At 36.3% G+C, this 115,029-nt stretch overlaps 3 protein-coding genes and 1 long non-coding RNA gene across 5 annotated transcripts in view; 3 read left to right on the forward strand and 1 right to left on the reverse strand.

Annotated features, from left to right (window-relative positions):
* The first annotated feature begins 2,429 nt into the window (after nucleotides 1-2,429).
* On the forward strand, nucleotides 2,430-79,089 carry COL13A1 (collagen type XIII alpha 1 chain). Its single transcript, XM_053451269.1, has 36 exons — nucleotides 2,430-2,732; nucleotides 6,424-6,474; nucleotides 15,587-15,622; nucleotides 18,146-18,172; nucleotides 19,104-19,139; nucleotides 23,274-23,300; nucleotides 23,413-23,439; nucleotides 24,899-24,919; nucleotides 29,179-29,244; nucleotides 39,557-39,655; nucleotides 40,505-40,546; nucleotides 41,570-41,596; nucleotides 42,059-42,094; nucleotides 45,566-45,628; nucleotides 46,655-46,681; nucleotides 55,090-55,116; nucleotides 56,356-56,442; nucleotides 58,099-58,152; nucleotides 58,887-58,931; nucleotides 59,451-59,519; nucleotides 60,790-60,810; nucleotides 61,130-61,183; nucleotides 61,862-61,906; nucleotides 62,432-62,584; nucleotides 63,035-63,133; nucleotides 63,431-63,475; nucleotides 64,765-64,806; nucleotides 65,548-65,574; nucleotides 66,185-66,265; nucleotides 68,680-68,715; nucleotides 71,137-71,190; nucleotides 71,280-71,333; nucleotides 71,710-71,745; nucleotides 74,142-74,228; nucleotides 77,255-77,293; nucleotides 78,847-79,089. The coding sequence occupies exons 1-36, from the start codon at nucleotides 2,688-2,690 to the stop codon at nucleotides 78,847-78,849; spliced, it is 1,788 nt and encodes a 595-aa protein (XP_053307244.1). The 5' UTR covers nucleotides 2,430-2,687; the 3' UTR covers nucleotides 78,850-79,089.
* On the forward strand, nucleotides 26,574-27,612 carry LOC128469451 (uncharacterized). Its single transcript, XR_008345940.1, has 2 exons — nucleotides 26,574-26,899; nucleotides 27,048-27,612. It is a non-coding gene; the product is annotated as an uncharacterized LOC128469451 (long non-coding RNA).
* Nucleotides 79,090-90,797: 11,708 nt separating the features above from the next.
* LOC128469450 (core histone macro-H2A.2) lies at nucleotides 90,798-108,048 on the forward strand. 2 transcript variants are annotated; one of them, XM_053451272.1, is made up of 9 exons: nucleotides 90,798-91,077; nucleotides 99,030-99,268; nucleotides 100,628-100,734; nucleotides 102,409-102,609; nucleotides 103,551-103,658; nucleotides 104,339-104,438; nucleotides 105,104-105,193; nucleotides 105,663-105,837; nucleotides 107,436-108,048. In XM_053451272.1, the coding sequence occupies exons 2-9, from the start codon at nucleotides 99,097-99,099 to the stop codon at nucleotides 107,599-107,601; spliced, it is 1,119 nt and encodes a 372-aa protein (XP_053307247.1). In that variant the 5' UTR covers nucleotides 90,798-91,077; nucleotides 99,030-99,096; the 3' UTR covers nucleotides 107,602-108,048. The 2 variants fall into 2 exon arrangements, with proteins under 2 accessions (XP_053307247.1, XP_053307246.1); XM_053451271.1 differs by having other exon boundaries at nucleotides 99,053-99,268.
* AIFM2 (apoptosis inducing factor mitochondria associated 2) overlaps nucleotides 108,049-115,029 on the reverse strand; it is a 17,510-nt gene continuing 10,529 nt past the window's right edge. The window contains exons 5-9 of the mRNA XM_053451270.1: nucleotides 113,102-113,194; nucleotides 111,525-111,633; nucleotides 110,386-110,541; nucleotides 110,011-110,211; nucleotides 108,049-108,953 (exon numbers count right to left, since the gene is read on the reverse strand). Of these exons, the coding sequence (XP_053307245.1) occupies nucleotides 108,799-108,953; nucleotides 110,011-110,211; nucleotides 110,386-110,541; nucleotides 111,525-111,633; nucleotides 113,102-113,194 (714 nt within the window). The 3' untranslated portion in view covers nucleotides 108,049-108,798. The remainder of the gene's footprint in view (nucleotides 108,954-110,010; nucleotides 110,212-110,385; nucleotides 110,542-111,524; nucleotides 111,634-113,101; nucleotides 113,195-115,029) is intronic.

The raw sequence follows: 115,029 nt of genomic DNA on the forward strand, positions 1-115,029 counted from the left end.
CAACTAGGAAATTGAGACCCATGGCAAAAAAAAATTTCTCCCTTGGTAAAGAAGAAAAAAAACATGTTGACTTTACGTTAGTATTGATGTCATGACCTCACATGGAGTACAAGAGATAAAAAAATAAGGGTACATTTATTTCCCCAAGAACAAGCAAGTAAGGTAATGAATTGAGATTGTATTCTTTATCTCCCTTGTCTCCTATTTTATCTCTTTTTTCCTATTTCCTTTAGTTTTCTTCCAGCAGATGACTTGGTTGCATAATTTAAGTAAAAGTAATTCCTGTGCTTCCTATTTAAACCCTGTAATTTGAATTGTTTTGGTCCAAACTCCATTGCTGAATTAATCCCAGGATTTACTTTGCCATGCTGTTTAGTAATCCCATATTTTTAGAAGGTCAGGCTTCTAACACAACCATCAGGCATTTCCTTACCTACAAAAAGAAACAAGAGCGATATTGCCCTGTTTACGCATGGTGTTTTGTTTTTATGCTAGTGAAAATAGATTGTTTGCATTATGATGGGAAATAATGTCTTTTCATTACTAATGCACTCAAGACCTCCTTCAGTGATGATAAGAAATAGCAGACGGATATACAGTATTGTCATTTGTTACATGCAGATACTAACATCGTATTTTTTTGTTACGAGAGAACTGACTGAATTTTCTCCCGCCATTAATGCCTCTATGTCATACGTAGAAGAATAGCCTCGTCTGCCTTGTTTTATAATATTTATGTTTCCTAAAAGATATATATTTATATATGCTTAGTGTTAGAATATATACACACACTTGGTAATAGTCCTTTTAAATTCCTTAATATAAATTGGATACAAACTTAAATCTTAAACCCATATACCTCCATGTCATTTATGGTTTTGCATTTGTGCATGTCTTGCCTCACTGAAAAAAAACTGAAAAATGCTTGCTGAAAAATACATAAAAACATGAAATTTGATGTATATATATATATATATATATGTATATGTATATATATATATAGTCAGCCTATTTTTCCTAATGTAAAGGCCCACGCGTGTTTGCATTCCTTCGCTGTTTTTGCTCTATCACTTCTCCTGGGAGGCTGTTTTATTTGTGTACCACCTTCTCAGTAAAGTAAAACATCGTTTCATTACCTCTTACCCTCTACTTTTAACTCAGATTCCAATAGTTTGCAGATATAAAACCACATAAAGAACGTAATGGTGGAAAGCTTTTGTAATACACATCTTGAATTAAAAAAATAACTTTTTTTATTAAAAAAATGTGTTCTAGATGCATGTGCATGGGGTACTGCCTTGTGTGCTATATGTTGTAGAAACATGCATAAAGCTATCTGCAGCAAATGTTTGCATAAAGATGAATGGAACAGATGACTAGCTAAAGCTATACGTGACAGATGCATACTTAAAACTGTATGTGACAAATCATTGCCATGCTGCCAAAGTTTTCTGAGATTTTGAAAAACCATTGTTTTCACGTGTGAATGACCAAAGTGAAGATGTATTTCCCCAAAAAGTTGTGACATTATGTCATATCTCTCGGTGCCTTAAACGATATTCTAAATCTCCACAAGTTGATATATGTCCTAAACTGTGATGCACATTTGATAGTTACCCCTGATTGATGGTGAATGTTTATTATTACTAATGCCAAGGTATGATATATGTGGCATTAATTCCCCTTACATTAGTCTAATTAGCATAGTGGTAGCCTGCCAGCACCTCTTTGTCACCTCTGTAGTCCTTAAATCATCAATGAGTTTGATTATGATCACGGGGTCTGCAGATTAGCAAAATCTAGAAAACTACATACATGATAGCCCTGGGTGACAGCATTTCTGCATTGGCATGGGTGAGATTTGGATGAGAGGATCTAGGTGATAGCAAAGCCTCAGAGAAACCCACAGAAGAATGACATTTATTGCCCTAGCATAGCATCATATGTCTAGCCTGCCGTTGCGCAATCTATATCCCCATCAGTTTCTGTGTAGCAGGATGTGCTAATTTATCTGCCACATTTTATAAAATCACCCAACATTGCAAAACCTCCAATTCCTTAACATAATATATGTAATGATTAATATTTAATACCCCTGTGTTCGTACTTGCTTGGAGTGGAACATGTCATAAGAATTCAATACCGCTTTACAAGACCATTACAACCCCTTGTTCACTCTATCACACATATTCTGATATGTCTTAAATTTGGACCTGTTGAACGAGTTCACCATATTTCACAACCTTTATTTTTTGGCATTGCTTGTAGGCCCGTCCAGGCTTTTGTAATTTGTGTTAATTAAGTTTCTTAGCACAGCTATTCCCTTCACCTGCTTTAAATCAGTTTTAGTTGATAAACATTTACTTTTTTTTAGAAACAGACAAATGTGATTTGTTTGGATACTTGTGTAATGACAACTAGGAATATGTCACATAAAATGATGCCAATAACCTAGGTCACATCTGCAGGACACATTGGAACTATTAGAGTACTGCATCTCTTCTTGGGGAATAGACATTAAATGGTTTGACCCACACAATCTATTCTTCCTACAACATTTAAGGCAAACTTTTCACATACTTTTGTAGGATTAACACTTATACTTTGTCTGTTATTTTCTCTTTTTTCCTTTCGTTCCACTCTCTCGTTTCCTGATTATACCTTTGCCCCATTTCACGTGACTCCGGATGGTGAAAATGATCCAGGGAATGAAGGGTCACCCTGGAGAGAAGGTGAGTCAATGTCTCCTTTCCCCAGAAATGCCCTCTAACAACACACTTTGCCATCTGGAAACTGTTTACTTAAAGAAAAAAGAGCAAAATGACTCCTCTTTCATTCTAGCTTCCTCGCATTCATCCTCCTCTTTAATGATAGACTCCACTTTACTAAATCACTCCCATTTTAAAAGATAATTAAGAACATGGGAAATGTTTGGTGGCCAAAGTGCTACCAACCATTTTGGGTACTTGGTCCTGCTCATGTGTCTCTTTGTAACTCTTCATTGTTAACCACCCATAGAGTTGATGACATGTCATAATGAGTATTAATCATTTAAGACTCACAAGCCTCCACATGGACCTGCTGTGTGACTTCTGTTGTAAAACATTTTGTGGATCACAGACACCGTTAGAAACACACTATTAGGATGTACATGTCCCTGTAAACACAGCATGTGCCTATTTGTGTTACGCCAAGCCCAAAGGAATACAGTTATAAGAATGGAAAGCCTCTGCACACTTTTGTTATAAAATTGGAAAAAATAAACAAACCACAAAAGTTTGTTTCACGCAGTCTGCTTTTTAGTATATAAATCGTAGTGGCATGGATGATGAATGTGGGGCATGGTATTTATTATAATCATGAATGCCAGGAATTTTCCAAAAGGTTTGATCTTTTTGAGTATAGCTGGTTAGTTTGTATTCGTTTCCCCAAAGAGTTGCAAATGGAGGTTTGTTCATAAAATATTTTTATAAAAAAAAGGTAATTTAATGCCTATACTGAGTTTAATTATTATTTTCTTACAACAACTGTTTTTGATGTTCTAACACAGTCAATAGAGAATAGACATGTGGAAATGGAATGAAAAAAGATTTGGATGATTTTTTTCTTTTGCTTTTGGTTCATTAGTTCTCGAACAATGAATTTTGTTTCCTGCCCTTTAAGTTCAGATGAACTTTGGATGGGGTTTTCAATTCAGAAACGAAATTTGTTGTCACTCTTTCACACTCTCTCACACTCTCATTCACTCTCTCAATGTCTACGTACTTCCTCTGGTGACAGCTTCCATGTCCCCATCTCTTTTTTTCTTACAGCACCTCTTCTCTTACTTCTTCTTGTACGTCTATCTTCATCCGCTTTTCTGTGAACCATGCCTCCCAGCGCACTTCCACGTACTCCCAATAGGCCAAAATAACGCAGACGCATTTCCGGTTATAGAGAAGCATTTCTGCAACTCTCTGTCTCTGAGAATTGCGCCGGGAGACCTGGTTCACGGAGAAGCAAACTATCAAAGAAAACATGGGGAGAAGTGGACAAAGAAAGAAGACAGATGAACAAGAAGAGGCAAGAGAAGAAGCAGAGCTGCGGAAAAGGAGATGGCGATACAGAAGAGTTCGTCGGACAAGGCTTGAGAAAGAGAGTGGGAGAGTGTGAGGGACATTTTGGACATCTGTATGAATTCACAAAATTGGCAAATTTCATTAGAATTAATTTGTATGAATCCATATGCACAAGTCTAGTACAGCTGACAACAAACTTGACCAACAGACAGGTAGACAAATTCATCAGCAAATAAACTTACAAAGTCTATCTTGGCAGCATCTTTACATCGTTTTCATGTATAGATGCCTTGCTGCTGAGTTTTTTCTTGAGTGCTGTCAAGTGGTTTTCCTATGACTGGACAGGTGTTTGGTACCTTAGCGATAGACTTCTATATCTATCTTCTATGTTAGCAGTCTGGTTTTGTAACCTCAATGATACCTTGGCATTGAATTGACAAACATTCTCCTTTTACATCCCTCCAATGTATATTACCGTTTAGGGAATTTTGTATTCAAACATTGTAATTAATAGGCTATAGCCACAAAACCAGACATGTGTTGTTGCTTACACATAAATCAAAAGCAGTAACATTTTTCTTTGACAAAGAATATATGTAACCACATCCTGGTGGTGTCTTGCACATCTCCTTCTTTGGAATTCTTTTCTGGATACAGAGCTTGTTCTGTTTTGAGTTTAAGTAAATTGACAGAGTACAGATGACATATCTGTCACTGAGTGGGCATTACCTTCCACCCCCAGGTAATGGTTGTCTAACGTTCTGATTGAGATGTGTATGTATTGTTACCACGTTCACTCATAAGGCTATTGCAGTGTACAGTGTTGTCACCGTATCAGAGAGGAGTTAAACGATATGTTGGGATACAATTTCAGTGAAATCTCAGACTTTGAGGTACATATGCAGGGATTATATATATCAAATATCTGTCGTTAGGGTTCTCCACATACCAGGGATATAATGAACTGGCCCAGCAAGATATGTTTACTAAACTTGCATCAAGCTTCTTTTTTATTTACAAACCATACATTTGTCTTATGGCTCTTTGTGATTAATGGGATTATCCGATTTTAAAACTCATTCTTTAACATAATTAAGAGGACTTGGAATGCATCTGGTTTTCTTGTGATCAAGCATTAAGCAGTGAAGGCTAATTGACTCTATTGGCCAATTTAATCAGCCTTTAATCATCAAAACTTGAATAGTTTAAAAATCTCATGTATGTCATCCTTACTAGTGGTGACTGTAAGAAATGCTACATGGATGGATAATTAAAGATACAGTTTTGTGATCTCGTCAGTGTGTTGGCAAACTGTGTGTGATCATCATCATCAGAAATACTTGTATACTCATATTTGATGTATGTTATATGGCCTATATATTAGATGGAACCTGTTGCGTGGTATCTACCATATCCTGCAAATGTATTTTTCCTTTCTGTTTTGTAATGCTGTCAAACTGTGAAACATTATCAAATGATACAGAAAAAAACAATAATTCAGTCTGCATATTATATTATCAATATACATGTGCTCTTGCATTACAAATCCATCAATCTAACACTTCTGTAGCAGTGCAAACCTGATTTGTGTAGTCCTCAATTAACTGGCAAAAAGGAAAATGTTAGCCTAGGCTTCTTGTTAATGAGGGGGTTTGTTATGCGAGTGCTTACATTAGAAGAAAGCTGTATTAAAAGCAGCTGAACTTGTTGTCTTCTGTCTGTCTTCGACAGTGTGCTTTTATTTGTATTTAATCAGAAGATTTCTGAAATTAAATGGGTCCTAGCTTTTGAGTGGTGGTGCCAAGCTCAAAGTCTCAAGGGCCCACCAACACATTTGCATTTGATTAAACCACTAGTGTTCAAGCATGGATATAGTCAATGTTTGCCCTGTTTGTGGGTCTCAAAGCCTAGAATGTGACCTCTGTAATAGAACCAATGTTTTGGAGTAGACTGGTAACTTTGCTGCTTCTTAGCTTTTTGAGTATTTTGCATGTAGCATGTATTTTAAATTCTCTTAGCTCCATTCTTATTCTATCTTCTTCAGTTAACACTTAATTTCCTTGTTTGTCTGAATGTTTTACCTTTGGAAAGTGCTGTCAGGGACTTTTAGACTACCCTTCTAAACCAAAATAATGCTGCAAAGCGGAGTTATCATGGTTCTTGTGGGCCTTCTGTAAGTCAGAATTTGACTTTAGCTGGACAGCTCCGTGCCAGGGTTTTCTAACTTTTATATTAGTTGTCTTGAGCTCCCTGCACTAATTTTATAGGCTTTGTCATCACTAACCTTTTCAGGCCAAATGCCTTTTGCAGTTCTCAGTAGATTTATCATTCTCTTTCTTTCCTCTTATCCATCTTTTTTCTACAGGGAGCTCCAGGAGAACCTGGCATGTCTATTATAGGACCCCGTGGGCCTCCTGTAAGTCCTATTTGTTTTTTATAATCAATTCCTCACTTGAGGATTTGGACTGTGATACAGGATGTGCAAACACAAGCTGTTTGATAGATTCTAAGTTGTTTTACCATTGTATAAAAAGGATTATACAATTTGTTTTCAGATCACCTAAACACTACAGCTAAATTTAGACTTGGCTGATTCTGCCTTTACAAAAAACTGTGTATAGCAGTCCCTTAAGAGTCACTGGCTGTTTCTTAGTTAGTTATCCTCAGCTGTCATATTGTTCAGGATACTACTGATATAGAATTCAGGTTTAATAGTAGCATATATCATTATATTAATAATAATATTATTGTTTTTGTAAACCCAAAGTAATACATTTCCATAGTATCACAAGTTTCCACTTATAATTTAATTTGCACGCTACCCTCTCTATTAGAGACAATATCAAAGCAACAGACTTAAGCACATATTAGTCATACTATTACAAGATGCTATATAGGCACCTAATAACACTAAAGCAGAACCATGTGCTGCAGCTGGGTGCGGTCTGTGCTACAGATGAGATGAGCCAATCTCTAGCTGTCCAGACATACTTAAATGTCTGTTCCTGTACATGAGTACCGCTAGTCATCAAGTAAGCTGGGGTTCCATCTCATGACACTCAGTAACAGTCATTCTTCCCCAATCTGACTCAAATAATGTTGATGCCCCCATGCCCTAAAAATGCTAGATTTTCCATTAATGGGACATAGGTTGAAACTGGGCAAGAGCAAAGGTAGGTGGACAATGGACCAAAAAGAGAGTGGGTCAGTACCTTTTCTACATGTATCACCTAAAAAAAATTTGGTGCGCAATCCATCGCATAAGCTGTTGCATCCCCTGTACCTTACTTTCATCAGTAACCATCTAACAAATGTCAGGACTTGTTTTTGGAAGCCTAATATGCACAAGACAAGTTTTTTTTGTTCAACACATAGCCATATACATAAATGAGGGTTGTAAAGTAGAATGTTGCGTGTCAGCAATGGGAGACTTTAGTTGTGCCATAGCCTAATGCTCAGACACGTACTTCTTTGTGTATTTTTATATGCACACATGTTGCTTGGTGATGTTCGGTTAAGAATAACATAATTACAGTTTGTGAATCTGGATAGTAACTAGTTTATTTAAAATAGCAGGAATATTACTGTCTCTATTTTTAAAAGTTATTTTTTGCATTTTTGGGGTTTTCATGTCAGAAGCATGTCTAATAATAGTAAAACGAAATTATATGCAATTTAAAATAAAATAAATCCCAGAGGCATATGTGGAACCAAACTTAAAGTAGATCATTGAAACTCTCCTCGGCTTCAAGAGGAACATCTGTATGTTAATTCAAAAGATCTCCTGGTAATATACATTTTTTTTGTAGAAACGGACTAAAAATTAGAAGAGTTGCCTTAAACCAGCCTGTGTTGCCTGCTTGCTTCAAGCAGTAACTTTACTAAGGCTCTCTCTTACTTCCTCTTACATCTTTCATCTAAAACATGTAATACTTTTCATATGCCAGAAACATCTGTTATCGGTAAAAAGGAGGCTTAAATTGCAGACATAACTACATAATTTCACATGTATCATAAGCTAAACGCTCCTGAATGTGTATAATAAAAGGGGTCTCACCTAAAAGATCTAAATATGTCTTAAGGGATCATAATATGTATAGGAGGAAAGAAGATTTACATATTTAAAATAATCTAACAAAGCACTTAGAGTTTATATATATATATATATGTATCTCACGAAAGTGAGTACACCCCTCACATTTATACCTTTTCATGTGACAGCACAGAAGAAATAACACTCTGCTACAATGTGAAGTAGTGAGTGTACAGTCTGTATAACAGTGTAAATTTGCTGTCCCCTCAAAATAACTCAACACACAGCCATTAATACAAAAAACAAAAACTGTCTACGCTTCTCACCCTAATAAAGTTGGCAAAAAATATATAAACATAATATAAATGAATCAATAGGGTGAGAACCTACTCTCACCTCCTACATAGTGTGCCTTGAAGTGGCGGGTGAGCTTAATTATGCTTTGGCCAATTCATATAACCAAAACCTCTCATTTATATTATGTTTACATGTTTGTTGCCAACTTTATTAGGGTGAGAAGCACAGGCGTTTTTTTTTTTTTTTTTATTAGAGAAATATAAAATATACAGACAAAGAATTCATAATATACGGCTATTATAGAAGCATTCAGAGTCTAAAACATTAACATCGAACACAAAGACAGACGAAAATATAAATAATAAATATATTATTTCAACTAATCATTGGGGGCAGTTTTTGATTTTTGTATACATTGTACAGCCAATACACAGCTGTATTTGCAGCATGCTTACACCTGTTTGGTAGGCCTCCTATTATACATTTGTATTATTTGAGCCTGAGACTAGCTTAGCGCACCGACATTTTTTCTTTTCCCTGTTTACACAGCCATTAATGTCTAAACCTTGGCAACAAAAGTGAGTACACCCCTAATTGGAAATGTCTGAATTGGGCTCTATTAGCCATTTCCCCTCCCCGGTGTCATGTGACTCGTTAGTGTTACAAGGTCTCAGGTGTGAATGGGGAGCAGGTGTGTTAAATTTGGTGTTATCGCTCTCACACTCTCTCATACTGGTCACTGGAAGTTCAACATGGCACCTCATGGCAAAGAACTCTCTGAGGATCTGAAAAAAAGAATTGTTGCTCTACATAAAGATGGCCTAGGCTATAAGAAGATTGCCAAGACCCTGAAACTGAGCTGCAGCACGGTGGGCAAGACCATACAGCGGTTTCACAGGACAGGCCTCTCTATGGTCGACCAAAGAAGTTGAGTGCACGTGCTCAGCGTCATATCCAGAGGTTGTCTTTGGGAAATAGATGTATGAGTGCTGCCAGCATTGCTGCAGAGGTTGAAGAAGTGGGGGGTCAGCCTGTCAGTGCTCAGACCATACGCCGCACACTGCATTAAATTGGTCTGCATGGCTGTCGTCCCAGAAGGAAGCCTCTTCTAAAGATGATGCACAAGAGAGCCTGCAAACAGTTTTATGAAGACAAGCAGACTAAGGACATGGATTACTGGAACCCTGGTCTGATGAGACCAAGATAAACTTATTTGGTTCAGATGGTGTCAAGCGTGTGTGGCGGCAACCAGTACAAAGACAAGTGTGTCTTGCCTACAGTCAAGCATGGTGGTGGGAGTGTCATGGTTTGGGCCTGCATCACATGAAAAGATATAATCAAATATTTACAAAAATGTTAGGGGTGTACTCACTTTTGTGAGATACTGTATATATATCTATCCTTAATCTATGAAGAGACCAAGGACTAATTAACATCTGAGTCTTTACTTCAGGGAAAGAAGGGCAGACTACATGGGTCAAGTGTTTTTTATCTGCTGTCAAATTCTGTGTTTCTGTGAATCATTTTTATAGGTGGTTCTGACTGTGTTGGTTCAATGTACCATACCTCAGCATTTCACATTGCTAAATATGTTCTTTTGATTGAAGGAATGTTATGGGACATAGCTTTACCAAGAGTTTTTATGCCTATTCTTAAAAGGGAAATAGATATATAGTAGCTTTATTGGTCCAAGAGAAGGGAGGGTCTTTTATTATAGGTAATAGCATTTACAGGGCATGCATAGGAAAAGCTGTAGTCACATAAGCTTCTGGGACCTCCACAATCTCTTCTCCAGATGTGTCTATCTGATGAAGAGACATATGAGGTCACAAAAGCTTGTGTGACTCTACATAATTTCTATGCTGGCCCACTAAAAGTATCACATATGGCTAAAGACACCACACCACACTCTCTTGATAGCTATGTATGTGCTTGATTATGGGATGTACAAAAAAATTAATATCCTGGTTTTAGACAATTTCCTTTTGAAAGACATTTCCTCTTCTTTATGTACACTCTGCACCATCAAACATTACAAGCTTCTAAAAAAGAGGGACAAAGAGATTATGGAACATATACACCATTACCTGCATGGCAATATAATACAGAGTTTGCATGGAATTGTAAGCATGTGAGACAATTAAGCATTGTCAGGATTTAACACATGCTTATGCACATGGGTACATTGCTTTGTGTTGGAAGAGCTATCCAAGGCTACTTTGGTAAAAAGTCAAGATTGTCCTACAGTACATGAGGCAGGTAACCATAACTGCTTTCTCTTTCATTCCACCAAAGAAGAAGTATTTATGTTTTAAAAGAAAGTTGTGAAATAAAATAATAATTAACTTTAGGAAATGTACTGGCTTGTTTCATCCATCAACCTGCATTGTTTTCTTTTGGAAGCAAGCTTTTTAGTAGTGCAATTTGGCTACATTTCCTCTGTCTTGGATTCTATACAGTAACACAGTGATTGTTACTTAGATGATTTTAGATTTTAGCATATATATATATATATACGACCTTTTCAACCTAGAATAGATCTAGAGCCACAATAGTATTGTGTTATTGCCTAGCGAATTCTTGGAGCTAAGCAGCATATGATCTAAGTGTGTTGGAAATCAACTTTTTACCTTCTGGTACGAAGATCACACACTGTTTTTATTAAAGGCCAAAGCATTTGAAAATCCTTATACTGCATATTAACTTAATGATAAAGCATTTGCTGTTTATTTTCGTCTTCCCATACTAATGAACGAATAAAGGACCGTATCACAAGGGCTTCACAGGTAGTACTCCGAGGTCAAGTGGAAGCCAAGCAGCAGGAGTGGATAGAACATCTGGTTTTCCAGTTGAGTGTCATATGTACAGTAATAGGCCATGCTAATAAGAAACAGCTTAGCCTCTTTAAAAACCCACCTGTCTTTCCACTCAAATGTCGGATACATTATGAAAATGCACATAAAAACGAGTATTATTTTAAGTTTAAAAAAATACACACTTTCCTGTTATATCCATGGTGCATGTAGAGTATACTGGATGTCAAGTTATAGGCACATACCTACATTATAGAAAGCTAAACCTATTTAACATCACCTGCTTAGCCTAGCATGTTTACACTTGAACAGCTTCTTTCTTAAATTTTAAATTTAAACAGAATTAAAATGTTGCATTGATTCTCGACACATTTTTTTAATAACATGAGCATTTGACATGCCATTCTCCTTGTAAAGTTTTCCACTAATGTTTTCCCGCATACGATAATCATTACTAACACAAGCAACACCTTTGTTCATGTGCTGCAGATGATTTTTCCATACAAGTTAACAGATCTTCAATCTAACAAAAGAAATATATATATTAACTTTCTCCCCCCAAATATTTTGGAATTCGCACTCTTCCATATGCCTGTAGATTGAAACTAAATATTTGCCCCTGTGTTAGGACAGGGAAATTATAGTACCTGGGAACGAGGTGGCAGAAAGAGGGCATGACGGCAGGGTTAACCACACATATAGGTGCTTACAATAGGGAATTTTAGAGCAGGAGATTCTGAAATTGAGCCAGTAAGAACCTACCATCTAGCAAGACCCCCCAAAGAACCAAATCCTGCTGACTTTTTTAAATCAAAGGGACAGTTTACTGTCCCTGACCCCCTCAATGAAGAGTAAAGCATATAAAAGTACTTTAATATGCAGTCCACAATAACGAAAAAGAAATAAAAAGAGTTTTTACCTGAAGAAGCCAATCACTGGCAGGAAATCAATGAGAGCACTTGCCATCTATCATGTATTCATCTGTAATGCAAATACCATTATTTATTGCTCTGCTGTTTCACGTTGGAGATTGAGCTAATAAAGGAACTTTATTCATTTTGTTTAAGTGATACTGAAAAACACAGGAACTTGACTTAAATTGATTTTGCACAGCATGCACTCCATAATAAAAAGGTTTAATAAAAAACAAAAAATTAGTAAGTAACAGAAATGTAAAAACGCCTCTAGGCCAAGGCAAAGATCAGCGAGATACAATTTTGCTAGTTATTGTGAATAATGCTTGCATTGTGAGTAGAAGCACTTTATCTTGCATGTATGTCCCAAAGGAGGTTGTGCATACGTTCAGGTCTGTTAGTTAAGCTTCCATGTAGATAGACGGGGAAAACTTTTGGTCTCATATGTAAGTCCAGACAGACAGTAAAAAATAAAAATACATTTTATACATGCACCTGAGGACAGCTTATTTATGATCTTTCCACAAACACTGTCATCTACCGATGATCTGGAGAGAACTAAAACAGGAATTGCAAGTGAAAACAGTTTGCCTCTTGTAACAGAAAACCTACAGTATTTTTATTTTACACACTAAGATGGAACGTTGTGAAGACATTTTTTTTAAAACTACAGTTGTTCTCATTATTGAGGCTGAGGACCACTAAGGGTCTTCCCTGTGGGACCTGAGCTGAATCAATGTAGACACAAGAGTAAGGATGTACTTGTCACAGAAGAAAGTGCAAAACATATAGAATGGGCTTATTTCCTTATTATTTTATTATTTGTGGAAGGTTGTAAGAATTTAGTAGGCGATGGTCCTCATAAGGCCACTAATTACCATGACTATGACTTATTAGTCATTTGCATTATTATGCATTATTAGGGTAAGTATGCATCACTCATACAGGGCATATTGATTCCGCAATTGACCTTAACACATGCAAAATACTTACTTACTGGTTTGTTGATGCATTATATCCAATTTTTCAGATTTACAAAAAAAAGTTTGCTTTTTGGCTGGAGGCATGGCTAGGGGGCAGAGCTTTTCCAAAACTTTTTATGTGACATTTTCACTTGCTGATAGTTATCTATTTGAGGGGTAAAGCATTTTGAAGAAAAACAAGTCATGTATTTAATTTAAGATTTACATTATAAACTGAGTTTACTCCTTTTATACACATTATTGGGCTGTTGGGACTTAGGATATACCTATTCCCACCAAACATTCTGAGCTTCTAGAGAAGAGGCAAATAAGGAACAGGGCCAAGAGTGAAGCTTGAGGGGTATGTCAATGATCATGTGTGTGTGTATATATATATATATATATATAACATAGTACAACACTTTTATTGCACACAAACTGTTTATCTGACATTAAGATTTGCATTTTTGTATCCTTTCAGCCAGCCTCCACCTCATTAAAATACTTTACCTTATGAAATCAAGATAAAAATTCAAAGTACATTACACTTAAGAAAAAAAAACTGGAGTTGAAGATATTTAGTAGAAAATCCAGTTTGTCTAGCATACGGGATTAGCAGATATCAGAATTATATAGCTGCAGAGATTTTAGCTTTTCAGCCCTAATTAAATTACAAACGGGAACATTTTATCAGAATAAACAGATCATGTACTCTGAATTAAAAAGGAAAAGAAAGAAATACTAGGACTAACATTTTGTATTAATATAGCTAAATTGTGTCCAGATTTAATTTTTCTTTATCTACAGTCATTATCAGTCCAGTTTTTAATCCTTCTTCATGTCGCAGGGCTGAAAAAGCGGGTAATAACAAATGCTTCATTGGCAGCCCCTGAGACTCAGCAAATTATTTCAATCATGTAGTACACAAAGGTCAAAGAGACTTTTTTTTTATGCGTCTTGTCTTAGCGCATGTGTATGATTCAGGGAAATGAAGGAAATTGGAAAAATTATGTTTCTTCTTTTGATTAAAAGGTGTAGTTTGATGTATGTATCGTCTAATTTTCCACGTTAATTGCTGAAAACAACGTTTTCCCATGTTGATGTTCAGATTGCTGTGTGCTTCTTGTATACAAATAATTTTGCTTCTAATTGATTTCTCTAAATAAAAAGGGACATACTCTGATTTTGCACTCCATGCTTGATTCTATAAAGATAGCAGTCACATAATTAAGTTGCGTGGCTTTGTGTCTTAAATCCTTGCTTACTTCCAATTGTTGAATTTATATCCCTACTGGTCTAGCTTAGAAATTAAGGAAGCAAACAGATCTGATCCCTATACATATGTCAAAACCTGGTATTAATTTGTACTTGTATGGACCACCAAGGGAATGGAAGATAAACCTGCGTTGCTGAAGCCAACTTTAGACCTGTTACCTGCTATGGTGATAAGACCAATTTTCAAGCATGGCACCAGAATCAACTTATTATATATAACATCTTTTGTGTTTTTAATGCCTTGAACAGGTTGTAGTTAAGAGACCCAGGCAGGATTTCCTTCAATGTACCTGCCAACCATCCCGGCTTTCGGGAACTGTCCTGCTGCCCCAAGTGGCTGCCACTCAGTCCTGCTGCCACTCTGTCCTATTGCCCCAAGTAGCTGCCACTCTGCCCTGCTTCTGTAGACAACAGATGAGTACAGTGAGGTGGATCTTCATGTAAGGTGGGGAGATGGCCACAGTTGGACCCTGCCTACTTCAGAATTCTAGAACTGAAACTATTGACTGTAAAGGATTTTCAAAGGGCTGAAGCATAGTTCTCAACGCAATTCTCCATAATGAATTTAAATGTTTACCATGGAGTGAACACCTGAATTAAGCAGGGTTTGAAGTAATATGACTTGACAGGAACAGTTAAACAATTGCATTTTTAGTGGGATGATAAAAAGCACTCACTTGGTAGGCAATGAGTTAATGTATGACAAATAGATCTAATGAGGTTTCCTTTGGCTTCTAACCAGAAGCTATGTAAACAATGTGTTTCCAGATTGTGGTGACTGTGTAACTGGATAATTATTCCCAGTTCCAGAATGCTCATCACAGTTAATACGTTTTTTTTTTGTTTATAATAAACTGTTTACAATACAATGTTTACACTCCGCATGTTAACTTTGGCTAATACAGTAACTAAACTAAATAGTGAATCATGTTAACCGTATGACTTGCTTTTTCTTAATAATGGCATACACAAATGTTTTTTTATTATTATTTTTATTTTTTCTAAATAACTGTTATATTTATTAAAATATTGCTATATTAAATATGAGTTTAGTTTGTAAATCATTTTGAAATCATCACAATTACTAAATATATGCAACATCATCATGTTTTATTAGAATTGTATTTCTTCTTGAGTATCATATTTTTTTTTTCCTTTTGAGAAATCAGAGAAACCTAAAAAAAGTCAAAACCTTTTTAAGACCTAATATTTTCTATCTCACATCTTATTTTAGGGACAGCCTGGAACAAGAGGTTTTCCTGGATTTCCTGTGAGTACAATAATGTAGGATGTACCAGGGCAGACTTAATCTTTTACCCAAAGGCAGTAATTAACCAACTCTTATTATATGGGTGACCATAGTGATAACCTTTCCACCATAGTGACTTGCTTATTTGAATGCTTGTGAACGCTCAGGGGCATCAAGGGGCATAGGAGACTTGAATTGGAAGAGCTAAATGGGGGTGAATTATACTTTAAAAGTCTCTGGAGCTGCCGACCTTTTCCTCCTTCAGTGAAGATTTGCTTTCCAGGAAAAGGATAGCAGAGGAAGCATCACGGTTACCACGCTGTTATCATGCAGGCATGCTATAAAGTATTCATGTATAAAGTACACATCACATTAAGGTTTTTGCTGTGATCCTATAAAGGAATCACCTTCAGCTTTAATGTATCATTATGTAGCACAACCACACATGCATTTAAGGAATGTTTATCTTCAGGGACAGATTCTACTACTACTTAGATATTAAACAGTTTGAAAGGGGATATCATTCTGAGAATAATTCATTTCAAATATATACATTAGCCCTCTGTTGCAGTGTCACACAGGGTAGTGAAACTCTCAGCATGTTATCTGTTGATAAGTTACTACACAGATGTATTTACCCTAACAAAGCCAGACTGGGGATCACTATTTGTCACACTCACACTCGTACTTATATGCATCTGGAAGATCTGGAGCAGCAGTATCTGTGAGTATATGTCCCAGCCGCTCGCTGGCCCACCTGGCATATGCCCAGTGTACGAGATGGCCAGTCCCGGCCAGTTCCCCAAGTGAGGCGCTGGTGGGTTTTACAGGGTTCTGAAGCTCTTGAAAGTCTATGTCGAAGTTGCTACAAGCTCTACCCCTCAGTGGTATATTACTAGAAAGTGTCATTCACATTCCTGTAGCTAAGAGGAGCCAACCCAAAGTTTAAGAAAAGTTAGTTCCAGTATTAAGACAACTCCTCTAATAATACATGTGTCAATAGTGAACAATTTGTTCAAAAGAGAAGTAACTTTTAAAGGTTAATAGTCTTTCCATTTATGTGACATAACGTTGCCTTTAATATTAGTTTAATTTCCCTGCACCCCATACTATGCAAAGTTTTTGTTTTTTTATTCTGCAGAGGATATTACAGATTATGATTTTGTATGTGTTCATCTAAATCGCGCTACTTCTGCTTACTTAAGTAAGCAAGGGCTGGGATGCCATGGATGCACAGCAAAATCAAAAATAATCACGCACCCCATAGTCTTATGCAGTATAAGGTTCTCTCATGCCTTCTTAAGAGGGAACGCCTAGATAACTACATCATATTCTTAATACAAGTATTGACCAGAAATATATGTTTCAACAGCTTTATGGAGTCTTCAGTAGAAGACTATTTAATTGTGCCAATTTAGAAAGGAATATAGGTTTCAGAACCTCAGAGGTCTCTTATTTAGGTGGAAGAAGAGACAGACTGAAAAAAGAACTGTGAGATCCGAAACTTTATGGAAATGTTTAACTTTTTCTATGCTGGCCCAATAAAAGATTACATTTCTCTTGGGCTAATATGGCAACATCCATTTTTTCTTATCAAGAAGAACATTTAATTCAAACTAAAATCAGTTGGTAGTATTGGGTAATTTCTATTTATTGACATAGTGAAATAGTGACTTTCTTTGTTTCCTAGTTTTATATAAATCTGGAGTTACATTTTTTATAAAATCAAAATTTAAATTTGTCAGGAAAAAAGTATCACAGATGTTTGGCTTATGTACTGTAGACCCCTTGTGGTCAACAGAGCCAATTACAGAGGCACTTGAATTAAATGCCAATAAAAGGGTATGTAAAGTGTTTGAAACAAGCAGTTGTTCTATTAGATGCAAGTAAGCAATATGAGGGACTAGGGTGAAGTTGGCACTGGGTCTTAATATTGCTGGCGGGGCCTTGTGACCAGAACCAGTGACTGTTCTGTGACACCAGGCATGTTTTTAATGCAGAACAATGTGCATGGGCAGTGTATGGAAGCAGAATTTGCTCTGCTAATGACGTTTAATGAAACATTATATGGAAAATACTTTGCATGTTTGTGCATAAGCAAAGATTGTCTACTAGAATGCGAATTAATATTGATTAATATGGCACGGTAGATCTTTTTAGAAAACTGAGTAATTGTCACATACAAATGTGTTGACTGCCATGTCCTTTGTGCTTTAATTTATGAATTGTGTGTTTATTGATGGGGTTGTGCATTTTATCCCATAAAACTGTAGGAACTGATCTATGGGCCTTCGGTGCCTTCAGTATATATCAAGGTTTGGATAATGATTAACCCTTAGCACTCAGATAAAAAGAGATTAATAATTTTCCATATGCCTTTTAGCAGAATAACACTGTGTTATTGCATGTTGTTCCACAAAAGAAGTCAATGTTGCATTAATTATGAATTCTGTGACATCTTCTGGCTACCTGCCACATCCCCACATATACAGTTCACCAAAAGTGCAACAAATCACCATTCATGTTTTTTCATTTGTGTTCCAGGGACCAATAGGATTAGACGGCAAGCCAGTAAGTGTCTTATCGCTTAGCTAGTCCTAAAGTCCATAGATTGTAATGGATGCTCCAGACAATATGTGATGGAATCGTCTCTTTCCTTGGGAAATATTTTTTCTTACATTTCTGTGCTATTTTTATCAATGAAATTTAGGCTTTCAAGGTTAACGCTGCTCACGCCGAGTATCCAAAAAATGTCACTTAGCGCTTGCGGTCAGTTAGATTATGAAATTCCTCTCCAGAAATAACACTGTGACAGTGGCATCTTGTGTTTTTAGTTCTGCCGTTAAAAGAATTCTAACCATGTACGTAAACATTGCATGATCTGTAAACCAGCCTGTTTTAAAGTGATAGCGGGACATACTGCCTTTCCAGTATGGACGGCTTCAGCTAATCCTTGAAGCAGCAATCTTAACCATGTATTCTGTGCATGAGCACCTCTGTAGGTCGTATGGCATGCCATTTGCTAATACTAAACAGATGTCTGTTTCTGTTGTTTTTCACAGTTTATACCCTGTCAGTAAACCTGCTTTTTCTGATATTCCCAAACTCTTATTAGCTTTCAACAGTTATCCACAATAATTTGTCACCCCATAAAGTAGCAATATATCTCAAGTTTATTATTCAAGTGACAAGGTCAGGAGGAGTTTCACAGGCCACCAAGGGTACTTCTCTAAATTGAGCAGGTCTAAAGTTAACAAACAGTCTGATGAGAGAGGTGCCACAAGATGACCTTGAGGTCTCCAGAACTCAATTCTCCCACCCTTAGTAGAAGACCATTAAGCATCCACTAACTGGATTGACTAGAGTTGAATTTCAGAGCTCTGCTCTAGTAAAAGGTGCCGACCATTGACACCGCAGACGGGAGTCGTTTTCTATTACAGAAAATGAATCCAGTAGCTTTTAAAATTCCACTTGACATCATTTTCTTTTTTTATTATTATAGGGCCACCCTGGTCAGAAAGGAGAAAAGGGAGAGATGGTGAGTATATATATTCACTGTGAAATTAAACCTTGGTTGACCCAAAAGTCATACATCTTGTAGCTATTTAATGTAACACCACATCGTGTATGTTTTATATGTCACATGTATAAATGTTGAGCCATTTGTGTTCATGTGTTTTTTAAGTAAAACAATCCATTATTAAACAAAACTGTATAGTAAAGAGGTAAAACATACACAAAATCTTCATTTTGAAGGTTCAGGACTGCCATGACCTCTGACACAATTGAAAGTAATATTTTTTTTTTCCCTTCAATTATTACTACTTTACTTTTTAATTAATGAAATTGTTTCAAAAATATGCAAACCATAATTCCTATTTAGGAATTTGATTAAAAACCTACTTTATTTTTATAGCAATCTTTCTGTTGATTCGTTGGTTACTTTGCAACCAAAGTTCGTTTAGAAATATGGTTAGGTACAATAGAGCATTATCAAGACAGTATATATTTTGTAGTTAGTTCACATTATAATACAATATAACAAAACAGCTGACATGATTTGAACTACTTTCACAGGATAAAGCCTTTATGTAAAGATCACATACTGAAATGTAAATTGACCTCATATTAATGAAAAGCCTTACTGAAGTAGCATATCCCTCTTTAAAATCAACTACTACATTAGGGATCAGTAAGTAGTGCAGAAAGCACCCCGCTTCTTGCCTGAACTCAGTATGCCGTTTAATAAATGTGTACTGATTTATGATTTGCCTAATAATTTATGTTTTATTTAGGTTGTCCATACCACATAAAATCCCCATTATAAGTACAAATTGTGATGCTGTGTGCTTTTTACAACACAATTTACAGTCTCACATCAGCAAATCACATGTTTTAGGTTTACTTGTGTGGAAGATATCTGCATACTCTCTGTACAAGTTCAGATCTTTGCAGTCTATGTACTAAACTCAACATCGTTTTGGTTTGATAATTACTGGAAAAAATGTTGACAACATTCTGCTAATTGTTTCACAAACATAAAATAGTCCGTACTGCCTTGAACACAGCAGTTGATTCCTTGCCACTTGATCACAGAAGTTAAGTTTATGGAAAACACAACCAAGTACATGCCAAATAATCAAAGTGAATATCACAGTGTTGTTGATTTCTGATAAATGTAACCTTTTTTTAAAAATTTTTTTAAAGCAGGCATTATTTGTATAAGCAAGTCCAATTGTGATATTTTGAGAGATGTGTAATGTTCCAGGTTATTATTACACGTGTGTTCTTTTCTTGGACTCAGAAATAACACAGTAACACCTACTAGTATTGACTATTCACCGAGTGTCGGAATTGTCCAAAGCAGCTGGTGTGTTGGTGGTTAACAGTCGTTTGGTCAGAGAATCCCAGCCTGTATACCTGTTCGGTGGAACAGCACACATACTTGCCGCATCTTGAGCTATTGTTTTGCCAATAACAGCTGTGATACTAGTGCAGTTTCCCTACTGTGTAAATTGTGTATTCAGATGTAAGACTGAAAAGGAAACAACTATTTTGGGAGATAAACCTCACCCGTGTGAATGGCCAAACAAAGTAGTGTGTTTGAATTTTTCACTTCCTATATTCTACCAATATGCCAGCTGGTAGATTTATCGTGCTCTTGTGGGTCTAGTCCTATTGTTTCCAAAATGTAAGTTTACAAAATTGTTACAATCACTGTCATGTACTTTTGTTTATTGGATTGTAAGACGGTTACATCTGCTGGTCCAACAGTGACATGAGTTCACCCCTTTGAGTTATTCTCAGTCCCATTGGTAATGAGCGATATGTTTTTATAGGTGCTGTTCTACACAGTATGCAGAATATTACACTTTTAAAACTAAATTTGGCAACACAAAAATCTACTGCTATTGAATGTCAATACTATGTCCAGATACTATTCTTTGTTTTTTTTTTGGGGGGGGGTTGTATTTTTATTCCAGTTTCTGGCTGTTAAAAAATGTTTTCCCCTTGGGTCATAAAACACAATACTGTTTACAGTAATGTAGCTAAGCATTAGAAACTCATAGACCCCCTTTTTCTGCAGACCCGGTGGCTGCCATTGTTGTCAGTTGTGATATTTTAGGTGACTTTATGCAGCTGCCAGATAACATTATATTATGCAAAAATGTGAACACGTTTGAAAGGAAGATGATACAAAAATGTATTTTTAATGTTACTAGTAAAATAATAATTTGGTGGGAATTCCCCTTTAACTTCATAACACAAAAAAAATGAATTAATAGGTTGTTCCCATAGCAACAGGAAAAAAGTTTCTTTAACGTTTCTGTCCTGTTTTTATGTAGGCAAACCTTTACAAACTAAATTGTAAAATGACAGACCTGCTTACATTTCTACAATACTCAGCTAATGATTTGTCCATGTGGAGCAGAACTTTTAAGGATTTAACTTTTTGAGAAGCGTACGGCTATGAAGCCAGTGAGGAGCTTCTTGTGGTTTGGTATTCCTTGGCTTGTTAAATTCTTACAAAGACAGACTACTTTGAGTTCACCATAGACCGAGTATCTTACTTGAGGCAATTTACTACTTTTTTTTCCTTAAAGATTTTTAGTAGAAACAGGCTAATTAATAACACCTCAGCTTCCTACACATTTCATGCATGAAGTAAAAAAAACTTCTGGTGAGATTCCATAGATGATATTAGCAAATGCATAGCATTGGTACATCTTTTAAAACATGCGCTGTTTTATTATAATTATTATATAGTATAGAAGTACGGTATAAAATTGAAATGCTCGACTTTAACCAAATACTAATTAAAAAGTGTGGTTTCCTTTCTGTAAATACTGTATATTGTTCTTTGGTCTCCGTTGAAAAAAATGTTCTGTAAGTCAAAATGTTATGTTAAATACTACTTGCTATGTCCTGTTTACCCATTGTACAGCGCTGCGGAATATAATGGCGCTATATAAAACAATAAACAATAAATAATAATAATAGTAGTAGGCAAAACCAAATAGAGATGAGAAGATCAAAGCCTCCAGGAGCCTTCAGTGCGAATATGTGTTTGTGCTTAAAGGGGATGTCCACTAACTTTTTATTACTAGTACCAGAGTAAAATGTTTTTAAAAAATATTGTGCTGTTCTCATTAAAAAAACATGCTATTTTTGTGTAATATAATGTTTTCAGGCAGGTGCATATTAGCCATTTGTATACGTTCTGATTTTAGACCAATGTAGCAGGGCAACATCCTGGTTGCTTATTATATACGGCCTCTGGTAAACAATAAAATGGCTCATTATTAATCACCCAGCCGGACATCCTGACTACTAAAAATCTATAGAGGAACAGACTTCATTAGCATTGCCATGAATAATCAGCTTAGTGTGGTGTTTAAACTAGGAAAATCACCCAAAATCATATGACTGACAACAAAGGCAGCCTCCAGGTCTGCAGATAAAGAATGTTTATTGGAACAAAATGAGATAAAACCTGGTTTATGTCAATGCTGTATGCAGCACTCAAAATATTTGTTTCCATAGGGAAAAATGTGTTGTATTGCAAAATACTAATAATTACCAATTTTTTCTACATTCGATTGTATGCATTAGTAGGTAATAGATAATTAACACTTGTCAGCAGTTGAGAAGTATGGTAGCAATAATTTGCATCTAACACATGTCCCTCATCGAAATCTGCTCTAGAGTTTGAGTATAGATATTTTAATTTTGTTCCAGTAACTAAAAGTGGGATATGGAATTCAGAAGCTCCATTACTGATCAGGTCCAGACCAGTTGAGTGACCTCCATAAGCCCATGAAACATAATTACTTGTCAAAATACAATGGCTTGAAGTTTTAAATTAATGACCGTTATTGCACTCTTCCTGTGCTCCCATTTAATTATGATTGATTTACGTGAAAAGGTAAATATTTTCAATACCGTTGAGTTGAAACCTTTGACAGGACATTGCTTGATTACTTAGACACCAATTAGGCAATTTTCTTCTTTATATCTGGAACAAATGTGAAATTAAAATCATGTTACATTATTTATTTGATTTCCATTCTTTTTTGGGAGTAGACTTTTTAAGATATCAGAGAAAGGTGCACACTCCTTAGTTTTGATCATTACAATTGGTTTGATATGTGCTCTGTCTTTTCTTTTGAAGGGCCCACCTGGTCCCAAAGGACAGCCAGTAAGTGTATTTTTCTATAGCTCTCTGAATTAAGGATTTTAGTAAATGGCTATATTTTAAATTCAAATAAAAATGTAACTCATTCTAATAAAATGTATTTTGTTTGTGACAGGGGACTGCAGGCCTTAAAGGAGAAAAGGTAAGAACTGTCAAAAAAAAGTTAATTTAAAAGTTTAAATACTTCGTTTATCAGATTGGTCAGTGAAATGTGGGTTGAGCGTTAGCGCTATTCACGCTATTATTAATACATGATCTAAAATCACATCTAATTTAAACATAATACAACAAATAAGCAGCTCTTCGGAAAACGACTGGTGGTAATAACATCCCTTATTTGGTCATTTTTTGTAAAACTTAAAGCAAATTAATTAAGCAGGTAATTAATGGATAAAGCTCTTCATGTTTAGAACAATACAATATAATAATATCTCAGAAATAGAAATATGACCCGGTCAATCTAGCTGCAGTGTCTAACAATTAATCTGCAATGGAATGCAATTATTTTACTTGGGAAGGGAGTGACTTTTTGTAATTCCTATTTGTTCTCTTGACCTATTTGTATATTTAGTATATAATATTATTTCAAATTTCCAATCCTGTTTTGTACAAAAATAAAATCGTTAGGACTGCTATTTGGCAAGTAAAGCTAGCACCAAATCATTATTTTCATAAAAAGGAAAAATGTATTCTTTCGTTCATAAACAATACACCCATCCCAGCATCCTTCCTGTCTCAAGAGCAGACGTACCATGTCTCTATTTAACGGCACAGAAATGTGAAAATAAATAGAAAAATTATTTCATTTTTGTCTGACCTCTGATTGCCTTCTCCTTAAAAGTTGTGGTTTCATATTATTTTGTGCCACCTTTTAGTTGGACCCCACCTTACAGTACTTCCAAATAAAGTTCATGCACTTCTACACAAATATAGTTTTAGATCTGTCATCCCAAATGAAAAGCACTAATGACAATTTTGGGCAATGTATCTAATTAAATGTTTTTGAAATGCCGACAATAATAAATTTTTACAGAGAATGGCCTATAAACCATTATTTTATACAGCATTATATTGTGAATACACATATGTACCAGCCCAGCATGAGAATACATCAGAACTTTGTCCCTTCAGAAATGTATTTTTATGCTAAAATGTTAAGGAAGACCTTCAGTAGAAGATATTCATCATACCATGCTCTATAAGATAATGGTGTGCTGGACTTTCTTCTATATATTTGATAACAATTATGTGTTGAGGGCAGCCTTGCTATAGTCTAGGCACCTGTCTTATTTTTATTGTAGCTATTCCTCTAATTTCTGCCATTGTGTGTCCTTATTTACTTATATTGTGACAATAATATATTAGAAATAATTTATATTTAGAGTTTTGCGGAAAGTTTCAAAGTTGTCTTATGGTCATAAACCAATGGAATGGTCCGGCCTGCAGGGACATTCAAATGACTGCTTCGGTGATAAGAGCACTTATCAAACTTTACACCAGACATGCTTTTAGTACACATCCCCTAATTTTGTAATTTGTAATGTTTATATAGTTTGTGCAATTAACTGGCTTGGTGTCTTTTCTCCCCTTCTTTATTACAGGGCCAGTGCGGAGATTACAGGGTAAACATTCTTTAACACTCTAAGCTATTGTATGCCGGCATTAATATTGCTATATGCCTGAATAAAATATACCTATTATGTTTATTGTAGTGAAAAACACATCCAACATGACTAAAATACCGTATTTCCTCGATTATAAGACAAGGGTTTTTTTTAGAGCAAATGCCTCTCGTCTTTTTCGAGGTTGTCTTAAAATCAAACCTCAAATAGATGTCTGACCACTAGACTAAGATCCAGATCCCCTGCAGCGCCTCTCTGGCAGATGGTGGACGTCCGCACGATGCGCACAGACAACCTCCGCTGCTGCCGGCACTTCTGCCGGGGCTTCTATAATGGTGCACTGGCGTCACATGACCTTCCGGTGCTCCACCATAGAAGCCCCAGCGGAAGTACCGGCAGAAGTGGCAAACGTCTGCACAATGTGTGCAGACAACCTCCACTGCTACCCGGCACTTCACCGGGGCTTCTATGACAGAGCACCGGTGTGACGTGACCTTCCGGTGATCAGCCATAGAATTTACTAGGAAGCTCCACCAGATGATACTTGATTTCCAGCGGAAGTACCGGCAGAAGTGGCAAACGTCTGCACAATGTGTGCAGACAACCTCCACTGCTACCCGGCACTTCACCGGGGCTTCTATGACAGAGCACCAGTGTGACGTGACCTTCCGGTGATCAGCCATAGAATTTACTAGGAAGCTCCACCAGATGATACTTGATTTGAATGAAAACACATGTAGAATCTACAGATGTAGCATATTTTATTTTAGAGAATCTCAATTAGAAATAGCATGCCAATACTGTACTTTATGTCTACAAAAGATGTATAGCATATGGTTCTGAAGTTTATTTTTCTAAGTTTGGCTTTTTTCTTTTGAAAACACTTGATTCAATAGTCTGGATCTTGTTATACTTAGCAGATGATTCAAATTTGGGAGTGAGTAATACAAATAATGTGTTAATATCCATCCCATTAAACACAAGTTGTGCCCTGTTTGTTATTTTCTAGCCTGTTGTGATTTTCCACAGGGTCACGAGAGATTGACTACCTAGGGTTTTAGGTACCATCTGTCAATGGATGCAGTTGGAGGAATATATTCTTAGAGAAAAATTATAAGGAAGACACCCTCATCAACATAAAAAATGAAACCCACCCAATGTCATTTTCAAAAAAGGCCTCTAATCTTTAAAGCCATATTGCTCCAAGTTTACCTATCCCCATTACAGATAACCATACCACCTGTTTGGGCCCCAGATCGAAGGGATGTTATCGATGTGCTAATTGTAAAGCCTGTAAAAATCTACCTAGTAACCAAAAGAACTTTATGTCACACATTACTGGTGAAAATTACCCTGTCAAAAGTTTTATTAACTGCAACACTACCCATGTGGTCTACCTCATATACTGTGAATGTGGTGTCCAGTATGCAGGTGAGACCACCAGACCTCTCAATGTGAGGATTCTGGAACATACGGGCCTGGTTCTATCAGAAAAACGGCCACCAGGTCCCTTACCATTTTAATACTTGTCCTAAGGGTGGTTTGCCCCATTTTAAATTGATAGGGTACAAATGAGCATCAAAGTATTTCAATCTGACCTTACCGATGTGACCTCTCAGTTTGGGTTCCACTGCTCTCTGTAGAAAGTAAAAATGTAGAAATGTATTTGAATGCTTTTTCATTGTCCAGATATCATCAATTACCACCACTAAAATGTTAACATACTGAATTAGATAGCAGGATGAAACAGAACAATATATCATAAGAACAGTCAGATAGACCAATAATTCATCTCAGGGGCACGTTTGGCTCTAGTTGACGGGATATGATGTCATAGCTGCATGTCCCATAAGTCATTACAATGTAATCAAGCTAGCGATATCATTTCTGTGAAATATCTACTGAACTTGACAACTTAATCAAAATTTGTAGCTATTTTGTTAAGCTATGTCTAGGTCTAATGGAATGGCCCGAATGGTTGTTATCTGCTGTCAAATCCTATGTTTCATATTCTATATCTATTACTTTTAAAGCACTGTATGTATTTTCTAGGAGAGAGTTAATTATTTCACACGTTTTCTATGAGACCTTTATAGTGTTATCCACTGCCCCATGTGTTAGAATAGAGGGTACAGGATGAACAAGCACGTTGTGTGACATGTAGGCAATAGCTAGGATGTACTTAAAAATGGTTATGTTGCAAGCCCAATACAATAATAGCAGGGTCAGCTGTGTTTATTTTGCAAAACAGCCTCACTGGATAGTTATGTTGAGAAAGAAAGACTAAAGAAATCCATGCTTAAGCAGTGTACTGGATTTTATTACAGATCTGAGCTGCTGCCTACAGCTGAGCTCCTAAAGGTGAAAAAGAGAGATAAACATAAAATAGGATTAGTATGAGTGAGCAGATCTGTGCAGACTCACAATGTATATGGGGGACATTGATCCAAAACAGAAATAAGAGCGTTGGCTATATAAAGAAAAAAGGTGCCTGTTCGTAAATGCCTTGAAAGCATCGAAAGAGCCAACTTCTGGATCATTACTTGTAAAACAGAAATCCCACTGACTGCTAAGTAGTATCATATCCTTTTCTGATCATTACATTACATTTATTTATAACGGGTGACAGCAGATTCCTTAGTGCTGTTACAATAAGGGAATGTGAGCATATGTACAAAGACAACTTAAAATAACTCTAAACCGTATTAAGACATCATGGAACAGAAGGAGAAGAGGGCCATGGTCAGGCAAGTTCACAGTCCTAACTTACAAAAATAGTGTGTACCAATTCAACAAAAAGAAAGCTGTCGGGATCTAATGTTATTCATTAGTATAGTGTATTAAAGAGAACTAGGCATTAATGCATCATGGGAATTGTTGTCCATAGCAGCACCACCAGGGGATATTGGTAGAGAAATTAATTTAGCATCCTATTTTGATTTGCAAAAACATTTGGAAGCGGATAGGGAAGTGTGTATATTTGTATAAGAAAAGGTGAAAAGACAAATGGAATTTTTTGGAACTTTATTCTATGGCGCTTTATATAAAACAAACATATTTAGCTTCAAAGCATATTTTCTACTGAGGGCCTCATTGCTTTATCAACACACCATACATTGAAAGCATTCTGGTAATGCGGCTTGGCGTGTTCATATAACACTCCCCCGATGTTTGCATAACCTCCTTGTATTGACAGCCACAGGTGTTCCCATAGTTATATCGCAGAAGACTAATACAGAAAGAGTTTAGGGTGTATTAGTAAGGAGTGTCCTAGAATGCATGCAGTGTTCAGATATTAAATATCCATGCTGTGTCTGTGTCATTGTCCAATAGGAATACTTAAGTACTACATATGTGGCACTGCGCTCCAATCAGATTCTTATTCTGAAGGTTTGTGGGTAACCGTTACTAACTTAAAGTCTGCAATGGAAGTCGGGCCTTAGTATTGCCTTTCACAATTAAACTGTGGAACTGTAATGGTGGTAGGCAGCTTTTTGGAACGTTAGGTGTTGGGTTCTGATTTATTGCCTACTTATTTAGTGATATCGGATAGATATCATGCCTACGCCCTCTAATTACAGTAAACAGGATGCAGCCAAAAAAGCAACATGTAGTTTGGCACGAGCTGTATACGCGATACGTAAATACACAAAAGAAACGCAATATAAGACAGTCAGACTTTGTATTGCAGACGTTTATATAAATATATATCTTTGAGAGTAACATAAGGTACATCTCTTAAACTCGATGGCTTACATTGTCTGTTTGTAATTTGCCATATCCATACATCACACATTTCTAAGGACCAGTGGGGACACTTTTATTCCAGGGTATAATAAAAAGTCGTTATTGTTTAACCTACTAATTTCTATTCCTGTAATAACGGAAGGTATTTAGAAGCAGAAGACTGTACACATTTACACATTTTAATTCTCCTGTTTACGTATACTGTAGAACACTCATTCAACAAACATTCTAAAATAAGAGGGAGAAGGTGGATAGAGAGGGACAGAGGGATTGGGACCCCAAATCAATGTAGTGTTTCATGTTGGTGGTGAGCTGTACCTGGATGTTCTCTTAAGAAGCAGCACTCACTCACTTCAGATTTCTCTGCTCTATTTCACAATTAAACTTTGTGTTATCCTCTCTTTGTTCTTTCTTTTCTGGCCTTTCGCTCTTCTGACTTGTCACACTTTGCTGGCCTACTTTGCACTGTATCCTTCCACTCTTGCACTGTGAATTTCTGGGGTCCCCTTCAGCTGTTGCCTCTTCTAAATGCAGTTCGAGTGGCTCAGCCATCGGTCATAAAAAGACGCATCTATCAGGTACACTCCTTTCTTATTTGCTCTGCACTGGCTCTTTCGCTTATACACTTCCCATTGGGTTACCTATTGACTGTGGCAAAATGTTTTTGTTTGGTTTTATACCTCCATTTCTGTTTCACCTAATCAAATTACACATGGTACATTAATTATATGCGTGATATTAAACTGAAAATATTAAGTCATAAGAATTTTAACTTTACAAATATAATGTGAGATTGACATAGTTTGATAGTTTTCAAAAATAAATAAATAAATAAAAAAAACTCTATAACAAGGGTGTCAGACTCTGGTCTCCAAGGACTATAGACACACTAGGATAATGTTCTGCATATTTCTCAGTTTAATTATATGTTTTGATTACTTATTTTTGGAATCGTGTCCGAATTAGGGCCTTTTCTAGGGTTACCACCGTTTTTAGAAACGAATAGGGTACGTTCTATAGCTGGTATAAAGTTGCACACTGTTGTGTTGTGCACCTGTGTGTCTCTTTAGCAGATGTGTATGGTTCATATCCACTTACGGTTCTGGGAATTGTATGGGTTTAGAGCATTCTACATGCTTGCGCATAGCTGAAATTCATTTAAATGGAGTGCTACTTTACTTAATCATTACCTTTTTTTTGCACCTGGGCAAAATAACAGCAACAGTTTCAATTCAGCCTTCTCATATGCAGCACAAAACAACATTAATGTAATGGACAGGCCAAATTAGAAGAGTTTTTTTGTAGCCTCTGTTAGTCCAAAAATCCAAAAAGTTCAAAATGGGAAAAATCTGAACAAGGTGAAACGCACCATAGTTAATTTGAACTAATAGGTTGTTTTAAATATAATGAAGTATTTAAAAAAAGCCCTGAAGGAATTGAGACACTGCGTTATTTATACAGTTAAACACCACTATCATTTTAATGCATCCCCTCGGTTAACTTCAGGATGTTACAGAGTGATGTCATGAAATGGTTGACAATCACATGGGATTAGAACAGTCACGAGTTCATACATAGCTGATTTATTGTGGATCAAATAGTGTGTTAGATTAAGGAGGCCGGTAATCAGGCCGCTGCCTAGATTAGCTTGTTGCCTGGGAAATATATTGGTGAAACACAAGTCTGGCCTACAGTCTGCTGTGTTATATGTGAGCAAACGATTTCTAAAAATATAAGGGGAATTTTAACTATTCTGTTAGGTATCCAAACAACATGTTTCCTAGACAGCTATTGGAATTAGTTATGTCATTTTGGTTGATTGTCTGTTAATTTGGCCTTTACAGATGAACTGGAGCTCATACTTTTTGGGATGCTATTCACACATAACACACAGTGTTAAAAATTTGCCAATTGTGATAATGTGATTTAACATAAGTTTGTGTTAATTCACTAAACTAATTTATTTTTCATGAAAGTGTAAAATGTATTTTTATATCTGTGGACAACCAGAGATACAGATGTAGGCATATTAATGATATGTATCATAAGACACCTTCATCAGCCAAGTTAGCAGATGACCTCTGCATATTTTCCAGATTTTCAATATAATTAATTACAGTATAAATACACTGATCAGCCATAGCATTATGACAGCTGACAGGTGAAGTGAATAACACCGATAATCTTGTTTTCATTGCACCTGTCAGTGGGTGGGATATGTTAGGCAGCAAGTGAACATTTTGTCCTCAAAGTTGATGTGTTAGAAGCAGCAAAAAAGGTCAAGCATAAGGATCTAAGTGACTTTGACAAGGGCCAAATTGTGATGGCGAGATAACTGGGTAAGAGCATCTCCAAAACTGCAGCTCTTGTGGGGTGTTCCCAGTCTGCTGTAGTCAGTACCAAAAGTGGTCCAAGGCAGGAAAAGCGGTGACAGGGTCATGGGCGGCCAAGGCTTATTAATGCACATGGGGGCAAAGGCGGGCCTGTGTGGTCAAATCCAACAGATGAGCTACTGTAGCTCAAATTGCACAAAAAGTTGGCATTGCATGGCATTGGTCCGGGGGAGGATGACGTGATATGCACGGCTCCGCCCTGGGTACGTGAAAGGGAGGGGGGAGTGTGGGCGAATTGACTGCAACTGACGACAACCGAGGCCGGGACCTACCTCCCGAGTTGGCGCGTGGGCTGCGGCTGCTATTGTGGTGCCGCTGCGCATTAAGTGGCGGCCTCGTAGTCATTGGCGGCTGGCACCTTCGTTTGTGCTGCCGCCGACGTCCCAATCGCCGCCGGAGCTGGTATAGCCCTCGGGGTCTGCGTTGCTGCCGAGGCTTGAGCTGTTGCCGGGGTCCCAGCCGATGTCGGTATAGACGCTCTGCCGTGGCTGAAGCTGCGACGACGCTGTCGACATACCCGTGACTGCGGGTGTTGCCGGCGTTTGGTCGTGCCCTCTCGGGCCCTTTTTTGGACCGGAGACTTCATTGTTGCGGCGAGACATCGGAGGAGTGGATCCGGACGACTGCTGACCTCGGACAAAGATCCGAGAGAAAACAAGTGGACCTGGTTGGACCCGGCTGGAGAAAACCGCTGATCGCCCACGTGGCAAATAAGATTTCAAGGCCGATTAAAGTTGTAAAACGACGTCTGGAGCTGCAAGGATTATCTCTATACAATAATATGGTTTACAAGAAAGATCTGGAAGAACAAGAAATGGTGAGAACTTAAAACGGCTTACTTTATTTCTCTTTGTTTATAAAGAAAAGGAAAAAGAAAAAAAAAGAAATTATATATATATATATATATCTCACTTTGTACAACCATTATTACATAACATTCGGACTAATGACTTTTGTATATATAAGACATTGAATTAGAACAAAATCCCTGAAGAAGACAGGAGAAAAGGAAAACAATAGAAGAAAATTATAAAAAAAAAAAATAAACAAATAAATACTGTTGATCTACGCCTTCGTGGAGGCCTGAAGGCTTTCCTATCTGATATAACTTAACAGCACAATTGAAATATTGGAAGAATACTTTGAAAGACCCTAGGGTCTTGGCTATCTTGAAAAGGTTAATCCTATCTACCATCTTAAATAGCCTGCAAGAAATTTTGATATTAGAGTCATAATGCCTCCAAAAAAGGATAAGGAAAAGGAAAAGGATAAAAATAAATCAATAAGTATTTTTTCCTCTCCCAAGTTGGCGACACCCCAGACGGATCTAAATAAACCACATCAGAGTATTTTCAGAGATTTAACGCCGACCAGAAGTTTTGAAGCAATACAGACGGACTCCTCTACTCGTCCTGTACTTACATCACAGCAAGATATTACATAGGAGTTTATAAAAGAAGTTATGGAACAATACTATAATAAAATTAAAAATGATCTAGAAGCTAACATGATACAGATAAAGTCAGAAATTCACCATATATCAGAAATAACTGCTAAGCATGAGTCTATTATTACTGATCTCCAGGAAGAGAACAAGAGTCTACAATCCGTAAATAGCATACTAGAGAACAAAGTTAAAGATCTGGAACTGAATATCACAAATCTACAAGATCGCTCCCGCAGAAAGAATCTCAGGCTGAGGGGTATACCAGAGAACATACAAAACCAGTCTTTGGATCAATTTGTGAAAGAGTTTTTTTCGTCTATCATTTCATCCCAGGACTTAGGTCCACATCCTTTTGAACGCATTTATAGACTAAGGAAATCTTTGAATACTATATATCCATCTGATGTCATAGTCCGTTTTTCTTTATACTACACCAAAAACGTAATAATGCAGGAACTGAAAAAATCCAAGATACAATTGGATCAGTATAAGAACATACAAGTTTTTCCAGATCTCTCTCAGTCAACGAGAACAGCAAGGAGATCCTTTCAAGAACTTACTCAAATTTTAAGGTCCAAAAACGTGAACTATAGATGGGGATTTCCTACTGCACTCATTGTATCATATAGAGATAATATATACCAGTTTAAAGATAAGGCCTCAGCTAGAGATAAAATGATCTTTTGGGGAATGATACAAGACGGCTCATGATGGGAAAATCTTGAAATTTTTTTTTTTTTTTTTTTTTTTTTTCTAACGATAATAAGGATGCTACAATGGACAATTATGCCCATATAGTACAGCACAAGACATACTTGCACTTCTAATATCTCCAACTGAATTAATAAGTCACTTTAGACACTTTGTTATCTTATATATTAATTACACATATATATCTATAATGGACAATTAGGTCCATATAGAACACGAGACACACACATAGCACTAGATAATATTCTTATCTGTAACTTTTTTTTTTTTTTTTTTTTTCTCTCTCACTAATGATAATAAGGATGCTTACAAGGGACAATTATGTCCATGCAAAACATGAGACACACATATAACACAAGACACTATCTTTACTCTTAACACTTCTAATTGTATTTATAATTTAGCATGTAGTTACCTTATATATTAATTACACATATTTCACTTTTTATTTATTTAATTTGTTTTTTTTTTTTTTTTTTTTTTTTTTTTTTCTCTTCACGTTTTGCACTAATAACAGACACTAGCACTATTTACGCACATTTATTACACTTCATTTATATATATATAATTCTATATTATTATTATTATTATTTTATTTTTTTTTTTATTTTTTTTTTTTTTGCTTTATTAACGGTTACTTAATTAACTCCCTCCGACCTATTTCACTGATTCCTGTGGTGGCTACAGGAATATTAGGGTTAGCGTTATCAGTTAATATGCTGGGGGCAACCCTGATGGATTGTATGAATGATTCTGAATGGATGGTGAATATGAATGATGACTACGGGGGAGACGATTTAGACAGGGCTTCTTTTCTTCTCTTGTTTAATGAATATGTCCCTTAAGCTCCTTTCATTGAACGTACAGGGTTTGAATTCTCCTCAGAAAAGAGGGCACCTATATAAAATGTTACAAGATAATAGAATAGATATTGCCTTTATACAGGAAACGCACTGGATTGAGAAACAAAAACTTTTGTGGAAATTTAATAAATACCCACATATATACTTTGCCAATTTGTTGGGTTGCAAAAAAAAAAGAGGGGTAGCGATAATTTTTTCAGATAAACTGAAACTTGAACCAATCTATGAGGAAGCAGACAACAATGGGCGTTATATTATTGTAATTGTGAAAATTAATGACGTATTATATACTTTGGTTAATGTTTACGCTCCCAATAGGGTATCATTACGTTTCTTTGAATTTCTAATTACTAAAATAGATTTACTTCAGACAGGTTATCTGCTTATGGGTGGCGATTTTAATGTAGTTCAGAACCCTAGGGTGGATCGCAGTCATGGTATGATCAATAGGAAAGGCACCTTAAGGCACTTCCAGGGGTTTCAAGATTTCTTATTAAAAAACTCACTTTATGATTGTTGGAGAGTATTCCATCCACTAGAGAGAGATTACACTTTTTATTCTAATGTCCATCAATCGTACTCTCGCATAGATTACTTCTTAACTAAAGGAAACACCTTAAATATAGTGAGAAACTCTAGCATAGGAAATATTACATGGTCTGACCATGCCCCCCAATTTCTGGAAATCTCTAATAATTTAGAATATAAAATTAGAAATAAATGGAGACTAAATGAACTATTATTGTCAAACCCCAAAAATGTACAGGAGGTAATAGCAGAGGCTAAGGAATTTCTGCAGAAAAATGATAATGGAGAGATCTCGGATATTACTTTATGGAATACACTCAAAGCTTATATGAGAGGAGTCCTTATAAGGATAGGTGTTAGAGAAAAGAAACAAAAGGGCTGCTCCCTGAGTGAATTACACATAAAATTAGCAAAATTAGAGAAAATTAATAGCACTAGACCAGACACAATTAATTTACTAGAGATTAAAAAAATCAGGAAAGAAATAGTTGATAAAGAACTAGATATCATTAACTGGAAAATCTTGCAGCTAAAACAAAGTTGGTATGGCTCTTGTAATAAAATTGGGAAAATGATGACTAACAAGATAAAATCGAAATGTAAATCAGAAACCATCAAAAAGATTATAGTTGGAGATGAACAATATCTCTCCCCTAAAGAAATCTCAAATGCTTTTGCTAATTACTATAAATCTCTTTATAATATCACTGAGGCTTCCAGCTCTTCGGAGAAGACACCTCAATTTTTACAAAAATTAAATCTCCCAAAGATTTCTGAGTCTCAAGCGGAAATTTTAAACCACCCTATTAATATTCTGGAAGTTAAGAAAGCTATTGAAGACCTAAAACCTGGTAAGGCTCCCGGCCCGGACGGGTTTTCATCTCTTTTTTTTACCTCCCTTAAAGACATTCTAGCCCCAATAATGCTTAGACTGTATATTTCAATCCCTTTAGTGGAAAGATTACCGGTGGAAACACTGCAGGCAACCATAATACCAATTCTGAAAGAAGGAAAGGACCCGAGTTCAACCTTAAATTACAGGCCTATTTCTCTAATAAACCTAGATACTAAATTATACTCTAATATTCTAGCACAAAGATTGAAAAAGGTTATTCCTTCCATTGTTCACAGAGATCAAACAGGGTTTGTGGTAGGAAGGAGCGCAGCAGATAATTCCCGTAAAATTCTAAATATTGTCCATAAAATTAATAATGAAAAAATAAAATCTGTAATACTATCCCTCGATGCTGAAAAAGCATTTGACCGGGTCAAATGGTCATACTTAGAAGAGGTTTTATTAAATTTTGGAATTAACGGTTTATTTAAAGACTATGTTATGGCATTATACTCTAATCCAACAGCTAAGGTAATTGGTCGCCTGTTAGATTCTGATTGGTTCTCTATTAAAAACGGAACACGTCAAGGATGCCCATTGGCTCCATTACTATACGTGCTTAGCATTGAACCACTAGCAGAAGCAATTAGACAGTCCTTAGAAGTTGGGGGCATAGAGATAGCCTCTAAATCGTATAAAGTCTCTCTTTATGCTGACGACGTTCTCCTCTCGCTATCGAACCCTTCGGCCTCTATTCCACCTCTACTTAGGCTGATAGAACAATATAGTGTAATATCAAACTATAAAATCAACCTAGGGAAAACACAAGTAATCACAATGTTTTTGAGTAAAAATGAAAGGGATGATCTTCTGTCCTATTATAACTTCGATTTAAAATTACAAACTATAGATTACTTAGGAATTAAGATTAAGGGAGATTTGGGCTCTGTAGTAGATTGTAATTATAAGAACCTATTAATCAAAATTAAAGCTTTGATGTTTGGTTGGAGAAATATAGAGATGTCTTGGCTGGGTCGTATAAACCTCATTAATGGATATTTACTTCCAAAAATTTTATATTATTTCCGTATGATTCCTATGAGGATACACCAACAAGTTATAAAGAAATTCCAATCGCTTATAGATCTGTTTATATGGGTTAGAGGTAAACCCAGGATAGCTCGAAATATATTATTTAAAAAAATTAACAGAGGAGGATTATCTTACCCATGTATTAACAACCTGTATGAAGCAACAATGTTGTCACACTTTGTTGCTTGGGACAAGAGTTCAAATAATTATCCATTATGGATGCAAATCGAGGAGTCCTACGGAGATAATATTGATTTATACTCCCTGTTTTGGGTTGATTCCTTTCGAATAAAAGACTTACATAAAAGGAATCCTATTATACGCGATACAATTAAATCGACCGATAGGTTTAAACGTAAAGCTAAACTAATGAACTCACTAATGATATCAACCCCGATTGATTTGATAAGATACTATATAAGAGACATAGATCTAAGAAAATGGAGAAGTGCCGGAATAACCTGTCTGGAAAATATTGTGATCCAGAATGAGTTAATACCCTTTCCTGAAATCGTAGAACAGTTTTCACTCCCGTTATCGGAGTTATACACATATTTAAGAGTTAAAAATTTTGTTAAACAAACGAGAATTGTAAAATATCCTGCTATTGATAAATGGTTATCTTCACATAAAAGTCAGAAGCAAATAGCGAGTATAAACAATTTAATACAGACAATGAACATGGATAAAAAAGATCCTCCGATTGAGCGTTGGGAACGAGATTTAAACAAAGAATTTGAGGTAGAGCAATGGCGTCAACCATTACAAATAATAAAAAAAACTGTCCATTCAACCAATTTAATGGAGACATACATTAAAATCCTCTATAGGTGGTATTTAGTTCCAGAAAGATTAAAGAAAATTAATCATGTAAACTCAGACAGATGCTGGCGATGTCTTATATCTCAGGGGACTTTTGTACATATGTGGTGGGAATGCTCCTTGCTTTATAATTTTAAGGAAAATACTGAGACATTGTTAAATACATTGTTCCATTTCCAGAGGACATTGGATCCCTGGATGTTCCTTTTTCATTTAGATTTACAAGAACTACAAATCTCTAAGAGATATCTAGCTACCCACGTTTTATTAGCTGTAAAAATATGCCTAGCTAGAGATTGGAAAAAGCAAGGACTAAGTAATTGGAAGAATGTGATTAATCAAGTACAATTCCAATATAGAATGGAAAAAGGTTACTATCATAAACAAAAGAACCTTAGTAAGTTTCTTGAAATATGGGAGCCATGGCGACTATATCTAAGAGGGAACCCGGGGATAGTGGAAGATTAATATATATTTTTCTTTTTTTTTTTTTTTTTTTTTTTTTTTTTTTTTTTTTTCTTGTGTCTTATTTGGTATAGCTTGTGAAACCCCTGTACGTTATATCAGCATTGCTTTGTAAGAACCTAATTAGGGATATTTATACCCTGTGAAATGGAATCTCCCGGAATAAGTCATATGAATGAATGAAGGATGAATGATGAATGATTTTTATAAGATTGCAGCAGCTAGGCGACCCTGGCTACTGATATATCTGTTATATACAAAGGTATCTTTGACTTTTCAATTTATGCACCTACTAATTTATCTATGCATTTATAGGTATATATATGTTTGATCAAATCTATTGAAATTATATAAATACAGATAATGTATAACTTGTGACATGTCTAAAATCTGAATTATGAATAATGTATGAATTGAGAATTTTTATGTTTGATAATTTGATAATAAAAGAACTATAAATAAAAAAAAATAAAAAAAAAAAAAAAAAAAAAAATTGCACAAAAAGTTAATGCTGGTTGTGATAGAAAGGTGTTAGAACCCACAATGCATCTCAGTTTGTTGACCCCTGTCCACTGCCAAAAGCACCTACAATGGGCATGTGAGCATAAGAACTGGACCACGGAGCAATGGAAGAAGGTGGCCTGGTCTGATGAATCACAATTTCTTTTACATCACATGGATGGCTGGGTGCGTGCGTCGCTAACCTGGAGAACACATGGCACCAGGATACATCCATGGAGACCCCACCTCGCAACTTACAGGGCTTAAGGGATTTGCTGCTAACATCTTGGTGCCAAATACCACAGCACACCTTCAGAGGTCTAGTGGAGTCCATGCCTTGATGGGTTAGGGCTGTTCTGGGGGCAAAAGGGGGGCCAACACAATATTAGGCAGGTGGTCATAATGTTATGGCTGATCGGTGTATATTACTTTTATAAACTAAGTAAAACAAGGCCTCTACTTCAGCTAAATCCTTGCTTTGACATTCCTTTGCGAGTTGAACTTAAAGTATACTCACAATCCAAAGCGGCACATTCAGTAGAAGTGGACAAGAATATTTTTGGAAAGAATTTAGTTAATGTAAGAGAAAAAAATATTTATCAACATTAGTTATACAGGGTTCACAAGTAATGAAAAAGTGTATCTGTTTTAAACAATTTACACAATGACAAGTAAGAAACTAGGCCTTACCCAATTATGCTTGGCTTAAATGACACCTGGTACACATCTTTGCCTTTTTTATTGACTTTTCAATTCAAGCTGAATTTGCTTTTTTGTTTTAATGATTTTTTTTAAATGTTTTAATAAAATATACGAAATCTGAGACTAAAATAAAAAGTAATTACTATGCAACATGCAGTTAACTAGGTAACTGACATTTTTGGTTTTAAGTAACTGATGTCTACAAACATATTAAAGCACATACGTACCAAGTTATTTGTTAATTTTTTCTATCTTTTATTTATTAATATTATTCAGTATTAATATATGGGAAAGTAAATTTAATAATTATTAGGGAAATCGCTTACAAGTTCATAATATAGGAAACCCTTTATGGCTGATGCATACTAACTACCTAGAAAGCTTTGCTGGTCTTGTTGCATTGATGTATGTATGTGTCTGACCTCTTTTTAAGAGGTCCACTGTGCTGCTCTGTAGGTCTAGTTAAAGTCTACATTATCATATACCAGTTGTTTATTTTCATTTTGTCATTTCTTATTTCTTAAAAACTAGGGCGAGCAGGGACAGACTGGAGCCCAAGGTCCACCGGGTCTGCCTGGCCCACCAGGGCCAGCAGGAGAACCTGGAATGCCGGGGGTTGCAGGACCACCTGTAAGTTAATGCAGTGATCCTTTTCCTTTGCAAAGCATTTTCTACACAGGGGCAAAAGATAGAAAAATATAATTAAATATTTTCTTTCTGAGCGTGAAATCAGATTAAAACACCATGCTCATAATCTGATTGTATATGGTAGACAATGCCACTCTTTATGTTCTATATAGCTTTAAAATATCCCAGAAAGATATATGTACATATCAGTAATCTGTTGTGAGTCATATCAGTTTCAGTTAGACTGCAAGTCTTGAGACATTTCGGAAACTGGATGGGATTCCATGCAATCTTATCACAGGATTCACCATAAGGTGGATAACAAGGAAAGAGAGGTGCATTGTGAGTGTTAATCTTGTACATGAGGCTGTCCCCAGTCCCTGTCTGCAGTAGGAACTGTGCGATTATCCTATCAGGCAGTAGGAGACTTGACCCAGACATATGACTGTACTCATAAGTGAATTTATCATTACTGTTTCCCTTTAATGATTAAATCCACTCTTTATTACAACTTCAAGAAGGTAAACTAAAGTGGCTGAATGCTTCTTCTTTAGTGTTTTCCTTGCCCCTTCTTTATCAAGGCTATCACTATCCAAACACATGTGTCAGAGGCTGACACCAATGTTATTTCCTCCACTCCAGACTGCTGCTAAATACCAGTGAGAGGAAGTAACACTCTCAGGGTAATCCTGGTCTCAGCAGAAAACCAGACTAAAAAAAGACTCCTGGGAGTCTTTGATGTCCCGACCTGTGTTCTATTACAGGGTTGATGAGGAGACGTCAGGCTACATTACAAATAATATGGGGACCGTCTTTAAAATCTGTTTTTTATAAATTGTTCTTTTTCTGCAGGGAAAAGCAGGTGAACCAGGTAAACCTGGTAAAGATGGAAAAGTAAGTACACAATCATGCCATATGTAAAAAAAAAAACATGCCCCATTTAATTCATTTTACCGATGCAGCCAGACAATGCCCATCGTGGAAAATGCCGGCTGATTTGGGCATTCTGTTGGTTGCTAACAAGAACACGTTTAAGACTTTCGATCAGAATAGTTCTTAAAAAATAACCCCAACATGTCAATAATGAGAAAAACAGCTCTCCATTACTTGGTAGATTCCTTAGTTTTTCTTAACGTTCAACCTCCTGTATTTTGGTCGAACTGCACAGGCAGGATGCATCCAATCCATGACCCTCCTCTTTGTCACATAGTAAATATAATAAACCTCATGTTGTATGGTTTTGATGCTTTACAGTTTTACTGATTTAGATATAGCAGAACTATACACTCTGATTTATAACCCAGAGAACACAATACCTAGCTTGTTTTTCACATCTTTCTCTTTGTATCCAAATATTTTACGGTCACAAATTCCTTTCAAGCATTTCCCTGTATGCTGAATCATACTTTATGTAGGCTAACAAGCATTGACATTTTTATTTGCTGGAAATATTTAATCAGAATATATTTAATTCAGTCTGATGTTTTGATTCATGAGATTGTAGTCTTTATTTCTGATACAGTTACATTAATGTAGTAAATGGCATCAACTCCGGAAACTGGGTATATAAGCCACAAGTGCATTGCTTGTTAATTAATGCTGATACAACACAATGATGATGAGCACCGAGGGCTCTATTTGTACATTATGTCCACTAAGAGACCTCATTAACCTATTTAAATGACTCGTTGTCTTTGTTCATTGCAATCCAGCAGTTTATCTTTTTTGTTAATCAGTGTGGTCATTGCGTCATTGTTGTTGTCTAGTGAACTCTGACTTATTAAAACTTTGTGGAAACTATAAATTTAAGCAGTGGCCAATTTCTGTTGTTTTTATGGTTATCTCTATAATATTCTGGTCACTGGTGTAAAAATATGAATATTATAAATACTTATATTTCTGTTTTCTTTTTACTAGGGTTTGCCTGGACCTCCAGGGCCAAAGGTGAGATCATTTTATTGCTGTATTTCACTTTTCATCTACGGACACATTGTTTGAGCTGTTGATATCATTTATTAAAAAATAAATCTTGGGTCATAGTTAGCCTTTGTGTCTATTTGTTGTCACTTCCTTCAGAAAGTACAAATCCAGGGACAACTTTAAAACCAAATGTAGCCTTTAGTAGCCAAACTCAAGCACAAATGTGGCTTGGCTTCAACCAACGTTCTGCTCATATTCAGGCTTGTTCTTACCTTCAACTAAGGGTCTTCCATAACGTTCTCTTCTTTCTTATTGGATGTTTTTCTTCTTTGCTTGCTACTGGTCTACTTTTCCACAGACCAATTTCCTTCTCTAATTCCCTGTGTAATTTCTACTCCATATAATCTAAAATAATGTAGAATATTGATTGTAATCTCTCTACACTTCTCCATGAATAAATTAAATTTTCATGCTTTTGTTTTTCAGGGAGAACCAGGAGCTTCTGGAATTCCGGGAAGAAAGGTAAAGAAAATACTGGAAGTTTGAACTATGACACAATATTGATGCCCAGATTTGTACCACATTATGAAGAAGGACTGTTGTAGAATTTCATTGGTCCATATTATTTTGTAATCTAAAATGCATGGGATATAAATAATGCTGTGGTCACACTAAAGTATGTCCCTCCTTATGGTTCATAGGGAACTAAGTTGTTTCACGGGTAAGCAAACACTTACACAAAAAATAAATTCTTATGGAAAGTGAGACATGTTTTATTCCCTAAAGTATATTTGCGTGAGAGTTGTGGTTTCAAATCACCAGCTTCAAGGAGCAGTGTGTCTTCACTATAAGGGTTGAGGCTTAGATGCTGTCATCTAACACAGTTTGAGGTCTAGTTTGAGACTCCTCTTCCGATCCCTACTGACCAGGAGGATCTGTACGGTGGCAGAACTAGTAGCAGAGTCAAAGGGGTCAGTAATCCAATATGAGGTGCCAAAGGGCAAGAAAGAAGAATGGTCAGATGGATCAAAGGTTAGGGCAGGTACTAAGAATCGTAGTCCAGGGGGAGTCCAAAGGTCAAAACCAGGGGCTAGCTTTAATAAGGCAAAGGGAAAAGGGCGAGAGCATGCATACACATCACGCATCTACACTTAATGGAGGCAAAGCCTCACAATGCAGTACAGCAGGCAGACCACGGGACCGCTGTCAGGAGCCAGGTAAGATGCGATGAGGACCAACAATAAATGATTATGGGCCAATGGCATCCTTATTCCAACTGTACCCTTCTGTGGCTGATCCTACAGCTGGTACCTATTGGAATTAGGCTATTATAAGAACGTTCGGAATTTGTATATTAATACACATGTTTACATTTATAATGATTACAATCAATTACCTTTCATACCCTCCAAAGATTGCAGAACTATTATTGACAAAGATAAAATAATGAAACAAATATGTTAAGTGCACTGATTGCCAGAGGGTAGTAGAAAATCAATTGTGGCGTATTTGGTTTTATCCTGGAAATGATTTCCTAATCCAAAGATATAAATGTAAGAATATCCACAAAACACAGGGGAAGTTAAATAAAAGGTACATTTAAAATGTAATTTTTAAAAGCTATCTATAAACCATGTTCCCAACATATAACTAAAGTATATGTGCATCATAAAATGTAGGAATTCCTCCATATCTTTCTTTAAAAACCGTTGGTTTGCTAAACATTGTTCAGCTGCCGTTGGAAGATTCATACATGCATTACATACTCTTGTTATGGAAAGATTACCAGGCACTTGTATCATGACCTCAAGCCATAGAATGCCCACTTCTATTTGTAACATTTCGTTCTTGGAAGGGATAGAAGCTGGAGAGCAGGGCAACTATTATTATTTTTCCAGTTAATCTAACAATATATACCAGACTGTCAAATTGGATTGATGAAGCTATGCTCATGAGCTTGCATATGACTTCTGGATTTACTCACTGCATTGAAAAAATATGTACAATCTTTTTTTACATCCCTCAGATGCTATCAGTAACGTGGTAGTAACAAGCAATTGTGTTATGCACAAAAAAAAAGTTAACATGTTCAAGACTTAGGAGTTAGAGTCAGATGTGCATCTTCAAAGAGCCATTATAGTTAAAAAGTACATTTTGGCCGCCTTTGAAGAACTCAGTTATTGTTACAATACCCTCACCTCCCAGATTTTGGGAACACAGCTTGTAATGTATAACTTGCTAGCTGCTTTCTAAGGGCAGCCATCAATCTGGTTGCAGACGCAATGAATGACTCACAGCTTCAACTGTAGCGATGAGAAAAACATCCTCTGACTCTCAGCTAATTGGCAGAGCACTTGGACAACTACAGACAATAAGCTGTATCTTGATGGACATTGATTGCTTTTTTGAACAGGAAATGAAAGATAATATTAGCCTTAATGTATTTTCAGAGTTAAGTCTCAGTAAGCTGGCAACATCTAAAAATCTAAAAAAAACAAACTAAAAAAAACAACTTTATAGTAAGGAAAAGGAAAAAGAGCATGTAGTTTTGAAGATTGCTGTATGCTAATTGTTTTAAGCAGAAGGTATTATAGCACACACATATATGTAGATACTCTTGGGGGTTTTGCTTGATACCACACCACGGAATGGCATGGTCACTGAGTGACACATATGTTTTCGAGCAGTGGCTGAGTAGCGAGTGGGCAGCACTTTCCTTTTTAAGTGAATTCATAACCTAGTTATACCTATTACATAACTGCAGTTGGCTGCCATTCCTTCTGTTAATGCATAGAGTTAAACCAGTGTTATTGATTTGAAGTGTTGTGAAATCATTGTGAGTACTGGGCAGCCTAAACTCATGAGAGTCAGTGGGACTTAGGAAAGTAGCTGTTACCCCTCAGACACCACCACCCCTAGCACACTTTTGCAAAGGGACACTCCAGTACCCCACGTTTGGGCAAATATATCTCCTGGATAACAAATAGCTGGACAGGGAGGCAAATGCATATGGGGGGATTCTGCAGATGTGATGTCGAAAATGTTTTAATAACATGTAACTGATTGGCAGTGTTATGGATTTTGAGTTGGATCCTCTACAAGAACCATTCACAAACCTATCAATTTCGCTCTATGGAGTACTTATTTGTACTAAAAGTACATACAGGGTTCATGGGAAAGAACACACAGTAACGCTCGTTGGACTCAGTAATTATCTGTCTACTTTGTTTTATAGCCTTATGTGTTTGTACAATGGGAAGACCCATGGTCCTTTTAATTAGTTCTGGTTAAGATGTGAGTTTTTTGTAGTGTCAAAAAAATAAATGAGGGCCTCCTTGGACCTCATCTAATGGACATGTAGCATTCACCCCACTCCGCCTACACTCTTGTACTTGTAAAGAAACAAATAGACTAATGGTTGTATTGCATGTGGAGTGAAACTATACTGTAATGGAATTAAGGTGCTTGTGTTTAATGGCATACCTTGTGGGATGGAACTCACCCAGGACCATCTCAAACAAGATGTAGGTATTAATTGTAATGTAAATCGTTTCATATTGATTTTCTGTTGTGTTTTTAGTATGATGATTTCTAGAAACGTGTATTATAAATGTATTTAAATTATCCTGAACTGGTTTCGGGCCAACATTTCTCACTGTGTTTCAGGATTTCATTTCATTGCCGTTTGATATTCTTAGTTATTTCTTATTGTGATAGAAATATGGGGTATGGGGATCAGGAGCCTTCATGTATACCTTCCAGATATCCCTCTTTAGGAGGAACCCAAATCCCTCTTTCCTTCTTCCTTCCCTCTGATGTCACTAATTTAAGGATTGCAGAATGTTTGGCTGGTATCACAATGTTGTGCAAGCAGAAAAGTCACTACAAATTGTACAGAACTTTTTGGTTCCTCTTTTTATACAATTTGTTTCAATTCTGCATTTCTCTGTGCTATTCTAAATACTATCCCATTTTTTCCTTTCTCCATGCCAGGGGGATGTAGGAGAAACAGGGTTACCAGGGGCATCTGGGCTTCCAGGACCTGCAGGGGCAAAGGTACCCATTGAAATGGTTTATGTGTGCACCAATGTGTGTATCCGTGCACCGACTTGTGTATAAAAAGAATGCTGCACGATCTTAACATTTGTAATATAAGTACGCTAATATATATGTATTGATTTAGACAAAATGTACTTATATTGTCTTACCCAAAGAAATGCTCCTGATTTGCTTAGTCTGCCCCCTTTACATTGGAATAGCTCTTGGGAGGCACATATCTAAAATATCATGAATGGCAGGAAATAACCTATTGATAGGAAAAAAAGGTTAATTAACTGAGCCTGTGCATATGTTGTTCCGGCAACTAAAGATTACTTGTAAAAACTACAAAATGTGTCAACACATATATTTTTCTTACTGCTACAAAGACAGTAATGTTTATTAAACCTCATCACACAAGCACTTTACTGGTGAATACAGTCTTTCTAGGTGTAAAGCATTAATCACAAGAGACTTGCCCAGACTGGATATCTTATTTCCATGTAACAATAAAGAAAGGACAAAAAATCTATTTTTACAAAAGCTGCTCACATTCCAAAAGAAAACACTGCCTGGGCATATTCAGAAATGCCAATCCCTCTTAAAATTAACAATGATATTCACTAAGTTTAATATTAACAAAACAGAGATTCACAGATTCAGATGTCACATTGGTACTAGTTTTAATTTAAAGTCCTAAATGCTTACATTGATATTTTCTGGAACGTTGAAAATCTGTGTTCTCCTGAATGTAGTTCCCAAATTACACATATTTTGGAAGAAAAGGGGGTATTACTGACCTAAGTATTAAAAAGTATACGCAATAAGTGAATAATAAGTACACTGGAATTTAAGAGACTTATACTGGTGATCTGTTTTCCAGATCTTTATTCCAAGCTTTAGTTTTCCATGGATGATATAAAGGATACACCTAGTATACTTAACACTGGTAGTTTGTAGACTTTTTATTCTGTTTAAGTGCACAGTTTTCTTAGCTCTTCTTTTTTCATTCTGCTGCTTTTTCTATCCTTTGGCATTGAACAGGGGGAGCATGGAGAAGCAGGAACTAAGGTAGGCAACATATTAAGATATTTTTATTGTATTGTGTTCACTACATGTCCTTGTATAAGGTCATAATAATAAGTGGTGCTTTTTTGTAGGCCCTGCTGAATGTAAGGGATGTTTGAGAAGGGAGTCAGGGAGGGAAACACAAGTGCCTTTTGGTCTATCCTGGTTAATAATGTGAATTGAAAAAAAAAAGTGTTAAAGAGTGATTCCGGGTTGTATGAAAATATCCAATGTGGATCTGGAAAAAGTAGCAGTGGTTCAAAACTATTCAAAACAATTGACCATCAAGCCAAACGTCCTGTTGTTGGTTGACCCTACAGTTTCTATGCAATCTGTGTCTCTGCTGCCCCTTTGTACGTGAATTTGGTCACCTATAAGGTAAAACGGGCCCTGCTTTAGCAGATAGCAAATAAGAAAAATATTAAGCCAATTGTCAAACTCAAACACCTGTATGACTTGCCAGTAAATAAGCGTGTCTAAATTTTTTAAAGAAGGAAAACAAAAGGCATGAAATATTTCATCAGTTTAACACATAAAGCAATAAGTTCCTGATCCGCACACAAGTCATAAGTCTTGACATCTGATGGCAGTTTTTCTCTGTGTACAGACGCTACTCAAACCCTCTGTAAACCAAACATCACTAGAAAATGACAAGTTAATATATTTTATCTTATAATACTGGAACACAGACTCCTCAAGTGTCCAAAGTATAACCCAGGTAATTGAGAGGAAAATACCAAGGTAAGCTGTTGTGAGATTCCACATGGATTTGAACAGGATCTTTTATTAAGATTTTATGAAGACGTTAGGCAGGAGTTACTGTAGTAGGTCACTAAGATAAATCCAGCCAAAAAAGTCTTGAGACCATCACGCTTAGTTTTATAGCCGACTTCCTGGAACTTTGTACATTTTGTTTTCATTCTGTGGACTTCATAAATCACAGTAAAGAGGAAAAGTGGTTTTAAAGACGTGGACATTTTTTTCCACTGGCCTGATGGCACCATTCATCAAACCTGCCACCAACACTGATGCGGCTTTAAGAAATTCTGTCAAAAAACAGGATGGTTGTTTAAATGACCCCATATTCAATATGTTACTGGCTTTATATGAGGAGCAAATACAGCCAGGCTTATTAATGGCCTTCAGTATATATTTGTATAAGTTTATATATTAAATAAGTCATTTCTGAATTTAAGAAGTTATAATTAAGGTTTAAGTCTTAACATCAGGAAAAACCGGTAGACTTAGTGGACCGAATTATCTGCTGTTAAATTGTATGTTTCTATAAGTTAAGCACAATATTTTTGGCTTTGGCTTATTATTTATTATGTCATAGAGCGCCATCATATTTCATAGCACTGTACAAAGGGTAGACAGGACATAACAAGTAGTATATAACATAACAATTTGACTTACATAAACAACAGATGAGGAGTGCTGTGCTTGTAATCTAGTTTTCTTGACTAGGTTAGTTAGTCATTTATTTGCCATTCATCATTAAAGCTTTATAGTTTTGGTCATCATATACAGTATTATAGTCTAATGCATACAATAGAGGGAATTTTAAGTATACTTGGATCCTACTTTGGTTCAACTAATCAATGTAATATTCATAGAGCAGAGAATTGCTCAGAGCTGATCCCTTCTTGACCTTAATTGAGACTTATGGCAGTGGCTAAATCCAAGAGGAAACCTTTGTATATAGGGTTACTCAGGCCCAAGGGGATTCTTCACTTATATACTATATACTAGATAATAAACACCCGTGGAAGGGATGATAATTCTAACATATTAAAAATCTCTTTATAAACATTTGTTGTAAATTGTTTTATTTGAGTGTAGGAAGAATTTTCATCTTCGCTGCCTTTTCAGCTCTAGCTGTAAGAAAACTGACATACAATTGCCCTGGACTAAATATATGCCAACCTTACTTAAAGTTTGACCCTAACTTTTGTTTATGCTCATTGCAAAACTTAAACGTACTGGAAATTTACTTTGTTTCAAAATGAAAGGAAAATCACTATATGAGGGGCCAAATTGGCCACAGGTTCTGTGTCATTTAGATTACCTGACATTTGCAATAATGCACGGTATGTACCTAAAGGGCTAATCGCGGTATAATGCCAGTAAAATTGGCTCAAGGACACAAAGGCAAAATGCCAGTAAAATTACCTCTAGCCATTGAAGCCGTTACTGAGCTCTTCCATTTGAAAACAATACTTGGATAGCAACAAAGGAGGAGAAGCTATATTTTGCCTATTTTATTCTGTTTTAGGTGTGTTTTTTTGTGCACCTGTCCCCTTCTTAGTGTGCTGAGATTTTTCAGTGACAAACATAATCATTCTTCAGTGATAAAACACAGTGTTTGTAAACCCTGCTGGGTTTCTTGGAGTACAAAGCTGTGCTTGATCTTGAAAAATGCTTACATTGATCCACTCAGGGCTGCGTTTATCATGTGGCAAGCAGTGAAGGTTAGAAACCTATCTGAGGAGTGCTTGGGAAGGCATCGAGTACTGACAGAGCTATGATACACTTCCAATGCTGCTGGGAGGTTAATAAAAGTACTAGGTTTAGCACAATACAAACAGCACAATAGAACAATGAATACTTACGATATGCACAAGTTCACAACAAGCCAAAGAACATCATGCACAAAGCTCCCATCATGCAAAGAGACAATATGGGTAGCCCCCATATTGTGCTTTTAGGCTTTAAACTCATGAAGGTTAATTAACTACCCTCCAAACTACTTTCCTGCACACAATTAATGTCTACTATTATTTCTTGAATATTATTTCTTGAATACTGCTTGAGAGGAAAAAGAGTGCATTGTTTTTGTTGTTGTTTTTTTTAATTGTGGTTTGGGCTTTGAGATGTTTTTCTTATATTTCATTGAGTGGAGTATTGTTTATTATTAATGGGACACTCCAGTCATCATATGCATTTTAATGCATATGTATTTTCTGTGCAGGAGATATGTTTGCAACAAACACATCTCTTGGCATGTGATATATTATGTGATATATTACCCCTAGTCAGCTACAGAGCTAGCCTGGCAGTTCTCACAGGGGGGAAATCTAACAAGACCCCCTGTGGGCATGTGTGATTTCAAAGAATGTCCATCAGTAGCAAGAACGGTAGGACCATGGAGGGGGCAGGTTGTCAGGGACAATAAACTGTCTGCTTGTTACAGATAACTTACAGAGGGATACTTTTATTTGAAGGGGCATGGTGAGAGGTGTGGCTAGGGCTCAGGTTTTTGACAATTATTTTTTGTGTGGCTTAGTCACTTATTAATAGCTATTTATGTACCATATTGTCCCGATTATAGACCATACCCTTATAGCTTGGTGGAATTTAAAAAAAATACACATTAGTAGAATGCTGAACAGTATTTTCGCACTCACTCTTACCTACACTCTCTCATACTTTCTCTGTGTCTTCCTACTTTCTCTGCTGATTGCTTCCGTGCCCCAGTCTTTTTTTCCTGCTTCTTCGCTTGCCTCTTTTTGGTCTTCTTTCTTCTTCCGTTCCCTGGTATCAGCTCTGTTGACCAACCCCCCTATAGCGCTTCCTATAGGGAGCCTCCATGCACAATGGAGCCTCCATGCACAATGTCTCCCCCAATCGGAGGAAATTGTGCTAGCCATGGCTCTGCACTTTTGCCGAAGTACTCCAGGAAGCCAGAATGGGGCAGAGGGTGAGTGCGGAGGTTTTTCCCTTTTCGAGGAGCGCTCTGGGAGGCCTGGTCAACGGAGCTGATAACTGGGAAAAACGGATGAAGAAGGAAGACAAAAGAGGCAATAGTAGTAGCAGAGCTACAGAAAAGAATGGGAGGACACGAAAACAGTCAGTGGAGATGGTAGGAAGACATTGAGAGAGAGCATTAGAGTGCATGAGAGAGAGGGTATGGAAGACAGTAAGTAAGAGTGAGAAAGCGTGAGCGAGTGTGACATTAATGTGAATATCCTGAATATCTAAACCCCAATTAAAAGCTGCACCCCTAATGTTAAGATTTAAATTAGGGGGGAAAAGTACAGACAATATGGTAATCGAGAAAAATATTCAGACCAAGAATAAATAATGGACTCATACCCAGCAAACATTCTATACTCCTAAAACAGAGAGAGAACCAGGGATGTTTCAACTAGTTTTTTATGTTCCTACTATAGTTTCAAGATTCCTGTAATTTATCATATTATGTATCACATAATGCGGTTAATATTATAATAAGTGTTATGCATCTCGCCCTTGAAAACATTTTTTTAAACACAGTCCATCAGTCAAGCAAAACCTGTAAGATTGCTGAACCAATGCTAATAAAAAGTAGATGTTCATTTTAGCTATAAAAAGTAAAGCTCCTACAATCTTTTTCCTCTGCGGTGAGCAGTGCAGCTTATAAAGGAGACTCCTTGTGAAATTTACAGCATATCAGTGAGCACTGAGAATGTTTCGCTTAATTGTGTGATTTTATATACTTCTTTCATTTTGGTACTGGCTCGTTCACCTTCGACGGAACACTGCATAGGAATCCGCTGATTGCTACGTCAATCCAAGAGATACAAAAGTCCTTTGTTGATTATGATACATTTCAGTTATGATCGTTATGCTTCATTCGTATGTAAATAATTATTGCAGGAGCTCTCAATGTCTCACACATTTCTATCAAATGTAGAACGTTTGTACAGTTTGTACGTTATGATTTTTAGTTTTCATTCACCTGTTAAGAAAGATATGTAAATGGGAGGTAACTGGTTCCTATTAGACACGTGATCTTTAATTAAATAATCATTGTCAAAACATTCTGGCTTTGTTTTGCCTTGATCAATATTGAAAGCCCTTGACCTTTAAAATTACACAGTTTGATCTAAGAGGTAAAAGTATACTCTGGGGCCAGCCACTGTTGTGTACGGAATGCCAGATGCTGTCTAGAGGAGGTCAAACAAAGGCCTTTTTTTTCTTGTAATATTACCAATAAATCGTGCCTGTCCACTCCAAGCTTGATTAAACGCAGATTTCACTTTTCAAGTCTTGAGGCATTATACAGCCAAAATACAATAAGTTGCAGGCCTCTGCTGGCACATTTATTTAGTTAACAGGTGCAAGACATGTAGAATATAATACATAATGTGTTACTGCCTCCTTGTGGAAGCATCTTGTACTACACATGCTTTTGTGCTTTATGATTTTTTAATGTCCTCAATATAGGTGATCTTCAGGGGATCCTCCAGTTTTGAACATTTTTATATTGTACAGTTTACAAAATAATGATTGTTTAGATGACAATGTCCCCTTAAATTTGCAAACCCATCATTACCCGTGGGATAATTTGCAGATGTTCTTAATTTAGAATAGAATTCTACGCTGTTGAAAAGCCGTATTGCTTTACCTGCAGGATGTGTCAGTCACTACCTCTGTGGAACCTTGAAAGATGCCAAGGCTAACCGATCCGACCTTATTTATCCTCTAACTTTTTCTTGTCTTAGGCTACAAATTTCAATATATCACAGGATCACTTACACATTATTAATCCGCCCATATCTTTTTAGACTTATTCTACTCTTCTTTTTTCTGTCTTACTTGCAACACCAGGGAGAACGGGGCATGCCTGGGATGCCAGGGAAACATGGAGCTAAGGTATCTTTTCCTGTAACAGAGTATAGTTAATGCTAGGGCCTACTAATATTTATATTTGTCTCCCTTGCAACATGTTCTTTTTATTGTTGCTGTGCTTGTTTTTTTGTCACCTTTCATGCTTCAGTACCCCCTTATACTCATTTCTATGATTTACACCATCCATTCTATGTATAGTCCCCTGGCATCATCACCAGTAACTAAAGAGTACTGACGCCTCTTTAACGAGCACATTGATTTTCATCTTGTGTCCTTTTCTCCTTTAGCTTTACCCATGAGTTCTGTTTCTGAAAGTTGAGAGGTATGACCCTACCCTTCCTTTAACAACTACAATCCTTCATATTTTCCTTCAGCCTCATGTTTCATAACGGCCAGGGTTTACGACCTCTGCTACCCATATACACCAGTCATTGCCGCCGTCACATCCCCACTAACTGCCCAAGATCATATCGCCTTCAAAATATATCTGCCCTATCAGAACAGCATGTGTCCTGCACGTACCCAATTAAGGAACTTTATCTGCTTCACCTTATTCATTTTCGCTGCTTAGTAACTTTTTAACTAGAAAATTCTTATGTTGTTTGTTGAGTAACCTTGTAAAATATGAATAATGAAGAATGCGAAGTGTGTTTAAAAAAAAAAAAATCGAATCACCTTATTTGTAAAACGGCATTTTTAATTTCACTGTAGAACTTTGTGTTGTGTTTCCTGCATTGTTGTACCTAAAAAAAATAAAAAAATGCTCTTATCACACCTCTGGATCACAAATCATTAATAGGGTAATTCATCTAACAAAATAAAAAGTAGTAAGTCTCTGCAATATAGAGTTATTGTTTTACACTAGTATTGCTTTTATCAAGTCTGTCAGGTAAAATTGGTTGTGCTTGTGCTGAAGCTTTCGGCAAACTGGCTGAACTCCCTCTTAGCTTTACCACATTAATGTGATCAAGGAGTTATCTGCCGCTCACAACCAAATAAAGACCTTGAAGGGCCCTAGACAGGGTAGCCTGCTGATCCCCGGTCCCCATTTGGCTTTATTAAAAAAAAATGCTTGCATTTCATGGCACAGAAGCTTCTCACCTCTATCTTGACAGCTATATGTCGCCAGAGGAAGCAGATCGTCTGGATATGACATCATAATCCAAATTTGTCCTGGGGCATAAAGAACTGACATTCAAAATAGAGATCTTCCTTTGGTCTGGGTACTTAAAATCACTCAAAATGATTGCATGCTTATACACCATATACATAGCAATTTAACACTAAAATCGCCTCTAGGATCCTTCACTGTATTGTACATACAGCATATCTACTTCTAAATTAAGCAAAAGCATGTACTCCTTCAATCAACAGCATGTAATAAAGTGCAACTGAGTTCCCACAGCCAAACCAAAGAAATAGGCTATGTATGAGCCACTCACTCATAAAGCTAATGGTAACGGGCAACATCGTATACGGGTGACCGTGCTACTTTATGTGAACTCCCTGAAGCTGTTTGCAAATGTAGTTAAAGGGATGAAAATGTTGCTTTGTTCCTGAATATATTATTTAAAGCTGGAGGTCTTCCAACAGAAAAACAAATATTGAGAAGGACCATACATATGCTGATAGACCACTCTATGGTTCTTTTTTTTAGGGGGGGGCATTAGGACAAGCAAGACCCCCAATGTATCTGCATGACACAGGAAGTAGAAATATACTAATAACCTATAGCAACAAAAACTTGCAGGAAAAACACATAAAACATGTCCATTTCATTGTAAACGTTTCTTTTATATTATTGTCTGAATACATTATTGTTTCTCATAATAAAAATATATTTTATTAAACACAGTTCCACCACGCATCATGCTATATACAAGTATCCTGTATTAAATCAGAGGTTGTGCACACAACGGAATTTTATTAGATGAGCTCTTGGTGGTCTTTTGGTCTGCACAAATGCTTTACAAAGTTCCAGGACAGTTGCAAATTCAGTCTGATATATATCAAAATAATGTAGAACCTGCTATTAGGGTTCTGATTATGAAGAGTGCAAGCACATTGCTGTACATGAGAAAATACAAAGCATTGTTTGCATTGATGTTCAAATTGATGGGGTTTGCAGTACCTGGTAACATAAACATTTTCACACTGCTCCAATACAGGCTTAAACTGCTCCAGTCTAAAGTGTAAATGTGTTCTCCCTAATAATATACAGTATTTGTAACAGACATCAGAACTGTTTGTGATTCAGATCATTTTAATTTATTTTCATGGAGTAATCTCAGTGATACCTAACATCTATATTGTTCAAAGCATTGTACTCTATGCAGGCGTGGAAGAGCAGTATATATTTCTTATATATTTCAGTAAGCATGTGTTTCTTATGGGCATCCTTAATGTCTTATGGCAAAGATTCTTCTCTTTCTCTACACTTGCATTACTTATGTGTAATGGCAGATTCTATACAGTTTACAGACAGTTTAGTCTTGTATTCAAAAAGTAGAAGTTACAACACTTGTGATATCAATACTTTATTTCATTTGCCTTTGTGTTTGAATGATCTGAATATCCTGTACGGTTTTGGTTTCTAGCGAATGAATTACCTGCAATGTAATTATATTTATCTGTGATTGATTGTTAAAAGCTAGTGTGTGCAATCCTTCCTATCATGTAGTAACGCAACCGTGATCATGAAAGATTTATTGAAGTATCTGAATATGCAAAAAAAAATCTCATAGACTTCCATGAAAATCAGTGTGTGATAATTCACCTTTACCTTTTCTTTTATCTAGGGCGAGCCAGGAATTCCAGGATTCAAGGTATGTTTTATACACTGATATCCTATTGAATGCTGCATGCTGTAGGAAAGCAATATGCACACTTGCATCCTCATAAGGAAAATATATGTATATGTATATATATAGAGAGAGAGAGAGAGAGAGTATAATGGAAGGCACATAGAGCAAGTTTAACCATCATCTCTTCGGCTATTGATGAGCTTGCAGTTAGACAAAGACTGGCTAAGGATCATCGAAGTTGTGATACAGAAATAAGGCTACCTCTTGGTAGGGTCGCATGTCCTAATGTGAACAACATATTTATTGAACGGACACAGGAGATGTGCCCAATGTTTCATATTTCATTATTTCACTTCATTCTTTCTCTAACATATAATATGGGTTGATACATGAAAGGTAGGTTAGATAAAGTGTAAACTTAATGTAATCTATGGAGCCATTTTCTCATCACTGCAAACTTCTCTGACCTTGTGATAAACCAATTTGTTCGTAATTTCAAGCTTAACTTTTGATGATTAAAACAAACAGAAAGACTTGGATTAGTGTATTTTTTGTTTACTTAAAATCGCAATGTTTCTTGTTAAATATTAATTTCATACCCAGAATAAATATAGAGACATCAGGATGTCATTACTTCCTACTGAGCTATGTAACAATATGATTACAGTGTTAACTTACTTATTTAAATAATGCAAACCAATATCTAATGCTTCCTATGGCAAAATATATAGGGTTTTATTTACTAAACGTAAAACTTCAGGGGGTTTCATCTCACCAACTGAACCATGCATAATGAATGACCAGCCCCAACAACATTTCCCTGGGGTAGAATGGCCCTGCATAATGCTTAGTTAAATCTATTAAATGAAATGGTTGATCTTGTGTCCATTCACGTATAAGTCATATATTTGAATATACTCCCGAGACTAACATTTTTATTAGTCATGTATAGGTTAGTATTTTAGCATCAATTTCTCCCTCCGAAAAAGTTACCCGCTGGCAACTATTTTGTGCCCGCGTTAAAATAATATCCCATGGCTCAAATGGACAAGAAAAAGAGAAGCGGGCACACTACCCTTTACTTATAGCGCTGTATATGTATTTGAATTTAATGTATATAATTTGAATGGACCTGTTTCCTTTATCATGGCCTATCATAACAGACAGCACTGTACAAATTAAAAAATGTTTTTTTTCTCTGTGATAGGGTGACTAAAACTGTTTTATTTTTATATTTATCATGTTTTTTTTTTCATGTAGGGTGAAAAAGGAGATATTGGTAATGCAGTTGGTGGAGAAAAAGGTGAACCAGGAATTCCAGGATTTCCGGGAGCTCCAGGACCAAAGGTTTGTATGGTCTTTGCGGAGATCACCAGGTTGGCCCTGTATAACCCAGCACACAGCTGTACAACTTGTACACAGAAAATAATATCATGGAGGGTTTCTAAATGATTTTCTGCTGAACCCCCATGCATTTGCAAAAGGTACCTCATAAAGGGATCTTTCTGCTGTAATATACATTAAAGTGCATATTATGGCTGGAGTGTCCCTTTAACTTTTGTATGTACAGGTTCCCACTAACGGTTGCCGATCTTTATAGAACGGATGGAGTGTGATTTGGGTAGAGTAAAAAAGAGATCCAGGACACTTCCTGCTCAATTCTTTTCATTCAATACTTAAAATTGATCAACCAAAAAAGCAACATTTTCCCCTTAAGGACAATGGGCGGTCACTAAACCCGTTGAAAACAATGCATTTTGAGCCTGTACATGTACAGGCTTTGTCATTAAGGGGTTAAATAAGTAAGCTTCATGCCATCCCTTACGGAAAAATTACCGCAGTTTTTCTGAAGTAATACTGCAGTTTTTTGGACATGAAAAAAACTGCAATACTGCATTTTTACTGCAGTATTACTGCACATTTACTGCACTTTTTTTATATATATATATTGCAAACCTACAGTTGTACTTCAATGTACCGCAGGTTTATTGCATTTGTACTTCCGTACAAAAATAACTGCAGTAAAACTGCAATACAGTGAAGTACAAATGCAGTAAAACTGCAGTAAATGTGCAGTAATACTGCAGTAAATGTGCAGTATTGCAGTTTTTTCATGTCCAAAAAACTGCAGTATTACTTCAGAAAAACTGCAGTAATTTTTTCGTAAGGGATGTTTTGCACTAGTTTTTACTTTATGGAGTTCGTTCATAGATATCCAATTATATAACTCTCTGCAGAAATTCTGGTGTGTATTATTGTATCAATGGTATTTAATAACTGACTTACTGAATCCTGGAGCCCTAGCAATGATGCTGTCCAGATTACATTTGAGGAATGGGTCTATTTGTTATATTATTGAATTCCTCTGATTTGTAATCCACCTTCTAATTTTATTTCCCAGACAAGAAGTTTTGCGCATACGGTTAAAATTAAGTTCATCTATTTATAGCCTGAACCACGTTTCATCTGTTAAAGACTGTGATCTCGGATTTGGAGAATCTTGTTAGAAACCAAATACAAAGAAACTGAAATTATAAGAGACCTTTTATTAAAAAAAAAAAAGTTACTTTTTCTTTCAAACCAGGAATTTAACAAACTAGGGTATTGTAAAAATCAAACAAAACGTATATTCTCCTGTTTCATTATTTCTATCACACTGCAAAAGGTGGGAATAGGTCAGGGAACAAAGAACAGCTAACTTTACTCTATGAACCTTTTCAACTTGCTTAAGTTAGATTAAAGTGTAACATGTTCTAGAAAAGGCCATGCGTACAAAGCTTAGGAAGCCATTGAATGTTTTATCTTTGTTGTGTCTAAAGCAGTGGTGTAATGGTTAGTATTGCTAGGAAACACACTGAGCTACAGATATTCCCTATTTTCTAAATTGGAAACATCTCCTAAAAATGGAAACATTTTTAGGGATTTTTAATTATTTGACACAAAGAATTATTTAATACAAAGAATGATACAATGTTTGACTTTGATTTAATCTTATTTGTACAGGGAGAAGCTGGGGTTATGGGCCTTCCTGGCGTTCCAGGGCAACAGGGCGAAAAGGTAAGCCTGTCTATTGACATTATTGTGTTATGTTCAAATGCCTTTTTAAGGCCAATGTCACCTCTTCTATCAAAGCAACCATACCAGGGAACTTTTGGGCAGTAGAGAACGGTGGGCGGTCCCGTGGACACACTCCCACTTAAGGGGGGAAATGGGTGGGAGTGGGGCGACCCAGAGAATTCGGGTATTGACCCAGAGAACTGGAGAAGCAGCGCAAAAAGGAAAAAAATTGCAAAATTCTAAATTAGATTAAAATGGATTTTTGATGAATTTAGCACATTTCACGTTCACGTGCGCATGTGCTGCTATGGAGGAGCCTCCACTGGTTTTTATGAGGTCTCTGTTTGAACGTCTCCTATTTATCAAAGAAACATTTAATTATTATGAATGCTCTTTAGGTGGTTTTTGAACTCACAGTGATTGACAATGGTGATGGCATTTAGCCGTACAGCTCTATGTAATGAAAATGAACAGTAGTGAGTGAATGCTTTATGGTGTATAATACATAAGTCACAACCAACTCTGCTTTAAGAAAGTAGTTCATCACATAAAAATGTAGACTTTTCAGGAAAAAAAAAGTGAGCTGGGCTCTGCTTAAATGAATGTTTTGCATTGAGCAGCACTCAGTGGTCCCAGAGAAGAAGTATTTATATTTAATTAATCATCATAACAACCATGAAATGTAAAACCCTTCAGGTGATATGACATCTCCCTTTATGCTTTTATCTTTGCAGGGCAATACAGGAGCAAAGGGAGACCAAGGAACCCCAGGACCACGGGTAAGTATTGCTGCATTGAAAAGGGTGTATTTATTTGAATCAAATATTTTAGAGCATTTTCACAAGACATATTGTAACTGAATAGCTATAATTGCAGTAGAGATTATTAGATTTAAAAAATGTGATGCATGTTATCTCGGTAGGCATAGATCTCTTATGCTTATTGTGTAGACCTCTGTACCATCCCTGCCAGGTACCAGACTGACCTGTAAACATTGAGGGCATTTTCTATAGTTACTGCTGGCACCATGATGGTCTTGACTTTTCAGACACTATGACCAGCCCTGCTTTTTGCTCCCTGTACAGTTTAAAGGGATGAGTTCAGGAAATGTGAATTTTATATATAGTGATGACTAAAGTGCAGTCAGGGCATCTGTACCATACATATTACTGTGCCAATTTTGTACAGTGTCTCTGTACATCTTTTCCTTTACATTTTGACACGATTGGCACTTTGGTTGCAATTGCATTGTTCCAACATTTTCAAATAGAATGATAGTAATAGAGGTTTTGTCACAGGGTCTTAAGGGGGAACCAGGAAAGTCTGAAATGGTGGAATATAATGGCAACCTCAATGAAGCATTACAGGTGAGATGTCTACATGGTGCTTGTGTTCAGACATACACTTCTTGTAACGTTATATGCACATTCTGGAAATGTTAACCATAATTATCATAACAAATCTCCACTGAATCAAGAAACAAACAGAATATTGCTGTTTATTTACTGAGCAAAAGTTAAAGGTACACCCCAGCCATTGTACACAGTTTATATAATACCCGAGTGTCACCTTATACAGAAAGACCCGGACTTATGTTAATGCATCGTTCCGCAACTCAATGCATACGTTGAGTTTTACATTTTATATACTGTAACTTATGTTACCAGTTGGTTCTTTAAATACCTAAATTGTTTGCACACGTCAGACATGAGTCCGGATCTACGTATGTAGCCGCTACGTACATTTCTATATACATTTAGTCTTATTCCCCACCTTCCGCTCCTTGCTTTGGAGGAGATGAGACCCCCAACGACATTTGGTGCACGCATTGTTTTCAGTGAGATCACTTTCCTGACAGTGATTGGCTGCTCAAAGCAGTCAAATCTAGTTGGAATCACACAAAATTGATGAGATTTGCGTCGTTTTAAAAATAGATTTAAAATAGGTAACGAGTTGTTAACACTCCAGATATCATATGCACTGTAATGTCTAAGTGTCACCTTTTTTTACATGCAAATTTCGTCGTAATCCCTTCTATACTCTCTTTTCTGCCCCCATTTATTTGCAGATGATACATTTGCCCAAATGCACTGCAGTGCATCTTATGGCAGTGAATTAGTTAAAAATAAGCTTAAAATTCTGCATCACTAATCGGTCAGAACATCCTCAGAAATGTCTGATTGTTTGAAATGCAATTAAAAAGAGGCTTTTTTTTAACTTTTTCCACAAGAGACCAATACTATGCACAAGATGCTTCCTTTACTTTAATATCTTACTGCTTTTCACTCTTCAAGAGGGAGGAAAATCACATTTCTTTCTCATGTGCCTTCCGAACGGATCCACATACAGACACCAAATGCAGTGCAATCTAATTTAGCAGATATTGATCAGCTGACTTCTCAGAAAGCAGAGAAATGTAGGGGGTGACGGCAGGGTTTCGCCCATTTGCTGCCTGATAATAATGTAAATCCTCATCATGTAGGGGAGTGTGTTTCAAAAAACATTCAATATTTATGTAAAGTAGTTGACATTAATAAAAGTGTGTAGTTTTTATGTGGAACAGACACATATATTTAAAGTTTGTTAGAATTTTTCCAATTTCAAATTTAGTAAAATCTGCTTTCATTATTTTTGCAGGAAATACGAACTCTAGCATTGGTAAGAACCAATTTTAAGGTACTTATTTTTAAGAGGCATAATATAACTTTAAACTTGTGTGAATATGGACATGAAGATGTGTAGGTAAATATTTGGTCATATAAGCCCCAGTGAGCAGAGCCCACCAGCTCTGATGTCTCTGTTTAACAAAATATATAGAGAGATTGTGAAAGATTAAATGAAGCCATTTAAAATGACTTCTGAATTACCACAGTTTGCCTTCATTTAAATAAATATATATTTTATTGACTTCAATATGCAGAAACCATTTTGCTGATTTTATGATATAACAATTATTATAATCTTTCTGGTCCCTTAGGGTCCTCCTGGGCTTCCTGGGCCACCAGGGTCACCTGGGCTACCAGGGCAAAAGGTAAGATATTGTTGCGGCTCTGGTTATATATGTGTATAGTTTGGACTGGACAGATGTATAGCAAGAAAGGCTTATTTTCTATCTTTTCTGTTTTAATATTTACTTCTCCATGGCATATTAAATAAACTGTATGCAGTGTGCTTAGACTAAAACCTCTAAATCAGATTAAATATGGACCTCCAGCTGGTATTGAACTAGACCTGCCAATATCCTATTATAGTTCACTAAATGGACTGTAGATGGTACTAAATAAGTGCTTCTTTTAATCTAGTTAAGGTTGGGTGAATTTGGACTCTCTCCATCTTGGGTTGGAGCATTTGGAGAGATCACATTTTTCAGAGCAGATCCAGGATCTATGAGTTGTTTAGAGATGAATCTCCAATGACTTTAATTGAGGATTTGCTCGTGGATTCAATGCAAGTAAAACTCAACACAACAAAGCTAATAGCAAGTTCCCCTAAACTCAGGGACAGAATCCCAAGAAGTTGTTTTCTTAAGATCTATCACATATTAACATATTCACTGGACGCAACCAGGGGTTAAGTGAATGGACTTGATTTCGTTTTGGAGGGGTGATGTTTTATGCATCAGCAGCTTACGTATTAAACACACAGTATGCTATAGGTACCCTGCTCAGTGTACATTTAACTACATACTGAACAAAATATTGTTTTTTAGGGTGAAATTGGATTACCAGGTCCTCCTGGGCATGATGGGGATAAAGTAAGTTTTACATAAAACCTGCTATAAATGACAAGGTAGTAACAGAGAATTTGTTGAACCATAGACTTTTCAGTAGGTTGTCTCTTGTACAAGCTATCATTATAAAGAATAAACATGCTTGTGTATAGCTGCAATGCAGAGAATATAAGAGGCCAATTCTACATTAAAATTCATGAGCAATTTCTTTGAGTGGTGCTTACCTTTCAAACAGTACTTACAATGAGAGAGAGAGAGAGAGAGAGAGAGAGAGAGAGAGAGAGAAAGAGAGATCAACCACCATATAAGCTACATGGCAGTTATGTTTGGGTTGCTTTTCTCAGTTTATTGGAGAGATTTTACATGGATACCTTTGGAATATTGTTGTTGTGGTCATGAGTTAAGATATAAATTATGTTCTTTTGATAGAGGACACTTAGTATAATGACTAATTCGTCATGAAATGAAAATGCTCACGCTTGAGTGTTCAGTTATAGAACATTATGTATTAGGAATGTAACGAAAATAAATCATTTTGTACATTTGTAGGGACCTCGGGGAAAACCTGGGGAGCCTGGACCTGCAGGCCCATCAGGACCTTCTGGACAAGATGGACTTCCAGGACCAAAGGGAGATGTTGGCCCCAGGGGGATCCAAGGGCCAAAGGGAGATAAAGGGGAAGCAGGACAAGCAGGTTCTCCTGTAAGTATAGTAAACACCTTTTACAGAATAATAGGTAGGGCCATTTGGTCTTACAAGGCACAGTAAAAGTTGCATCCAGATCACACAAAATACTAGGATATAACAGCACAACATGCCAGGAATTGAACAATACATCTTGACGATTATGATGTGTAACTGAATAACATTGAAAACTGTGTGACAGCTGAAGGACACTACTGTCTTCCCATGAACACCACACTACCTCATTATCTGAGGAATTTAAGTGACGCAACTGTTGTAAGATGCACTGCATATTGAGCACACCTGTGCTCCTTCCGCATTTATCAATCCCCAGGATCCCCTATAATCCATTCCAAACACACTGTACACATCTAGATGCTGAAGATATCTTGCATAACAAACATAAACAATGCATGTTGTGTTATGCTGTAAACTTCCAATCACAGAAGAATGCCTTTTCTCTTATAGGGTCTTGATGGCCCCACTGGGGAGAAAGGCAATCAGGGTGACCAAGGTATACCAGGACCCCCAGGGCTGCCTGGCCCAATTGGACTTCCAGGGCTCACTGTAAGAATATAGATATATATGTATGTGTATGTGAAACAAAGCTTGTTTTGGCAGAACTTATGGTCCTTCTAGACATTACACATGTTCCTCCGTCAAAGCAATTATTGCCACCAATATCTGTACTTTTTGCAATCTGGCACAAATCTATTAATATATAGTCATGTGTACATGAATACTAGAGTACTAGAGTAAGTTTTATGGAATTCTTGTTCCATTGTACGTTAAATTACATATAATGAGGTAATTCCGTTTTATAGTGTTTTACATGTCTGTAAATATTTTTTTTGTTACTAATAGGGGGAGAAAGGAGACCCTGGAGTAAAAGGAGATGCTGGGAACTCGGTAGGTTCTTACTTTTTAGAGAGGAATTTATCCATATATTTTACACAGCACAGCTCACTGTATCATGGTGCAAGCTTCATAAGTGAACAAATTAAAGTTAATGCTGAGCAAATCAACATACTGCCATTATATTTGTTAAAGTAAAAGACACTGGACCACTTTCACGTATAAAATAATCCAACAAATATCCCCAATCAAAATAATAACACAAAATTCTGGCTACTTCTGGCTAAACTTTGCTGGCCCAGACTGACAAGCCTAACTATTCATTAAGTCAGACAGCGCATATGGGTCCAGGTAGGTAAATGCCCATGGCCTGCACCTGCTGTAGGCTTCAGGAAAATCCTGGATTCTGCATTCCTGGCTTGGACATCCAGTCTGTTGCAACATTGGAGTTGGAGCATTGGCTCGATGTGCTTTCCATATGTTCCACCCCATACACATAATTTACACATCATCCTTGCATAGAATCAGCACAATGTAGTGTTCTGGGCTGCATAGTGTCACGATATATGTATTTATTTAAAATGTAATTTTAAAGCTCAGAATTTTTGTCTGAAATTCATGGGCCCTTTCACTCACACTCTCTCTCTCTCGTACTCATTCTCGTTCACTCTCTCCTGCATGCTCTCTAAATGTTTTCCTACCTTTTCTGCCAACCGCTTCCACCAACCGCTTCTGCACCCTCTCTCTTCACCCGCATCTCAGCAGACATAACACCGTGGGAACTTCAACCAAAATGGCGGCGGTTGCAGCGATGTCCTCTCCCCGCTCCCCCACAGAAAGCACCATCATTTTGCCATGACTTGAACTGAGGGCAATATGGCAGTGTGCCCAGTGAAGTCCTCTCCCTGATCCTCCAATCAGTGGAGAGGACATCACAGAAAGAGCAGCATTTAACCCTCAGTTCAAGTTTTGACAAAATGACGGCGCTCTCAGATGTCATCCCAAGGGCTGCCATTTTGGCGGAAGTTCCCGCCATGTTATGTCTGCAGAGAGGTGGATGAAGTTAGCAGAGGAAAGATGCATAGAGCAGATGATGCAGAAGCGGAACTGGTAAGCAGAGAAGGTAGGGAAACATTTAGAGAGCGTGAGCGAGATAGTGAACGAGAATGAGAGTGTGAGAGTGAATGTGCACACAAATTCCATTAAAAATGCCCCCAGATTTTCGACCGAAGCGAATGGGCAGATTCACATGCATACATTTTCACGTCTACTGAACAGTATTTCAATGTTTGTTTATAGCAACATTTGCTTGGCCACTTAACAAACTCCATTATGTTTTGCAGGTATCTGGTCCGCCTGGCCCTCCAGGAGTTGCTGGACCTCTGGTAGGTTGCCACAGCTGTTTTAGGATGCTCTTTAATATGCTGTCCAAGTAGAGCCTAGTGCCCCCATATTTCCCTGCCACCTCATTATATACTCACTCACAAACACACTTGCACATGAATATACTCTTTCCTGGAGCCTGGTTGGACTTTTTTTTATAGCCCACCCAACTAATGTAAACACCTTGGCTTATTTAAAAGTGTGTTGCATCTTTTCGCTCACTTTTCTTCCCCAAGCATTACATTTAAGGTTTAATATGTTTTTTATGCATATGACCTGTGCAATGTTACTTTTTCACAATTTTACTTGCCATCTTCATCCCCATTAGCTCTGCTTCAAACTATTTCCAAACCTTTGTTGCCCTCTAGTGGATAATCACTGTCCATACCCATTTCATTGCAGTATATGTCATCGAGTACCTTATGGCTGCAAAATACAGTTTGTTCTTGTGGATCCATTATTCAAATAGACATTTAAGCCCCTTGGGGATGGGACATGAGGACTAAGTACCTCTAAGTTATTCTAAACACCTTTTTGCTTAACACGAAATTCTCATTTATAAAGGACATAGGAACTTTCATCAGAACCATAACAATTCAACAAATATAATGCTTAGTAAATCTTCTCTATCGTTTTCAAAATGACTATAACCTTTATTTCCAAATATAATAATCCTTCGTATTTTTCATACGACGATACAACATAATGTTTATTGCTAATATTGTTTTCTTTGTTGTTTAAAGGGTCCACTGGGACCTCCTGGCCCAAAGGTATGAATTGAATTCTTTATTTACCTTAATGATTAAGACACATGACTTATAATACTGTAATAAGACTGTAAGGAGAAAACGGACCAGGTTTGAACCTCAGAGGCACTCCTAAAACCAGGCTAAGCCATTCCCCGGCCCAGCTTTAAGATGGCATTCCTAATATTTTGCCTAATATCCCTTTAAATGAAACGACAAATGCATTTATTTTTGAACAGTTATTGGTGCTTTGTATGACAAGTCCAAAATATAGACATTATTCAAGTAACAAAAACTTGTAAACTGGCAATCATCTTTCTTAATTGTTTTGTTTTCTTATATGTTATCTGTTTTGTTTTTGGTCTTTACATCTCGAAAAATGGGAAGACTAGATGGGGCAAATGTTTTTTACCAGACTTACTTTGCAATCCACATGTTATTCCATTCTTTGTATCTTTATTGCTAAATAAAATGTTATGTTGTATATTATTGTATTGCATGTGAAGTCTTCATAACCTTCTGGTATTTCAACACGGCATTATTTAATTTTCTACGGGTCATAAATGTGTTCTCCATTTCTAATGTTGTCTATATCTTCCCCCTGCTGCCTGTCATCGCGTTACTCTTGTTCCAGGGAGAAGCAGGAGAGAGTGGCCTAAAAGGCGAGAAAGGCAGCCAGGGAGAGAAAGGAGATAAAGGTCCACTGGGTTTACCAGTAAGTTTAATATACTTTATACTTTATGTTATGTTGTTATACTACGAATTGGACTATTGCCATTTTATTCTTTCTCAACTGGAAGAGAGGAGTTAATTAACTATGTAACACACTATTTTAAAGAATTGTACCCCAAAATGTATAGGGTTTAATGAAATTATATTAAAAAATATCTTACCTAAACAATTTTCCATAATCGATTTGGCATCATCTGATGTGTATTAGCAAAATCACAAAGCCAAATTTACTTAACTGTTTAATGGACTGAGCCAACTTCTTCAACTGTAAATTTTCTCATAACATTAGTTCCAAAATTAAATAAATTGGTGGGCAATTGATATCGCTTAGATTACTGTCTTTGCAAGACTAAACAAACTATTTTATCCAAAATGTTGATAAACTGAGTACATTCATTTACCAAAATTACAACTGCTCGGACAGCTAGCGACACATGTTACACATTTGATAACCTTTGTAATACCTTGCATAGTATAACCATATCAACTAAACATGGCAATGTTTCAATTCCTGCACTGTTTACCAAGTCCAATACATACTGTGGATTTCTTCACTAAACCTCTAGTTAATTTGGAGTGCACTACTTATTTTTGTTTAAAAATCTATAGAGAGTGTTTTTTGTTTGAAAATCAATAGTTACTAAAGCGAAACTAACCTGCAACGCTACTGAATATGGTAGAACTTCTGATACCTTACCTGCTGAGGTTGGTTTTATGTGGTTAAAGAACTGTGGAGTTCAAAGATGCCAGGTTCAGTGTAAATGCAGCATAGTAAAAAGCATGCTGTTTGGTCCTATAGTGTGGTTGGTAGAATAACTTTTAATGCAAACATTTTATTAACCTTGATATTGGCATAAAGGTTTGGCAACATGCTTTTGTGGAGGCAAAGTGTCTACAGATCATAATATGTCCTTCAATAACTCTTACTGTATTAGAATTCTCATATCTGTACCACCTCCATATAAAAAAATTGGTTAGAAGAATGAATGTTTAAATGGCGTCTCACTTAGTGTAAAACCCATTCAGCCAATGTCATACATAGCATATAAAAACAAAGTCAATAATTAAAGGACATTGACCATGCTAAGAGTTAGACATTGTTCAATGTCTTCCATGTCTCCTTGGTCTGCTGCGACATGTATTTATCTGCTAGTTGTCACCATATATCACCAAATGGCATTATCTGGACTATAATAGTCACGATCATGCTCCTCATATGGACTGGTTGTTGCTGCCGTTAGGGGTGACATGCTTAAACTATATCGGGTTAGTGTGAGGTGAACCATATTTTGAGGATTGTGAAATTTGGCTAGAATTGGGCTGAAAACTATTAGTCTTCTGTTGCTTATTAAACAAAGGCTTCCTTGACCATGTCTAGGTAAATCTTATGCTTCACTTGAGTTCATCATTATAATCCATTAGAGGACAGGAAAATAAGAAGAATGCATGTTTGCTCGCTGAGCTCATCCCCCTTCTGATACTCTACAATAATCAAGATTGCCTATCTATTTGTTGACAGACGCAGGCCACATATCATCATATGATCCTAATAACACAGGTTATAGGATGCTTGTATGACTCTTTCCTGCACACAATTATCTGAAATTAGGTTACTGTTTAAGACTGAACCAAGACAGAAATGTTTGTCAGGGACAAAACATAATAAGTATTCTTCATTACAAGGGTGGCTTCCTAGCACCACTTCATTTTTATTAAGGAGTCATATTTGGAATTTAATTTTAGGGCTCTACTGCGTGAACTAGAACAATTAATTATAATAAAATACTATTAATATTAGAAATCATCCCGATTTGGATTATTTTACCTAGTGTGTTTAGTAAAAAAAATACATTATATTGGAACAGATTCAGATGGTAATAAAAATCGTCAAGATAAGCAATAGTGGGCTCAGTGTGAAAAGTTTATATTGTTTAAGCAGGAAAGATCTTACTGATCCAACTTTACCAGTTGAAATTTGTTTGTGTAGGTCTGGGTACCATCACATTGTTAGATGCACTATATATAGACCACAGGCAACTAAGACCTGAAGAAAAATGACCAGCAATGTATTTTATCTTCTATCTTTTTTCAATATATGACCTGACAAAACATTTGCAATATGGCCAATATATGGACACTTGATATTGATGCGGTAAATTGATGTTAGTGGTTTTCTTAGCCCGTTCATTTCCTAGGATTATGGATTATATCAATGTACCATTAGACAATCTCGACCTATACCTATACCCTTTGTTCTCAATGTTCACCCTATTTGTAAGGGGATTAAAGTGTATGTATGTCTTCAGTTGCTGCTCCACTCACCTCTCCCCTCCCTCATTGTCCCTCCCACCCTTTCATTCTCCTCCATGTTTCATGTCTATTCACCCTGCTATCCAGGGTGCTTCAGGTTTAGACGGCAGACTTGGTCCACCGGTGAGTTCTAAGTCCATTACCCTAACCTACATCTCTCCTCTTACCTTGCCTTGTCCTGTCTGCTCATTGCTATCTGATGAATCCCCCCAACCTACAAGCAACACAAAAACACACAATACTAGGTTAACACGAATTATGATAATCAAGTTATAAGAATTAAAGGTGTATTGTTCTTTACCTTACTAGCAATGAAACATACATACTAAGCTTAAAATGGGTAATACATGGGTGCTATCCATTCAGGCTGTTCCCATAACTAGAATTCTTTTCCAGTCCTGCTTTGAATTTCTGCTCATGGCCAGTTTTGTTGGCAATTTTCCTCTTGAGCAGGTAGATATTATTCACCCTAATTAGCTATGAAAACTTTTTATGCGGCACCCTTTGTGAATGCATTGGCTTTATGCCAGTTTTCATATTATATAACTTTAAATTTCATCCTTTTTGACATTTGTATTCATAAGATTATAAAAGTACCTATTCCAAATGTGAAATGATACTTATTATTAGTGTTCACTACAAATACGAATTATATTCATTTAAATCAGTAGTACTAGAGAGTAAAGTTTTAATTCGGAAAACCTCACATAGTAAACAATAGGCATCCAAATAAAATAATTCCCATTAATTGCTAGTATTTTCATATTGATTAATTAGATCTGATTATTATGTTTATATATATATATATATATATATATTATATATATTTTATAATAATGACCTATTTAGAGTGAGACTAGTTATAATTGGCCATTAGTTATATAATAATATGTGTGTTCATTGAGAAGCGTGCTGATGATAATTACATAGATAGGTTACTGTTACTGTATATTAGCAAAGACTTATAATGCAGCTCTTTCTGTTCATCTCTGCATATGCCCATAATTCCTGCCAATTGCTAATAATTATGTATGGCAGATATTTTAATTAGAAATATCTCTTTTGTTGATTATGTGTCACCTTGACAGTCTTTGATGTTACTATAAGTCTTATGCAATGGACAAGGTACTTGCTATACCCTGCACATTTAATAGTAAGGACAACGGGTTCAAATAAGCATATATTATTACTGCTAAACTGGACATCACAGCAAGGGTCAGACAACCATTTAAGTCTAATGCCATGTTTTCATTGTAAGTCAAACAATCATGTAAGACTGACAATAAAATAGACCCCACTTACTTAACATCTGCTTAAGAGTGTTTTTAATTTAGTAGTTTGGTTTTATGCAACATATTTGAGTATAAGACACACCATGGGCTAAATGTACAATAATCCTAGGTGTGATGCTATGTGTCCCCTAAGAGAAACAATTTACCAAAGCTTTTTAATGGACCTATAGCGAACCTCCAAGATAGGCTGAGTTGGCATAGCTTCACACAGTACTATAGTCCATATTATACACTGCTGTTCTATACTGGTGTTATCCAGGTGTTCATAGTGTGAGGGGAATCATTCTAAGAATTAAGATCATTGCAGTATGTGACTTTCGTATATGTTTCTATAAATGCATCCATTTCTGCGGCATGGTAATTTCCAAACTGCATGCTAAGCTACCTTCTTGAAATGATGCAAGTTCCTCTTTTATAATCCATTTTAATTTGTACTGGTGACGATGCTTAAATACAACTAAACCAATGTTTCTTCATTAAGCTACCTTTTCAGCTTTGAGTAGACAAGATGTCAACTAAGATTTCTTTTAGCAGGGAGTTGTACCAAAACAGAAATACATTGTAAAATTGATCACCTATATTTGCTTACCAGGATGAAGACATTTTATGTTGTACACCATATTTGTTCTAGAGCAAATCAGTAAAATGATAGCATTCTTGTGTAAATGATATCATCTGCTCATATGTTTATCCACCATTTCTTGATTAATAACATGTAGGTTAGTAGTACTTTCATGTTTTTCAGTGAAATCACACATTTTTTGCTCCAGAGAAACAATAGAATCCAGTGGTCATACAGAAGTAAACCATTTGGTAACCCAGTTGGTAACAGAAATACATAGTTTCTAGGACATGGATGAAAATGCATCTGCCCGATTAAACTTTGATTGGGGCATGACCTTTCACAATTTGCCCTTTCCCTATTTTTCTAATTAGCCCTGGTAGTACTGGTTGTCATGCTGAATACATTAAGGTCTGTAGAGTAAGCAATGTTTTAATGCAGTGAATCCAATTTTAAGTTTTGGTGCAGGTTCCCTCTATGAACTTGACATTTTCTGTCTCTTACATGAACCCGGGAAGGGTAATGTTTTTTGTTAGTTGTCCAATCTCAAAGCTGAAAACTGTAACTAGCCAAAGATAACTTTGTTGCCTGCATAATCGGACTGCCTTCTGCTTTTTCCCTTGGTTTCTGGATTTGAAGACAAAACCAGATTCATACTGATAACATTGTTGTTTCTCTGTAATAAATTAGGGGATCCCAGGGCCAATTGGCGTTCCAGGACCAGCAGGACCAAAAGGGGAGAGGGTAGGTTGACCTAGTGCCCTTGGCTGCTGGCTTAACACTGAAGACTTCGTTGATTTATTTTAAAGTGAATTATACCAAATTTCTTGCAGGGTAACAAAGGAGATTATGGGGTTGCAGGACCACCTGGACCATCAGGTCTCCCTGTAAGTGTTACAAAATAATAAATGCATATGTATAATGATTCAAACGTATACATATATATCATTTTTTGTACAGTCAATGTAATGTCAAGAACAACTTGAGGCAATGTCTGTTAGAGGTTTTTTGTACCTTAGTGAATTGCAACTTTGGGTTCCCACCATGTTTTACACCATGCAAGGACCATGTTGCAATCCTGTACACCTCCATTTACCCTTTTTGCGTAATGTTAAAATAACTGATCTGTCAGCTGTAATTTGCCTTCTACATAGATCATCTATTCTAAAACATTGTTCACTTTGTTTAAAATGTATGTATGTAAATGTAAAGGTTGCTGGGTCTTTTTTGTGTTCATGCTGACATAATCATTTGGTTTTGTAGGGTTTACATGGACCACCGGGTGAGAAGGGAAGCAGGGTAAGAATTGTGTTACATTTAGCAGTTTATTTAATCAGTTACTAACTCCAAAAACATAAGGTGGAATGATTAATGTCTTAGACAACCCAACCCTCCATCAACATACCTACAAAGGCTGCTTGGCATGCACTGATTCAAACCTCAAGGGGTATCTCAAAAAGCTTTAAGCTACTACTCGTGTACATAAGACAAGGACAAATCCTGAGGGATAGATTTATTCACGTTTTGCATGTTTGCTTGTGTTGTGTTACCTAAGAATAGTCTTTGAATATTGCGAAGCATGTTACAGCAATTATGCAACTGCAGGTTAAATTATGTTTAATCATTCCGCCTAATACTAACTTTTTTACATTGTGGTTTTGTATATGAAAAAACAGTTACAGAATTTTCAGTTGCTTTCTCCCCTGTTTGCTCATGCAAGAGAAATGTAAACATTCATTTTCTTAAACGATAAATACTACTATATACATATACAGTTCAAACGTTTGGGGTCACTTTCCAAAAACATCCCTTCTCCTTGGCCATAAAGTACAATGCTGTATAGAGAACTGTGGGTTAGTAGTGACAAAAAAGTTGTTTTTTTTTTTTTATTTCTTTTTTTCCCCATAAACGTTTATCCGCAGATCTGGTGGCTGCCATTGTTAGTCATGTATTACCGTATTGGCTTGGATATAGGCCGCACCCAAATATAGGCCGCACCCTAAAAGTTAGGTGCTTTTTTAAAGAAAAAAATTTCATAGTAAAAAAAAAAACACTTAGTGGAACAGATATGCTGCCACTCTGCCCCCGCGAGATATGCTGCCACTCTGCCCCCACGAGATATGCTGCCACTCTATCCCCCCTGAGATATGCTGCCACTCTGCCCCCAAGAGGCCCCCCCCCCTGCGGCGATGCAAGCGTTAACAACCTCTCGCTGCTGGCACGTCTGCACGATGTGCTTTAACGTATCAGAGAGTAGGATACAGGTCCCCTGCACCGCTGCGGGGGATCTGTATCCTAACCCCGCTGCCTGCCCGGCGTCCGGAACTGCATGTCCTGGGCGTCGGGCGCTAGACCCTGAATATAGGCCGCACCCCCACTTTAAAGACTTAAAGTGGGGGGAAAAAGTGCAGCCTATATTCGAGCCAATACTGTACATTTCCTGCTCCCAAGATGCCAAAGCTAATTAATTTGGTTCCCTTAGACATAAGACATAATAAGAGCATAATATTTTTCAAAATCTTTTTTTCATGAAATACTAGTAATAAAAATCTTTGGTGGATGTTCCCCTTAAAGTGTCAAGAAGCTTAAGAGAATTGGAAGTCTACAAGAGTATTGACCTTGCATAAGAACTGAGCTCACAGTATAGAAAAAAATCCAAATGGCCAGAGGTCAAATATAATCTATTTAGCCCAGAGATATGACTTCCAGATGGGGAATTATGCTAAACAATGTGGTTATCTTGCATGGTCAAATGGTGGGAGACATCAACTGAAATCCTCTTCATTTTGTGTTTGTGTTTTCTATGCTTTCACAGGTCCACCTTTGTCCCCTTTATATCTTCCCTTTACTTATGCCTTTTACCTGGGTCTTTCCTCCTAGTTCCTATGTGGCTATTCCAATTTTTCTCCTGGATTATCCTTACTGTTAAAATGTCTTACCCTTGATTTTTCTTCCCTGCTTTTCACCTCCTACAAGCTATTCACTTGCCAACATTCAATTGCTTAATACTTTCTGTATTTTCTAACCACGTCCAAGCAGGCACTTAATTATAAATTCACCAAAACAAATTTCCCACTCTAAAATCGATATATTTTTTTTACCATTAGTAACCATTCTGCTAAATAATAAGAGGTCACAGCATATCACATTATATTTTCCTTAGATACATGTTAGATTTTTTTCAAATATCCAAAAAGATTGTGTTGGAATTCCTGTTTTATTGCATTTTTTATACATATATCTCCCTGGTAGGCTTCCTAATTTCAAAACTCAGTTCCTAGGAACAACGGCTTAAATCAAAAGTCAGGTTTTCACAATTTTCTCTTTTGAAATATATGATTTGATTTTTTTCTTGACTTTTCTATATTACGATCTGTCCCTTCCAGTAGCCTAAACCTTAGTCATTGAACTCTCAAAGAGGCTTCTAATTGACATTTTAACATTAACTGTGACCTCATAACTATAATCAAACACATATAATGTAGTTAAAATTCTAATCATACCTCAATTAAGATAATTATTTTAACATTCCATAATCTGTAAAGGCTTTACTGACCCCTTTAGATATTCAAACCTACCTTTGTAAGTAGAAGCATACTTTTGTCCATTTTACGGGCAATATGTTTTTCTTGAAGAACTTTGAAATGGATGATCCTTTACCTTATCTTTTTCTTGAACTCAATTATTATTTGCAGGGGGAGAGGGGAAAGAAAGGCTCTAGGGGGCCTAAAGGGGATAAGGGAGACCAAGGCGCGCCTGGATTAGATGCACCCTGCCCGTTGGTATGTTTGACTTTTACAATGTGTTTTATTTAGGACTTGAGGATGGGAAGAACTGAGTTGGGACTGTTGTACTTTGTATAAAACTTTATGAAGATACATTCATAATATACTGAAGTTAAAAAAGTGTGTTTTTGAATATCACTAGAAGGGAGTAACTCTTTTGACAGCAGTAGGACTGTGTTGCTCTCCCTTCTGTTATTCAAAGTGTTAACGCCGCTATGTTGGTCATCGGTACGTGTCTTCACAAAGGACACTTCTTCCTTTCCTCAAGACCACAAATATCAGGTAGTATGGTATACACGTGTGAGAAAGTTGTTGGACACCTAAACCGATCTCACTGATTTTGAGAATACCTATAAATCATCCAGCATATAACACAGGATACAACACAATATGAACAATTTATATATATATATTTATATATATCTATATCTATATATATATTCACTGATATCCATTACTGCCACTTTTATAGTGCACACAATAAAACAAACGTTTTGATCACGAGCATTCAATCTAAAAAGGTAAAGGGTTCTCAGATACTGGTGTCCTCCAGCTTTCTTGGTGTCGGACTGGCAAAAATGCCATCAAAGTGTCAAAAGCATCTGATGGAATAATCAAAATAGTTGATTTTGTAAACAGGGACACCGAGGGTTTAAAGGAGAAAAAGGTGATCCGGGGTTACCAGGGCTGGATGGGCTGGATGCCCCATGCCCATTGGTATGGTTTAATCTTCCCTTTTCCTGCATGCTTACATTTTCAAACGCATGTCCTTTGAAAGACGTAACTAACCAGTGCTACATCCGTAACTTACTATGTCTTCATCCCTTTGCTAAAAGTCCCACCAGTGATTCCAAATCAGTAATATTTGCAAGGTCCCTCTGAATAACACCCCCTGTTTCCATTTGTTGCTAACTGTCCCTATAAGTTTTACCAAAATGTAATTGTCCCTCAATCTAGATAATTGAATAGAATTTGAGATCTCGCACTCTGAGAGCCCACTGAGCCATTTTGTTGAGTAAGACCTTAAAATGTTCTACTAAACGTATCACCAATTCAGTGAAATGGAATCAACATTAATGGAAAATCATGAAATGTCTTCTCTCAGCATGAGCTTAATGAATTCTCTTGACAGAGAAAAATACATTCCTTTGACATGAATTATGTCTGTTTTCATTCATTGCATATCATTCCCTACATTCTGCAGCCTTGCATGCTTTGTACAAGAAAACCTGTTGTGAGTACAGTAGATGCTTATTTAGTATTTTCTATAGGAAATATAGCTTGTTTACCTTGTTTAATGCATATATAACAATACATGGCCACAACTAAGAATATGTCCTCTTACAGGATAATATATAATATTCATGTTTTTAATAAACAAATCAGCGGACATTCTTTGTATATTCTTTCTTTCTTTTTTTTTTTTATCCGACCAACTACTTAACAAACTGTACTTTCTTTGCAACCCCACCATCTTTCCTTTTTTCCAGCACCATAACCTTTATCGTTTCATAAAACCAATAACCCATCCTATGGGGGGGTGAAGTACTTTGACCTTTTGAATGTTAACCTTATGACAAAACCTATAACCGTCTCCACCTCCCCTGAAATAGCATAGGATCTACCGTTACATCACAATATGTATCACAATAGTTTGATCATTCATCATATAAAATGTGCAGAGTTTCAACTACCTTCACTCTTTTTTGGGGTATTCTTAAATATAAAGCAACCGACAGCAAAACTGTAAGTTTCTCTTATATAAAATAATACTGTTATGTGTGTGTATGTTTACAAAAACATACATATAATACATATATAATACATACTATGTATATACATATATGTACTGCTTCTGGGCAGTAATTCAAGGATTTAACACCCTTAATTATTTGTACTATATTTATTGAATCCACTAAAAGATAAAACATTAAATAATTTAATAAAGTAGTGTAATTCCAACTATAATTATCTACATATACAGTTATGTTAACGGATATGTTTATTATTAAAAATAATGTGTCAAGTTATAGAAGTAAAAAAACAAAAAACCCAGAAGTAAAAAATATTAATAATTTAATCTTGCTTTTAAGACATTTTAGTAAGGTTGTAATACTATATGGTTAAATATAAAATAATGTGTATATTCCTGTGTATATGCATATTCATTCAATCGAAATGTTGGAAAAATATGTGTTTTAGCTATGATTGGCATATAATTGCACATGTTTTTTTTTTTGTTATTTATTACTGGTACTTTTAAAATATTCATTGCTTAATATATTTGCTTGCCAAGATGTTTTTCTTGCATGCTCATGTAAGATGGAAATATTGATCTTGAATGCAATGTATTGTAGTTTTGAAGCAAAACATAATATAGGCTTGCATTACTGTCTCCATATTTATATATACACCACATTTTGATTATATAACTTCCTAAGTAGTGGTCGGTCATCACGGCCAACATACATAATGGGTATTACTTTTTGGATAATTTGCCTGGCATATCCGAACCCTTGTACTCCCCATTTAAATAAATCTAAACAGCCATATTGTCTTTCTTGCAAACACTGTAAGAAAATCACTCTTGTAGATTAACTAAATTACAGTTTACATTACTATTTTATTATAATCATTTAATATAACTCATTATTATTACTGTTTTAGAATATTAATGAATAAAAACAGTGGCAGAAGATTTAATTATCATTATTTTAGTGACAATTTAGATGGCAATTTCCTATTTTATTTTTTTATCAATTTATGGTAAGAAATTAAAACAGTGGACTTTATTGGTACTAAAAATTACTGGTACCAACTTAAAAAAAACGTAAAGATAAAGCTGAGGTTTCCTTGAAAGTATACGTGTGGCTTAGATGTAATATTTGTGTGTGAATGGTAATAAAGCTGTGCCGTATGTTGTGTGTGACAATAAAGTGCAATGCTTTGGGTTTTTTTTATAATGCATGTTGTGCATCACTTACACTAGCACACAAAAGACTCACAATATCTTATTTTCATAGGGAGAAGATGGTTTACCAGTTCAAGGCTGCTGGAATAAGGTACCATCTGTTTGATTTTGGTCATCCACTTTCTTTTGCATTGTGCATTTACTGATTCTGACAGTTGAAACGGCTAAAATTATGATGTTTTTTGCATTAATACATTTTAGCCTTTTAAGCTCATTTTGGTTGAAGCAGAAGTCCTGTGTCTAAAGGTGCTCCTCCATGCTAAATCCAGGGACAGGCAAAGTGTACCCTAACACCATACCATATACCACAAAGCCTGTGGAAGACGATGATGATATAGTCTTCATAATGAAAAATCTTGCTGACTACCTTTGATTCAGTTTTCACCATGAATGAGCATAATAAATAATTCCCTGCATTATGCAGTTACCACTGCCCCACCAAAGAAGATCTTAATCTTTGAGCGGGGATTGTATTACATTACATTCCCAAATTGTGATGAAAAAGTATGCAAGCTTGCTCAGATGTTGCACAAATTTATTTTAATGTTGTATATTTGTGCTTCCAGTTTCTTTCTTTAGCCACTGCACTTCCTGTTGTCTAAAACTGACAGTGATGAGTAAAATATGCTTGTGGCTGAAAGACAGGTTGTGTAATCTGAAACACTTTCAGCATTCTGTAGCAAATACTACCAATATTACAAAATATTATATATATGAGATATTTCTTATATATATGAGATACTGAAGAACATGACATGTTCAAGGAGCAGTTGCCTAAAAACTCTCATGAGTTGACTTTTTCCGCATATGCAGGGATGTGTTTGTCTTGCATTCCCACAGGAGGACCCTTTTTCTTAAATTTAAGGGTACATGATTTCTGTCTCTTCCAGATAAGACATTCAGTTTTCATTGTCAGTACATTGTTTGCCACTAAAAAAATCCACGCTTACGTACTGCATATTTTGAGGAATGTAGTGAATATCATTGCATGTATGGATTTGTCCACTCAGGACTCTACTGGTACTAAAAATTGATATGGTGTTTTCCAGTAGAGTCCTTTGCCAGCCTAAGATGTTTCACATGCATATATATATATATATATATGTGATACACTAACCCAAATGACCAGTGATTATTTTCTCTTTGTGCTCTATGGTCATGTCAGCCTTGTGTGCACCTCTATGAATATGGGGGATGGGCATATCAATGATGTGTGAGGTGTGGGGTATGAGGTGCTAGCTATTAAATATGCCCCCCAACTCTAGTCCTCAATGCCTCATACTGTTTAGGTATCCAGTATCATGTCACCCCATTCAGTATGGGTTATAAGTATAAAAAAGTTATGTGGCAACATTTTAAAATTGGTCTTTTCACCATAGCAGCCCGACAATTTCATTGGTTGCTGTATTGATATGATCACTTTTTAAACTTAAGACCAGAATCATTTTTTTCTACATAACACCCAGTGAAATGTAGTACGGCTGTACACACACAGTTATTGAATATTCTTTTGCCGTTGTTAAGAGTAAAATAATGTAATTTAATAGACTTGTAGTTTTCTTTAAATTTTTGAGCCCCCAACAGTCTGTTTCCCAATCAGTGCGTAAGATTCTAGGACTAACCCAGGTTTGTTTTCTTTTGCAGTGATCATTCTAACCTGGGATTGTCCTGTGTGTCTGTATATAGAATATTTATTTTTATACAGTGTTCATTAAAAGAAGAAATACCAAACTTTATACGTTTTTGTACATAAAATACTAAACTATTTCTCATTTTTGACTGTGTATGTTTTCGTTTTGTTTTATGCTTTTTAATCTAATAATTGTCAAAAGTGCTGCTGTATTTGCATGATATTTGTGCACAGTTATTAAAGAACGCTTATTAAGTTATTGTACTTTGGTGCCAAAAGTTCATTAGGGAAGTTAAAGGCTATTTGCTGAGTATGGTGTTTAATAAAACTTTTCCACAACAGTGCTATGTAGAGCTAAATAATTTTTCTAATGTTTCTTCTGACATTATGACGTGTGACTTGTGTGTTTCAATGGTCATGAAAGAATGGAATTCCTCAAGATTATAATTGTGAAAAATCATTAATTAAGGCAACAGTACATTCAGCTTGATCCAAAAAATAATGGGTTTCCTAACTCCTAGTTGTTTTTTATACAGGTCAAATGATTAGTTTTTAAGTTTCAAAGTACTACTGAAATGGGGAGACATTTATTACAGATGACCATTAGTTTTCCTTGGATCTCATGTTGATCCTTATATATGCTTTTGTTTATATGTGCTTCTATTTCTTCTCATGGCCTTTAACATGAATACGTATCCCCAAATATAAGCTGAACTAGTTACCATAAAAATATAATTGTTCTACTATATAGAGCTACACTTTGATCCATACTTTCGTAAATATCTCGAAGTCTCTTCCTCTGAATTAAAATGCGGACATAATCTTTTGTCCTTCACGCCATAACAATCAGTATGAATTATTGATTGTGGGTGTTGAAAACAACACGCAGGTGGATATATATATATATATATATATATATATATATATATATATATATATATATATATATACATTTACAGGACCTTCTACCAATTAGTTCCACCTCTAATGTTAATGGCTTAGAAATGTCCTAATATTGCGGCAATGGCCATCACAACCCATTTCAAATAGCGCTATATATCTAGGAAATGTGTGTTGTAATCACAGTCCTGTAGAATGATTTTAAAATGTAAATGTATGACCGCAATAAAAGTGTGACTTTATTATGTGGAACTATTGAATTTTCATTCCCAGCTTATTTTCATTGTTTGATCACTGAACCCATCTATATAATTAAGTTCCACCTAACAAAGAAGTTATTTAATCAACCCCAAAACTACAAAGATGTTTTTTTTTTATAAGGGGACAAACATGAAGTTCCTTAACCATGAGCATTAGAAATCAGTATAGTTTGTTATATTTTAATGTATAAGTTAAAATCGGTTGTTATCCACGGAATCTGAAATAGCATTATTAACTGTTTTACATATTTGACATGCCTAAACTTGTTTGACCAATAAAAAATGTATTATTCCTCCCAAGTGTCCCTGTTTTGCAGGCACAGTCATCTTTGGGACTCAAATCCCATTTTTACTCTTTATTAAAAATCATTTTTTTTCTAGCAACTAAGAATGTTTGATGAGTCTATTTTTGTAATTTAAAACCCTAAACATCACAATAGTGTTTGTGAACAGCAGAAAATATGTCATAAAACATAGTTACCTTGTAATTTAAGTAATAAAAAGAAATGTTTATCATGTTCAGCCCCACTGGTGATCCACGAGGCTAAACCGGCACATAGAAGCCCTTTTTAATTGTGCCTCTAAAAGAGAAACGTTCCTTATCAACTCCAAAATGGCAATCTGGTTTCCCATTTGATCTACAAGTTATAACTAATTATGTCCTTATACTCACTTTATGTCTGTATATTCTTCTTTCATAAAAAATCATCCAGTCCATATTTAAATAATCAATTGAATTTGATAGCACAATCTCTGTTGGTACTAAGTTGTATAAGTAAAACACATTATTATTCTTCTGGGTGCCTTAATTTCCTACATAGAGGTCAATAGGTTGCAATGCCACACCAAAAAGACTTTGAAAAATGCAGTCTCCTAGACATGCATTTTACCCTACACCTTAAGACAAAAGTCTCTAAATTATGCAAGGTGTTTTTTGTACTATAAAACAATATTTTTTATTATATTTTCTACATACAAAAAAGCAGGTATTGTACAGTTTAATTTGCAATTAAAAAATATGGAATGCGGAATGCTAGGAAGTTTCAGGAGCACCAAAGTTCAGAAGCATTTTAATTATTGTTTGTGATGTGTCTAACATTTTACTTGCCTTAATGCTTTGCTTTGCATGTTTTATTACATGTATTATTCAACTCTTAATTAATAATTTGTTTTATTGTTGTTTATCAACCATGCCGCAGTGACGTTGCTTCATTAAAAATGAGTATTCATCATTCAAACAATATAATTATGCAAATATAAATACTTTATCAAAGTAAATGTTACTTTGTAGTTTAAAATTGCCATAGAAAAGGTTAAATATCGTATATTCTTTGAGACCCCTTTAATTATTAGCAGCAGAGAAGAGACAGCTTAGTATTTAAATAAAATATATTCTTATTAACTTTAGCATTACCTAGGGTTACTGAAAACCATCAATCTAATGTGTTGGACTGGTTCTCTGGTAGTAAGGGGATTAAAAGCCATATGGCCATATTTTAATGTTGACTGTCATCTTTTTATTATTCTCTGTGTGATTTTTGGTAATTAATAAACAAAATCTAGTCTTATTATAATGCATATCTTGAATAGCATTGTTGCTGCATGGGGCACACAGCAGGTAGTATACTCAATTTCCCCCCACTGGAAGCAGAGATGATGACAGTGATTGGCATCTATAAATTATGTGGCTACCTTTGTGTTAATACAGATGACAGCTTTCTAGGCTGCTTGAAATTCAATTCCATGACCTAGCAGATAATAAGCAGTTTGAAAACTTCTAATCTAGTTGCTCAACTCAAGAAGGCTGCCAGTCATCTTATGGTTTTAAGTAATTGAAGTTAGCGTATGGAATTTTCATTGATATCAAATTCTTAACTTATGGTCAAACATATTGACAATAAACATGAAAAAGAAGGCTAACTGAATACTTGTATTAATGTAGGACATACCGAAAAAGGTTTATTTACATGAGATACTTATTTTATTTTCACGTATATATTACCACTTATGATAATCAAAATTATACTGGCAATAAGGGACATATAATAAACCTAAAATAAAATCCAGACTATATAAAATGTTTTTTTTGTAATAACTTGTATACTTATGATAAAGAAAATTTACTCTTAAGTAAGTAGCTGCCTTTAGCCAATCACGAGTCTCCAGTTTGTTACCACATGATATTAACTTTTCTTCTGTGGTGTTTTTAGTAAATAGAGTTAAGTAGAAGAAAATATTTATAATTTTCCTAAAATTCTTTGTCTTTGTATTGTATGTGGGAATTTCATTTGTTAGAAGCCTTTGATCTAGGATGAACCTACAAGCTAGATGACACCAAAATCATGGTGGTACAGAGAAAACAATAACGATATTGATGTATTAAACTCTTAGAACTTCAAACTTTTTGAAATGATGAAGCAATGTCAGTGCTGCTAACTTTGTGGGGCACATACTCACAAAAAACCTTTATTTGATATTTTAAGGGTCAGACACCATGGTTATTAGCCAAAAAATGAAAATGAGATGAATGCAGGAATTGAGAAGTGTCCTGTGAATCTGAAGGATGAAGAAACGTGTCCTCTTTGGAGATCTCATGAAGCCTGAATAATGAGTCATCTTCTGGTAGAGAAGGAAACACATAGGGACTCACCATTGATTAGTTTCCTGATTTGAGTTTAGTTGCTACTAGATGATCTCCTGGATAGCGATAGATGGAGAAAAGGAGACAAGTGTAATAAATATGGTTATTGTTCACTTGGGGGTTTCCCACAATGCCATTGTACGTTTTTCAAAGGTTGATACATTTGGTGGATTGGGAACCGGATGTTCCTTTTAGAAAGAGAGCAGGTGATCATTATGGAGGAAAAAATTCCAATAGAGAATATTTGACGATTCCATCTTTAGTCCTCCCACTGCCATACAGCTTTCACTTTGTTGATTTTGTAACGAGAATGCAATTCCATGTACTACTATTTTCGTTATGGCTATGGAACTTTGAAATAATCTGTAATGTGACACTAAATAGAACTAAGATGTTACAGAACTTTAATCATCCTTCAATGCCTGCCTCACCGCCAAAACACAACACATTTTTATAAATTTAATGTATTCAATGTTGAGTATTTTGGGGCAATAGGCTATTTTGTAGATATCTTTATAATTAGCCATAGTGATTTTTTGTACATTATTTTCAAGCATAGTGTGTTGACGGGTGATTCCTACTTTGTGTAAAGTCCAAGACTTTTATTATTATGCAGTCTACACAATGCTGTAGGACACATTTTAACCCCTTCACTGCCAGGTGTGCTTGGTTAGGCACAGTTCCAATATGGGGTTGTCTGTGCATTAATGCAAAAAAAAAAGGGAAAATAAACTGTTGCGTAACATTAATATAGGGTAAATTTACCATGTTTTTGTATGGTTGTTGAAAACCAGGATATTTGTTAGCTTTTAACATCTCTGAACATTTCTTCAATGAGACAGTAAATATATGTTTATTTTATCTCTGTGTTTGTAGTCACACACAAATGGTGTAGAAACCCTCTTCAGTGAGTTTCTCAATGTAGGTCCTAAAGAGATCCTTAGAATGCAGGTTGAACATGTGGAAAAAGCTCCACCTGTAACCAACATATCATGAAAACCTGCTGTGATGACAGTATTTTAACCTGATAGGAAGAAACGCATCTCTCATTTCGGTGTTAAAAAAGTGCTCATATCAGAACCAGCTTTTCAATAAAGGTGTTGTTATTTAGTGGTATCTTTACTTTAATTATTTTTATTTATTGTTTTATATAGCGCCATCAAATTCCGTAGCACTGTACAATGGGTAGACAGGACACAACAAGTAGTATATAACATAACAATTTGACTTTATAATCTATTGGACGCTATGCAATTCTGCCTATTCTGTTTCCAATCCTTTCTATCCTATTCTCTTCCCATAATACCATACGTTAAATCGTTTTCTGAAGCGTTTGTCATTTGTATTAAGGTGCATGAGTAAACCTATATCCCGTGGGGGGGGGGGGGGTCATTGTGAACTTTATGCACCACCTAAGACCTTATAGTACATCTAAAAACCTACGATAGCTTTTTAACATACGGTAATGTACGGAATCTAAGGTACAGTAACTTCTATTCTTAAAAAAATGCCTGTTTCAAAAAAAAAAAAGTAGTTACCATGTAGAAATTGACCTTATTCCTTACAACAGCACTAAATGGGCATTAAGTACTACAGAAGATCTTTTCAACAAAAGTTAAAAAACATAGAAAGCAAAATTTAGCACCGAAGTGAGAACTGCAGAGCATTATTTAAGTGTAAAATGTGCATTTCCCATTAAAGGTGACTTCTAGGTGTACGGGTGTGAAATAAAGATATGACATTGTGGTGTTATGCATCAAAACATCTGCTTAAAGTGGAAGATTCCATCTGGTGGCTAGCAAGAGAGGGCTGGCAACATGGAGTCAGTGAGGGGCAAATACCCCCTGGTCCCAGTGTCAGCTCTCCCATTCCCCTGATCCTGTACACTTATGGACCCTTCAGCAGGAATCTCATGCACAAGACCGAAAAGTTTCTATTTCAGGGTTCTTGTCTCATTCTGGAAAATATATTTGTTCTACTGAAATAGTTGTTACATTTTCTTTATGTGGCATATAAAAAAAATAAGTGTACTTTTACAATATGTTTTAATATTTAAAAAATATATTGTTTTTTTGTTGAAACTGATTTTCCTTTAGCCTTTTGTTATCACTTATGTGATTTATTAACGTTAAAATATGATGTACAACATTAAGACACATTTTTATTATGTAATTTTAACATATTTAAAAGTGCAACGTGGGCATTTTGTTTGTATAAAGGTCTCTGATGCAGGGTATGTTTTTTTAAAATTTTACTGATCTAGTACATAGCAAAAGTCCTTCAAGTGGCATTTATATACGTATATATGTGAAATTATTCATATTGTTGCTGTTTCTGATATGTCTGAATAAGCTACTTCTAATATTGCTTTTTGTTCTTATTTTCCTAATTTAATTTACTTATTTATGTTTTTTGACAGGCATTACAGCTGTAATTTATCTTCAAAACTTTTAAGGAATTCCTTGGGGTCCTTGCTATATACTTTTTAAATGAGGGATTTAAAATAATTTAGCAAATTGAACTTTGCAGCACAAAGTACACATAGTGTCATAGCGCTGACAATATATCAGTGTACATCTAAGACAAAATAAAATGGCTATTAATTTTAACAAATGGGAAATTTTCTTCTATTTTTCAGGGAATATAAAAGAGTGCATTTTAAAAAATAATATGGAGCCTATTAAAAAATAATAATTGACTATTTATTTTATATAGGCTGTTCATACTGGTACGGAAGGGAAAGTAAACCCTGCTATTACAACAGCAATTTGTCTTACATCTCAAATTATAAATAAACAATATTAGCCCCAGTTTTTTAGGGGGTATGTGGCTTAAATCTAGCCACTCTTTACCCATAAGCCACCCATTCCTACATGCATGATACTCAATGCCTAGGCACCTGGGTAGTGAGGTCTACATGGACTATGGCTTCCATTGCACCTGGATCTCTGAATGCGTTGACATTCCTTTATTCTGGTAAATTAGATTTAGCGAGGATTTGCAGGAAGTATACCTTTATTGTTTACTAGCTCTCTGGATAGCTCAAGTCGCTCTCCAAGTGAATACTCCTTTAGTATTTATTTTATTAACTTCTTCGACACCGTGAGTTGTTTACTGCTTTATTTCTTGTGGGAGTAAATCTATAAACCTAAATAGTTACCCCTTTGGTATGCTTTGGGAATTTCTTTAACAGCATATAGTCCGTTTTTTTTGGCCCTTGAAAGGACTAACTCAATTTTACATATTGTGTATTTCTATTTAACATGCCCTCATGTTTTTGTGTTTTCATAAAGCATAGAATTATCTAGTTGCCAATACCAGTCTGAAAAATGTGTACTGTAGCGTGTTTCCTCTTTTTTAATATGTAATATTGTATTTTAGCATTACAAGGTGTACATATTTTTTTCTGTTAAGTTTTTTTAATAAACTATTTACTTATATTTTTCCATTGTTTATAGTCAGTAGCTGACAATAAATTCATTATTCACATGCTAGACTGGTGTGTTTTATTTATAAGAGCTTCGTTATGTGGCTTTAATGTGGCTTTTGGCTAAACACTCAAATTCTGGATATATAGGACAGCTATATAAGGGGGAAAAAATCAAAGGGCAAACTTCATAAAAGACAAGGATTTATTTTTGTCCATTGCAAAATTATTTTATTTAGAAGCATAATTATTAATAACAATAATAATATTTTATTGATATAGCTTCTAATAATCAACATGCAAGCATATGCTATATTTCTAAAGGTTGATGCTTTGGAAGGTGGCTTCATACCCATAAATATGGGATACCATACATTCCTTCTTTGGTTTAAAAATGTCATCTAGCTAATATCTCCTGTATATAGTGCAGTGACCAGATATCCCTGTCCCTTAATTGAGACTTCTGTCTATGGTGATCGTTTTGTCTCCAGAAAGGTTTCCTGTCATACTAAAATAGCCAATGTCACAAAGGGTACAAAAGAAAAATTAAACAGTCCTGCTAAAGGCATTACATAATTAAGTTATGTTTTGAGATCGTCTTTTTATGTTCCAAACTTTATTCAGCCCTGAATTTTTTAGAGACATAGCAACGCCCCTGGTGACTTGCGAAATCTCTGCCCTTCTAAACCAGCCTCTGCCCACTGTGTTATTATTAAGCTCAACCACAAAGCTGTAGACCACACACACACACACACACACTCACACACACACACACACACACACACACTCACAGAGTGCAGCTCATAAAAATCACCTGTCCTCTGTAGCATTACTCACTACAGAGTTCCAAACTGACTCTGGAAGCATCAACAGCACTGCAAATGTCTTCTCTGGAGTGATGAATCACACTCCATCATCTAGAAGTCTGATGGTGCATAAAACAAGGTCCATAAAGACATAGTTTAATGAGTTTGGTGTAGATGAACTCCAGTGGCTTGCACAGAGCCTTGACTTTAACCCCAGCGAACAATTTGGGGATGAACTGGAAAGCAGATTGTGATCTAGGCCTTCTTGTCCAGTATCAGTGCTTGAACTCACAAAAACTCCTTTGAATGGGACAAATTCCCAAAGACTTACTCACTCCCAGAAGAGTGGAGGCAGTTATCAGGGGGGGGGCTCCGTATTAATGCCCATGGTTTTGAAATGGGATGGCCAACAAGATCAATTTGCTAATACAGTGTATTTAAGTGTGACATAGTGTTGTCATACTTAAAATACACTATATATCACTAACATACCTTGTTAGTGACCAATTTCTTTTTCCAGGTGTCAACATGGTTCCTTTCTAAAAACTGTCCCTGGGCACATATGCAGCCTCTACATTTCTTCTCTGGTGTCTTCACCTTGGCCCAAGGTGCTTTCTGCACATTTTACTAATCTTTTCTCCACTTCCATTTAATGATAAGCTGTACTCTCTGGAAGTCAAGGTTTCTTTTGATCTATTTCTGCCTAACTAAGGTAGAAGGAGGACTAAAGTGGTTACTTTGAGGGAGGAGTAAAGAGTTGGCACAAGGTGGGTAATTCTGGTAGTGGGCATGCATGTGGAAAGCTAAGGCTTGCTCAAAGAGCCATTAGCTATAAAGACTAGCTTGATTCTATTGTTTCCCACAAACAGGGGCGGGCTGAGCCGCTGCGTGCTGATGCTGCTGGCCGGCGCTACTTTAATACTTTATTTATTTATTTTTAATACGGCAAGCCGATCCGGCATATTAAATAAATAAAAAAAAGGATTAAAGTAGCTCCGGCCGGTGGCATCAGCACCCAGCGGCCGTTTAGATCAGTTTTCCAGCAGTCTGATGGCCGCATACTGATTGGAGCAGCGTGAGGGGTGAAAGGTGAGTGCGAGGGGGCGGAGCCACTTCACTTGGCTTGCCCCCCAGGCCTTAGGCTGCCAGTCCTCCCCTGCCCACAAAGCAGTACAATAAGAACCAAGGGTGCTATTCTAGTTGCTTGGGTAATGATATTGGTAACAAATCACATGCATGTAGTTAGTACGTAGCTGTCAAAACCACGTTGTCATGAGAAAACTAGAATTGGTAACACAATATGCGACAATAGAAATAAAATGTAACCAATAAATCACAAACCATTGTGTTATCTGGAATTTCTAGGTAACTCTTCCTCTTCAATCGTATTCCTTAGAATAAAACTCAAAAAATGGAGATATGGTACAAGCTTGTAAAGCCATGAACTAAAAACAGAAAACTAACAAATCTAAGAAGAAATCAATTACTTTATTATAGTAGAAATCAGGCATATGTAAATAACTTTTTTATAATTGTTTAAATTATTGTTTCTTTTTAATGACTTAGTATTACGGTAGCTTTTTTTCTGATTTGAGGCTTTAGCACACATTTTGTTTATTATAACATTGACAAACATTGACTATTTCATATTGCATGTCTTTTTAATTTGCCTCAGTTGCTGATCTGCTTATTCGTCTGTATTTATTACTCATTGCTTAAACTATCATCCGTATTACGTTTCATTAAATTCAAAGCTATAATTGATTTGCATTATGTAAAAGAAAATCTCAGTGCTTACTACACTTAACATACAAGTGTAATGGAGCTGACAGGCTACATCGACACATCATGTAAGTGAAGTCACTGCTTACTTAAGTGCACAAATTGAGAAAATAACAGAGAAAATATTTCATGCTTCAAAAGTCTATGCAACCTCAAAACTCCATGTCACGTGAACCCTTTAAGGCTAAGGACTCATGGGGGTAAGTTTGAGTTGGGGACTGTTGCATTTCTGGGGAGTTTCCTTACCTGCCTGGCCAGTCCCTTCTTAAGTCTAAGTACCCCTGTGGTTAGAAAGACTCTCATGGACTAGCTGGCTATGGGGGCTCTACAAGCCAGGAAACACTCTATGTGCCTGACCGTGACCTAGCCGCAAATTAATGGAACTGTGCGGCAGCTAGAAACCGCTGCGATGCTTGCCGACACTTGGAACAGCGTCACTACAGACACCCTTTGCCCCACCAGGCCGCTCTTTTGAGGATACATTAAGCTTGTGGTGGGCAACACTTGATGGTGGTTACAGAGAGGGAGCTCGTTCTGGAACCCTGGCTTTATTACTAATGCTTAGGACCGGGGATTACCCAGCTGCGGCTATGGAACTCTGGCCCGGCTACCGTGCGGACTCTTCCCGGTGATGTTTCGGACGCTGTCACTCAGGGTCCCGACGTCGGATCATGTTGCTTTTGGGATCATAACATCTTCAGACCCTGAGCTCTCCATTGGTAACCCGGGATTGATGCCGCTCTTTCTGGATCACTCTGAAATAGTGACTCTTTGTCCGGTGGGCATTGCTGGCCATAGAATTGTATGGCGGTGCCGGGCTGTCTGGTGATTGATGAAATTATACCTTTAATCCTATCATTTTGGCTGTATATATATCTGTGCTGTCCTTAATAAAGAGAGTTCTGTTTTACCCCTACACTAAGTCTTGGCTACTGCTTCGGGGAATATGAATGGTTAATCCCTTGAGCAATTAAGATTTCAGCGGCAAGGAAGATCCCTACATACTCAGTCCGAGTATGGGTCTCCGTCTCACTCCATGTCCTGGAAATCACAATTTTTGCTTATGTAGCATGATGTTGAACACAAAGCAAAGCAAGAATTCAGCCCATGGGATAGCCCACCACCACGTCAAAGTACCCCAAGTCAGGCGATCTAATTTTTCATGGCTATATTGCTTACCAAGGAGCTGAATCTGTGAGACTGCACTGCCTTAAAACCCAAAAGAGACTCTCAAGCAATTTAAAGCTTTCTCTGGACACCATGAATGAATGGCTTCCTGTGGCAAGGAAGGCTGCTCAACCCTGAGGTCCGGTCAGAACCGCAAATACGCACAGCACAAAAAAAATATATACAAAATGGGGGAAGGCACAACCTAAGAAGCAGGATGTTGCCCAGGTAACAGCCTTGAAATGGAGCATCCATCTTGGGTAGAGCCAATTTTGTGCGCTGTAAATGGGCTGATTTTTACCTACAAAAACTACCAGGTCTCCCAGTTTTGGTTGACCACTAGGTTGATATTCCCTGCTTGTTCACTGATGTCCCACGCATACTATGGTCTGATGCTGACTCTCATACATACATTAATCTTTAGCTAAGTTGCAGAGAAAGGCAGTTTTATTCTTCATTACAATATTTGCCAGCTTGTTCTAAAGTATTCCTGCTTGTCCACCTTGCATGACCCTGATTTTGCAGCATCGAGTGGTAATTCTGCGCTCGCTAGCATGCAAAGAGCGGCACCGTCTCTGTGTACATATTCAAGCATGGCAACTAAATCATATGTAGGGTGAGAATTAACTCTTTGATTACCAGCAGCATGTGATAACCATTGGCACCATCAAGCACCTACACAAAATCTATTTCAGCACTAAACACTGGGCACCCCTGATCTAATCATGCCCATGTAATTTTCTTTAATGTTTATAATATATATATATATATATGATATTCACAGTAACTGGAAACCTCTTATGCTTGCTCAGTAGATGTAGTTCTGCTTATGTGTAACTGAATACTTAGAAGATATGACAGTTAGAGTCAGAGGCACACATTGCTAACCGAAAGCAAACTTTGCTTGTAATAGTGATTGCAACTCCTCCTAGGGGTGGTGTTCTATTTGAATACATGTCCTCTCTTTCTCTCTCCTCCTCCTCCTCCTCCACTCTACCCCATCCACTCTTTTTTTTTCTTTTCATCTCCTGCCCTGTGTCCCACCTCCTGGTTTTACTATCAGCTTTCAGAGCTTCCATTTACACACTGGCGGGGGGGGAGGGAAGAAAACAAAATAATAGAAAAGGATACAAAAGACAAAACAATAAGAAACAATAGGGGGGAAAAACAAAAACAAAAGAAGACCCGGCCTCCTCCAAGTTGCAGCCTGGCATCTCCTTGAAGAAAGAGACAGGAAGGATAGGAATAGACTAGAGAGAAAGGTAAGGCAAGCCTGGATGCAGATCTCTTTCAATGAATGGCTTCAGCGCTACAGATTAATAAACACGAACAGAACAGTTCGAATAGTAAATGCGATGTATTTAAAGGGGAAGTATCACTCCTGCAGGCTGTGCATTACATGGGTGTGATAGATGTCACCCTCACATAGATTTTGATTTAAATATAAAAAAATGAGAGCCCCCCCAGCACCACAGAGGAGGAGACTAATGGATATGTACATTACCCCTTGAAATGCATATTATTTCCACTTTAATAACCCCTTTCTTCCCAGTTTCTATTCTAACCCCCCTCTCTTATTTACATTGCTGGGGGGAGGGGTGATATTTAATGTAATCACACCATAACCATCAAAATACGCATGGCATTTGCAGCGTAATGACTTAAGCCCCTGTTTATTAAGTACATCTATTTACACTTACTTCATATCCTGCTCATCAGCTTTTCACTTATCAGGCCTGCTTATGTTTTGATATGCATTTTATTATTATTTTTGTTTCTAATTAAATCATAGCTATTATATACAGAAAACATTTTCTGCTGCATAATACAGATTGTTATTATTTATTTTGGTCTGCTGTTGTATTTGACTTTTCATTTGCAATGTTTTAAGATCCTCTGCGTCTAAAGCACTTTTTACTGTAAATTTATATTATTATTCTTTCTTTTATTTTTTATGCTTGATCTCTTTCCTCTTTCCTTTTCTTTCCATCATCTATTCCCGCTTTTTCCTCTCAAGCACTCGAGTGCACAAAGCTAAATAAAGCAAATAAAACCGGTGTATTTTCTCTGGGACAAATCGCCTTTATTTTTTATTTATTTATGTTATTATTATTATTTTTATCGAGTATATCTGTGTGTCTATTCTCTCTTGGCTTTATACCCCCGGGGGGATTTATCACCAGCCCCTGTGTGCACCCCCTAGAGTGTTCCAATATATAAATATATACAATATTTTAGGTTATCACAATTATGTTTTTTCCACACTTTATTATTATTATTATTGTGCTTATTGTTTATAAACGGAGGGGTAATGCAGTGTGCAGCAGGCACTTTCGGTTGGGAGAAAGGTTTGAAGCGATGAGGATTTCTTTTAATATTTCAACGGGTAATCCGGATTTGAGGCTTTATTGGCTGTGGTTCTGCAGCTAGGCCTCTTAAAGAGGCAGGCACCTTGTGTATTACAAACCTTTAGAAGCAATTATACACGCAGGTTTTATAGGCCTTCATTACAATTTTCCATTACATGGCTTCCCCTGAGTTGGTTACACGCCCAAAAAGGCTGTGGGCAAAACCCTGACATATCGGTGCAAATACCTTTTCTAGTATTGCGTTTTTTAATGTTTAATTCATTAGATTGTAAGCTTGCGGGCAGGGCGCTCTCCACCTAATGTATCGGTTTGTTTTAGTCAGTCAATTATAGTTTTGTCAAACCCTGAGCGTATGGAATGTAGGAAGTGCTGCGTACATTGTCAACACTATATAAATTAAATTATAATAATTAGATACCATTTATTTATATATATCTCCAGCAGATACTGTAGCGCTGTTCTAAAGGGGGACGGTGAAAATATTTACCAGTTTAGACAATTTAAAATTGAAAACATTAGCATTCATTAAAACATAACAATACAGGAGAAGAGGGCCCTGGCCCTTGTGACCTTTCAATCTATTATTCGTGTAAGCATGTTATAACTACATTAATCCTGTTTAATAATAAATTGTGCTTCAACAATGAGGTGTTTCAATATTATTATTATTATATTTTGTTTACATAGAACCAGCACATTACACAGCGCTTCTTACCATACATTTAGTCAGGGTATGTGACAATACTAGGATTGACAGATTGAGGTAAACCGAAACATCAGGTAGGGAGAGCCCTGCTCGCAATCTAGAGCATATATTTTATATGACTACGCTATATATATATATATATATATATATATATATATATATATATATATATGGTACATATTAAAATGCAAGCATGTTTATATAACTCATACAACCTTAACAAGAAATATATATACATTTCCGTAATGTGTGTGTGTGTGAACGGAAATTAGAGACGTCGATATCTGATATATTGCCTGCACAAATAAAATACTGTGCTTATCAGCTGAGATGGTACCTATCATGATCCCTCTGTGTGCATTTCCCCCTGTTTCAACATAGTTATTATCGACGCGCTCTCACAAGGAATACTATTCTCGTACATTTTCTAACATAACAAAATCAATCTGCACATAGTGCTAGTGCATCTAGCAAACGTTTAAAGTATATCCTTTTTTATTATTTTAATCATTAAAGGGAAGTCTAGTAGAAAAAAATAAGTCTTTGGGTTTGCAGTATGATGTCGCTTTGAGTGTATGGGATTTGTTTTGTCAATGGACGTCATTGTAGGTAGTCGTAATTTTTGGGTAACTTCTACAGTCGACCTTTATTGGGCTAATAATGGCAGATCTGCAGGAAAATTTTCATTAGTCAGAGGGACTTTCTATTGGTTACCATATGGCAATATGATAATGACATGACTGTGTATTTGTCCAGATAACAGCTTAAAAACCTACAGCAAATCAAAACACTGTATTATGTGAAAACGCAAATTGGTTGAAAAATGACGTATTTTCATAAAAACTTCTCAAAACGAGATCTTTTTTTGTCCCTATACTGTTTCTGACAATTTCACCGCTGCATGAGAATCTAGGATTAGCAGCATTTTTATTTTCTATTGACACTGTCCCTTTAAGAGTAACAGGCATCAAATGGCAGTGACATGTTGGACAGCAGTGTATTAATGCTATTCTTCAGGCTGTCAAAGACAGTCAATTATATGTTTAAAGCAATTTGTACATGTCAAAACAATATGATTTGGTAAGTTATAGATCTGACAATTGAAGGCCGTTGTATATTGGAAGATATCAGCATTGTAGAGAATGCATTTTGTTTTGGTTTTATAAACTCTAATGTAGTTATAATATTAAAATGTTAAATGTATATACGAGGAACACATTTTTTGTGGGGGTTAGAATAATGTGGAAGTATATGATAATACGTCGGGTATTTTATACAGGATATACAGGCCTTGGGGCCCCCAACAGACAATAATTTCAGATATTAATGACACTTTATTTCACAGATTTCATAGCACTATTACTATTATACTTTTCCAGAAAGACTGAGCTACTTGCTGAATTGAGGATTCGGATTAGTCCGTGGACACTAAAATATACAGATTTTATGGAGATTAGGTGTAACCGATGTGCTTCTGAGATGCATTTGGGGGGATTCAGAATTAATAATAATAATAAATGTGAATGGAAAATGTATAAATAAACAAGGTGATTTTTTTTAACCTTGTGTAAAATTAATTTTGAGGCAGATGCCCCTCCCCCTCTATTTTGAGGGGTGTGGCATATAATGCCTATCCTCTTGGTTGGGAAGTGCCACCATTTTGTCTTGTTTTCCTGACACGGTATTTCAGTTGGGATTGTCCTTTCGTGGGGCGCCTTGACATAACAGGTGAACTTATGTGCTTAAAAAATGTTAAAGCTGCCCAGCTGTATATATTCTCCATGAGGATCTCTGTAATGTTATATCAAGGTACTTTGAAAATGACCTGCTTGTTGGGGCCTAACTAAGCCTTAACTACAGCCTTGCTGGTCTCCCTGGTTGAGAAACGACCTTAACCGATACCTGTTACGCCAGGGCTTAAATTAGATTTAATTCAGCACCTACTTTATATTCATTCGCTAAGCACACCCAAAATAGAAAGCATGTGCAGTGCCGTACTCACCTTTGGCACTGCCCTAGGCATAACATAGGGCAGCCTCTCTAACCGGCCCCTACTTGCCCTGTCTATACGTCTGCATTTTAGGGACATGCAGCTCCTGGCAGAAATGAACAACGGACAGTCCTCCATGATGTTAATGGGTCGGTTAGGGAGATCAGCTTAACTGGCCCGTAGAGTAATGGTGCTACAGGGAGTCTGACCGCCCAAGAAGGCAGTTGGTTTCCTGTTATGCGGCAGAGGGGCTGATGTGCATGGACCTGCCGGCCTAGGCCAGAATACACCACTGAGCGTGTGCAACGCTTATGCAATTCTGTTCGGAGATAATAGGAAACTAGTGTAGGGTGCTTATTGTGTGCTGTGACAATGCACAATCATCAGTGAACCATAGAAAAACATTTTAAACTCGTTCTACTTTTAGGTCACTGCGGACCATGACACCATTTCCTTAACTTAGAGTAAAATCATATAAATCTTAAAATAGAAATTTAGTCAACATAGCGTTTAGCATCATTGGTTTATTTATTTACAGACACCTGTAATGTCTGATTTCTCCTGTCTGGGAAAGTAGCTTGATTGAATCAACTTGTTTTATGCCGTGCTAGCTGAGATATTTTGTGGCAGAAACGTATTTTGAATAATTTGAAACGTGTATCTTTGCAAAAAAAGCCGTTCATTGTAAAATGGTGTTCCCCCGGCATGAATCCCCCACCATATTTTTTTGCCCTCCTCCAGCTATTTTTGTGATAGGTCATTTACTTACTGACTGATTGGCTACTTAAGCTGCCAGTCAGTGGCACGAAAGTACTCCCATTTAAATCATTGGGAACACTTTACACATGCGCACTAAATAGACCCTTCAACGCACAATTCAACATGAGTATATCACATGCAGGCATTCACTTGGCTTAATGCATCTCCTTCAGGGCATTTTGCTGGAGGAAATGTCAAAGGCTTTTGGGGGGAATTCTGCTCAATCCCCCTCCATGTAGTTGCCAAACGGGCCACAAAAATGTAAAGAGACCACGCTGGAGTGTCTCTTTAAGATAAGACGTCATAGTCTAAAACTAGAGAGGCTGAGGTGGAATGTAAGGAAGTTTTGCTCACTCAGTTGATGTCTGAGGAATTTTAAACATGCATGAGGCTATCCTGAAAATATATTTTGTATGCACTAACTAGCACGGTGAAATCCCCAACATATGTATTTTACAAGCATTGTTAACACACAAAAAAAGAAGATGGGCATCCATGCTTGTACAGCAATATACTATGAGAGCCTACTAACCCATATTCCCTCCAATATCAACCTCCTTATCCCCACCTTAGACTTTTGCTTACCACAGGGCAGTATAATAAAGACTCGTTATTGGATTAGTCTAATGCTCGTAAAATGTGCCGTTGTCAGAATCATTGGATATAATGATTTTGAAACAGAAAAGAAAAAAGTTTTGAAATTAAGTTCTAGTGATAACAAAATACAATGTGAATACTCTTTAAAGACTGTAAGGGTGGAGTACGGAGAATGGACAGGAAATGGATTGCATAATGCTGGGTCTGCCACAGCCTGCTGCCTACCACGGCTTCCAATAGGCGGGCGTTAAAATAAACAGCACTGATTGATAAAGAGCACAAGGTATATGTTGTTCCAGTAAATAAATTGTACTTATATGAAAAACAGTAATGGTGTCAGGTCCACTTTAAAGATCCTCACAAAGTGGCTTATGTGCAATTAGGTCCACGGGCCTTTTCATTTCCTTCCATATGTGTGTGATTTACAAAGTTGTACACTCATAAACAGAGATTTAAAGGCAAATCATAGCATGTAGATATTTGCCTATTGAACATATTTTTATTATTTTTAATTTTGTTTTTTAAAACATCAAAATAAGTTACACTATAAGAGAACCATAGTAAGTATTCCAGACTCAATAATACATGGTGTGGCCCATGGCAGGACTCATAACTTAGCCTGGAGCTCTAATGCTCTAAGAAGTAATTTAGTTGCCTTGTATGCATGCATATTTTGTACCCCCCAAAAAGAAGACTATCGCAGACATCATGTTCTTACGTGCCAATGGAAGTGTGGATCGTTAAGTGCCCCCAATATTGAAGGTCTTGGTTATTTCAAAAAGAGACTAGAAGGTTGAGGGTAATTATATAATTACATTTATATAATTTTTATTGCATAACTATTATGCAATAAATGTTTCATAAAAAGGTATGTCATGCAATCAAAATAATCTGTGTGTACACATACTTATATATATATATATATGTAATTGTGGAAGCAAAACACACACCCTTTTCTTGCACTGCCATATATCGTTATGTTCATTATGTATGCTGTTCTGTCAAAAGTTAATGATACATTTTTACATTCGTAGAGTAATATGTAGAATCATGCAAGTTTCCAAAAATGTTGTTCTGTTTCTTCTTATTTTGTTCAAAGTAGTTTAACCGTTCGCTCAAGCTATTGTGGAATTTGCTTTGTCTGTGTATTCATTTGGGTCTTAAAGCTTTTCCTTTACCTTGTATGGATTATTATGCATGATAATACTGTTAAGTAAGTAATCAATTATTATTATTAAAATGGGAAAGCCGACCATGTGCTTAAATTTCAGCAAAGGCAAATGTTTCATCAGTAATAGGCACTATACATATGTTAAACAGTCCATAGTCTCCTTAAAGTCTCCATACTCTTGGTTATGGTGTATATATTAATTGAATTACTTATTTAATTTAAGGGTTATTTACTACCGTATGAACTCAATGATTGAGTGATATACAAGCCCTAAAGCAAGCTTGTCTGTCCCATTCACTGAAGTAGAATTACCCCCCTGGGGTATATTTATTTTGGCTGTTTAACTTTCCTCAAGTCAAGCAGTCACGTGTATACGCATGGAGTGCAAAGCGAGTTGGCAGTAGGGAATTTGCTGACTGGTCCAACATGTGCAAATTTGGTGCCATAAATGATCGCTTTAAAACATTTTTTGTAGTATCATATTGTATACTGCCATTCCGCTTTTGAGCTTATCAGCACTACCTTACCCGCAAGATAAGTCTTGCATTGTTTTGTACACATGAAGTCTTATGTACAGAAGCCTCATCTGTGCTGCCTACATGTGTGCATGAAGGGATCGGACATTGGGTTCTAACTGGGACAGCACTCACTGTGACAGTCTCCTCCTAATCTGCAGAGTCAATGTGGCAAGTACTTTTGTTTTTTTGTGGTTATTTTTTTTGGTGTTGGGGTGGAGAGTACTACAATAAGCAATGAAGGGAAACGGGGCCCAGCTTACTGATTACTCTGTGATAAGCAGCAATACGGATCAAAAAGTATTTGAAACATAAATAAAAGTTTTACATTTTATTCAAAAATAATAATGAAATAAAATATTATTATTAAAGACATGACACCATAAGGAGTAGGCCATTCAGTTCCAGGAAAGATCGTTGAGGTCTCCACTAGGAAAAAATTAAACCAAATAATAAATATGAGAAACAAGTTAAAAATGTAACAATGGGTGCCCAAACACCTTGTGCCCCCCACTAGAAATATACATTAAAAACCCTTAGTTATGGTATATATAAAATAAAAAAAATAAAAAAACATATGCCCGCGAGGTATTATTATACCCCATAGATTTCAGTAGAGTGCTTTCTTGCCATTGATTGGCTGCTTCATTAACCATGGAGGAGGGCAGTGGCAGCAACCACTTCTAGGTCTAGTGTTTGTTTTGTGTATTGAATATTCCATAATAAGTACTTAAAGAATTCTTACATATGCATTCTTCTTTAATGGGGATGCCATTAACTGTCACTCTCACCTTAATGTAAAGCTAAAGAAGGGGTGGAAGGAGATAAATTCCAGTTTCCTACCATCGCCATTAGACAGTTTACAAAGGTCTGTTTTAGGATGTATTCACTTGCCAAGAGTTTTTTTCTGTACAGCACTGCAGAATACAATGACACCTGGTACAAATCATAAATAAATAGAAGCATAGGTCACATATTTACCTTATTTGTGTATATTTTTGTAAGGTAAGTTATGTGTTTATCTTTGTAATACGTTCCCTTACTTAAGCAGTACCAAATCAGTAGTTTTCTGTATAAAAACAAGTGTGTGTGTCTTTTCTTTTCCAGCCATTTTAACATTTTATCAAAAGCTGCAGCTTTCAGCTGATTGAAGCAGACACCAGACAAAACCAAGATGTCTGCTCGAGGAGGAAAGAAGAAAACTACCAAGCTGTCCCGCTCAGCACGGGCAGGAGTAATCTTCCCGGTTGGTAGAATGATGCGTTATTTGAGAAGAGGGACCCACAAGTACAGGATAGGCATGGGAGCACCTGTCTACATGGCTGCCGTCATAGAGTACTTAGCAGGTACACTGAAACTATTGCTTGGTAGAGTATAGGATTAAGATCTATATGTAAACCTATGCTTAGAAATGTGGTGGAGTACTGATAGACCACTACCCCCAAATTCTGTGATGATCTTCAAGTAATGATATTTGTAACCTAAGAAACCTGTGTTGTCTACAAGTGTCTGATATGAGCCACATTCAGCATGTCTTCTGAAAACACCCAAAAGCTAATTTTTTCTTAAATTTCATTTGTTGTTTTAAATAAAGTAGATTTAGTAAATGTTATATCTTCTGATATGTGTACCATCCTGATTTACCAATGAGATTCAGATAAGACGTTGTTGGTATTCCTAGGCCCATTGAAAGAACAGTGGTGGCTGATGCATAGCTAAACAGAGGAGGAGGTCACTGAGTTTCTCTTCGAGTTGTTACATATCTGAACACACCTAAAACTTAATGATGTCTTACCTTGGCAGATCTGCACACGGCTTGGTGAATAGTGAATTCAGAGCTATGTACATTGAAGACTCGCTTATCTGCGTAGCTAAAATGTGTCTTCAGAGCATATAAAAATGTAGAAGCTAAAGAGGTTATTATGAAAACAAATCTGATGATTAATTAAACAATTTCATTGTTTTAGAATTGTTAATTAATTAAAATACCAGGATGAAATAGCTTTTAATTTTTGAGTGGCTTTAGAAGTTAGAAGTACGCCGAAAAAATGTACGGCAAACACACTATTTTAATGGCGATTTTCTTTCATAACCTTCAAAATTCATAGTGGTTTTGGGGTTAGATGTAAAGATGCTTACATTTATTTTATGTATTAGATTTAAGGCAACACAAATTAATGTTCTAAGTAATTGCTCTTGCTACCATGTTCATGTTGTCCTGTTGGTATAAATAGATAAATTGGTTTAAATGTTATGCCATGTCATGACGTTTCTGGACTTATTTCAGAAATTTGATTGTTTCAGTCTCACATTAGATCCGCTTACGTACCTTTTATTGACAGAGCACTCTAATAAAAGATTAGGTGTTTTCCTTAAATATATAAAACTCACGGCAGTTCTTTCCTATTGAAAATATCTACTGTCTGGCTGGATTGTAAGAACACTGTGTATGAAGTGAATTAGCAATTTTTTTCTACATACAGAAAAAGTAAGCAGTTAATACAAGCTGGGGGATTACTAGGTTTCTCTTTAATTAAAAAGCACATATATAATATAAATTATTATGTAAAAAATGTGTGAACAAGCAAGTTTTATAAATAAAATTACAAAACTAACACTAAATACGTTGTTGTGTAAAATGTTTTTTTAAAGGTCGACTTAATAATATGTTGGTTTGGTAATAATTACTCGTTTTTCTTTCACAGCTGAAATTTTGGAGCTTGCAGGAAATGCAGCCAGAGACAACAAAAAGGGCAGAATAACCCCAAGACACATCCTCCTAGCAGTTGCCAATGACGAAGAGCTCAATCAGGTACAAATTTGACCTTGCAAACAAGTGGTGCTCTGTTTTGGCTGAGCGGTTCAGTGAAACATTATAATCCCACTAATAAATGAATTCTATAGTTCTGCAACATAAAATTAATAATCTCTGAGTTTTAGGTAGGTTAAAAGATCAGGATGACTCTGCCCTCCATTAAGATAAACTGATTATCCACGTTTGCTGGAATCCAGAAACCACCTCTTGATGGATCTCTATTGAGTTTCAATATTGTGACTTTTTTGAGCATCCAAACAAAAATCCTGATTGCACTCATTCTTTAGATTGTAAGCAGGGTCCTCTTCACCCAATGTATCAGTTTGTCTCATTCCTCTTAACTATATAATCCATATAGTTAAGAGGAATGAGACAAACTGATACATTGGGTGAAGAGGACCCTGCTTACAATCTAAAGAATGAGTGCAATCAGGATTTTTGTAAGAAGCACTGCATACATTGTTGACACTATATACATAAGATAATAGTCAAGGTGCATATAGACACAGGTACTATTTTGTACCATCAGGTCTGATGTATCCTTCTGTAGCCAGCTTCCTTTCACATACCATATAAGTGTTGCAAGTGGCAAACCACAGTGTGTGTGGTTAAACGGAGTTTGTGTCATACAGCAGCTGCCTCTGTGGTCAGTTTATGCAGACTCATGCCATGTATTTAGGGTTATTTCCTTACGGCATATGGACACAAATTCTAGTAATTTCCCCAGATAAGCGAATAATGTTTCTAGCAAAGTTTCCAAAAAAACTGCCCTTTGGGAAATAACATTTTATCTTTCTCACAGCTTAGGAACCATGTGGTAAAGGTTTAGATGTTTTAATGTAGCAGACCACACTGTATTGATCCCAGGTCTGTGTTCCTTGTGAACCATAGCAATATCTATAAACCCAAACATTAAGCTACACGCAATGAAGATATAGGCAAATCACCCCAAATATATGAAAAAGATGCGCAAGTTTTTACAACAAAAATCTAAGATAAATAATGTGTACATATGGCATATATGCTTATATACAGTTTGTCCTTATAGATAATTTGACACCTTGAACACTGAGACTCATTAAGGTTCTGGATGATAGAAAGATGGAGAAACAATTATCCTGATGTTTTTCTCCCCAGTAGCTGAATTTATTTAGTAGTTCAATATCTTAGTACCTTAATGCAAACATATTTTTCACTACTTAAAATATACATTAACTAGCATAAATTGCCAGTTGTGTGCAATAGTTGCTAGTTATATGCACTTCATTGGATCGCTCAAAACCTATGATCTGACAATGTTCAGATGAAGTAGAGTCAGCCGAGAGCAGCTGAACAAAGGAGGACCTCACAGCCAACACTGAATCCAAAGAAGCTGAGCTCTTTTTATCAGCTTCAGCTTTCAACCTTGCCACATCGCTTGTGGTTTTCCGTAGAGTGTTATTGCGTTAGGCCTGGGAGAATTGCAAATTTGGAGCGAAATGTATTATTTTCTGTGCTGAATAGCACATAAATACAGCTTTCCATTATACCATTTTTACCTTTTGTTGAAGGTAATTTTATAGCATTTTTAGAAATAGTTAATTTCAAACAATTATTGAAAAAAACATTTTTCTATTGTTAAAAAATAAAACTCATAGATTTTTAGCGGGTGTCTTATTTTATTAATTTCAGTTACTCAGAGGAGTGACCATCGCGAGTGGTGGGGTTCTTCCAAGAATTCATCCTGAGCTTCTAGCAAAAAAACGAGGTTCTCGTGGTAAGGAAACCATCCTTTCTCAGCCAGTGGAGAAAAAAAAGAAAAAAAGTGGCAAATCAATTGAGAAGGTCCTCGCAAAAAAGCCAAAATCTGGAAAAAATAAAGTCTTGAAAAAGGTGAGCATGTATTAAAGAGAATTTGGCAACAGTTCATCTCACCAGTGCATTATCTTTAATGTGAACCTAGTTCAACACTGTATTTCACGGTCAAGTTACGTAAATAAAATTAAATACCAACACGTGGATGTATAAAATACAGAAACCATCAAAACCACCAGCTGCCCAATGAGTTGTGTATTTATCCTTTTCATGCTTTACTTAGAGCAAGATTGCTCTTGACCAAGTGAGTAGGAATCGCTAAAACATTGTTCGTTAAGTCTGAATAATTTACAAGGAGGACTATGTATATATATTTTTTATTTTTGTCATGTAAATTCCTATGGAGAACATTCACATTTTGGTTCATATATCTTTTTTTTATATTTTATACATTCACATATTGTGTGTGTTGTGACACATTTTGCTGCAGAGTTAATACTGTTACTGTTGGGTGATATTTAACACTATTGTTGGTTTATAAAATATCATAGATATTATTATTAATATTATCATATGTATAAAAAAAAGCAAAATTAACATCACAGCATTAATATTGCCTCTGGTACTTTGACACTTTAACAAACAAAGCAATGTCATTTGACTGGAACTTGAGGTAACATTCTAAAATTAGAGGGTTTTATACATGTAATGTAAGCATATCTCATAATTGAGGGAATGGTGGATGTATAGAATAGAAGGAGACGTGGTAGATGTTAATACAACAGGTATTGTCATAAATATAAGACAGCACAAAAGAAATAATAATGTTGAGGTTTTATCATGCAGTGAAGTGCTGGCTGAGTATTACATATTATTCCTACTAGCTGGTTCTTTAACCAAACTTATGGGTATATAACCAAGCAAAAGGAACAGTAATTTAATAGATGAAACCAGTATACCCTTCATGTGCCAGCTTTTCATTAAAATGCTGTACAAATGACCTTCTCTTCTCTTGAAAGGACAAACAAGCAGATGGAAAAGAAGGCGCATCCAGTTCAACATCAGATGATGGCCCTGGTGATGGGTTCACAATTCTCTCCTCTAAAAGCCTCTTGCTTGGACAAAAGGTAGACATTCTGGACAACATGAACCATGAATAGATTTTCTTTTGTTGCTGCTCTATAAGAAACACTATAATTTTTTTCTTTTTATCTACTGAACACTTGGTATGATTTGATAACTAAATGCCTATTATTACAATACGTTATCTGGAAATTGTTATCAACTTCTACCATAATCACCAAAATTCTAACAGTATTGGAAAAATGGTTGCTCCTCCTCTCATTTCCTATTTTTAAATGTATAGTAACATTGGGTAGTCACAGACGATGGATCAGATGCAGAAACCAAACACATATTTATAGTATCTTTTCGGATTAGCTGGGGCACACAGGAACCTGGAAAATTGTAAGATAAATTAAAAACTGATTGGATTGTTTAAAGAGGTTTAGTCCCCATTTTTCCATTTCACCTGGACACCAGTGCATTGACTGCACATGAGTCTAATTTTCTAACTCCAGTGTGCTGGTTTGTATGCTGTAAGAAGCATTGGAGTGGCTGCTGTGATCTTTAATTAATAAATAACAAAATAATTGTCTACTTTTCAATTCAATGCATACTGTAAACAAACAAATATGCCTCGATAAGAAAATGTATTTGCATACTGTTAAGGCGTCAAAATAATTGTGACTGAGCCAAGCTATAACTAACATTTAGGGGCTTAATGTATTTCTTTTTCATTACCCAGCTGTCCTTGACTCAGAGTGATCTTGCTCACATAGGATCAATGAAAGTTGAAGGAATTATACATCCAACAACTGCTGAAATTGACCTCAAGGAAGACATTGGTAAGCTGTCACAGGCAAATGGCGAAGTAGAATAATTTTCGAACTTGTTTATGTTTATAAGTATCAATAAGCTCCATATACTTTGAGATTCTGTGCAGAGCAGCAGCTTTAGGGGTGCATGGTTAATTTGCTTTGGCAGCTCTATGGTCCAAAGTATAAGCTCAAAATATATGCCAGCAGGATCAGATCTAAGTGAATATACTTCTAAATGCGGCAGACTGTATCCTGTCATCCCTACCATGGTTTTACTTCCATCGCTCTCACATGGTAATTTTAATTCAGCATCATTATGACTTAATGATTAAAGCAATCAACTGTCATTTACCAATTAGATACACTGCAGGGGTGTAGGCATTCCACCAAGTATACATTCTGCAGTAAAATTGACCTCAGAAATTCCAGCATGTTTTCTTATGAAATATGTAAAAAACCGATATTCCTATCATTATGGAGGCAATAACCATGTTGTTTGCATCAAACAGTAATAGCTTAGCAATTGGTATTGATGCTAATGATTATCAGTAACCAGTCAGTGGCTTGTGAATCCCCACTACATTATGTTGCAGCCCAAGTTATTTGACATTCCCACCTGCAGCTGGAACCTACTTTGAAATAAATTACAATCCCATCAGTTGTCAAAAAACTTGATATATATTGTTGTTTAGGAAACGCTCTAGAAAAAGCTGGTGGAAAGGAATTCCTGGAAGCAGTAAAAGAATTGCGCAAAGCTCATGGACCATTGGAACTCACTGGAGGTAATACCCATTTGATTCCTTCTATGTAACCCATGGGTTTCTTGTCTCAGCATTACACGTACAGCTATTAATTTCAATGCATACGTTTGTAGACAGAGTGAAATTTGAACGCAAAGTGCTACATAAGGAGCAGTAAGCACATGTAATGGGTTTTTGCTTTCTCACCTTGTTTGGTTATTACATAACATTTATTTTAACGTGGTTCATGGGGGGGGGAAAATAATCCGTGACAAGCAGCAGCAGTAGCATACTTAAAGGGGGGCGGTCCGTCCCGGGTGCCAGTCATCAGGGGGGTGCATTGTGTGGGGGGGTGCCACATACTCTAGCTACGCCCCTGAGCAGTAGTCATCATAGAAACCAAGACATTTTCTACTGACTGCTCCAAATGTACCTTTTTTTTGAAGAGTTGTCCCAGGTTTTATTCTGTAGTACCAGTTTTCAATCAACTAATACTATACATGTTCTTTAGCTGCCCTCAGTCAAGCCAATGGACTAGCAGCCAAGTTTGTCATCCACTGCCACATCCCACAGTGGGGATCGGACAAATGTGAAGAGCAGCTGGAGAAGACCATCAAGAACTGTTTATCTATTGCCGAGGACAAGAAACTGAAGTCTGTAGCATTTCCATCTTTCCCTAGTGGCAGGTATGTGAGCCACTGATCATTCACATTCACTTCTGAAAATACTATAAAAAAAAAAAAAAAAAAAAACCATATAGCAATGATAGACTAGTTTTTATTCAAACTAACATTTATAGGGATTGAACCCAACTAGAAATGAATTGCAAAATCAGAGGCCAATGGACAAAATACACAGGGCAGAACACTCTTGAGTAAGCGTTATACAATGAATATCATTTATGTGCTCTAGTTCTGAGTCTTCTGTTAAAACTACAGTTTAAGTAGGTGTAGTGCACTATACAACCCCATACGTTCAGCAGAACATACAAGAAGGGGTCATAAAGTTTGTAATTACGAGGTCATTTCCCTTATTTGTATCAATGGTCTACAAATATAAGAAATGTGTGTATTGCAATGCTATGCCGTGTACAGTGCCTGGTAAATGTATTCACCTCTTTGGCATTTGTTCTATTTTGTTGCGTTACAACCTGAAATTGAAATTGATTTGTTTGGGGTTTGTATCATTTGATTTACACAACATGCCTACCACTTTGAAGATGTTAAATATTTTTTATTGTGAAATAAGACCAAAAAAACCCCCCAGAAAACTTGAGGGTGCATAACTATTCACCCCCAAAGTCAATCTTTTGTAGAGCCACATTTTGTAGCAGTTACAGCTGCAAGTCTCTATAAGCTTGGCACATCTAGCTACTGATATTTTTGCCCATTCTTCAAGGCGAAACTGCTTGAGCTCCTTCAAGTTGAAGGGGCTATGCTCAATTGGATTGAGGTCTGGGCTTTGACTAGGCCATTCCAAGACATTAGCATTATGCTTAGGGTTATTGTTGGAAGGTAAAGCCCAATCCCAGTTTCAAATCTTTGGAAGACTGAAATAGAACTCCTTTAAGAATTTCCTTGTATTTATCGCCATCAATAATTCCTTAAATCCTGATCAGTTTCCCAGTCCCTGTCAATGAAAAACATCATCCCCACAACATTATGCTGCTGCCACCACCATGCCTCACTGTGTGGAGGAGTTCTCGGGGTGATGAGAGGTGTTGAGTTTGTGTCTGGCATAGTGTTTTCCTTGATGTTTTCAATCATGTGAGTACCTTCTTCCATATGTTTGGGGAGTCTCCTACGTGCCTTTTAGCAAATAGCACAACTTTTCCATTTTTTATTTTTATGTTTTATATATATATATATATATATATATATATGTATATGTATATATTTTTTTAGTTATTTTCTTCATTTTACTTTACCAATTTGGACTATTTCGTGAATGTCTATTACATAAAATCCAAATAAAAATCCATTTTAATTCCAGGTTGTAATGCAACAAAATAGGAAAATGCCTAGGTGGATGAATACTTTTGCAGGGCAATGTGCAAAGTACAGTTTGCTACAAAGATCTCACAGTTTGGATTTTACTTATTACATTGTTATAACTGTTTCTGTACATGACATCAGAATACAACTCTAATACTAGAGCATAAAACGTTGTGTGGGGATTATGCAGTAAACACTGGGTTTATTCTATGGTTACATGCATTTGTGACTGGAATGTACGTGAAGAAATGGCCTGTGATTGTAACCGCATCTCTTATGTCAATATGCAGAAACGGGTTCCCCAAGCAGACAGCAGCTCAAGTCATTCTGAGAGCCATCTCGAGCCATTTTGGTTCCTCCAGCTCTTCCACCGTGAAGAACATTTACTTCTTGCTATTTGACAGTGAAAGCATTGGCATCTATGTGCAAGAAATGGCAAAGCTTGATACAAAGTAAAAAGACATAACAGTGGCTTCACAGACCAGAAGAGTTAAATACCTGGGAGGATTAAAAGACCTAAAGCTGATGTTTTAATGTATTGAAATAAGAAGCTGTGAACCTTGTTTGAAGTTTGTGATTTGAGGACAGCATTTGAATTTATTTTTTTCTATGGGTGAGGAGGTATGTTTGCCTAAATGATCCTCGTTGTGAATTCCTTCTCTTTCTGTAACAAGCCAGCAACCCCTTTGCATTTTTATAGAAGTTGAAACAAAGAAATATATCCCTCTGTTGTTGTCACTAATGTCTTTTTTCAAGGATGCTGTTCCCATCGATCTCTTACTTTCTCTCTGTCATTATTTTAGACTTCGTGTTAAAAAAAGACATACTTGTTTTAGATTTGTAGTATTGGATTTTACAAGAGAAATAAGACCATGGGATTATTTAAAAAAAAGTTAAGCAAAAGTTTTGTGTCTTTTATTCATCACATTACATATATATTCTTGTACATACACACAAAATACAAGCAAAATACCGTATTGTTAATTTGGAAATGAGATGTCAACAACTCCTAACATGACATTCCATATAGTGATCTTTTGTAAATCATTAGATTGAGTGTACATATTAAAAACAATGTGGGATGACGAATACTACAAAGACAATCCACATGCAGTATGACACATGAGCTCCTTTGCAGCCCAAGCAGTTCACAATTATTACAAAATATGACATTGCATTGTAACGCACAAGCCATACATCAATCACAAAGATCTTAGTAGATTCTATGCTCCATGGTTCCATAGCAGCTTGTTGGGCAGGAGTCTTTGCCCCCACATCATCAGCCTCTGTCCACCTAAATACATAACGGTCTGCGTTTCATTGAGAAATACTTTCTGCCAATACCTTGTCTCTAATCAGTTGTGCACTGCTGATTTATATCTTTATTACAAAACATGGATTCATAGTACATAGTAGCAAGCACAGTCTGAGACATTTGCCACTTGTAACGTAAACAAGGTTTGTTCATAACAAGCGATGCAAACATGTGGCAGATGAAGTTATGCAAGTTTTATTTCAGTGTTCTTACAAAATAATTACATTTGGATCCTGTGAATAAAAGTTCAGGTTGCATTTGTTTTAGATTAGTTTTTGGAGGTATTTATAGGCATACACATTAAACTTTAAATCACATTTCCAATTTTGTTTCCTTACTTAATGAGGCATTTTCTGACCCATTTCTTTCCAGCTTTTTGAAACAAATATGTCCTTGCTTTTAGCTTTTGTCACAATAAAACGACCTACGTAACAGCCATTGATCTGACCAACGCCGTCATCTCTACCCATTGACAAGAGCATAGACAGTGAACCTGAAGAAAGATAAAAAAAAAAAAGATGGTACTAATGTATATATACACATACGCGTGCGCGCACACACCCTTATCAGCTAGTCAAATCTAATTGAAATTGCATTTGCCATTAAAAGTTCTCAATAGTTGCTAATCTATGTGGTTGAGCAGGGCCTGTCACCAGTTTTAGTCAGGCCTTCACTACAAGCTCTTGTATGGGGGGGCATTTCCCTTATTAGCTTTAGCTTTTTGGGGCTGCCAATATGCTGCATGTATGAAATTGGTACTCACTTATTTGTGGTTATGTTGTGGAGCAAATAAAAATTTCCCATTTTGCAGAAACATTAAGCTATTGATGCTTATCTCTGGTAATACGTAAGCACTCATTAGCAACAGACCCTAGGTTGATATGGGTCCTAAGGACCCCCATTTCATAATATTTATATTTTGTTAAACTTTCTAGTCTCAGCATGCAAGTGAAGTTGAGTTAACTGAACTGACTACTCCACTTCTTAGGGAGTTAGACCCACATGTTCTATGTTGGCATTGTTCACACACACAAAGAACATGCAATATTTAATACCACTATTAGACAAAAGGCTGCAGTGAGACACATGGTAGAATACAATCCGGGAGTTTTCTAAATATATCACAATGTTAATTGTATGCTTTAATTGCAGCTTTATAGAAATATTTAAAAATGAAACATTCTAAGACATTCTAATAAGAAACATTCTGAATTAACTGTTCTGTTTCCTTGTCTTGAAGTCGGTTGTGGAAACTCTAGATGCAATTGCGATCATATACAATGTCACTATCATAGACATTAACAAGAGAATAGAACATATTTCGATCTATGCGAAATATTAACTTATTTTCTTTTCTATAAAAAAAATATTAAAACATTTGTATTATAAAAAAAAAAAAAAAAGTAGCTAATGACTAACAGACAAAACACTAAATGTCAGATTTCTGGCCCAAAGTGACAATTCCATGGTTTATAAATTTTGAAAAAAAATAAAAATAAACCTAAAATATTCAGTAAAAAAAAATATATAAACAATGATGTCCCTCATACCTGGTTTCAAAGGTTTAAGAGGCTTATCCTTTAGGCTGTTGAGAATGTTGGTCACAGCAATTTTGGCATGCAAGCCAGCAAGGTATGCCATCTTGGGTCCGTTTAGATTGGCACAGTCACCAACTGCATAAATATTTGGATGTCCATCCACCTGTAGGAATTCATTAACTATAAGGGAACCATCACTGGCAACTTTGTCACCTGAAACAGAAAATAATAGGTCAGAATTCTGTTTAGGGGATATATTCTTAAAGTAATCATAAGCTCTATGTAGGAGGGATCAGGGACAATACTTAAAAGAATATTATGGAAATTATGGGTTAAGTTTTCTTACATTATACATGCGACAACAGACAGAAGTCATAATACTCTTACCTAAAGCAATACTGTAGCAAGAGGAATTGATCTTCAGTCCTGTGCAGCAAATTACTAGGTTAGTGCTGACGACATCTGGATCCTTGTCCAGTTGCAATTCTATGTTCTCGAGAGCTACATTCAAAGTTACCTTATCCAGATTGGTGACTTTCTGTGCTGTTTACAAAAACAGGAAGTGGATTGGGATTTAATTCATTCTGCATAAAAAAGCATACATTAATTTTGGTGTTGTGTTATATAATCTTTGTTACTAGACCTTAGGGTGTGTCCTTCCATAGCTGTCAACTGCTACTATTGGGAACCCTTCATCCTACTTTAAATCCAAGTGTGCTCTTCTAGGGAAGAAGGTAGCAACATTGTACCCGGACACCATTTTAAATGGCAAGGTATGTGGAAGTACGTGGTACAAGATTTTGTAACTCTGGTTAATCATGTATAATATTGTACAATATCAATTTTGAGTACTTTGAAAAACTGAATTTGAGCTACAATAGGAACATATGACTCACATTATCACCTGTGGTGTATTTACCCCAGGTGCTGCATAAGGCCTGACTGAGGACAAAGCCCCCAGCCACCATCCACACTGCAGACATCTTGTTCCGGCACTCCATGTCTTAAGAGCATGCATCGTCTTTACGGTATCCTATAAAGGCTGATGGCTTTGCGTAGTGTTCCTTAGTGTAAATTGGCTGAATGGAAAGATCAGAGATCTCCCTTATAACCGGCCCATTAAGCAAAGGACCAGCAGGAAGCCTAATTAGCTAAATTTTCCAGCAGAGACACTTCTGCTTCCGTATGCCTAGTAATCCCAGGCCAGAATACATGACCGATTATGAACATTTAGCTATGTTCAGTTCTCCTTGACGTTTATGCCGAGGGATTAAGATATAATCAACGACTTGTTCTCTTGCAGTACACACCGTTTGTTATGTTACATTACATATATCAACATGGCACATCTACGTGGTTGACGATAGTTTTTCGATGTGAAAAGATCTCTCCAAGTGACACCACCTTCTTGGAAGTTTAATATTGCTAAAACTTAATAGCTTTATAAAAATAAGATATAAATTTAAATTGTCTGAAGATCTATGTAAGGTGTTGTGATTTACATAAAGAATTATGCAACATCATACCCAATACTAGCTTCACCCCTTTTCTTAATAGGATCTCCTTTACAGATTGCCTGACACTAGGCTGCAGATCTGCATCCGCTAATGCAACCTTGGAATGGATCAAAGTAACCTACATGGGCAAAACAAAGAGTTACGCTTTAAACAAGATGCTGTTAGGTCTACAAAATAATAAAAAACTCAGAGGGAAACATCTCTCCCCCCTCATCTCCAACATGCACAAAAACCAGGGTAAAAGTAGATATTAATTCCAATGTAAATACAGCATGTGTACCTTGAATGGGTCTTTAAATTAGCTGTCAAAAGATGCATGTTGGCTGATTTGGGATAATCAAAGTGGGATTCCTGTATATTATAGTTTTCTCATATTTTTATGTCAATAACAAAATATATCAGATCCTGATCAGGTTTGACATCCCTGGGGCATAAACTACTGACATTGTTCCTCGTGAACAATAAAAATGAACAATGAAGAAAAATTAACTAAAACCAGGGCGTGGGTAGTGAGTGGAGTTTAAATGCACTTGCAGGGTGCACACCCTCATATCCTCATACCCTCTCTGAACTTCTAAATAACATTCCTAGTCTTACTTAAGGATGTCTGTACATCAATAATTTAAACTTTAGGTCATATTAGGTTTACATGCACCTAATGCTTTTTGGTGCTACCTCTGATTTTGTATTTTTTCAATTCTTTTAATTTTACAAAGAAGCAGAAAGTATAACATTACATACATATGTGAATACATTTTAGAATTTTCATTAAGATAGCTTTTATCATGGCCTTTTAAACAATTAAATAATGCAAGCTTGGAGGGCAATTCCAAAGTTGCCAGCGGAAAACAGCACATAATGTGGCATGGATTTCTAAGTTGGTGTAAGAGTACATAAAATCACAGTTAATTACTTTTTTCATCTAAATATTTTGTCCAGGTGACCCATATTTCCTTATAAAGTTGATATTTCCCTTTTGGGAAGAAGAAACCACTTTCCATTTGTTCTGATAATCAATTTTATTTATAACTTCCGGCCAGCTTATTGGATCAGACTTGTTCCAATTTCTTGCTATACCGATGGTCACCGCTATCATGATTTGAGTAAGTAAGGCCTTGTGTCTTTTATTGTAGTTTGATAAATCCATATTGAACAAAAACAGTTGGGGACTTATTTCAGATATATCTGGAAAGAGTTTATTTACAAAAGCTTTCAAATAACTTTTCAAAGCAGTTGAAAGGTCGCCGACAGTTACCATATACCACTGATTTGAGATTAGTTTATAGTGCAGTTCGATCAGTGTGATACAATGTAGGTTCTTTCTAATAAGAGATATACTCTGTTGCCACTACTCTATAGGTAGGCGCTACCTCTGTTTTGTTTTTGGCTTCCATCACAACCAGTGACATGAATCACAGCAGAACATACTAAAATAAAGTAAAGCAGATGAGTTGGTAGCCAGTCTTACCGAGAGTAGGATATAATATTTTAAAAGCATTCAAACAATTTTTTGATAGAAGGGATGGGCATCTGAAATAGTATTTATTAAAATATGTGCTAAATTACAATTCTAATACATTTTTTACCTCTTTTTCTGGATAGTCTGTTTTGATCTCTGCAGCCATCTCAACTCCAGCTGAACCGCCGCCTACTACCACCACACGTTTAGCCTTTTGCATCTTAAAAGCATTCAAACGAAATAATTAGTGCTACAATTTATATCAGTGAGGTGTGCTCATCTGTCTTGCTAATGGCTTTAAAAGTATTCTGATTCATTGTGGCCAATACAGGAGCAGAGGGATAGACTTGGGTCAAAAGTGAGGGTCTTTCCTCAAAAGCAAACCTCCGGTAGAATGTGAGTGCAGGGATAGCAAAGCTAAAGAAAATGTAGCAGCCATAGTCCTGGACTCCAGTGATGCTAAGTCAGCTGATAGGAGTCCAAGGTTTCACTTTATAATATAAACAGATTCCGTAAAAGATAAATATCCACAGATGTACAACATATTCTATGTAAGGATAACTAGGTGGTTATCATTTTATCTCCTGAGACCCTTTGCACCTGCTCCCCGATCTTAAGTTTCAGTTGCCATGGCAATCCAATAGCGAGACATATAATTAGCCAGGTAAGGATTGTAGTAGTATTATTTTCTCATCTACACAGTATAACTTTGTGAGACCTTCCATTCTAAATTCAGGACCCCCACTAATTTGTAGTTATTATTACAGTATGTTCTTATTAACGTGACCCTCTCTAAACTTGGTAAGATTTCACACTGAATACAGGATTTACGTTTAGAACTGACAATGAAATTGTCAGGAAATTGGAAATTAGTAACAGTGGTGGTTTTAAATAAATAAAATAAAAAAGTAAAATATTTCTGAACAAAGGGAACATCCACATCAGTACGTCTGCTTAGTGGTATATTACATCCTAGGTGTGTTGAGTCCCTGAAGCAGAGCCAGTAAAATTGGAGTAGTCCCTAAAGAATTTATGCTGGCTGACACAGTACATTTCAAACCATGCAGAAAATCAATGAGCAACGCATCGGTTTCCAATGATAAAGAATCCAGTCATGTAAAATAATTAAGAGGTATTTTCCCCGAAAATAGATCACTCTAAATTATTATTTATTGATTCATATAGTGCCATCATATTCTTCAAAGCTGTACAAAGGGTAAAATATCAAATTAACCCAAGAAACACATCTCAGTGCTGCATTTCAAGGACACCAGTGCCTTTGCTTACAACCCAGCTAGTGATTTACATTTGCTCGTGTGCATGGATATGGTACGGAAAAATGTTTAAGTACTGAATTCTTACATTCAGTACATATATCGTATTTGCTTAAATATAAGACAAAGTGTTTTTCAGAGCAAATGCTTATATTTGAAGGTCATTTTATAATCTGACCTGAAATAGAGGTCTGACTATAAGACTAAGATCTAGCGCTGCAGGAGACCTGGATCCTCCTCTCTGGCAGCCGGTGCGCAGACAACTTCCGCTGCTGCCCAGCATTTCTGCCGTGGGCTTCTATGACGGAGTGCTGGCATGACATGACCTTCTGGTGCTCCACCATAGAAGCCCTGGAGGAAGTGCCGGGTAGCAGCAAAGGTTGTCTACGCACATCACGCAGACGTTCAACGGCTGCCCCCACTAGGCACCAGGAAGTCTGAAGCACGGGGAGTCTTGGGATGCTTTGGTAAATCTAGCCAGACAGAGTGGCATATCAGGGGGCAGAGTGGCAAGCTAGGGGGCAAATAAAAGGAAATGCATTTTTCTCAATCATGGTTTTTATTAAATATGAAAATATAGTTTACATTTGAATTCATATTTACTAGTAAAACTTTTTTCCTATAGGGTAGTCTTATATTCAGGCTTTTCCTTTCTTTCTAAATAATTATTCACATTTTTAGGCAGTTTTATAATTGAGCAAATACGATACCTTACCCATACAATAATAGACTTTTTGTTTAGAATATCACCACCAGGTGGCAAATGCCAATATATAATTCA

Source organism: Spea bombifrons, chromosome 11, assembly GCF_027358695.1.
Source record: "Spea bombifrons isolate aSpeBom1 chromosome 11, aSpeBom1.2.pri, whole genome shotgun sequence".
NCBI lineage: Eukaryota > Metazoa > Chordata > Amphibia > Anura > Pelobatidae > Spea > Spea bombifrons.

Coding starts and splice junctions, on each gene's coding strand:
- COL13A1 (XM_053451269.1), top strand. CDS start 2,688: ATGGTGAAAATGATCCAGGGAATGAAGGGTCACCCTGGAGAGAAG. Junction 23,440..24,898: donor CAGGCCTTAAAGGAGAAAAG/GTAAGAACTGTC, acceptor TCTTTATTACAG/GGCCAGTGCGGAGATTACAG. Junction 64,807..65,547: donor CAGGAGTTGCTGGACCTCTG/GTAGGTTGCCAC, acceptor TGTTGTTTAAAG/GGTCCACTGGGACCTCCTGG.
- LOC128469450 (XM_053451272.1), top strand. CDS start 99,097: ATGTCTGCTCGAGGAGGAAAGAAGAAAACTACCAAGCTGTCCCGCTCA. Junction 103,659..104,338: donor GCCTCTTGCTTGGACAAAAG/GTAGACATTCTG, acceptor TTCATTACCCAG/CTGTCCTTGACTCAGAGTGA. Junction 105,194..105,662: donor ACCATTGGAACTCACTGGAG/GTAATACCCATT, acceptor CATGTTCTTTAG/CTGCCCTCAGTCAAGCCAAT.